This window comes from Oryza glaberrima, chromosome 4 (genome assembly GCF_000147395.1).
Source record: "Oryza glaberrima chromosome 4, OglaRS2, whole genome shotgun sequence".
Classification (NCBI taxonomy): Eukaryota; Viridiplantae; Streptophyta; class Magnoliopsida; order Poales; family Poaceae; genus Oryza; species Oryza glaberrima.
In genome coordinates this window covers 25367478-25507557 of record NC_068329.1, presented here as the reverse complement: position 1 = coordinate 25507557, position 140080 = coordinate 25367478, and the positions used below count along the sequence as shown (strand labels likewise).

At 45.3% G+C, this 140080-nt stretch overlaps 14 protein-coding genes and 2 pseudogenes across 23 annotated transcripts; 4 read left to right on the top strand and 12 right to left on the bottom strand.

Moving 5' to 3' along the window:
- The first annotated feature begins 12284 nt into the window (after positions 1 to 12284).
- LOC127771191 (4-hydroxy-tetrahydrodipicolinate synthase, chloroplastic) lies at positions 12285 to 13868 on the top strand. Its single transcript, XM_052297037.1, has 2 exons — positions 12285 to 12325; positions 12916 to 13868. Exons 1-2 carry the CDS (start codon positions 12300 to 12302, stop codon positions 13841 to 13843), a joined length of 954 nt encoding a protein of 317 aa, XP_052152997.1. The 5' UTR covers positions 12285 to 12299; the 3' UTR covers positions 13844 to 13868.
- On the bottom strand, positions 13831 to 16144 carry LOC127771190 (guard cell S-type anion channel SLAC1). Its single transcript, XM_052297036.1, has 3 exons — positions 15439 to 16144; positions 14539 to 15344; positions 13831 to 14463 (listed from the first exon to the last, which is right to left on the bottom strand). Exons 1-3 carry the CDS (start codon positions 15982 to 15984, stop codon positions 14079 to 14081), a joined length of 1737 nt encoding a protein of 578 aa, XP_052152996.1. The 5' UTR covers positions 15985 to 16144; the 3' UTR covers positions 13831 to 14078.
- A 374-nt stretch (positions 16145 to 16518) lies between these two features.
- On the bottom strand, positions 16519 to 20915 carry LOC127771189 (uncharacterized). Its single transcript, XM_052297035.1, has 7 exons — positions 20541 to 20915; positions 19060 to 19523; positions 18719 to 18833; positions 17918 to 18565; positions 17701 to 17793; positions 17280 to 17417; positions 16519 to 17178 (listed from the first exon to the last, which is right to left on the bottom strand). The coding sequence occupies exons 1-7, from the start codon at positions 20811 to 20813 to the stop codon at positions 16909 to 16911; spliced, it is 2001 nt and encodes a 666-aa protein (XP_052152995.1). The 5' UTR covers positions 20814 to 20915; the 3' UTR covers positions 16519 to 16908.
- A 938-nt stretch (positions 20916 to 21853) lies between these two features.
- Positions 21854 to 23956, bottom strand: LOC127771542 (growth-regulating factor 12). Its single transcript, XM_052297466.1, has 3 exons — positions 23591 to 23956; positions 23206 to 23493; positions 21854 to 23059 (listed from the first exon to the last, which is right to left on the bottom strand). The coding sequence occupies exons 1-3, from the start codon at positions 23679 to 23681 to the stop codon at positions 22722 to 22724; spliced, it is 717 nt and encodes a 238-aa protein (XP_052153426.1). The 5' UTR covers positions 23682 to 23956; the 3' UTR covers positions 21854 to 22721.
- An 8961-nt stretch (positions 23957 to 32917) lies between these two features.
- LOC127772254 (fasciclin-like arabinogalactan protein 8) lies at positions 32918 to 34699 on the top strand. The gene has a single exon (XM_052298266.1). It carries the CDS (start codon positions 32933 to 32935, stop codon positions 34418 to 34420), a length of 1488 nt encoding a protein of 495 aa, XP_052154226.1. The 5' UTR covers positions 32918 to 32932; the 3' UTR covers positions 34421 to 34699.
- An 11736-nt stretch (positions 34700 to 46435) lies between these two features.
- Positions 46436 to 48837, bottom strand: LOC127769639 (xyloglucan galactosyltransferase XLT2-like). Its single transcript, XM_052295242.1, has one exon. It carries the CDS (start codon positions 48674 to 48676, stop codon positions 46898 to 46900), a length of 1779 nt encoding a protein of 592 aa, XP_052151202.1. The 5' UTR covers positions 48677 to 48837; the 3' UTR covers positions 46436 to 46897.
- Positions 48838 to 55079: 6242 nt separating this feature from the next.
- LOC127769698 (cytochrome P450 704C1-like) lies at positions 55080 to 57312 on the bottom strand. Its single transcript, XM_052295315.1, has 4 exons — positions 56401 to 57312; positions 55945 to 56280; positions 55605 to 55808; positions 55080 to 55489 (listed from the first exon to the last, which is right to left on the bottom strand). The coding sequence occupies exons 1-4, from the start codon at positions 57199 to 57201 to the stop codon at positions 55310 to 55312; spliced, it is 1521 nt and encodes a 506-aa protein (XP_052151275.1). The 5' UTR covers positions 57202 to 57312; the 3' UTR covers positions 55080 to 55309.
- Positions 57313 to 58441: 1129 nt separating this feature from the next.
- Positions 58442 to 60080, top strand: LOC127771938 (protein kinase PINOID-like; annotated as a pseudogene).
- Positions 60081 to 66794: 6714 nt separating this feature from the next.
- Positions 66795 to 69852, top strand: LOC127769784 (subtilisin-like protease SBT1.3). The gene has a single exon (XM_052295418.1). The coding sequence runs from the start codon at positions 67317 to 67319 to the stop codon at positions 69645 to 69647; it is 2331 nt and encodes a 776-aa protein (XP_052151378.1). The 5' UTR covers positions 66795 to 67316; the 3' UTR covers positions 69648 to 69852.
- LOC127769788 (copper chaperone for superoxide dismutase, chloroplastic) lies at positions 69776 to 74305 on the bottom strand. Its single transcript, XM_052295424.1, has 6 exons — positions 73910 to 74305; positions 73788 to 73811; positions 72460 to 72532; positions 72236 to 72370; positions 71509 to 71729; positions 69776 to 70152 (listed from the first exon to the last, which is right to left on the bottom strand). The coding sequence occupies exons 1-6, from the start codon at positions 74165 to 74167 to the stop codon at positions 69916 to 69918; spliced, it is 948 nt and encodes a 315-aa protein (XP_052151384.1). The 5' UTR covers positions 74168 to 74305; the 3' UTR covers positions 69776 to 69915.
- Positions 74306 to 75925: 1620 nt separating this feature from the next.
- On the bottom strand, positions 75926 to 78331 carry LOC127769787 (protein HOTHEAD-like). Its single transcript, XM_052295423.1, has 4 exons — positions 77537 to 78331; positions 77029 to 77438; positions 76364 to 76929; positions 75926 to 76187 (listed from the first exon to the last, which is right to left on the bottom strand). The coding sequence occupies exons 1-4, from the start codon at positions 78267 to 78269 to the stop codon at positions 76121 to 76123; spliced, it is 1776 nt and encodes a 591-aa protein (XP_052151383.1). The 5' UTR covers positions 78270 to 78331; the 3' UTR covers positions 75926 to 76120.
- Positions 78332 to 79632: 1301 nt separating this feature from the next.
- Positions 79633 to 86027, bottom strand: LOC127769785 (SPX domain-containing membrane protein OsI_17046). 4 transcript variants are annotated; one of them, XM_052295421.1, is made up of 13 exons: positions 85848 to 86027; positions 85588 to 85729; positions 85248 to 85319; positions 83646 to 83725; positions 83239 to 83359; positions 82767 to 83078; positions 82565 to 82669; positions 82009 to 82463; positions 81493 to 81794; positions 81144 to 81322; positions 80465 to 80655; positions 80183 to 80316; positions 79633 to 80036 (listed from the first exon to the last, which is right to left on the bottom strand). In XM_052295421.1, exons 4-13 carry the CDS (start codon positions 83696 to 83698, stop codon positions 79798 to 79800), a joined length of 2091 nt encoding a protein of 696 aa, XP_052151381.1. In that variant the 5' UTR covers positions 83699 to 83725; positions 85248 to 85319; positions 85588 to 85729; positions 85848 to 86027; the 3' UTR covers positions 79633 to 79797. The 4 variants fall into 4 exon arrangements, with proteins under 4 accessions (XP_052151381.1, XP_052151379.1, XP_052151382.1 ...); XM_052295419.1 differs by lacking the exon at positions 85248 to 85319; XM_052295422.1 differs by lacking the exon at positions 85248 to 85319 and having other exon boundaries at positions 83646 to 83719.
- A 9685-nt stretch (positions 86028 to 95712) lies between these two features.
- LOC127769789 (zinc finger CCCH domain-containing protein 17-like) lies at positions 95713 to 99346 on the bottom strand (annotated as a pseudogene).
- Positions 99347 to 101339: 1993 nt separating this feature from the next.
- Positions 101340 to 114923, bottom strand: LOC127769783 (DNA-directed RNA polymerase IV subunit 1-like). Of its 6 annotated transcripts, none has more exons than XM_052295412.1 (20): positions 114743 to 114923; positions 114160 to 114246; positions 113906 to 113990; positions 113706 to 113826; positions 113496 to 113620; positions 112917 to 112961; positions 112583 to 112846; positions 111460 to 111615; positions 110928 to 111065; positions 107532 to 109409; positions 107264 to 107433; positions 107108 to 107174; positions 106899 to 107017; positions 104660 to 104802; positions 103844 to 104070; positions 103535 to 103708; positions 103303 to 103440; positions 102575 to 102834; positions 102355 to 102466; positions 101340 to 101872 (listed from the first exon to the last, which is right to left on the bottom strand). In XM_052295412.1, the coding sequence occupies exons 3-20, from the start codon at positions 113987 to 113989 to the stop codon at positions 101690 to 101692; spliced, it is 4404 nt and encodes a 1467-aa protein (XP_052151372.1). In that variant the 5' UTR covers position 113990; positions 114160 to 114246; positions 114743 to 114923; the 3' UTR covers positions 101340 to 101689. The 6 variants fall into 6 exon arrangements, with proteins under 6 accessions (XP_052151372.1, XP_052151374.1, XP_052151375.1 ...); XM_052295414.1 differs by having other exon boundaries at positions 112583 to 112843; XM_052295415.1 differs by having other exon boundaries at positions 112917 to 112958.
- Positions 114924 to 117678: 2755 nt separating this feature from the next.
- Positions 117679 to 120890, bottom strand: LOC127771431 (uncharacterized). Of its 2 annotated transcripts, none has more exons than XM_052297344.1 (3): positions 120281 to 120890; positions 119921 to 120143; positions 117679 to 118878 (listed from the first exon to the last, which is right to left on the bottom strand). In XM_052297344.1, the coding sequence occupies exons 1-3, from the start codon at positions 120743 to 120745 to the stop codon at positions 118385 to 118387; spliced, it is 1182 nt and encodes a 393-aa protein (XP_052153304.1). In that variant the 5' UTR covers positions 120746 to 120890; the 3' UTR covers positions 117679 to 118384. The 2 variants fall into 2 exon arrangements, with proteins under 2 accessions (XP_052153304.1, XP_052153305.1); XM_052297345.1 differs by having other exon boundaries at positions 119921 to 120137.
- A 5354-nt stretch (positions 120891 to 126244) lies between these two features.
- On the bottom strand, positions 126245 to 127356 carry LOC127771293 (dehydration-responsive element-binding protein 1E). Its single transcript, XM_052297173.1, has one exon. The coding sequence runs from the start codon at positions 127308 to 127310 to the stop codon at positions 126651 to 126653; it is 660 nt and encodes a 219-aa protein (XP_052153133.1). The 5' UTR covers positions 127311 to 127356; the 3' UTR covers positions 126245 to 126650.
- Positions 127357 to 140080: the final 12724 nt, after the last annotated feature.

Below are 140080 nucleotides of genomic sequence, written 5' to 3'. Positions count from 1 at the left end.
AGTGAATCTGGAGGCATGCTTGATTGCTAAATCCTCTATGGGTTGGCTATGGCACCGTAGGCTAGCCCATGTTGGAATGAGGAATTTGGCATCTCTTCTAAAAGGGGAACACATCCTTGGTCTATCTAATGTTTCTTTTGAGAACGATCGTGTGTGTAGTGCTTGTCAAGCCGGGAAGCAAGTTGGAAGTCCACATCCTATCAAGAACATCATGACTACAAACGACCACTCGAGCTTCTTCATATGGACTTATTTGGGCCCATGGCCTACATAAGCATTGGAGGTAACAAGTATGGTTTTGTCATTGTTGATGATTTTTCACGCTTCACTTGGGTGTACTTTCTCCATGACAAAAGCGAAGCTCAAGATGTCTTCAAGCGTTTCGCAAAGCAAGCCCAAAACCTCTATGATCTCACTATCAAGAAGGTGCGAAGCGACAATGGTGGAGAATTCAAGAACACTCAAGTGGAGGAATTTCTTGATGAAGAAGGAATCAAGCACGAGTTCTCCGCCCCCTATGATCCTCCCCAAAATGGCATTGTTGAAAGGAAGAATCGAACCCTCATTGAAGCCGCAAGGGCAATGCTTGATGAGTACAAGATTTCGGATGTCTTTTGGGCGAAGGCCGTGAGTACCGCATGTCATGACATCAACCGCTTTTACCTCCACAAGATCCTAAAGAAAACTTCATATGAGCTCTTGAGTGGTAAGAAACCTAATGTTTCATATTTTCATGTCTTTGGGAGCAAATGCTTTATTTTGAGTAAGAGGCCTCGCTCATCTAAGTTCTCACCTAAGGTGGATGAGGGATTCTTACTTGGCTATGAATCAAATGCACATGCCTATCGTGTCTTTAACAAAACCTCTGGTATTGTTGAAGTCACTAGGGATGTGACATTTGATGAATCTAATGGCTCCCAAGGAGAGCAAGTTGTTGTACATGTTGTAGGTGATGTGGATCCAAGTCAAGCTATAGGTACCAAGGCTATTGGAGACATACGACAAGTCGAGACGTAGGATGACCAAGAAGATAGGGATCAACCTCCGTCATCGACATCCAATAGCCCTACAAGTGCTGTGTCTGCTGAGCCGGAAGTTCCGGGTCCTATTGAGAGCCGGAAGTTCCGGGTCCTATTGACCGGAATATCCGGACATCTCCAGGCCCGGAAGTTCCGGGTTATCCAGTCCGGAACCTCCGGACCAGTGACAGTGAAGACGTGCCAACGGCGCAAGTGGATGGGATCGATGCTGCGGGCACTTTAGAGCATACTGATCAGGCTCAGGTCTCCTCAGTGCACCATCCAAGGATACATCACACAGTCCAAAGAGATCATCCCGTCGACAACATTCTTGGTGACATAAGACAAGGGGTAACTACTCGCTCTCGTGTCACAAGTTTTTGACAATACTACTCGTTTGTCTCTTCTTTGGAACCAACCAGGGTGGAAGATGCGCTTGGTGATCTGGATTGGGAGATGGCTATGCAAGAGGAGTTGAATAACTTCACTCGCAACCAAGTATGGACTTTGGTGGAGAGACCCAAAAAAAACGTCATGGGCACCAAGTGGATTTTTCGCAACAAGAAAGAAGAACATGGGGTGGTTGTAAGAAACAAAGCCCGGTTAGTTGCGCAAGGGTTCACCCAAGTCGAGGGTCTCGATTTTGGTGAAACATTCGCACCTGTCGCTCGCCTTGAGTCAATAAGAATTCTTTTATCCTATGCTGCTCACCATAATTTCAGGTTGTTCCAAATGGATGTCAAGAGTGCCTTTCTCAACGGACCTATCTCGGAGTTGGTCTATGTGGAGCAACCACCAAGGTTCGAGGATCCAAAGTTGCCAAACCATGTGTACAAGCTCCACAAGGCGCTCTACGGGCTCAAACAAGCCCCTAGAGCTTGGTATGAATGTCTCCAAGATTTTCTTTCAAAAAATGGTTTTGAAACTGGAAAGGCGGATACTACTCTCTTCACTAAAAAATTTAAGAGTGATTTATTCATATGCCAAATTTATGTCGATGACATAATATTTGGTTCTACTAATGCCTCTTTTTGTGAAGAATTTAGTAGTATCATGACTTAAAGGTTCGAGATATCTATGATGGGCGAGTTGACCTTCTTCCTCGGGCTACAAGTGAAGCAAGCACAAGAGGGCATCTTCATCTCTCAAACTAAGTACGTGAAAGACATACTCAAGAAGTTTGGGATGGAGGATGCCAAACCTATCAAGACGCCCATACCTACTAATGGCCACCTAGACCTCGACGATAATGGTAAAAGTGTGGACCAAAAGGTATATCGCTCCATGATAGGATCTTTGCTTTACTTATGTGCATCTCGTCCCGACATCATGCTTAGTGTTTGTATGTGTGCCCGTTTTCAAGCGGAGCCTAAAGAGTGCCATTTGATTGCCGTCAAGAGAATTCTAAGATATTTAGTTCATACTCTTAATCTTGGCTTGTGGTATCCTAAGGGTTGTGACTTTGAGCTTTTTGGCTATTCCGATTCGGATTATGCCGGGTGTAACGTTGATAGAAAAAGCACAATCGGGACTTGTCAATTCCTTGGACAATCCCTTGTTTCTTGGTCCTCTAAGAAGCAAAATTCCATTGCCTTATCCACCGCCGAAGCCGAATATGTTGCCGCCGGTTCTTGTTGTGCCCAACTCCTTTGGATGAAACAAACCCTAAAAGATTTTGGCTACAACTTCTCCAAGATTCCACTCCCATGTGACAATGAGAGTGCCATCAAAATACCTAACAATCTCGTTCAACACTCAAGAACCAAGCACATAGACATTCGCCATCACTTCTTGAGAGATCATGAGACTAAAGGAGACATATGTCTTACCCATGTGAGAATCGAAAGCCAATTAGCCGACATTTTCACCAAGCCTTTAGATGAGAAAAGATTTTGCGAGCTTAGGAGTGAGCTCAATATCTTAGATTCTCGCAACATTAGGTGATGGGTGGTTGGCTAATTCATAGCCAAACATGTATCACTAAAATGTAAATTAAAAAAAAGAGAGCTTTTGTGTCTTGAGATCACTTCTTGGGTAGAAGATGGTCTTGATACCAGGAATAAAGCTCAAACATTCCCCTTATATCCAAAAACTCTTTTGTGAAAATTTTGCGAAAATTTCTTGTGTGTGTTTTTCTTGCGAAAATTTGGTTTTTATTCCCCTCTTGTGATGTGTATTGACCATTGTTATGTTTTGTTGATTGTTGGCTGGTCATATGCATCATAAGTCTCTATTTGTCCATAGGTTTCCATTTCTAATCGTTGAATTCTCATCTATTCCTTTGAACTTGGGCCTAACTGCCCTCTGTTCTGTTAGGCCAGAAGTTCCGGTCACCCCAGTCCGGAACTTCCGGGGGTCAGGGGTATAAATACCCAGGGGGAGCTCGAGACTGTCACCTCTCTCCTCACTTCTTCTCCTCCCCGATTCCCAAACCCTAGCCGCCGCTACAGTGCTCCTCTCGGCGATTTTCACTTCCAACCATGGAAATTTGATTCCTCTCCGTGGAATCAACCACATTGGTGGCTAGGAGGTTCTTCCCGCGATTGATTTGCGATTTCCTCACTCAAGGTAGCCTTTTTGATCTTCTCTTTTGGTTCATCATGTTTTTGCCCCGATCTCTAAATATGTGAACCTAGGGAGAAAACCTTTTGGATAGAATTGTTCCTGCTACCTTGTAGATTGCCGATCTATAGGATTTTATCACATGCACTAGCCTGTCTGAATCCATTGTTCTTCAGTTTTGCAGGCCAGAAGTTCTGGTGTTCATGAGTCCGGAACTTCCGGGGTTCATGAGTCCTGAACTTCCGGTCTCAGTCCAGCCAGCCTGCAACCTTTGATTCCACCTATTTTTCCTTAACCATTGCACTCCAAACTTATTGATTCTTGTTGCAGTGGTCAGTATGCCTCAAGAGAAGCACCAGAAGCTTTCACAGGATGTTCCCGTTGACATGAGACCCCCGGTTCGTGGTCCTAGGAGGAGATTGGGCAAAGAAAAGGTTGGAGATTTTTACAGTGGGAGTCAGATTCCGATTCAAACCAGGAGGGCTGCTAGCATTGTCATTCGTGATGCTCCCCCTTCTTCCTCTCCAGTTGCCTCTGATTCAGATGATGATGAAAATGAGAATGAGCCTGGGACTGAGAGCAATCCTTTGAGGCTTTTCAAGAAGAGGGCTGTTGATCCTGACCCTAGGCGTCAGAGGGTGAACTATCTGAAGAATCTGCTAAAGTGTGCAAAGGATAGGATGGTCAGTCCTGACACATTGCCTGCTGACTCTCAGGATGACAGATTCAGGACCTTGGTGCAGGTTGATTGGTATAATTCAGTGATCATGGGAAGATCTCATCCAGTGGTAGAGATGAAGTGGCTTGACTGGCAGTACATGTCCTCAAAGAACAACTTGGTATTCAATGAGGTGCGCAAGGTGTGTGTGCACAAGCATGTGGCAGATCTGTTGGCCTTGCAGTATTCCTGGAATGAGGAAGTAATTGGTCAATTCTACTCCATCGCTTTCTTCGGCACTACCAGGAAGGGACTTCATTTTGTGAAGTGGACCATTCAGGGGCAGCAGTACAAGACCTCTATGGCACAGTTTGCTGCAGCTTTGGAGCTAGATGATGATGACCTAAGTCGTCCACATATCTTTGAGGAGGATGCTTTGTCAGTGACCAGCACCACTTTCATGTATGAGAAGGATGCTCCCAAGGATTGTTTGGGGACTACACATGGGTTGCGTCCATACTATAGAGTGTTATATTCTATATTCAGGTGGTCCTTGCTCCCCAAAGTGGGAGATGCTACAGCTCTTCCAGGTAGGCATGCGCTCCTCCTTAGTCGCATGCGCTACAACAAGCCTAATTTCAGCATCATGAAGCTTATCTGGAATGAGATCTATGAGACAATGTGTGAGCCGAAGAGGGGTTGCATCTATGCTCCTTACATCATGAAGATGATTGAGGCAAAGACTGGGATTTGTTACTTCAAGGACAACCAGCACAAGTCTTTCCGACCTCATGTTCCCTCTTCTTCAGCCACTCCCCTTGCCAGGGCGACACGTGCTTCTACCTCAGCTGCTCCTTCTTCCTCTGCTGCACCACAGCGCTCTAAGTCTTCTTCTCCCATAAAGAAGGCTCTCCGGGCTATCTTTTGCATGTGTGCTAAGACAGCTAAGAAGGTGAAGAAGATAGAGAGGCGTCAGAAGGAATATTGGATTGCAGCAGGCAAGGATGTCTTTGATATTTCTGATAATGAGGAGTTTGCTGATCCTTTTGCTGCTTATGAGGCTGCTCGAGACATTGCTAGTGGTGAGGGTCCCTCTGGCACTGCTCATTTCTTCAATGAGCAGTCCTCCCACTCTGAGGAGAGCAGCGATGATGATGGTGGTGGTGGTGATGATATCCCTGACGCAGCGTCCGATGCACCTACTGAGGATGTGCCTACCGATCCAGATGAGGCAGTGGACATCGCCGGGCAAGACATTGACTCACCTCACTCCGGCGATACCGAGATCATTCCTTCTGATGGAGATGGTGACGAGGCTTGATCCTCTTCTTCTCTTGTGATTTTGTCCCTTTTTGGTGCCTTGATGCCAAAGGGGGAGAAAATTGCAATCGAAGGGGGTCAAATTTCTGCTTTTACTACTTGCTGCCTGCTCTGTCTATTTGTCCGGAAGTTCCGAATCCTTTTATCCGGAAGTTCTGGACCTGGCAGCTCCCAATCTATCTATTCCTATGGACATGTAATAGTTCCTATTTGTTTGGATGGACCTTTGTAATGACTGTTAGATGCTCTTAGCTGCTCTTTATATATTGCATTTCCTTCATGCTTTGAGTGTCTTATTTGTTGTTTGTGATGTGATGTTGACTTTATTCTTTATGAGTGCTTGCCATGTCATATCATTTGCATATCATATTTACTCTTCTGCTTATTTGCATCCCACGAATGAGTAGGGATGAAGGAAACTCTCCACGGTTGATCCCTTATTCATATGCATATGAGTTTCTCTCAATTCTTCCATATGCATACACTAAGGGGGAATTTCATTCACCTCTAATCATTCAAAACAAAATTTATATCAATCTTTTGTAAGCTTTAACCATGTTGTCATCAATCACCAAAAAGGGGGAGATTGAAAGTGCATTAATTCACCTAGTGGGTTTTGGTGATTAATAACAAATGTGGTTAAGGGACTAATGAGTTTATTGAGCTACTCTCAGGTGCATTAGTCCAAGGTGTGGAAGATGGATACTTGGAGACCCCCCAAAAAGGTATAAAATCAAAGCGAACCGGAACTCGAGGAGTGCATAGGATAGTTTATTTATTGCAATCGAGTTTTAGGAAAAACCGTACTATTAAGAGGGGTTCCAGGTGGTTCTCTGAGATATGTCAAGTGCTCTTAGTGTGAACCAAGTGACAAGTTTCCCTAGGAGTTATTTTTGCAAATACTTCATCTGTCCAGCATAGCGAGTCCAGAACTTCATGTCTTCCAGGTTTAGAAGTTCCGATCTGGTGAAAGATTTTCCTAAAGTGTTGTCCGGAAGTTCCTGTCTAGTTTCCAGTTCAAAATTGTGAGTAACGGCTAGATAACATCACCTAGCCGTTATACGTAACCAGCTCGTTTCCAGCTCATTTCTTGGCCATTCCACTTTCACTTTTCGTCCCTAGAGCTATTGCTAGCCTCTCCCAAGTGTTTCTTGTCTTCTCTACTCAATCTTGAGCCTAATTCTTGTGAGAAAGAGAGATTGAGAGTGAGAGAAGAAGATTTGGAGATGTGTGAAGACTAGGATCTTGGGTGAGCACTTGGATATCTCGTGGGCTGTCATCTCGGTGCTTATTACTCTTGGAGATGATCTCTTAGACGGTTAGGTGTCGCCCGCGAGAATCCGTTGCATATTGTGGATGTCCCGGGTAAGTTTGTGAAGGATCTCCTCTCCTCCGAAAGGGAACGAGGTAAGTTAATGAAGTTCTTGTGCTGAGATTCTAGAGGTTTTCCAAGTAGAGCAACCTACACTTGTGGTGAATTTATAGAAGTAGGTTGAGTTGGATCTTGGTGGTCACTCAATTCTAGAAATTTGCCTAGGGGTGTTTGGGGTTGAAGACTGTGGATTTCCTCTAGGGTTTTTGCACAACTGAGGCAAGGGGTTAATTGAGACCTAGCTCTTTGGAGCTCCTCAACGGAGAGTAGGATCGCAAGATCCGAACTTCGGGAAAAAAATCGCTCTTGTCTCTTTCTGTGATGTTTCTGTGGATGATTCTGTGATCTATCTTCTGCTTAGAATACCTGTGCATCATCTTGTGAAGATTGGCTTAGTCTCCTGTTTCGAAATTTGAATTTCGTCTTTGTTCTGTTACCCGGAAGTTCCTGTCCTAAGAACACAGGAAGTTCCGGGCCTGGCAGACCGGAAGTTATGGTGTTCCTTACCAGGAAGTTCCGGGTCTGCTTGAATTTTACCGCTGCAATTTATTTTTGAGTTTTCAGGGACAGCCTATTCACCCCCCCCCCCCCTCTAGGCTTCATCAGCACGTTCAATAGGTTGAATATCAATTGAACTGGGCTAATTCTAAGGCCTCAAGAATTGTACTATTTGATAGTTACTGCAAAGTGCTGAGAGAAAGTGGACTTCTATATGATTATGTGCTTCGCAATATTAGATCTACTACTTTAATTGCAAACAAACTCTAAAGCATATTTAGACTAGCAAATAGTAAGTACCTGGAATGAAACATATATGGCTATCTTACTGTAAACAACTTACAAATATGCCTAGTCTTGATAGCCATATATGAAACTATCAAGAAGTTTACAATGGCAACCTGTTTTATTTGTTATAACCTAGTTGCATTTCTTGGTAGATATGCCAAGAAGGTTCTATTAGTCTTGAAATGTTGCACTTTTTATCTAGGTATACTGCACTTTCTTGTATTAAATATTGTATGGTTTCTAACTCCTGAATCTATCCAACAAAATAGCATGCCATCTCAGTTCTTTAGGATTTCAATACTTCTGAATATTAATGCAACTTTTCTTTCCATTATTCTGAGCAGTGACTTCGGGTTTTTTCTCATTCACCCCCTCCCCCCTACGTCCAATTTAGTTTCATATGCAACACTCTGACACAAGCAAATATTCATACAGGATTAGCATAGGAAAGTTTTCAGTGACGGCCATCTCCCTGGATGATTATCTTCCAATGCGAAGTAGTGAAGTGAAAAACCGGTAATCTTCTTCTTTTGTTCTTTGATTTATTTATGTGATCATAGAATTCGGTAGAAATTAAGATGCCCTGTAAGATGCTTCTTCCAATTCCCACTTGCCAGTTAGAACTTCACATGTCCAAATCCCCTTCCAATAGATCTTTCACTATTAAGTCTTGAAATCATTTATTGCTCCTTCTGAATTTACACGGTATAACATGGCAGCACTTTGCTTCTGAATTTACAAAGATTATATGGATAGCATCCGTCTAAAGTAGGGCAAGCTATCTTAAAATGTGGTAAGACCATTGGGAAAATGCACTAGCATAGAGTACTAGTATTCTCAATTAGCTTTGATTTAACTTCACCTATTCTTTATACAGATCAAACTCATAAGGAGCATTAATGGATCACAGAATAACTCAATGTCAATCGCAAATTTCAAATAAACCTATACCTTCCCCTTCTTCCCGTAAGAACTTTAAGCGGAGACATGATGGCATCTACTTGACCTTTTCTTGACCAAAATCTTTTATGTGGAAAAAAATGAGAAAAAAAACAGAAACCTCATCATGGAAAAATTGGCTAGACCTTACAATTTTAGGTTACGGTGGCTCAACATATAAAGGTTACCAAGCACATGTAATAATCGATGCAATAATTGGAGTTCCCTTCCACTTCCGAGAAAAATCTAGCGTCAGAACTATTCAAGAAAAATCTAGCGCCAGAGCTCTAGCACACGCGCAATTGCGTTCTTCGTTGGGCTTTCCATCTTTGTTGGGCTCTTCGTGAGCCTGATTATATGGACCGAAAAATCTAGCGCCATAGCTATAGCACACGCGCAATTGCGTTCTTCGTTAGGCTTTCCATCTTTGTTGGGCTCTTCGTGAGCCTGATTATATGGACCGAAAAATCTAGCGCCATAGCTATAGCACACGTGCAATTGCGTTTTTCGTTAGGCTTTCCATCTTTGTTGAGATCTTTGTAAGCCTGATTATATGGACCGATCCGCAGGATTGTCCAAACTGGGTCGGCGTCACTGTGGCCCACAAATCCACAAATGATCGACCCATACACCTCTAGCAGCACCGCACCGCCGCCCCCAACCCCTTCCAGGTTGCTCAAAGCCCCTATGGTCTTACCGCTCTCCTCTGCCTCTGCGCCCGAGAGGTGGCCGCCGAAGTATTTAGCCAGGTTCTGGCAGTCGTTCTTGCCTTACGAGTTGTACGATGATTCTTGGCGACCGCTATGATTTGATTTGTGATCTCCTTGTCTACCTAAGTTTGTTTATTGTTTTTGCAGTCTTTTTGTTAAAACAAGTGTTCATCATATTTAATATTTAGCTTCTCTCTTAAAACTAGTAGTAACATGTATTGATGCATAAGTCTATATGACTAATTGATTATTTGCTTTGCAATATTAAATCTACTACTTTAATTTCGGGGACAAACTCTAAAGCCTATTTAGTCTAGCAAATAGTTGTAAGCCCGGAATGAAACTTATTTGACTATCTTAGTGTAAAGAACTTTAAATGAATGGAAGTATACTCTAGAGTAGAAGTTTGCAATCGCAACCTATTTTATTTGTTACTTGAAAATCGATGTGCCGTTGGCACGCTTACTAGTCAATCTATATATATACTTATCATTCAAAAATACTGCATTATAAAATTGATGTGCTCACTAATTTAATATATATACACACATACTTTTTTCTTATTAGAAATTTTAGGATTTTCATAAAATATTTTAGAAAGAAAATTGTAAATCATTATTTTAGTTTTTTTCATGCTAATTTCAGATTTACTATATTATAGGATTAGTACCGAGTAGACGCATTATATTTAAAAAAGGAAAATGAATATAAATTTGTTGTTTTAGATTTGTTTTTTCTTAATAATTTTGGGTTTATATATACTCTCTCCGCCCCAAAATAAACTAATTCCTACCTTCTTACCTAACACCAATCCACAAATCGAGAAATTTTATTACTTCAATACCGCTCACCTACTTATCAACCAATATAACTTTCACATTAAATAAGGATGTTATAGTCTTTTGCTTTTATCCTTAAAGTTTTATTAGGATGCTAGGGTTTGAATCTTTTAGGGAGTCATAGAGTAGTACCGAATAGACATAGTATATTTATAGAAGGCAAAGGAGTAGAAGTTCGTCTAATTGGAAAGAAAAGATAGTTTTGGAAGCCTCTATAATCCATGTGATATTTTTCTCTAGATTTTTCCTCGCGTATGATTGTTAGGTGTTTTTTTCTTTAGTATAAATTTATGATTTTTCTTCAAAGTAAAAGGCGCCACGTGGACCAATCGAAAGCTAGCAAAAGAGCCCGCTTTAGATTATTAGATTGGACTTAAATTCTATAATCCAATGTAATGTACATACGTATGTGTATATAACTTTTTAATCGAGTACTTATAAGATTTGTGTATGTATTTATTTATTTATGGTATCTGTATATAAAAGAAACGAGAGGAACCTATGCAAGGAAGACGAGATGAGGCACAGGGTTTGAGTCGGGGTTGTCATGTGACTCGCATCCGCGAACACACTACCACTCGTCTTGTTTTCTTCTCCATTAAGCTTCACCGTTTAATAGATCGTAACCATACAGCTACCCATAATTTGATCGAACGACCGTGAATTTTCGGATGACGTGGCGGTAAGCTCTCTAACACGCTGGCCTTGAAGAGGACCATGACATGTGTGGCCCAAATCTACATTACACATACGATTTTTTTTTCAACTTAGTGGCATTTTATGATGGTGCATTTCAAATTTGGCTTGAGAAATTTCAAATTTTTATCGCAAATTTAAGCCAAATAGAGATAATAGTGCTAGAAAATAAGCGAGCTCGTTGGCGCGCTATTTTCATAGCCCGTGTGTAATCTTAATGTTGAAATTTTACTAAACCATACGAGAGTCAATGTGTCTCTAATGTTATAAAATTTGATTATTAAAAATATAGTTCGTCAAAATTAGCACCTTAAAGTCAAAAATGTATTTTATGAAGGCAATGAGTATTTTAATGGTATATTATATTTACATGTGTTTTATGATAGTTTAAAATATCAATTTCTCAATACCTACTTTTTTTTAAGAAAATAATTTTAATTCATTTGTTTGTGTTCTCGAATAATTATGACGAACTTGGTTTTATTTATCATCCATTAGCTAGACATGTGTTCATAGTTTTCTTCTTTTTTTCACAACATAAATAAATCAGGTCTCTTCTTGGGACATATAATGCATGCACTTAACTATTACAATCACAGCATACAGTTATTTTCATGCCTTTCTAAAAAAAAAAATTCTTGCCCCCCCAACATTGAAAAATATTACTATTATCATACATAATTTTTTTTATTCGATGTTCTTTAACAATTGTACATATAAGTCAAATTTTCAATGAGCAGCTCACATAAGCTAGCTTAATAGCTATGATAGTATATATGTTAATACATGGAAACAAGTAATCAAGTTACGACATGGGGTTTCAGTTACACAGACATGTAATGGTTCTAATGATCAGGTGGATTAATTCCCTTGAAGCTGCAGCCACAGGAAGTCTCTCGATGTTTCAGTTTTTTCACTCACCGTCATTTTTTTTACCTCATATATAGCTCCAGTTAATCTTCATATCCAACCCTGCCACGTGGTCCAATCCAAATCCGGCAAAACGGCTGGCTTGAGATTAGTTGATTGATAACATACTTGCATTTCTTGGTAGGTATTCCAAGAAGGTTCTATTAGTCTTGGTTTGTTGCACTTTGTTTTTCTTTTCTTGGTATGTTGCTCTTTCTTTTATTAAAGATAATATGCTTTCTAATTCCTGAATCTATCCAACAAGATACATTGCCAGCCATCTCAATTCTTTACAGTTTCAATACTTCTGAAGATTTATGCAACTTTTCTTTCCATCGTTTTAAGGAGTGACCTCGGGTTTTTGCTCATTCATCCTCCCTCCATTCAATTTAGTTTCATATGCAACACTCTGACACAGACAAATATTCATACAGGATTAGCAGAGGAAGGTTTTCAGTGACGGCCATCTCCCTGGATGTTTATCTTCCAATGCGAAGTAGTGAAGTGAAAAATCGGTAATCTTCTTATTTCGGAAGGAAATACCTAGTTCATTGTTTTATTTGTGTGATCATAGAATTCGGTAGAAATTAAGATGCCCTGTAAGATGCTTTTTCCAATTCCCACTTGTCAGTTAGAACTTCACATGTCCAAATCCCCTTCCAGTAGATCTTTTACTATCAGGTCTTGAAATCTTTTATTGCTCCTTCTGAATTTACACAGTAACATCGCAGCACTAAGTTGCTTCATACCATGTACCAAATTGCTCTTGCTTATAGCCATATTTGTGTGTGTACCCCCTGGTCGCCTGTAACGGTGTAAGCTGGATATATAAGACATGCTTGATGTGTATTATCAATTTCAGGTCTTACAGGAATAACCATTTACCCAATAAAGAAACACAAGATTTTCTTGTTATTGTCAACTTTGAGAAATGAAATAATCATGTACAATCTTGTTGTTGGTAAATAGTAACTCCAATTTGTGCCTGGTAAATATATAACTTAACAATCATCTGGATCTGATTGCTTAAACTCAAGTATTTGATTTTTATGACTTTGATACCTATCAGCTGGTCAGCTCTGATCTTCCTGTTTCTGAGCCACAGGACATCAACAGGTGATATCACTAGCCTCAGAGTAATAACAGCGGTTAAAACCCCTTATCTGCCGGATGGAAGATTTGATCTTGAAGCATATGATTCGCTGATAAACATGCAGATAGAAGGTGGTGCTGAAGGTGTAATAGTGGGAGGAACAACAGGAGAGGGCCACCTTATGAGCTGGGATGAACACATCATGCTTATTGGGCATACAGTTAACTGCTTTGGCACTAAAATTAAAGTGGTCGGCAACACAGGAAGTAACTCAACAAGGGAGGCTATTCACGCAACTGAGCAGGGATTCGCTGTAGGTATGCACGCGGCTCTCCACATCAATCCTTGCTACGGGAAGACCTCCGTCGAAGGGTTGATCTCCCATTTTGAGGCTGTTCTCCCAATGGGTCCAACCATCATTTACAATGTGCCATCCAGGACTGGCCAGGATATTCCTCCTGCTGTTATTGAGGCGGTTTCAAGTTTTTCAAACATGGCAGGTGTCAAAGAATGTGTTGGACATGAGAGGGTTAAGTGCTATACTGACAAAGGTATAACCATATGGAGTGGTAATGATGATGAATGCCATGATTCTAGGTGGAAATATGGTGCCACTGGACTCATTTCTGTAGTCAGCAACCTTATTCCCGGTCTCATGCGTAAGCTCATGTACGAAGGGGAGAATACAGCGCTCAATGATAAGCTACTTCCTCTGATGAAATGGTTGTTTTGCCAGCCTAATCCGATTGCGCTCAACACCGCCCTGGCTCAGCTTGGAGTGGCAAGGCCCGTTTTCAGATTACCTTATGTACCTCTCCCCCTTGAAAAGAGGGTTGAGTTCGTCCGAATTGTCGAATCCATTGGACGGGAAAATTTTGTGGGTCAGAAAGAAGCAAGGGTTCTTGATGATGATGATTTTGTGTTGATCAGTAGGTATTAATATAATAAATAGTGTGTGCTTAGACGAACATATTGTCGCGGTATGATAATCTGCCGTATGGCTTTTAGACATTTCATTACATGATGCGTGATTGGTTTTATATGTGATGGTAATCGATCTAACTTATATGTCGTGTACATCATCTTCCTTGTTCGTGAATGTTATTCCCTGTGGCTATATCCTGACCATTTATACATGCATCATCAATTCCTGGTTCTGATTTCTGAGTTGCGCTTCATTCTGTTTTCTCCTCTTCTTCCTTGTCCGCCGAGTTGCTCTTGGTGATGGACGACACGAGCGAGAGCGGCGCCTGCTTCGCCCATCGCTTGATGTCGTACACCCTCTTGCCGGCCTTCCTCCCTTTGCCGTGCGGCTTGAACGCGCCGTTTTGCCTGTCCTTGGTGATGGCGATGGCCAGGTCGTTGGGGAACAGCGACCTCCAGACGAACGCGTGCAGGAGCGTCGACACGAGCAGCAGCGACACCATCGTCGTCGACATGAGGGAGAGGCTCAGCGCGAGCGCCCTGCTGGTGAAGCACGGCTCCGCCTCCGCGTACTTGACGGTGGCCAGCGACGCCGTCGTCATCGGGAACGTGTACGACCACCACGCGATCGAGAACCTGCAATGGGAGCGGTCAGTCGCCGCGGCGCGAGTGTTGGCGTGGTTAGCAGAGCAGGTGTGTGGTTGTGCTCACCGGAAGCCGCGGAAGAAGTTGATGCGAACGACGAGGGACATGTACAGGAAGAGCGCCATGAAGAAGAAGGTGCGCGCCACGGCGTCGAAGCTGCCGTAGATCGCCGCCCACGCGAGGCTCGCCGCCGACGGCGTGGCGATGAACATGGAGTACACCGGGTGGAGCTCCTTGGGCAGCGCCTCGTTGGTCGGCAGCCGCTGGTACAGCGTGACGAACACCACGATGTAGTGCGCGACGCCGATGGCCCAGAGGAACTTGCCGGCCTCCGCCCAACCGACCCTCGCCGCCAGGATGGCCCCGACGAAGTTGCCCACCACCGAGAGGTGGGACGACGGGTTGGCCACCTTGCACAGCCTCCGCTTGCCGCCGGAGAGCCACTGCCCGTAGATCTTGAGCTCGAGCGCGAACAGCGGCGCGACGAACGCGCACCAGACGGCCGGGTGCAACCTCTCCGGCGCCACGGCGCGCGGCAGGCCGATGGTGAGGAACATGGCGGCGATCGACGGCGCGAAGAAGAAGTTGACGCGCACCGGGTGGAAGTACTCGCGGCGGATGGCCTCGAAGTAGAAGACGCACTTGAGCGCGTAGGTGACGGACACGGCGACGAGCACGGCGAGCGCGAGCAGCCACAGCGCGACGTTGATCATCGGCGTGACGTGCAGGAACCTCATCGCCGGGCTCGCCGCCAGCGCGCCCCACAGGATGGCCTGGCTGCCGAGCCCCAAGCAGACACCGAAGCAGCCGACCGGAAACCGCAGCAAGAACGGCCACACCTCGTCCTTCGGCAGCAGGATGTCCTCGTAGTCCTACAAGAACAGCACAGCTAGCTCAACATGATTCTTGCATGGAATAATCAGCTTGACGTGTTCACCATGTATGCGAGGAAGAATTTCTACTTACGCGGACTTCGTCGAGCTCTGGGCCGCGGAGCGCGGCGAAGTACCGGCCGGCGGGGACGCTCTTGTTGAGAGGGTCCTCGCCGCCCTGCCTGCCGACGGAGGGGCCCTCGACGTGCGGCGGCAGCTCGAGGTCGGGCTCCCTGATCCTCGACGGCAGCAGCGAGTTCTGCTTGCTCAGCGTCGACTTCGTCCGGAACATGCTGAAGTCTCCCCTGCGTGCCGCGCCGTCGCCGGCGGCGGCCTGGCCGACGGCGCCGGTGTGGTTGAGCACCCCGAGGCTCTTGCCGCTGCGCGGGAGCGCACGCTGCTGCCCCCGGCCGCCGTTCTTGCCCACCTTGTCCATGCCCAGCACCGTCACGCCGCTGCCGAGGGAGACCTGCCGGCTGAACGCCCGCTGCATCGGCGGCGGCCTCCGCTCGCCGCGGATGTTGATCGGCCCGCTCATCGCCGACTGCCTCGCGTCCTCGGGCTGCGCCTGCGCCGCGCGGATGTCCACCGTGTGGTGGCCGCCCGTCGACGACGCCGACGAGGACGGCTTGGCTGCCATCCTGCCGCTTGATAGTTGATGCTACGTACGTGAGCTCCCAAGAACTAAGATGGTAGAGGCCAAAATAAGCTCCGATCGGTGGCAAGCGGGTTATTTTAGCCCGCTTATCTCACTTCTAGTTTATTTTTTCTTTTAAATTTTGTATCAGCATGTGAAAAATAAACTAGCAAATGGGATTTTATGCGGGTAGTTTCCACTACCCACTTGGTGGGAGCTTTCACGTGTGGCGTCGCGGCGTGCGTGCATGGAGAGGCATTAGGCGGCGGAAGCCATTGCTGTCCAGGTGGTTGGTCGATGTGAAGGAGATGGATTGCTAGCCATGCCTTTTGCTCCAGAGGAAGAAATCAATGGCGCGAGGTCACGAGATGAGGAATCCATTGGGTGTGCGGTGTGCCCCGTCGTCGTGTAGGTCATGAAATCCGCACAAAAGCTGTGGTTTTCCTAAGCATATGATCTGTGAAAGGAAGAGGCCGTCAACAGCCGAAGGCTGCCTGCTTGCTGTTCGAGGTTGGCATTTTGGCAAAAAAAAAAGATGATCACGGGGGGACTATGAAACTCTGACTCGGCATGAAAAAGGACAGCTTAAGATTAAACATGAGGTCTAGATTAGCTCCAACTAGTACCAGAAAGAGGCAAAGAGCGATTCTCACTTTGGCTCAATGAATGTGTTTCTTTTAGTTTTAAACTGTTGCAAACCCACGGAACTAAAAAGATTGCCAGTACCCAGGAAGTGCTGGATACATGTATCATCCAGGAACCACAAACAATATCCCTCGGAATTTGGAAATTTGTAACAAGATTCGGATTAGCTAAAGATTAAGCAAGACTGGTAGATAGACCTGTTATTGAATCTCATGCATAAGAAAAACAGGTGAAAGGTATAATTAAATCTCATGTCTCTCGTCATACAATTTCCTGATTTCCTCAATCATCTTCCAGCATTTCTGAATGAAGATGCATACATGTGGTGCTGCAGTACTTGTAATTGTACCTGTGGAATGGTACTTTGCCGACCAAGGAAGAAAAACAGCACGAACAAGAAGTATCGTCTGCCGCGGCTGCTCTCTGTGGGGGATGTTCTGCTGCTGCTGTCCCTGATGTGCTACTTGATTGTGCCGCCAGAGCCGCAAATCTTCTTTCGGCTGCGGCTGCTCTTTTCTCTCTTTCCTCGGCGAGTTTCCTTTGTCGTTCCTCCTAATTAACAGTATAAAAAGGTATAAATGTCATAATATATTCGTCTACTTGAAAACCACTCCAAGTGTAATATTGTTGCCATAATGCTACATATAACACACCTCTTTCGAAAGTGCCGTAGGCTGGGGCAGCTGATGCTTTTGTTTCAGGCCTGGCATAGAAGCAGTTGCATTGGCCATTTGACCAGCTGAAGTGCCTCTTACATTAGTTTGGGTCCTTTGGGACTGTGATGCTTGTGCCTACAATGTATAAGGATCATGTGCCATGAATAAGAAACTGTATAGATGTCTCAAAGATGGTTTAATCCAACTAGTTATAAGTAATATTTGCCAATCAATGAAAGTGGTATTTAAGTGGACTAAACACCATCAAGTATAGCACATTCAATGCAACAAGTGCATGTACCTTTCAACGGTTATCACCAAAAAAAACAGGATATTGCATCCATGTGCAACCGAAGATCTATTCCACATATGTGATCAGATTGACAAGTCTTACAGCGAAAATGAGATCAGCACTAACCTTTTCTTTTTCTTTCTCCTTTTCCTTTTCTCTTGCTTTCTTCAATTTCTTCAGTTCCTTTGCTCTTGCCTTCTTCTTGGCATCTTTCTCTGCCTACAACACAATGCATGCCAACTAACACAGTCAGGGCATTCACTCAAACAGATCACAAGTAGCAGCTCCTAAAGGGCAATGAAAGCGAAAACATAAACCATTATTCAGGGGACATAAAACTCACCTGCTTTGCAGCTTGTGATTCTTCCATTTCCTTTGTTAGTGCACTAGGCACATCAGCCGCATGCCAATCCCATTTGTCTAGGTTGAGTGCCATAAATCTTCTGAATGTATTTCTAACTTCTTTGTCCGAAGCCAGCAAGTAAGGTGTTTTTCCTCTTGCATCTTTAATACAAGGATCCAAACCCTGCTCAAGCAACTCCAGTGTTTGCTGAGCATTGCCAGACTTTGCTGCTTCGTGAAGAGGCGTTGTTTCATTATTAGATGGATGTATGGATGCCCCTTCGTGCTTATTTGGCAAGTCCAAACTTAAGGACGAGACAGAAATAGATTCCTCGGAATCCATAATTTTTTTCTGCTTTGCCTCTTTACTTTGTTCAAAACTTGTCACATCCACTACATGGGGTTCATCCGTACTCAAGCATTCCATCTCATAACAGAGCTGTGTTAGGTTAGTATATAACCGTTTTGCTTCCTTCAAGGTGGGCCGATGAACAGTCAATGGGATTGGACGAATATCACAAGCCTGCAATACCGACTGAGTCTTATCCCCATCAAAGAGCATTTGACGGTTCTTTGACGGAGCATACATAAAGACACAGACACAAAGGTCAAAGTATGACTTCCAAGAAGCTATTAATTCTTGAATTTCCTGCAACAACATTAACCAATGGGAAACATGAACCAGTTTAGATATTATTTGTAGTCTGCTTGTTAATATATGCTATATTTGAGTTCAGAAATAAATGTATTAGTTTCCAATGAACAGGAACGTAAAGGACATTTGCTTCGGAACGTATGGTACCTTTTTCAATGCTGCTTCATTATAACGGCGAAGAGATGAGCCTGCTGAATGTGCAACCTTCCCAGTAGCATCTTTCCCAGACTGCCTCTTTCCAGCCTTTGCCCTTACAACATACCTAAAATATAAATGGACAACAATTGTCGATACTTATTACCAATATAAACCTTGTATTCATTAAAAAAGTCAAGACATTGTATGATGATGTGAGATACTGAGATTGTATGGTTCTTTACAATGTACAGAGAATACAGAAAAATCACCATAGTGTTATCTACGAAAACATTACAGCTAATAACAATGTATAATTATAAATAAAAGTTGAAACAGACAACCTTGTTTACCTATGAAATGTTTTATGGGCTATGACTGAGTTTCCATCAAAAACACATCCAGCAAAATGTCCACCACTTGTTAGTAGAATGATCCTCAAACGTGATGCATCACGAGGCTCAGATGTCAAATTCTTCACTCTATTTAGCATTTCATCCTCTTGTACAAATGGTGTAGATCCATGACTTTCTGTCTGACCAGACTTGCTATTGAAAACTGGCTCTTCATGTTCTTTCAACAGTATGCATCTCCAGATAGAAACTGTGTCACCAGAATGACAGCGAAAATAAAGTTTCTTCCTGAATTCTCCCTTGTCTTTGGCTGAGAGACCATGATCTGATGCAGGCCCATTTTCAAGTTCATCCTCTGATCCAGATACACTAGATACCTCCAAATCATCGAACAGAGAATCGGGATCTGCTTTGTCTAAGTCATCTTCCTTGATAATAGTTTTACCAGCAATGCTCAGCTTGACCTAAAAGAATGCCAAAAAAAGAGATGCAAGAGGATCAGTAAGATGTGACATAATGATCCATGTGCATGCCTGGTGAATGAATAGTGCCGAGAGGCCGAGGCCCATGAGCCCAATCCCTGGTGAATGAATAGTGCCTCGTGATACTGTAGTACAGCTGGGGATAAGATGTCGGTTAGAGTAAAGAGAAGATTAGATGAGTCCTTACTTAGAGGTAAAGTTATTCCATCTATATAAGGATGGAGTGTGCCTATTATCGTTAAGCAATGAAAATCAATTAGTCTAATCTCTTGCCCTAATGTTCTTCTCTCCAACCTAAGTCTACATCCCTTCTCCAAGAGCCGACGTCATCCGGCTATCTTTCCCAGCGGTGGCTATCCCGTCATGGCCTCAGGTCATGACAAAGACGAACAGGAGTAGATTATCCCCTATGAAATAGCTATGTGCTTATGTTCTAGCAGAAAACATCACCATGTGCCTAAATTTTCCATGTCAAGTTTGTGGATACCAGTAGACCAGATCATGTTATCCGATTACTAGAGAAAGAATGTAAACTATTAGAGATTTTTTGCCATCTCGGATTTAAAATTCTTAATTATCTTCCTACCAAGCTTAGAATTCAAGCCTTGAATTCATTACCTCTTTTTTGTAGGTATAATAAAATAAACATCTTGCTGGAGTTAGTAAAGCTTCCTTAGATTAAGGAGCCTCCCTAGCAATGTTAAATTCATCCTTAGGACCTGTTTTACTGATAGTATCAACGTTTTGGGATCCAGTGCCATGGCAATTTATATCAAGTTTCCTGCTATCAGGCTCGTGTCGTACGGTGGTTCATCTCCAATAACAAATGAAATCTTGTATGGAACAGAAGCTAAATCCATTGTGCAAAAAATATAATTGAGAAATTAATCTACTGAAGTCTGAAGATATCCACCCAGTCACCCAGATCAGAACTAACAAAAGAAAACAGTTTATTATCCTAATGCAAAGTAGAGGAGGAGGGTGGGCGGATAGATATACGTTGAGGCGATGGAGATCAGACTTGAAGTGCTCGCGCTGTTCCTGCAGCGACTCGAATTCAGAGGCGCAGGTGTTGCATGTCCACCTCAACCCCGGAGCCTCCGACGGCTGCGATAGAGGCGGGGCCGCCGCCGGCCGGATGGACTCGGACGGTTCCGCCGCAGAGGGGGCCGAGGAAGGGTGGGATCCGAGGAGGGAAGAAGAATCGAAGAAGTCCGCGGGGAGGTCGAAGAGCGAGCGAGGAGGCCTGCTCTCCGGCGAGGCCGCCGCCATCTGGTAGGAGGAGGAGGAGGCGGCGGCGGCGGAGGGGGTTTCCGGCGTTTCGTGGCGAGGTGTGCGGTATGTGAGGAGCCGGGTTCGCTTCGGTCTTCCAGAGGCAACTGCGCGCGCCGTTGGATCAGAAATCTGACGTCGGAGAGACAACACCTGTGTATAAACCAATTTTTGGCCCATTGTATTTGTACAGTACTCTCCAGTTAGACACTCCTACTCCCACAGTCCTACTCCAATCACCAGGGTTCACCAAATGTTAACCAGCCAAAAACTGGGTTTAGAGGTTCTCCAAAACTGTTTAAAAATCAGTGACCCCGATAAAATCGGCAAACTTTTGTTAAAAAAATTTAATTCAGTTTGGTCTTTTTGAACGATTGAAAAAGAGTGCTTTCTGTTCTCGAACCAAACCTGGAGGTCTGGTTTTCGTTAAAACCAGTATGTTTTCATTGGTTTTGTAAACCCTTGATACTACTCCAAAGACATAGTAGTTCTTTTCCAAAGAAATCAATTGCAAATTATTCTTTCATCGTGATTAAGATACTGTGTGGTATCCCTTCATTTCTCGGATGTGTTGTACTTTCTCTGGCCACAAATAAATATCTTTTTGACAACGACATGGTCAACAATGCGGCTACAGGTATTACTAGCTAGAATTCAGACCAGGTGCAGTTAGACTTATAACTGCAAGTTAACAACTACAGGTAAATATGGCCATCCGTTTTTCTGATCAATGGTTTAGATTTATTACTACAGCAATCACATAAACAGTACTCTGTGCTACAGTATTTTTGCTACAGCGCCATGAATTTCATGACACTGTAGCAAAAATACTGTAGCACAGAGTACATGAACAGTGCTACGAACGATCTATACCGTCCAGTTTACATCTAAAAATGCGCACTGCTACTGCTTATGTTGCAGCCGCTATTTGTAACTGCAGCTGATCCAAATCCAGCTAGCTAATAATCAGTGAGCTGGTGCATGAATTTGTATGAAGCAAATCAATAATCTGATCAAATGCCTATAATCTAGCAGGTGGAATGAACATGAACCATCAAGATTGATCTATCGCTCAATTCCTTTATTACGTGGAATCGAATCATACATGTAGCAAATGATTTTACTGGACCGTCATGAACCGGATCCGATTCCAGGCCGCAGCAGCAACGAGCCACTCCGCTCCTCTGCAACCTGCGGCCCATACGGAGTCAGCGCGGCCGCAACAACTGCTGCTGGAGACGGCACCGGCGAGGCGGCGACCGATCTCTTGAGCAGGGCCAACCACTCCTCGCTGCACGCCTGGAATCCAGATCCGGTGCAGTCATAGAAGAGATTGCAAGTTTAGCAGTTGGAACCATTTTTCATCATTAGATCAAGGCAATCAACGGCTGAAACAAATGCTACAGTTATTTTAAACAGTAATTGCTATAGTACCTGCTACAGGAAGGAACTTTTCACTGTTATTTGTGAACAGTATCAAGGAAAGATCTAGGACGTTAATTTATAATTCAATGGTGTCTTTAGGACTGCATAAGTTGCAGTAGCCACTGCATGTGATCCCAATCCGCACGCCTGCACCACACTGGACCGAACCCCTCTGCCCCGGCATATGAGACCGGACAGTGCGTACCGTACTTCCGACCACGCTCCACAGGTTCGACAGGCACACGCAGGAACCAGCACTAGGTAGCCGGGGGCCACGCCCACCACCGCACCGGGGCGCGCCTCCCACCACCCAACCAAACAAAAACACCTCGGCTGCCACACGCACAGGCACACACAGAGGCAGCGGTAGCAAACTGTCAAACTAGCAATGCGTGACGATGCATTGGGAACAAACCGAGGCGTGATTACGAGAAAAAGGTTACAGACAGTGCACCGGCATAATCCTCGGAGATAACAATGAGATCAAGTAGCGCGCGTGGTGCCGGTGGTGGTGTGGGCGAGGAGCACTTTGCTGGCGGAGGAGAAGCCGAGGTGCGACAGCGATGGCGCGCTGGTGGCGAGGGTGGCGACGGTGTGGAGTGCCGGCCGGACCGGGAGATATGTGGGAGCGACTGCTGCAGAGGCTTCCATAGGCTTTCTTGAACGGCCGCGGCCACGGTGGACGTGCCGCTCGCAATACTTGTGCCCCGGCACCACGTCGCGCGAGCACCGCCACTTCTTGCCGTCCGTGCGCCGGCACCGCCCCGGCTCCGGCTCCATGCTGCTCCTGTAGTCGAAGCACAGGCTCCCCAGGCCCGTCACTGCACACGGAATGACCAACGACATTGGCAGCGAAACAAATCAACACAACAAGCAAGAGCATATGCAAACGACGACACGACGAACAAGTGAAGAACAAGCTGAACGAATACAATGGCGCCTTGCTACTAGTAGCATGCGTACGTACGGGAGGGAAAGCTTTGCGGGCCGAACGAGGAGGCGGCGGCGATGCTCTTCCATATGGGCAGCACGAGGTGAACCGGCACAGGCGCGCCGGCGGCGAAGTAGCGGTAGATGAGCACCTGGTGCTCCAGCTCCTGCCGCTGCATGAACGTCAGCGCCGACGGCGGCCGCGCCTCCCGCACGGTGGCCGCAGACGCTTCCGCGTCGCTCCCACTGCTGTCGCTGCCGCTGCCGCCCAGGCCGAGACGCAGCCCAAGAACCAGCGGCGACGGCGCTGCCATCGTCACCACGCCTGCGTGCATGCCCAAACGACGCCACCAAAAGCTAATGAGTTGGTCGAAACAGCAATGCACGAATCATATATGAAGAGCGCGCGGCACGTCTCTTACCGTCGGTTGGATCGGTGCCGGAGAGACGAGGAAGCTTGGACGGCGGCGGCGGCGGCGGCGGCGAGTAGACTTGCCTTCCCTCGGCCAACATATCTGTGGAGTTCAGTCTTCACTCTTCAGTGTAAGCTGCAGGTTTGAATACACTGATGCTAGTGATGAAAATGCAGCGTGCAGGTCGTTGGGATAAGGAAGGGATGGGATATGTTGAGTGTCGACGTTGTCGCTGCTTATCGGTGTCAGTGGGACACCGGACACATACTCCTGCGGCTGCTTGAATACTGTTCATTTAACGATTCCGAAGGGATGCAGTAACTGAAGGCCTGCTGCCTGCATGCCTACAGGGCTGAGGTGAGGACCAAATGAAATATTGTGCACATTGACCACGGTAGCCGGAGCTGACGCAAGTAAAATCTTTCTGCTTGAATGGGCTGTTTTATTCGGTTGCACATTTTGAGTCCTAGGGTTCGGATGAAATATCCGGATGCTGTTTGATTGGGCTGTGCACAGAAACGGCCAACCCGGCCTGAGTCGACATGCCATGTGTTCCTTCATGTAGGAGCACTCCCTCCATCTTGCGTCGGGACTCGGTACGACGTGAACTCGCCGATGAGTCGTAAACTCGTAATGCAAACGCAGCTAGCAAAGAGCATGAGCATCCCAGGCGATGAGACGGCGTACGGCGTCCCACTCCATCCGGCAAAACCAACGCGAGGCGCGAACGCACCCCCGCGAGCGCATCCCCCGCTAGTACGTACGAGTACGACCACAGCGTACTCCAGATCGTGCATGTAGGCGTGCATGTAGGCGTCGTACGTAACGTATGTGGCGCGTGTACGCATGTGTCACGAGAACTCCAGATCTGTACGAGCGCCTGCCTGTGAGATGAGATGTAACATGTATGGGACCGTGCTCGGTCAACAAAAACACGTCCCACGCCACCCCGGCCCGGCCCTGTACGCTTCCTGCCAGGCTGCCATGGCAGATTCCCCACGGTACTTGTCTCTACTGTACATCGCAGCACCGGATGGCGCAATGGTACGAGTACGACGACTTGCGACGTGCTGGCCGTCATCACCGGCGCCGGCTGGGGCAAGTGCGGAGGCGGCGAATGCAACCAGGAAGTAGTAGGAACGAGTGGAGGCTACCGCCTGCAGTTCCCACATGCCCACCTGGTCTCCTCTCAACGATCTTTTTTTGCGGGGAACATGTTAACCATATTCATTGTTCGAACTCCTGTAAAAATAAAAATAAAAACTAGAGGCGCACAAACTAAATAAGGCTCTGAAATTAGAGGTGACACTCCGAACCCTCCAACGCACGGACCAGTGCCATGCAGTACATGTTGAGAGTTTGGCCCATGACTAGATGACACACTTGGAACAAGTCTAATTTTCCTTCCTCCTGTTGCCTATGGTTGAATCGTCTCCCTCAATTGTAAAACCGGGTATAATGTATCCTCCATATTTGAAAACCGGTGCAAATCGATTTCTTCAGTGGTTTTGAAAGAGTCCTACGTGAGCCCACATATCGGCGAAAAGATAAATAACAACCATGTATGTCAGTCATCCTAATCTCTTTTCCTTTTTCCTCGCCTCTCTCTCCTCTCTCCCTCTTCCATGAGACGACAACGCATGGGCACTGTCCTTGACTGGAACTACCTCCGCGGCTCCGCCACTACACCTTCTCTTCGGCAGCGGGATACGGCCTCTCCTGCGCCGTCGTCACCGCTCGCCTCCTCGCTGCTATGGCGAAGGTCTCGTGGCTGCATTCCGCCACCAACACTGCACCATGGTTGTGCCACAATTGCGGATTTAAGGGGTGTCCGCAACACGGCCCCGCAGCTTCTCAACGGTCTCCTTGTTGCCTTCTCCGAGTAGGTAGATGACTTGACATGGTACTCATGTGTCATAAACATTGAAATTGTAGAAATGTTCGGTCGATGGAGATTTGTGTTGTGGTTTAGGGGCCCTTACGATAGGTGGTGATGGATGTGAAGTGGGAAGCAGAGCCGCGGAGGGAGCTCCTGAAGGATTGCCTCAAGGTGGAAGCCAAGGACTCGGAGGATTTGCTTGTCATTGCCAAAGATCTCTTATCTGGGTCCGCTAGGACTTCTTCACGCCACAACGAACTTTGAGCCACGGAGCCGCGCGAGTGTGAGGCAGGGGAGGGACCGACGGGCGGGAGGACGCGGTTGTGAGCAATTCAACATAATTCTTGAACAAAAATAAAGATTGCAAATCATGACAATGTAAACATAAACCATAGAAATATTATTCTCGACCATATGGATACGCAGAATAAACATGCTATAGGTGTAAACCATAGAAACAAGCATGTCTAATTTACTTGCGCATATAAACAGAATCAACATAAAAGGAAGATAAGAGGAGAATAACATAGGTTGATGCAATAGTGGTTGCAATGGTAGCAGAAGGAGAATCATTGTTGTTCCCTCCGTTGCCTTTGCTGTTCTCGCCACCCACCATGATGAAGAGGATGTAGTCAATGTTGTCGTACTCAAGCACAAACGAGCAGTTGCACGATGCGCTCCCAAAAGCCTGGTTCGCCTCCTCCTCTCGATGCAATATCAAGGAGGCATATTCTCTCAGCGAGTGTGCACGTACTCGTCGGGATGGGATCACCATAGCAGCAATAGAAATGGAAGTGGATGAAAAAGGAGTGCATTCTCTCATGCGGGAGATCGAATCAATTCTCCTTTTATAGGAGAAAAGGAAGACGAGGGGGAAAGGATTCATTGAAGATACGGAATTGCTAAAGCTCTGTCGACAGAAAATCCAACCTCGAATCTTGCAAATTTTGGATCACTGGATGTGCTTCACGATTCGTGCTCTTTTTCTCCAACTCCGGCGACCACCTCTTCTTCTCTGGCGCCGGCGAACCCAAACTCCGGTAGAGGGCCGACGAATTAGGGTCCCGGGGTGGGGTGGGGTGGGGGTGGGAGGGGGAGGGGGAAAGAGGGGGGAGTACGCCGGCTTTAGAGGGATAGCCGTGAGAGGCGGCAGTCCGGCGGTGGGCCGCGGATCGGGCGGGCGGCGAGGCGGCAGCGGCGCCGCCGAAGCCGCGGGGCTGGAGGATGGCGGCGGGCCAGTGTAGGCGGCGGGGGCAAAGCAGAAAGAGTGGTAGGAGGAGGTGGCCGGTGGTGGCGCCCCGCCGCCGGCGACGGGGAAGACGACGGACAACTCGCCGCCGCCAGCTTGAGGCAAAGGAGAGGAGAGGGAGGGGGCCGGCCGGGGGGGGGGGGGGCCTCGCCGACGCCGTTGACACCCTTTGGCCAGCCAGCGAGGCCGGGCGGAGGCGCGCTGGGGTGGCGGCGGCGGTGGCGGAGGCGGGTGGAAGCGCTAAGGAGCGGCGGCGGCGTGAGGAATCGGGAGAGGAGAGAGGAATCGGGAGAGGAGAGAGGATTTTTAGGGTTTGGTTGCCTACACGAATCTTAAAGCAATCGGGTGGTCCAAAATTTGCAAGATTTGTGAGGGGGTTTTCTGTCAAATAATTTATAGACAGTCCCTTGAAGATAACCGATTCTCATCAACCAGCCATCCATCATCCTTTACGGGTGTGTTTGGTTTGGGGACCAAGTGGGATGGGTTAGACCCATCCCAGTTTTTTAGGATGGGATGATTCCAGTTGTGTGTTTGGTTCGTGGTATGGGATGGCTATAGTTTTTTGTTTGGTAGAAGGGATTGAGGTGGGATGGGATGGACAGTGTTTCACGGACCGTTAGGTCTGTTTGCTCCCAGCGGCTAGGTTGGAGCGAGTGGTGAGAATGGGGACGGAGGAGCTCGTCGGTGCGAGCGGAGGAGAGGCGGAGGCGGGCGCGGACGAGCGGCGGCGGTCACGGAGACGAGGCGATGCGCGGACGAGTGGCAGTGGCCGGTCGCGGACGAGGCGATGCGAGGCGTAGACGAGCGGCGACCGGTCCTGGAGGTGACGAGGCGTGGACGAGCAACAACGGCCAGTCGCGGAGGCGGACACGGACGAGGCGGCGGCGGTCGCGGAGACGATGCGATGCGCGGACGAGTGGCGGCAGCCGTTCGTGGACGAGGCGATGCGAGGCATAGACGAGCGCCAGCCAGTCCCGGAGGCGACGAGGCGCGGATGAGCAACAACGGTCGATCGCAGACGAGACGATGGCCGGTCGCGGAGGCGGATGCGGACGAGGTGGCAGCGGTCGCGGATGTGGCGGCGGCAGTCACGGAGGTGGAGGGAGCAGGCGGAGGAAGACCGAGCGGCGCCGGGGGTGGGAGCAGGCGAAGGAGGGACGGGCGGGCGGCCATGGCGGCGCCGCGGCGGAGCCGAGCGAGAGGCTGCGGGAGCTGACGACGAGCGGCGGTGGTCGGTCGCGGACGAGGCGACGGCCGGTCGTGGAGGCGGAGGTCGGACGCGGACGAGACGATGGCGGTCGCGGAGGTGGAGGGAGCAGGCGGAGGAGGACGGAGCAGCGCTGAGGAAGGGAGCAGGCGGAGGAGGGACGGGCGGCCGTGGCGGCACCGCAGCGGAGCCGAGCAGGAGGCTGCGGGAGCTGACGCCGTTCTCTCCGTCGAAGTGGGATGGATTGGTCTGGCCGATTTTAGCGGACTGTTTCGTCCCGGATCTGAGAGGAATATTCCTCTCCAGGGACCATCCCATCCCACTCACCTCTCAACCAAACACCCCTAAAAGTGGGTTCATCCCATCCCATCCCATCATATCCTTGCAACCAAACACTACCTACTATACCACCATGAAACAACCATCAATTTGATGTAATCAACATTAGCTACCATTTGATTAATTATTGATTAATCATTGGATTAATTCTCAAAAAACTCTTCATCTTTACCATTGAGTTACGATAACTCATAAGAAGATGGATACACATAACTCCGCGCATAATGAGCCTTGGATTTATTTGATTTAATCGATATAAATAGATCAACCATCCAATTAATCTAATGATTAGATGTCGCGACATCCCTCTCTGATGTCAGGCTTGTCTCCACGGCGTCACCACCAAGAAACATCATAAGAATGGCAGTGGCACTATGGGTGGCGTGTGGGGAAGGAGCTTGCCAGCCGGCTCCAGTGCGCACATGGGAGAACCTGGCTGGCTTCATCACGCGTATAGATGGCCAAAAGGCCCGAGGCCCGACGGCCCGGCCCAAACACGGCACGGCCCGTCAAGGGTCAAGCCCGTGCCGGTCCGGCCCGACCACCGGGGCATGCCTGGGTCTCTCCGCCGGCACGTTGGGCGGACACGGCACGGCCGGGCCGGCACGGCACGATGGACCGCATGCCAGGCCCGACACATAAACAATAGGGAGTAAAAATAGACATATTATATGCCACGCTCGAAAGAATAGGGATGTAAAATAGACTTATTTTACCTATATATATATATATATATATATATATGTCAGCCCAAAGAGGAGGGATGAAAAATAGATTTATTTTCACTATATATATGTCACAGCCCAAAGTGGAGGGACGGAAAATAGACTTATTTTCGCTACATTATGTCACAGCCCAAAGAGGAGGGACGAAAACTAGACTTATTTAAAAAAAAGGCTCGATGGGCCACCCGCGCCTTCGGGCCGGCCCGACGGCTGGTGGGCCGTGCCTAGGCGGGAGGCGCAGCCCATGGGCCGGCACGAAGTGCCGATCGGGCCGTGCCTGGGCCGTGCTGTGTCGGGCAGGCCTTTTGGCCATCTATAATCACGTGTGAGAGAAGCTCGTCGGCCGGCGGCGCATACGGGGAAAACTTGGCCGGCTTCAACGCGCACGGAAGGAGAAGCTCGTCGGCTGGCCGCCCCCACGATGCTAGATGATGCCGTCGCCTAGCGTGCGTGAGAGAGAAAGAACTGGAAAGCGAGAGTGGGGAGAGAGGTGAGGAAAAAGAAAATGTGATTAGGATGACTGACATGTGGGGTTGTTTATGTTTTTTCTCGCTGACATGTCGATCCTATCACATAGTACGAAACTGCTTATGAAACCATGAAGGAGTCCATTTGTACCTGTTTGTAAAGATGAGGGAGATGATTCAACCCGTGGCAATAGAGGAGGGAGGTAAAATAGACTTATTCCGACACACTTGGATGGTAGGAGCCCATTTCCTGGACAGCGCACGATGCGTGATACAGAAATGGACCAACTAAACAAGTCGCACGTAGACGAGATGTTTTTTTCCGTTTTACCACCGACAGCCGAGTAGCCGATGGCCCCGCAAAGTCCCGTCCCGTATCCCGCTCGGTCGCTCCCACCGACAATCGGATGGTCCTACCAGACACTCGTCGATCGTCACTATTCACTGGTCAGCGGTATCCGTGCCTGCAGTCCTGCAGAAATTTGTTTTCGGCTTCCTTTGACTCCTTGCACTGTATGGATGATTATGGATATATGGTGATGTAAACTGGAAACTGGACCTTGGTAACTCTCCAGACCACGGATATTGGATATCTCAAAGATCTCCAGTACACCATCTCTCTTCTTTTCTATCCAATCTCACAGACTCAAGCCCGGCCTGACATGGATATTGGACCGTATTTAATCGGGCCCAGCTAGGGCCTCATGGTTTGCCCTATAGCTTATAAGCCAAAGCCAAAATTTAAACTTTAAAACTTGATTTTAAATTTAATTCTTTTGTAATATAGTTTTTTTTTCAACTTTGGCTTTTCAATCACTGAGAACATATATACAAAGGTTTTACTCACATATCATTTTTCTAATCGCTAATAAGCCGTTATGACTTATAATAAGACTAGACCAACCGATTGGGAACCTAGACATGTTGTTCTTAATAACTACTCTCCCCGTTTCATAATGTAAGACTTTCTAACATTATTCATATTCATATTAATGTTAATGAATCTAGACATATATACATATCTAAATTTATTGACATCTATATGAATACGGGCAATGTTAGAAATATTTACATTATGAAATGGAGGAAGTATATCACGAATAGACATCTCATGAAATATATTGCCTATATAGTGGAATCACATAATTATTGTTTTAATTATTTGCAAAACAAATATATTGATTGTACGAATTGAATCTTATCCTTTGGAACGCAAGAATTAAATGTCACAATATATGCAATCCCACAAGAACTAAAAACACCGGAATTTTTTCGAATATGGGTAGTTTGGATATTCGGTACATTATCTATGATTTATATATATATATATATATATATATATATATATATATATATTATAATAGAATTGAGAAGATAGAAAAAGAAGAGAGATGGTGTACTGGAGATCTCAAAAGAGAAAAAGGTCATGAGATTTTTTTTTGAAGATAATGGAACATAATCTCGGCCTTTACTCAAAGAGTTACAACTAATTATTACACCAATGCAACAGAAACTCACACCTGAATAAATAAAAGCACACACAAACTAATAAAAACTCTCACATCATAACAAGATCACCAAAATTATTGAATTGTACTTGTGAATCTCCATCCAAAGTTAGCGAACAGTTGCATAACCATTGACTTAAGATTACGACATGCAGCTTTCACTGACTTGATTTCTTCATCGCACTTTAGTAGTTGAGCTCAGGACTGGAGCCAGTATGTTTCTCTGAAAAGAACCAGCATATAGGACATAGATGGTGATTTATCAACCATATCATTTCTACACAACCATATATCCCAACATATAGCGGATGCTCCAACAAGAATAAATTTGGTAGATTTTTTATCAACCCTCACAAGCCAATTCTCAAAAATATGAGATATACTATAATGAGTATATAAACAAGTAGTAAACTGTAGAACTCTCCAAAGAAATTTTGTACAGTAACACTCCACGAATAAATGTTGAATAGTCTTATTTCGAAGGCCATGAGATTTGAGCTCATGTTTTAGATCCTCCAAAAAAAAAAGTGAAGGAAAAAATGGTTCCTATGGAAAATTTTCTGTTCATAGTTTTAAATTCTACAAATTATCTATTAAGATACCTTACTGTGAATGAACCTGCACTATTCATGATGCCATAAGTTAGCTCTACTCTTTAAGTTATCCTTTGGGAATTCAATTTCTATTGGATTTGGCACTATTATTCATCCATTTGAAATGATGGATTGGAACATAGTAAAAGGAGATCTCTAGTATAATAATAGAGGAAAATTTTCCTTTGCCATTGATTCCATTGCGATAGGAACATCTACTATCTTTTTTCCCCTTTTCTTTGCTAAGATTAATGAAACTGTACATTAACCAAAGTTGAGGATATTTTGACCAACGAATTTTTTATCGTCGTTTTGTAATAATCTCGTGATAACTAAATTCCTACGGTCCAAACTACGCACCTTCTATTTCATGTGTTTTTCAATCATCTATTTATTTACATGTACATTCTTATGTTGGTTACTATGTTTTTTTTTCTATTTGTGTGATTTTTCATTCCCCTTTTGAAAGGAGCCATAAACATTTGTAGCTCAAACTGTGTTCTACGCATAACATAATCATAAATTGTAAGATTCCCTTGGATGGGTTTAGGTCATTCTCTAAGTAACCTTAACCATTAATCTTATTTAATCAAAGGATTTCGGATCTATTTGTACTATTGTAGATCTATTTGTAATACCGCTCTATAAGTTAATGGTAGTAGAAATGTGGATGAACATTATTGTTAAAAAAATGGTGCGGTGGTATAATCATCGTTTAGAAGTGACTAAACCCATTTTCTTCTTTTTTTTTTGGGCTTTATCTACAGAATATAAGCAATGCCACCGCGATGACCTAGATCGATTCAGACGGAAAATAAAACATAAATGATAAAGTTACCCCAATAAATTACTAATTAACCCTTAATAATAAATGGTTCGGATTATTTTTCTTATTAGTATAATAATATTAGTAGAGAGAACCAGGTATTTTCGACTAACATCATAAAACAATACTACAACGAAAACAAACCTGTTTAAACTTTCACCATCCTTATTATTGGTATGACTAGTTCAATCCTCTAATTATAGTGCAAAATAAAACGCTGTGCCTCAATTTAATAATTATAGCTTACCAACAAAAACGGGGAGTTAATGTCGTACCAACATAACCTAAATATATGTGGCCATTCTCATAGATACTCTTAGACCATACTACTGGATTTTTAGCATATCGAGTATTCGATTAAAACTCTCAATCATGTGTGGTTAACACAAACGTGCTAGGCATGAAAACACCAGCACTCCATAGTCCACAGCACTGAGCACGCGAGCCAACAAGAGCACCCCACCGCCGCACAGAAAATCATCACAACCATCGAGGCTGCAGCACATGTCCAGGCTTTAGTGCTGCACACTCCAGTACTCCATCCAGCACCTAACCATGGTCACGGCACAAACTCAACTTCTCTTTTTCTTTGAAGACTCAACCCAACACCTGAACCCCTCCAAGACCAAAGTCCAACAGGCCAAAAACCCACGCCCAGAAAAAGCTAAAACCCCAACACGGCGCACACTACTCTCCTTCCTCTCCCCAACGTGTCACACCACACCACACAACACCACCACCGCCGCCATGGCCGCCACCGACCGCCGCCTGCTCTTCCTCCTGGCCGCCTCCCTCGCCGTCGCGGCGGTCAGCTCCCACAACATCACGGACATCCTCGACGGCTACCCGGAGTACTCGCTGTACAACAGCTACCTCTCCCAGACCAAGGTGTGCGACGAGATCAACAGCCGGAGCACAGTCACCTGCCTCGTGCTCACCAACGGCGCCATGTCCTCCCTCGTCTCCAACCTCTCCCTCGCCGACATCAAGAACGCGCTCCGCCTCCTCACCCTCCTCGACTACTACGACACCAAGAAGCTGCACTCCCTCAGCGACGGCTCCGAGCTCACCACCACGCTGTACCAGACCACCGGCGACGCCTCCGGTAACATGGGCCACGTCAACATCACCAACCTGCGCGGCGGCAAGGTTGGGTTCGCCTCCGCCGCGCCCGGCTCCAAGTTCCAGGCCACCTACACCAAGTCCGTCAAGCAGGAGCCGTACAACCTCTCCGTTCTTGAGGTCTCCGACCCCATCACCTTCCCCGGCCTCTTCGACTCCCCGTCGGCCGCGTCGACCAACCTCACCGCGCTTCTTGAGAAGGCCGGGTGCAAGCAGTTCGCGCGGCTCATCGTGTCGTCCGGGGTGATGAAGATGTACCAGGCGGCCATGGACAAGGCGCTGACGCTGTTCGCGCCCAACGACGACGCGTTCCAGGCCAAGGGCCTGCCGGATCTGAGCAAGCTGACCAGCGCCGAGCTGGTGACGCTTCTGCAGTACCACGCCTTGCCGCAGTACGCGCCCAAGGCGTCGCTCAAGACCATCAAGGGCCACATCCAGACCCTGGCCTCCACCGGAGCGGGTAAGTACGACCTCTCCGTCGTCACTAAGGGCGACGACGTGTCCATGGACACCGGCATGGACAAGTCCCGCGTCGCGTCCACCGTGCTGGACGACACCCCGACGGTTATCCACACGGTGGACAGCGTGCTGCTGCCGCCAGAGCTCTTCGGTGGCGCACCTTCCCCCGCGCCGGCGCCCGGACCGGCAAGCGATGTGCCAGCCGCTTCTCCCGCGCCAGAAGGCTCCTCGCCGGCGCCCTCCCCCAAGGCGGCGGGCAAGAAGAAAAAGAAGGGCAAGTCGCCTTCCCATTCCCCACCCGCGCCTCCGGCCGACACGCCTGACATGTCGCCCGCCGACGCGCCCGCGGGAGAAGAGGCTGCAGACAAAGCCGAGAAGAAGAACGGCGCCACCGCGGCGGCCACGAGCGTTGCGGCCACTGTGGCCTCCGCCGCCGCTCTTCTCGCCGCGTCGTTCTTGTGAGCGTCAGGTGTTCGACGTTGAGCTCTCGTTGTTCCCCCCTGGGCATGCATGGTGTGATGCAGTCCGGTGTTCGCTTCTGAGCTCGTGGGCTCCATGGATAATCTCATCCTGAAGTTGTGTTCTTCTCTTCCTGGTTGGTAGTACTCGGTAGTTAGATAGGATTTGAATGATTGGATCCTCAGGTGGAGAACGGTGATTGTGATGCCTATTTTGTTAGAGCTCGGAACCATGTTTTGTTTTTCTCTTGGATTTGTTCTTGTGATTGTTATGCCTTGTTCTTGCTCTGCTTGGTTGCATACTTGCATTGGGGCTCTCTGTTTGTTCTTGGTTGCCCACTAGTTATCTGCATTCTGCAACTCGTTATTAGAAAAAAAAACTATCTGCAATTCCATTTCACAGCGACACGGTAGGTAGTAGTAGTGCGTTGCACATTCTAGATTCAACACCAGTCTCCCCTCTAATCCCCTAACTACAGCTGGCACTGTTGCACCATGTTGTGTTCTTCATTTCTTTGTTAAGTGAAGAAGTACAGTGCTAGGCCCACCGAATTAAGGATGCACTTGTAGTAGATTGTGACCACTTAAGCCCACACACGTCTAGTCATTGTTTGTTCGGGGACTAAAGCCAAAATTTCAGCTCTTTCTTGCTTGCACCGGCCTGAAGTTTGGACGGGCCAAGTTCGAGTTCACAACTTACAAATCAGAACATTTTCGATGCAAATTCACCTCAAAGCTAGTACACAACATTTTGAACGCACGGTACAGCGTACGCGACAGTAACTTCCCTGGTTGCGCATCATGTGATCCTGCACCGAGCCTGACATTGCGGACCCACCCCCTTGCCTTTTTCCCGTGTTACGTCATTATTGCTCGTATCGCGGGCTAGGCGACGCAAATGGGTGAGATGAGATGATCAGAGAGCGTGGTCCCGAGAGTCGACTACTAGGGGGGGAAGAGGAGGAAAGTTTGCAGCGGATGACGATGCCATGGTGGTCTTGGCCATATTCGGACGCGGGGGATGCCCTGCCTGCGCGGTGCGCGGCGCGGCGTTTGCACGCTTCTTGGCTGGATTGCAATGGCTGCATCCCGCTTTTCAGAAGTTCGCGTCCCCCTTTCTCTCAACTCCAGGATAATAAAGCGGCTACGCCTAGTCATCATCTTCCTCGCTGTGACGTACTACTACTACTACGCGGGTGCCAAACCGCCAAACGGCACGCAACATCTCACACAAAAACAGGCGCGCCCTTCTCGCTGGGCTCGTTGCGTTTTCGTCCATATATTTCGTCGTCCGGTGATCCCTTTGCCAAACCTGAAGGAGCCAAAACAAACGGTCAATGAGCGAGATGGTCCTACTCCTACAACTGCACGGTCAGTTTTGGGGGGTTGTTTTGTGATTTCACAAGGTGGAGTGTGGACGGTGCTTGAACCGAAGAGTACTGCACTACTGCTGTTTGTGTCGGTTGTGGTGGGGTTCACTAGACCTTTGGTTCAGATGGCCGTGTGTGATTGTTTTATCTCCACTGAGATGAACAGCTTGACGTCCCAGAACACTGAAACTATACTAGTAGTCAATTTAACTGCATTTCTTACTATGTAGTGTCAATGTGTCATCATCAGGTCACAAGTATTTGAGACTTAAAAACTGCAGATTCAATAGTGCTCGTGGGTTCTTATACGTGTTCCACGTGGAAAGAATAGACTAAATTCCATTCTCCAGTTCTTCAGTAGAAAGCTTCTCCATCTAAGAAAGACTAATCACACTTGCACCTGGGTCTGTTTCTATTTGTCGGCTGCGTTAACTCAGGACTAGTACCTAGTGGAATGGGAACAAAGCGCTGTCTGCCATGTGAGAGTGGAGTCCTGCACAAGCGATTTTGCAAGATGGGCCTGAAATGCTCGGTAACAAGCTTAAGGAACAATATCAGTAAACGCAGTTGCCTTTGCATAATACCAGTACGATAGTACTCCATGCTACTGACCAGTTAGCACTGAATCACTGATGCATAGTTGCATACCGTACATGCTGATTACTACACCATTTCTCTCTTTGGACGGCATTTCATCGTGTTCTTTTGCTCGATCTGCTAGACTGCAGCTGTGAGTGAGTAGGTCTGTGACTGCGAGACTACCACTTGATCTGCTCGTGATGGATCCTCTGAATTCTGATGAATCGTGCGATGATGGGGACGTAGAAAGGAGCCGATGAGCATGCATCAGACGGCTATGGATTGAGGACGACCTGTCTCGAGCTGGAACCGCTTTCGATGGTGCGTGAGGAGGGAGAGATCATTGCAGGCTCGGAAAGCTGGAGTGCTGGGTACTAGCTCCGCTCGGGAATGAACGGCCTTTCTGCAGACGAACCATTCCTTCCTTGGAGCTGCCTCGTACAGAGATTCGCAGCAGCAAAGCCAAGCGAAACGCTGCAACCGCACTACTGTCCGGGGTAAAATCGTTGGTGCTTGATGTGATTTCAGTGCTTTTCTTCGCTGCATTTCGCGTCCGAATCGAACATCCGAATCGCCGGCTCTGCTCCGCCTCGACTTGTCGCCAAGTTTGGTTGATTTCGGACTTCGGTGTGTTCAAAATCGCACGCGGCTATAAGTTTGGGTCAAAGGGAGTTGTAGGCTTTAGGCCCAGGAAGAGGAGCTTAATCTCGTAGGCTTGAAGCCCAGTACAAACAGGGTACTGAAACGGGCCGAAATCGTACTGAAACACTACAAAGTCCAAAATATATGAATACCGAAAATTCTCTACAAGGATCTTTAAAACAACAGGAGTCTAAGGTGGCATTTGAGTTCTTTTTTTTTTAAATAAGCGCTCAAACTGGTGTCATTATATCTAACCTTGTTTTAAAACAACGATGACTATAATCAGGTCACTGGATCATTATTTGCTGTCCTCCTACAACAACAGGGGCTTGAAGAGGATATAGAGAACACGCATCTCTTGTTGAAGTAATCACACCAATGAACAAAGACGTAGTAATATATAAGATGTAGCTATATTTTTTAGAATTTTTTTATACAATCATACAAAACTAGCTGGGTGGCCCGCGCATTTGCGCAGCTAGCACCTAAACAAAATCATATATATTTTTAAGTATGATTTTACTTGAGATTTATTAAATAGCTATCACCATATTTCTAATTATATAATTTCTAAAAGTCACACCAGCTGCTACCTCTTACTTCTGTCATATCCTTTTTTATTTGCTTGCTCGGTCTACCACTGAACATAGAAAAGAAATACTCATATTCACAAACCCTGGCTATTTCTAATTCAAATTTCAGACCCTGCACACCTATTTGAAGAGGGGATGAATAATGGGCCCACATGTCAGAATTTAGGGAGTTGGTGGTGTTCCACCGCCAGTGGGCTATCTTGAATAGATTGCTCGTCGGTGCCCGTGGTTTTTTCTCTCCTGCTTTGAGAGGATTTTTCACGTTAAATCTTGTGTCTTCTGTGATTTATCTATTGTTTTTTATCGTTTCTTTGTCATTCGTTTCCTAACACCAATAAAGTTACCCTAGTGCCATAAGCTCAATTCTAATACTCTGTAATCTTTAACTCACAGACTCACTACAGTCATAGCTTGCATCATGCAAGACTGGGCTGGTTGGCTGTCCTTCATGATGAACCCAATAATTCATAAGTTGATGCAAATTAGCATGCAAAATAGTAAATGCACAGTGCTAAACTCGTTTCACTTTCACAAAATACTATTTAATCTGCTGGTGATCTGTTTCCTTGTACATTTTCCTTCAAACCAATAAAAATTGGATCTTATAGTTTTTTGAGTTTATTATCTTATTGGGTTTCGTTTTTATAATTTCTAGAAGTCCCATTAAACGCTACCATTATACTCCTCTACGGCCCAACTACTGTCTTTTCTCTTTATTGTCATTGGAATTTTACAAATCGAACATAATTATCGTTCGGGTTCATTTTTTACTTTCTATAAGTCTCGCCAAACCGTTAGCGGCTTTGCCATTGTACTCCTTTATGGCTCATCCGCTGCCTCCATTCTTTATTGTGATTGAGATTTTAAAATCAAACATGATTATCATTGTTTTTTTTACTTTTTAGAAGTTCCGAACCTTTAAAAATTAGACCTTGTAGTTTTTAGAATTTATTGTCTTGTTGGGTTTCTTTTTTATAATATTTAGAAGTCCTATCAAACGATGCCACTATACTCCTTTACGGCCTATTCTTTATTGTCATTGGGATTCAAAAAATCGAATATAACTATCGTTGGAATTTATTTTTTATTTTCTAGAAGTCCTATACACCCGCACACTGCTTCTCCTTTTTATTATCATTGAGATTTTAAAAATCAAATATGATTATCAATGGGTTTTTTTTACTTTCTAAAAGTCCCGGCAACCGCCTTGCCCGTTTGCTTTACGGCCTGCCTGTCGTCCTCCTTTTAATCATCATTAGGATTATATTTGGTGTTTTACTAATAGTTTTTATATGTCGTATCAACCACCACCACTCTACTCTTTTATAGGTTTGTTACTTAATTTATCTTGTCATGTGTTTAGATAGTCTTTTTTTTCAATAGTCTTTTTTTTATCATCAATTTCTGTTGTTTATAAATTGTATTCCTAATTGATTTTTTTTATTTTTCTAATTTCAGAATTTATTTTTTTTCAAATTTTAATTAATACCGTATAGTGTTCTTTTAATATTTTTATTTTTTATTTTTTGAATTTTAGTTGTTTCAAAATTGTATTCCTACTTGAACTCTCTTTTGGTTTTTCTAATTTTGGATATCATTTTATTTTTTCTGAATTTTAATTAATCTCGTATTGGGTTCTTATATGAATTCTTCTTTCAATATTGCTTTTTTTAATTCCGAATTTCAGTTGAAGTCTTCTTTTCTTTTTGCTAATTATGGATTTTATTTTTATTTTTATTCCGAATATTAACTAATCTCGTATTGGGTTCTTATATGGACTCTTATCTCAATATTCTTTATTTTTAATCCGAATTTCAGTTATTTCTAAAATATATTCCTACTTGGACTCTCCTTTTATTTTCTAATTTCGGATTTTATTTTATTTTTATTTTGAATTTTGATTAATCGCGTGTTGGGTTCTTATATGGACTCTTCTCTCAATATTCCTTATTTTTAATTCCGAATTTCGGTTATTTTTAAAATATATTCCTACTTGGACTCTCCTTTTATTTTCTAATTTTGGATTTTATTTTATTTTTATTTTGAATTTTGATTAATCTCGTATTAGGGTCTTATATGGACTCCTCTTTCGATATTGCTTATTTTTAATTCCGAATTTCAGCTATTTTTAGATTGCATTTCTACTTGGACTCTTCTTTTTTTTTCTCCGATTAATGTGGGAATTTCTAGCCTCGACAGCGAATCTCATTCGTGCAAATAGTAACATGATCAATCAAATCATGCACCGCCTTGCATGGTCAAGTCTACACAAAATAGAGTCATTGTGCACTCTTCTCTAAATAACAATTTAAAATATGTTTATTTTTTAATATTATTTTTATATCTATGTTATCAAGAATAATAGCTATACTTAACAAAAATAGTCTGATAATTGCATATAGAGACGTTCATGGTTTTTCAATACTGGAGAATAGATAGGGAAACAAAAGCCATGAAGGAGATGGAAAAAAATCAATGGATCCTATCCAATCCAAGCGTCCATCAATTTTATCTCGCGTTGAGTTGGACGGTTTTTAGGAGCGGTTCTTATTACAAACGACATTTTTTCTCATGTTGAGTCGGATAGTTTTCGCTAACCCTTTTTTAGAAATGGTGTTTTTTTTCTCGCGTTGAGTCGGACGATTTTCTCAAACTGTTTTTAGAAACAATGGTTTTTTCTCGCATTGAATCCTATTGTTTTCAATCCTGGTTTTTTCTATAAACAATGTTTTTTCTGATATTTTTTCAGAGCGGCTTGTTTTTTTATGAACAGTGTTTTTTTCATGCATAGTTATCTCAAACCATTTTTCAGAAATGGCACATTTCTTTCTGACAGTTTTTTCCTAGCATGTTTTCTTTTTGCTTTTTTTCTCGCTCGTTTTTTTGCTTGTTTTTTCTAACATTTTTTCCCTCGCGTGTTTTTTCTAGGTGTTTTTTTTGCTTTTTCCAATACAGGAAAATAGATGGCGAAACAAAAGCTCTGTAGGAGATGAACAAAATCGATGGATCCAATCCAACCCAAGCATAGATCAATTTAGCATTTTTTTTCTCACAGTTTTTCAGAGTAACCTTTTTTTTTTATAAATGGTGCTTTACCTTTTTTCTTGAGCGGTTTTTTCAAACCATTTTTTTTAGAAATGGCATGTTTTTTCTAATAGTTTTTTCCTCGCATGGTTTTTTTTATTTTTTACGGACGATGGAAATATTTTTTCTCGCGCGCTTTTCTAATTTTTTATAGACGATGGAAACCTTTTTTAAGCGTTTCTTTTGCTTTTTTCTGACATTTTGTCTCACATGTTTTTTTTGTTTTTTTTCTCACGCGTTTTTTTTCTTTTTTTTTGTACGATGAAAACTTTTCTTTTTAAATAGTTTGATTAGATTAGATTTGAGATAGAGAAAAGATATATGTGGACTCCTAAAACGAATAGAAATTTGACTTTTTTTTGTCGCGTTTTTACTTTTTTTTTTCTCGTGCGTTTTTTATTTTTATGAACAGTGAATCAGACGGCCATATTTAGGTGTTTTTTCACAAATTTTTTTATTTGTCCGCCACTTTTTTATCAGCCTTATACAGGAACCGTACCCTTTTTAGGGGAAACTGATCTACGGTTTTATTTTTTGTTTTTTCGCCACTTTTGAATCGGACATTTTTTTAGTTGTTTTTTTCGCTATTTTTTCTCAGACTTTTTGTTTTTTTTCCTTTTTAAGTGATCGGATTTTTTTTTTGCCAGGGGAATCGGACTTTTATTTTTATTTTTTTTCGTTTTTTATTTTAACGGTATTTTTTCTCGGACTTTTTTGGTTTTCCTTTTTAAGTGATAGGATCTTTTTTTTCCAAGGGGAATCGGACCTTCTTTTTTTTTTGCTTTTTTTATTTAAACGGATGAAGGAAATGTTTCTATTTTTTAAGTAGTAGGGAAGAGATAGAGATTTCGGATTTTATTTTTTTATTTTGAATATTAATTAATCTCACTTTTTTGGTTTTCCTTTTTAAGTGATCGGATCTTTTTTTTTCAAGGGGAATCGGACTTTCTTTTTTTTCGCTTTTTTCATTTAAACGGATGAAGGAAATATTTCTATTTTTTAAGTAGTAGAGAAGGGATAGAGATTTCGGATTTTATTTTTTTATTTCGAATATTAATTAATCTCACATTGGGTTATTATATGGACTCTTCTTTCAATATTGCTTAATTTTAATTCCGAATTTCAGCTATTTTTAAATTGTATTTCTACTTGGACTCTCTTTTTCTTTTTCTCCGATTAATGTGGGAATTTCTAGCCCCCACAGTGAACGTGATGCCTCCTTTCAAAGCTGTTTTAATAATATAATAGATACGGGCCCCCATGTCAGTGCATGCGGTAACTCCCTGGACCGGTTGTGAATTCTAATGCAGTGATGAGGAATGAAAACAGATCGAATACGGTCGAAAACTAGCTCTATCATATTCATTTTTTATATTTTTTTCGGAATCGAAATCGGAATCGGAAACCCGGATATTAAAACGAAATCGAATATTATTGAATACAAATACGGAGCGAATACGAAGCAAAACGAATACGGTGACGAATATTAATCAGAATATAAAAACCCCTCACTACTACACAAACGATTTTTGTGTACGAGACCCTATAATTTTTGCAAAAGGACCACAACTTGCCGTGTTGGCATTTTCGCATACGACTCCTTAAGACGCCAAAATGAGCTCATTTTTGCATGCGGACCACTTAAGAGCCCGCATGGAAAAATCAAATTTTCCATACGGGTGTCTTGAAGAGCCGTATGCGAAAATAAAATTTTAAAAATTGAAACTAGTTTATCTCACTCGTATGTACTCCAAATTGGATGATTATTTTCCTAAATGTTTCTAAAATCATGCTCTATCATGTTATTGTGTTTTTACTGCTATTATTTTGTCCATTTTTTCTCGTGACTTTGTTTTATCAATTCAAAATTTGAATTTCAAAACTTCAAATGATATTTTGAAGTAGTAAATAATTTAAGCTGAAAAAGTCATGAACATAAAAGTTGTAGAACTCATCAAGACATACAACTTTTATTTTGGTTATTTCTTCATCCGACAAAGCGATAGTAATAATGTTCACAAAATTTACATATCTCTCTTATAGTTTATAAAACCAAATGAGATATATGTAAATTTTATGAACAATGTTACTATCACTTTGTTGGATGAAGAAATGACCAAAATAAAAGTTATAGGTCTTGATGAGTTATACAATTTTGTTGTTGATGACTTTTTCAGTTGAAATCATTTAGTATTTGAAAATATTGTTTGAAGTTGTCATATTTTCAAATTCAAATTCAAACTGTTCAAACAAAGTCATCTAGAAAAATAACCGAAATAAAAGTTGTAGATCTTGATAAGTTATACAACTTTGTTTTTGACAACTTTTCCATTTGAAATCATTTACTACTCGAAGATATTTTAAAATTCAAAATTTATATAGTTCAATGAAACTCGGATGGAAAAATGACCAAAATAAAATTGGTACTACCTCCGTCCCAAAATAAGTGCAGTTGTAGGGATCCGTGTTCAACGTTTGACCGTTCATCTTATTTGAAAAATTTATAAAAAAACTAAAATAAAAATAGTCATCTATAAAGTACTATTCATGTTTTATCATCTAATAACAACAAAAATACTAATCACAAAAAATTTTCAAATAAGACGAACGATCAAATGTTGGACATGAATAGTGCAAATCTGCACTTATTTTGGGACGGAGGGAGTAGATCTTAATGAGTTCTACAACTTTGTTTTTGACAATTTTTTCATATGAGTTCATTTAGTATCATAAAATTCAATTCAAAATTCATCTTTGCCAAGAAGTCTGATTTGCCTCCTCCTTGGTTGGGTTGGCTTATGGGCTATGACAGCCTTATGTGTAAGATGGATATCCGATGGAAAAATACCGGATAATATCCGACAGATATCACCTATATCATATTTGTTTTCATATCCAAAAAAAAAATCGAATTCGAAAATTTCCGGATATATCTAACCGAAACTATCCGAATCCGAAAAAGGTCCGGTCAGACGGAAATTATCCAAATCACTTTCAACCCTAGCAGTGATGGTTCGCCGTGGAGATTGAAGGCTACTCCATCTGTTCAGAAATATAAGATGTATTCTGATTGTCCAATTTTGGGCTTTGACTAACTATTAATTAGATAACGCTTATTCATATGCTTATCCAAATCACTTATTAGTAAATAAAAAATTAGTTGTGAGTAAAACTTATATATGCGTGTCCTTAATAACCCAAAAGCAAATGTTATAAAATAAACTACGATGAAAAAACCAAATTCAAAATTTAGTTTTAAAATTCAAATTTTGGCTTATAAGTATAAGTGTAAGTGTAACAATGAGGCCCTTTACTTATGATCAAGATTTTGTAACCGTAAGAGAAATTTACGATCATTTAGACAGTCAAAACACATCATATGTTTTCGGAAAATTTACAAAAACCACACCAAAAGTTACTTGAAATTTGACATTCCACCCGACAAATCATTATGTTGCAAATGCCAACCCCAACTCGGTTTTGTTGTAAAACAACCCAGTGCACACATATTTAACTGAATCAATATATTTGCATAAATCGTGAGGCGTCAATATGGTCGTTCCAAAGCTAGGAGTATAGTCTTGACTTTTTTTAAAAAAGAATCTACAAATAAAATTGCTGATGAAAGCTCAAACGTTGTTGCACTGAGTTTCTCTATGTGTAGTAAGAAATTCAGTGAAATATGAAGAATGAATTTCATACAAGCACTTGGACAAGATTGAGTCGGCTACCTTAGCCTATAGAGCCTACATTAGTGATAACATACTCATTCGGTTAAGCACATGCATATTAGGGTGGTTTTTACAACAAAACCATATATAGGATGATCATTCGCAACAAAATAACTTATGTAGTGGAATGTCAATCTTATGTGATGGTTTTTGTAATTTTCCTATATTTTTTAACGGAGGGGATAACAATAGAATTTGGTAAGATGGTAAACCAGACCCCTCATAAAAAACTGTCCCACAAAAAATTCCACAAGGCCCATCCATCCAACTCACACACGTATAAATTTGACGTCAAACCAAACCGACCATAGAAGCATATAAGGCCTCTCACAGTGCGTCAACCTGGACCGTGCCTTAGTCGCGCCACGTCGGATTTTTGCTGCCGTGTCGCTCAGACCCGCGTCTCAGCTAGGGCGCTCGTGCCTAAACTAGGGGGCACGAAACCTCGCCTGGAAAAGGGGACGCACGGAGGAATCGACGTGAGGCGCGTGCGCTGTGGGAATCGTTCCCTCGCCGCCCGGTGCTCTTGCTCGAGATTCCCCTGGCGAAATCCCCTATTCACCCTCGAAAAATCAGCAAGAAGTCGTGCCTAAATCCCCTCCTCCCGCTACCGATTTCGTTGCCAATCACACAAGAACACGAGAGGAATCACACAAGAACACGAGAGAAATCACACAAGAACACAAGATGAATCACCCAAGAACACAAAGAGGAGAGGAATCACACAAGAACACAAAGAGGAATCACACAAGAACACAAAGAGGAATCACACAAGAGTCCACTGTCCCGCACCCGCTTCGTCCTCGCCGCCGTCTGTTCCCGCCGCCCTCGCCGCCCCCGCCGTCGGGAAAGGCGGATCCATCCGCCGCTGCGTCGATTGATGACGGAGCTGACTGCGGCGGCGCCGGCGGGGTCAGGATCAGCGGCGCGGTCGACAGGGAGGAGGCCGTGCCGCGGCGGCGTGGGAGGCGAGGAGGAGGCCGCGCCGCCTCTTCTACCACACCGCCTCCGCCGTGCCTCTTCTTGGAGAGGGGAACCGTTGCGCCGGTGCCTTCCCGGGGACTCCTCCTCCTCCTCCTCCTCGCCGCCGCCTCGAATCGCTCGCCGCTCCTCCTCGCGCCGATGAGCGCCGCGTCCGCCAGATCCGCCGCCGGCCCAGCCCACCCGCTCCTCCTCGCGGTGGCGGCGGCTGCTCGAGGTCTCCCTCGGTGAGGTCGCCGCGGTGGAGGCGTCCCCCGGTCGAGCCTCCGCCACCGCGCCAGCCGCCGCCGCCGGGGACGCCTCCTCGGCGCGGCTTCCCGTCGGCGTCGTGGCGAGGGAGGAGAAGGAGGCGCGGCGAGGGATAGAGAGAGAGGGGAAGGAGGCGAGGCGGCGGCGCCGCCACCATGACGACGAGGCGGCAACTGGTGGCGCCGTCGCCTCCTGGCGTGAGAGGAGAAGAGGCGTGGAGAGGAGAAGAGGAGTAGTACTCGAGGAGAGGATCAGTCTCGCGCGAGAGAGGAAGGGCTGGAAGGGGTAGGTGGAGGAAATAAATTTTCGTTCGCTCCATTGGTCCGGAAGCTAGGGTCACGCCCACTGTGGGCTTGGTACCATTTACCAGTGCCTCTATGCGATTAAGCCACACATATATGGGTGCTTGCACTGTGGGGTGAGTGTCTTAGGACCAATTTTTTGGACTGGGGTACAGGTCCCATAGCTTGCACTGTGAGAGTCCTAAGTTGGATAGCTCCGAGGTGAAGATTTAGTTAAGAGCCCCTTCTTAAAGACTCTTAAAAGTGCTTGTTAGGGATAAACTTATTTCCAGTGAATGGTCTTAGGAACCCCACTAGTTCGAAACGAGGTTATAAAATCCATCATAACTTTGGAGAAATCTCATATGATAAGAGTTTCAATCTTGACTTGTGTTTTCCTATGGCGATCCATGAGATGGTACTTCCAGAACCGCGCTGGTTCTAACTTTGTTAAACAAACACATGGTAAACTCGCCAAGATTCCAATGGCTGTCGAGAAGTATATAGAGACTATGGTCAAATACTTTATTTCCCACTTGGCCATTGCATTTGTCTGCCGCTCATCAATTTACAGTTTTGTTTGCTTTTGGCGCCAGGCTGCCCGCAACAAGATGTTGTGCTTCATGGTAACATGTTTAGATCTGAATCATCTGATCGAGGAGCCAAACCACTCTTTAGTGTACAGATCAACGGTCAACTATAAAAAGAATCTACTGTTGTGTGCAGGCGTGCAGCTCATCAAGCAGTTTTACAAACTCCAATGTGCACCATGTTACTACGAGTACTAGTGTTCGGAAATGCACAAATTCATCCATTAATCACCTGTGTCGTAAACTCGTAATTCACACCTACTCTCACGACAATACAAAATGTACCAAGTGGTAGTGATTCCTTTTCTTTTCTTTTGAAAAAGGAACAAAAAATATGTGTAAAAAAGAATGATCAATTTGATCTGTTCCGGCCACAAGATTTTACACTTTCCTCCAACTCCGGCGCTGCTCAGCCGCTCGCCGCAGCATGCCGTCGATCATGACGTCCACGGCGTCCTTCATGCCGTCGCCGAGCCCCTCCTTGTCTGCAGCGGAGTACACCAGCTTGGGTATCATCTCCACCACGCGATTCCTCATCTCCCGCACCTTCGCTTCCGGGATGGCCGCAAGAACGCCACGAACGGTGACATTGCCGGCGCGCAGCTCGTCGCGGTCGATGAACACGGACCATTCTTCCTCCTGACTGTTGCCCACCGGCACGTACCACCCGTACTGCCGGTACGCGCTCCGCCGCCAGAAGAGCACCGGCACGGCGCCGCCCACCATGCAGTCGAACAGCGACCGCCGGGTGAAGCTGTCCCCGCGCGGCTGCAGGCAGAAGCGCGCGCCCAGGAACAGCTCCATGACGAGCTCGTTTTGCTTGATGCACCTGCCCTCGCCGCAGTCCAGCGCGCCGCACGCGTCCCCGGCCGCCTGGCACTCCTCGAGCAGCAGGCCGCGGAAATCCCCCTTGATTGCCGATCGCGGGGCGCCGGCGAAGGCGAAGAGCTTGGGGCGAGAGCGGGACGAGGCGTACCGCTGCCACGCGCGCACGTCGGCGGCGGTGCGCGGGTGGAAGCTGGTCGGGTAAGGGATGCCGACGTCCATGGCGTCCCAGGGATCGCGCTCGATGACCAGGCGGGTGGTGTTGGCCAGCCCGGGCATGAGGAGGAAGCTTCCGCCCCACCCGCCGTCCGGCGAGCGGCGGAAGTCCCAGGTGATGCGGCCGAGCGCGATGAAGTGGTCCCAGCCATTAGACCGCTTGTAGTACGGCTGCGCGTGGAGCCACAACAGCAGCGCGAGGCAGTCCCTGTCGCGGTCGGCGTCGGTGGCGTTGGTCGCCCACAGGTGGCGCCCGACGGCCAGCCCCGCGTAGAACGGCACGAAGAACGCCGTGGCGCGGGCCGGATCGGTGGTGCGGCACCGGTGCGAGAGCAGGCGGCGGTGGACGATGTGCTCGAGCGCGAACTGGTCGGAGGAGTACCACGACCCAACCAGCTCGGCCGGCGGGAACTCCGACTGGTTGCCCCCCTTCGCCGGGAACCCGAGCCCGTCGTTGGCGAGGTACGGGCACAGCGAGTACATCGGCGCGAGCACCTCGCACAGGGCGAGCAGATCCTCGTTGAAGACCGGCGGGAGGTCGTAGACGTACACTAGCCCGCCCACGCAGCCGGAGTCCTCGCCGTCACGGCGCGCCGACACCGGCACGCGGTCAACGGCGGCATCGGGGGAGCTCGGGGAGGGCGCGCCGCGGAAGGCGAGGAAGACGAGCAGCTGGAGGGCGAAGAAGGCAACGAGGAGGAGCACGACGAGGCGCGGGCGGCGGGCGGCGGGGTTCGCCGGATCGGGACGATACATCGCGGCCATGGAAAGGAAGGAAAGACACTTCAAGCTTAGAGTGTGTGGGGGATCGTGCGATGGCCTTGGGGAGATTTGAGGCAACCTGGCAGCAGCCGTCGGGACTCGGGACCACGGGGAGAGAACGTGGGGAGCAGCAAGGGGGGATCGAGGTGAGGGCAACAGCGAGTTGGAGGCGCGGATGGGGACGCCGGAGATCGTGGTAGGGGAGGGAGGAGGAGATTTTTGCCGTAAAATAAGTGCGGATATGGGAACGAAGTGCTCGTCTCTTTCGGTCGAGGGGGTGGTTGTTGTTGTTCTGTTCGGCGTCGGCGGTGCGAATGTGTGCTGATTTGCTTGCCGCACAGGAGGGGATGAGATCATGAGATTACTTCAGGCAGACTCCAGCAGCAGCCGCCGCCGACGGTAAAACTGTGGCTCGCGGCTCGCCAGTGTTGAGATAAGAACTATAGAAGAGTTTTGGGAAATAGCTAGCATAGCAACGCTCGAGATGGGGTTTTTAACTATTTGCCACTCTTCCGGTGTGCCACTATCCCTATGCCACCCTGCCAGATTTTTTTACACAAACAACACAAGATAGAGATTTTCTCCCTAATTAGTGTGACATGGAGACTTGAAATGACCTTTTTACCCCTGAGTCAAAGTAATACTATTCTCGTTCCAGGCTGTATCGCTCTCCATCCGTTCGCTACTTCGCTCACGCCACCGCTCCTCACGCCTGCTCGCGTCGCCGGCGACGCGGGGCCCATCCCGCCCGCTAGCGCCGCCGCCGCTCCCGCACGTTAGTGCTGTCGCCCCTCTCGCCTGCTAGCGTCGCCGCCCCTCCCGCCTGCTAGTGAAAAATGTTGCTTCACTTGTTCACTTCTTTCAATTGCTGGTGCCATTTTCTTGATTGTTGATATATACTACTCCCTCCATCCTAAAATATTTGATGCCGTTGACTTTTTAAAAAATATTTGACCGTTCGTTTTATTCAAAAAATTTAAGTAATTATTAATTCTTTTCCTATCATTTGATTTATTGTGAAATATATACTTTTATGTATACATATAGTTTTACATATTTCACAAAAGTTTTTAATAATACGAACAGTCAAACATGTTTAAAAAAGTTAATGACGTCAAACATTTAGGAAAGGAGGGAGTAATTAATATTTTGCAGGAAGAGGAAGACAAAAGCAAAGGTGGAAAGAAAAAAGACCAAGGATGCATGTGATGCCGCCCAAGCAACTCCCAATGAACTTTATTACGAGGGATTACTTGTATGTGATGTCTTATTATGGTCTTGTGAACATGTCAGGTTGGTAATATATATTGTAATATGGATGGTTCGGTTCTATATATAAGTGGCTATGTTTAATCTATTATTATATTGTGGTGAACTTGTTCAATGATATTTGTTAACATATGTTTGTATATAATCTCTCATATCATAAGAGACCAGGGGCAAAAAGGTCATTTCAAGTCTCCATTGCTGCCATGGCACACTAATTAGGAAGAAAATCTCTTTCTTGTAGTAGTGTTTGTGTAAAAAAATCTGGAAGATTGGCATATGGATAATGGCACTCCGGAAGAGGGGCAAATAGTTAAAAACCAAGGATCCTATGTTGTGTTTGCTGTTCTATTTTTTAAAAAAAAAATAGTTTGAATTACCCAAAAAATGACAAAGACGTAACGGGGCGGCGAGCTCACCACCAGGAATGCAAAAGAAAAAAAAAAAGCATACTTGACTCCCTCAACTATGGATCTAGTATGATTCATAACCTCCAACCATAAAATCGGGTATATCGACTCCTCCAACTATCAAAGCTGATGCAAATTATATCCCTGGTTGGTTTTGGAAGCGGTTTTGGCTGATGTGTCGCCTACGTGGCGTTGACCCGGTATTCATTCTACGTGTCGTTGACGTACAGCTTCTGTGGCATTAGAGTGAAAACAAAAAACAAAAATACGTAGAACTGACATGTCATTCACACATGAAAAAAAAATAGTGGGACCCACTGACATGTGGGCCCCACATGTCATCCTCTTCCTTCTTCCTCCTTTACCCTTCCTCTCCCCTCTTCTCTCTCCTTCCTCTTCCTCCCTCCTCTTGCGTCTTGGCAGTGCTCGTCGCTGCCTCCGATGTCAGGATGGTGCTCCAATGTCGGTCCCACTTCGTCGGCATCGAGTCATCTCCGCCATCGGCGGAGTCGAACTGCTTATGCACGGCGAAGTTGCCCCGCGACGGCTTGAGGACGAGCGAGAAAGAGACGAAGCCAGCGGTGTTAACCTCGACGGCCATGGTGATGGCTGAGGTGGTGACGAGTGAGAAGCTTTGCGGCGCCTGCTCCAGGAGGAGGCGGTGGACACCGACAGCTGGGGGCGGTCGGCTCCTGAGTCATGCGTCGGAGAAGAAGCTCGGCTGGAGGCCAGCAGCCTCGGGGCAGCGGGGCCCTCATCGACGGGGTCCCAGAGGCGACGGTAGCGGGAAGTTGAACCCATGGGCAGTGGAGATCCAGGATGGGCGGCGGCGTCAGGACAAAGTGGTTTTCAGCGGCGGCGCTGATAGGCGGTGAGGCGTGCAACTCCATAGCTCGGCGGTCAGGCAAGAACCGGTGCAGTGCAGCAGGTGGGCGGCGGTGTGCTTGGGCTGAGAAAGGAGAGCAAGGGGAGCGAGGAGGCCGAAGAAAGAGGACGAGGAAAGGGAAGAGGAAGGAGGAAGAAAGAAGAGGATGACATGTGGGGCCCACATGTCGGTGGGTCCCTCTATTTTTTCTATGTGAATGACATGTCGGTCCCATGTATTTTTTTTGTTTTTTTTACTCTAATGCCACATAAGCGGCACATCAACGATGCGTGGGACGGAGATCGGGTCAACACCGTTACGTAAGCGCCACATTAGCCAAAACCGCTTCCAAAACCACCCAGAGATATAGTTTGCATCGGTTTTGATAATTGGAGGAGTCGATATACCCGTTTTTGTGGTTAGAGGTGATGAATCATACTCGAGCCATAGATGAAGGAGTGGAAGTATACTTTTTCCAATGCAAAATGACCACTGGAAAATAATTTGGGCTGCAATGTCCCAATTTTAATCTGGCCTAATCCAAATGGACAAACAGGACAACTACGGCCCATCAGGACGAGGAATGCTACGAAGTAGCAGGTTAGTACCATGTAGTTGTCTTTATGAAGAAACTATGAAGGTAGCCCGCGCAACTGCGCATCTTATTTAAGCCATCATAATTTTTTGTTATTAGGATTTTGAATATTATGATTTTCCCTTGGTGAAAGACTTTGAAGATTCCTTTATAACACATGATTTAAAAAATTATAGGAAAATATAAAAGGTATAGAAATAGGTTAGAAATACATGTGTAAAATAGAGAATAAACGAATTTTGGATGGAGTACAGAAATAAGAGGAATTTCAAAATTTGTTAAACCCATATAGATCAAATCATCACCTATCAGAGCATAAATAAAATGCAATTAACCAAACAACCTTTGCATTTAGCAGCTTGATTGTCTTGATCCCATGCGAAGGAAAAAAACATACGCATGTATCTTATTTCTATTTTCTCTTAACATATTTAGGCAGTAAAACATTAAAATCGTAATTATATTCTATATGACAACTGAGTCCAGCATCATACCATTATATTTATTTCTAAATGTGTGCATTATAACTTGTCACATGTTGTGAGTATTTCTTTATTTTATGATTTTCTCTAATTCATTATAGTGTCATGTAATGGTTAGGAGCGTTTCTAGGATGCCTAATGATAGTTTAGGAGTGTTCGTAAGATGTTTGATGGACTTAAACTTTCCTATGTTTATTTGCTTGGTAACGGTAGGATAGGAAATTTTCCTTCAAAATCACTATGACCTATTCGTGCAAACCAAATTAATGATAGTATAGTCATGCAATCAATAGGAATCCTAATCGCACACTGTTGTTTGTTTTTCATATAATTCAAAGGAGCTTTGAATTTTAATTGTAAATCCCAAATATAGCTTTCAGATGAATTCAGATTTTTTTTTAATGGTGTATTGTTTTCAGATTTCACAAAGAAAACTAAACAAAAGAGAGGGACGTGGGGCCTGCGTGAGTACGTACATACCGTACCTATGTGCATCTAGATGTTGAGACTTTTAAAGATAAATTTAAATGGTACTTTTCTAAGATAGATCTAATGGGCGGAAACAATGGGTCCACCAGAATAAATAAAAACAACGGCTAGATTTTTTTTTCTTTGAATTTTTGGGATTTATTATAACGCCACGTGACGGTTTAGGAGCGTTTGTAGGAGTCCCACATCACAGCTTGAGAGCGTTTGCAGGAAGTTTATTGTAGGAAGTTTGTAGGGAAATGCGATTGCGGACATCTATTTATTTCTAAATGTTAAAATCTTTTATGGTTGGTATCAATACTTGCCTATCATTTGTTGATGTTTGCCCACTTAGTATTGTCCTTTATTGGTACTTGATAATGCACGTGATCATTAAATGTCATCTAATTATTGGCGCGCTATGTACGGATGCCTCATAAGTAATATAACTTGACGATTGGTGGATAGTAGTTTTTATATGAAACTTATATACATAGGGATTAGTAGGGATATACGGTTGATATATTTGACTATTCCTGATTGACATGATATTTTATATACTATATATTTAGTAATAAATTTAAGATTGAGTTCTAAAGTATTAATCAGATTGGCTACTCCCTCATTGATGGTGAGCATGTTTCCTAAACTATTATGCAAAGTATTCTAAAATATCAAATAAATCCATATTCGAGTTTATAATATTTAATACTTAATTAGTCGGCAACATATCCTATGCACACAGTCCCTCACGTGTACACACGTGCACACCAACTAAAAAATGTCACCAAAAAATCTAGAAAAAATCGTACACATACTTTAAATTGTATTACACCTAGGGTTAAAATCTTAACGTCAAATTCATTATATTTTAGCCGTAACAAAAAAACAAAAAATCTGACAGTTTTAAGGTTGCAATTTTGTCAGAATTTTATCTTTTCTGTTATTCTCTATGTAGAATGAATTTGAAGATGCGACTTTGCACGTAGATGTAATACTATTGAAAGTATATTTATGAATTTTCCTAGAATTTTTTGTGATAATTTTTAGTTGGTGTACACGGTGTGTACACGTGAGGGCCTGTGTGCATAGGATACGCTCCCTAATTAGTCTTACACTGATGATATGCTTTGGTTCGCGTGTCCGAGGTACATCCAACGAGCTAGACCGAATGAAGCCTAAGAGATAAAAGGACATCCACATGGTGTCAAAAAAATATGATCATTAATTTTCTAAAAATATATGACTAAAGAAACATATAATATATAAAAATACATTCATGATAAATTTGTAATGTCATTTAGAAATATCTATTATATATATAGTAGGGAGTGAGTAAATTTTTAGAATGCTACTCACAATTTAAGTTGTTTTTATTTTTAAAATATAAGTCCAATTTAACTTTGTTTTTAAGTGATATACAATTATATAATCTTCATTTTTAATTTATTAATATTTTTATGGATGTTTCCATGATATGCGCTATTTAGAATAAAACTTAAAATAACATATACTCTTACATCTTAAAACATATATTTTTTATGGAGTAGTTAACATGGACTTTTTAGTTTTTCATCTAATGTAAGTATAAGGAGGGAAAAAAAAGAAAAAGACATAGGGGATATGTATGTACGGACGTACTTAAGTACGTACTACAGGTACACTGGGACACAGTACGTCCGTACAGGCACACGGGAACACGGGGTGATGTGGGATTATTTAAGAGATAAACTGATTTAGTTTTTTTTACAAAATATAAAAATCTAATGGTAATAATGTTTCCACCAAATTAAATGAAAATAGAGTATGTTTAATGGACTATGCTTACCTACTGGTTGCCGTAAGAGAAAAAAAAGACCATTTGTATGTACTTATACGGTAGAAAAAATAAAGCCAAAAAATCATATGTACGTACTAATGTTGCAAAGAAAAGGATTTCCTAGAAATTAAAGATAAAATATATTACTTTACAAATTTATGCAAATATATGTAGTTAAATTAGACCTATACTATAAATATAAAATATCCAATCAAAGATATGTATTGTTAAATAGATCATTAAAATATCTATATGATTTTCCTTATAAATGTGTTTTATTTTTCTACTTATTAAATATAGTTAGTTTGGGTCTTGAATTATAAATTTTGTGGTAAATAATCTAATAACGTACGTGGATAAAATATTAGTTATCACAAAATATATTTTCATTATTGAGGAGGGGAGCTTACATAGATGCACCGTACGTATATGGACAGTCATGTGGGCCTTTTCTTTTGGTCAGCAAATCCAACGGTAGAAAATTGTGGGTCCACCAAATTTAAAGTAAAATCGATGATTAGATATCAATGCACCACGTGGCGATCTATGAGTGTTCATAGAAGAGCCACGTGTTGGCTTGAGAGCGTTTTTAGTAAGTTTAATAGTATATAATAGATATACTGCATATAAAACTACTCGTAAAATATACTCCCTTCATCCCATTGATAAGGCGCGCATGTATTTTAAAATTTAACACTTTAAATATTTGATCAATAATTATTTTATTATAAAATAAATTTTATTTGATATAAATAATATCATTTGATTGATATTTCATTATTTTCCTTTGGTTATGTTTTGTAGGTACAAACACTATAGTATATGATAAATTTAAAGTCAAATTAATTTTGATGATGGTGTCATGTTTGATCGGGTCTTATTACGTGGAACGGAGGGAGTACACATAGCCCTCTAGTAAAAAGTTTTTAAGAGTATAATACACACGTTATTTTTCTTACATACCTACACCTTAGGAGCACTGTTGTCTTCGACAACCATATCTAACCGTCATTATCCCCGCCAAAAATGGATGAAATAGACCAGCGCCGCCCTTGAGTTTTGAACTTTTGATATGGTGTGAAGCTTCACCGGGCCAATGCGCGGAGATAGAACGGGCCATCCATTTTCAAAGTCAGCATCGGCCTATAACCCACGGTGGCGTCGTCATCCCACATCTCGAATCTGAAGAAGTAGAGAAGGACAGCCGAAACGATCTTCATCTGCCTGTACGCGAACTCCTTCCCCAAGCAGATTCGTGGCCCCGCCTGTCCATCCAACAAGAGCCCGAACCCATCACACATGAATGAATGAATGATGTTGTATACTGTTACTTGCCAGTGGCAGTACTGCTGTACGGAGTACTGAGGAGGCTGAATTCACCTGGAACGCCGTGAACTTGAAGGGGCTCTCGGCGACGAACATACCACTGTCATCGAGCCACCGCTCCGGCTTGAACTCCTCGGCGTCGTCGCCCCACAGGAACTTCATCCTGCCCATGGGGTACGGTTGGTAGTTCACCATGTCTCCTTTCTTCACCGCGTGCCCGTCCGGCAACGTGTCATCCGAGAAGCAGTATTTGACATCCTACAGCGCAAACACAGCCACGTAACAAATGCGCTGCAGTTTCTACCTTCAGAAAAAAAAAATCAAGACCAACAACAGTAGCAGTCCTCCTGCCCTCTTATTCGAAAAAAAAAAAAAGACCAACAACAGTACTCACGAGGGGAACGCCAGGGTACAACCGGAGCGTCTCCGTCAACGCTGCGTGTAGGTACTGCATCTTGTTGATGGCGTCTTCTGTCAGAAATGAAGAGAAATCCTGGACGCCGACGTCGCGGTCGCCGGTGGTGGCGTCGCGCACTTCCCTCGCGATCTTGTCCTGTACGCGCTGGTTCTTGCAGACGGCGTAGAGGAACCACGACAGCGTCCCCGCCGTCGTGTCGCGGCCGGCGATGACGAAGTTGAGTATGATGTCCCTGATGTACTTGTTGTCGAAGCAGCCGGGATCCTTCTCCCTCTCGAGCAGAAACCTCGACAGTATGTCCTCTTTCTTGGCCTGCCAGTGGTGAACGCCGACTCACAAAGTCACAAGGTCATAATCAGATATATGTACTGTCCAGAGCCCAGGCTCTTGAAAATTAAGCGAAGCTGCAAGTAAGATGTCGATTGAGCTTACGAATTCGTGTTGCTCTCTGCTCATCTGTTCGATCTTCCTGTAGATGATGGAGTACACGAAGTCGTTGATGGTGCGGATCGACTGCTTCATGGTTGCCTCCGACGAGATGTTGAGAAACCTCTTGACCTTCCAGAGCAGGTCGAAGAATCGGAACAGCACCTGCTCGCTCGCGTCGTCGAACGCCCTGGCAAACACCAAGCCCTCCTTGCTGGATCCGGAGAGCACGCCAAGGTTGACCCCGAAACCAACCCTGAAGAAAGAGTCCAGCGTCGCCCGCATCAGCAGATCCTGCATGTCCACCCTCTCCCGCCCCTTCGCCGCCGGACCACGCTCCAGGATGCCGGCGAGCTCCGCGGCGGTGTCGCGGAACACGGCGCTGCTGTAGTCCCGCAGCACACGGGTGGAGAACTCGAGGCTGGCGACCTTGCGCTGCTGCCGCCACATGCCGCCGTCCACGTTGAAGATCCCGTCGCCGAGGAGATCCTCCAGCACGTCGTGGGTCATCGGGCCCTTGCCGTAGTTGGCGAAGTTGGTCTTGAGGATGTGCTCGACGTTGGCCGGCTCGACGGTGTAGACGTAGTTGCAGGTCGGGGTGAGCATGCGGAAGGTGCGGTACTTGCGGGAGAGCTCCGTGTGGTACTCCAGCAAGCGGCCGAAGTTGAGCAGCTGGTGGAACATGGTGCCGGCCACGGGCGGATACCTGCGTTTCTTCCCCAGCACGGCGCGGCGCGCGAGGTAGAGCGCCACGAGTAGCAGCAGCGACAAGGCGACCATCGCCGGATGGCTCAGCGGCGACTCCATGGCCGTGGGCAGCTTAGCAGAATAGGTGTCTCCCTCCCCGCAATGCAAGTACTAGTAGACTATAGCAGACGGATGATGTTGATCCACTTCCAGTTACTGCTTGTGGTCCGGTATTTTGGCCCACTTTTCTTCTTTCCTGATTTCCTGTTGATTTTAAAGGAGTAGAAAATCAGATCTTTAATTATTTTATTAGACCAAAGTGATCTGTAATTATTTTTGTCTTGGCAAAGGAAAATCGGATCCGGCTCCTCTTATTGGTTGATCCCTAGGCCACCAAACCAAAGAGGGCACACAGCACACATGGGCTTGGCCCATCCCATACCTACGTGTGCCTAATGGTGAGGACCGACTCTCGGTTTTCATATGCACGTTATCATCCTATGCGCGATGATCGGGCGAGCTTCGCTAGACTCACCCCCGATCCCCTAGCACACACAAATATAAGGGGACTTAACCCCCGTACAAAGGTGACGATCTAAGTACGAGATTAGATCCCCATACCATAAGTTCTACTGATCCAAAAGGTGCGCTAAGGGGAGTTGAAGAGCGAATTCTTATTGCCATCTTCATCACCGGTACCTCATAACCACCACAATCGCTACACCGATAACGTCAAACAACTAAGCTAAGGGCGAAACTAACTTCTCCAAACACCGGTCAGTAAACCATCAAGTTCCGCATAAAATTAGGTGATCATGCATAGCCTAAGATCATGTATTCATGTTTAGGAATTATCTCCAATACCTCTGACCTGATCATCTTAAGAAGCAAAACCTTTGTTTTTTAAGAACTCACAAACTTTATTTCATTTCAAAAACATAATACATGATTAGGTATACAATTCAATACACTGAAATGATCTCAGTTCCCTAGCATAGCAGCTGAGATATGTTTGGCGCACAGTGAAAGGATAACTGGTCTAACCAACGTACACAAAATCACAATAAATTATTATAGTCCTCCAAAAATATTTTTTTTCAGAAACCTCCAAAATAATTCTGAGAACAAACTTTTATTTATTTTTAGCGATAATGGATTTTATGCTGTTGAGAACTGGAGAGCCAGGGATAGAAAATAGGTTTCTCCTTTTAAAAATGAAAAAGAAAATGAGGGAAAAGAGGAACAAAGGAAAACAAAGCAAACCCCGCAGACTTTTGCTTTAAAGCCCATTGGCATTCGGCCACTGATTGGAGCAAACCAATGAAGGCCCAATAAACCTAGAATAAACTAGATTGGGCTTTCAGGACGTCAGTATTTGGGCCCACATTGAGCTTCTAGTGAGCATCTTGGAGCACCTCAGCATTGGGCCTCTCAGAGCGCCTCAGTTTTCTCTAGAGGAAAATGTGTCGTCCCTCATCCGTAAAACCAGATACAACTCATTATCCAACTTACAAAACAAGTGCAAACTATATCCTTTGGTGGTTTTGACTCCAGTTTTATCTGATGTGGCAGTTGAGTCAGTGTGGGACCCACGTGGGCCCCACATGTCAGGATGCCACGTCAGCATGGATCTACCCCTACCCAACCAGCTCCTCCTTCCCCCGCACAGCGAGCTCGTCGCGGATAGCTTTCGCCGGAGAGGTAGAACGACGACGACAACCTACAGGTAGTTGTCGCTGCTACGTTCATGGTTGCTATGGTGCGCTTGCCGGTGTCCCTCTCCAAGCCGGAGATGGTGGAGCTCTCGCTGGCGAGGAGAGGTACTCCGACGCCGACACGACAGCGCCGAACTCGAGCCTTAGCTCGGCGGCGAGCAGCACGAGGAGCCTCGCGTGGTGCTCGAGCCTGTTGCAGCTATCCTTCGACTGCTCGCCGTCGGCCGCTGTGGCGGCGACATCGTGCTAGCCGCCACTAGCGTCGGTGTTGTTCCGGGGCGGCGACATCGTGCTAGCCGCATAGGTCCGGGGATGTCGCGTGGGCGGCAATCCGCGCGGCGTCGATGACCTCCGCGGCGCCACTCAGGCCGCGGGACTTCAAGCTTGTGCGACGCATCGGCAGCGGCGACATCATCGGGATGGTGTACCTGTGCCACCTCCGGAGCTCACCGGCGTCGGCGGCGGAGAGGGAGAGCCCGTGCCTGTACACGATGAAGGTGGTGGACCGGCGGCGGTGGCGAGGAAGCAGAAGCTAGAGCGCGCGGCGGCGGAGAAGTGAATCCTGCGGCAGCTCGACCACCCCTTCCTCCCCACCCTCTTCCTCGACTTCAACGCCACGCCTCCCGCCGCTACGAGCTCCTTTACGGCCGCACCCCATTCGCCAACGCCACCAATGAGGCCACCCTCCGCAACATCGTCCGCCGCCCTCTCGCCTTCCCCTCCGGCTCCGGCTCGTGCGGCCCGCCGACGCCGACGCGCGCGACCTCATCGCCCGCCTCTTCGCCAAGGACCCTGCCGCCCGCCTCAACTCTCGCCACGGCGCCGCCGACGTGAAGTTCCACCTCGCCTTCCTCTGTTCATCGTGCCCGCCCGTCGTCCTGGCGCCAGCGCCGCGCCACGGCACCTGTCGCAGTCGTGCAAGGCGGCGCCGACAACGCCGCCGCCGCCACCGCCGACGAAGCCGGCCTGCCCAGAATCTAGAGAGAGAGAGAGGAGAAGAGGAAGGGAGAGGCTGGCTTGCTAACATGGCATCCTGACAGGTGGGCCCACGTGGGTCCCACTCTGACTCAACCGTCACGTTGGATAAAACCAGGGCTAAAATCACTGAGGGATCTAGTTTGCACTGGTTTTATAAGTTGGGGGATACGTTATATCCGGTTTTATGGTTTGGGAATGATTTTGTAACTCGATGACAAGTTGAGGGACCTTCGGTGTACTTTTTCCTTCTCCAGATGACGTCGCGTACCCGCGCAAACCTGCATGGCTCGGCTGCACATGCTTGGACTTTTGTTTGGATCATTGGCTGGACTCGCCATCCGACCGTGGAATTTCGGGGGCATATGCGCTCGTGGCGGGTGGTCGTTTGAGGCGTGGAGCAGATCGCATTGAAGGGCAGCGTGCTGTGGGTGCGGTCTCCGGTGGCGCCGTGGCGCCTTCAATTCTGGGTCGAGCAATCGCATAGGCACGACACCGGTTGCAGCCTTTCATGGCCCCCTTCATACTGGATTACCGAGTTGGCAAGCCGGGCCGATGAGTACTGTAACTTGTAGTATCGGAGTATTGGCGTGAGTGTGAACGCGCGATGCTCTTGTTGTGTCGTTGGCAACATGGTGATGGGTATGGCTAGGGCTAGCTAACGAGCCAGTTTGACTCGTGTCTCAACGAGCCAATCCAGCTGTCTAGACACTAGTAGTTTATTTTAGTAAAGAATATATTATCGGTTCTTAAAGTTGAGATATGGTATCACTTTGGTTCATGATCTTGTAAACCTGGCATTTAGGTCCATAATTTTGTTTTAATGTAACATCCAAGTCTAAAAATTGTTCGACTGGGTTTGACCACCAACGTGGTAGTGCAGCATGGCCGAATATATATGCATTTACCCCCTCCGTAGCCCCATTGACCCGCTTTCTCCGGGTTGACAACAACGGCAACCATACTCTACTAGGATGGCGCCACACAATATACGTTTGGATGTACATCTTCTTCACGATGACATTTGTCTGCCCCCGGCTCATCTCAAAGTCTAACCGGAACGTCTCTAGTGCGATCTCATTCATTCACTCTTCTCGCATGTACAACAACATGCTGCTTGCCGGCACACAGGGAGGTCATCATACCCAACTAGATGCACAACAAGTCTGCGATAGCAACACTCTCCTCCACTTCGTTTAGGATAGCTGTGCGTCTACACCGAGAGCTACTAGGAGGTGTAGCTAGCTAGATGCACCATCCAGCCTAACAACATGGCCATGATATGAAAGATGGTGTTGGCACCGATGCTGGGTGCGAGGTAGAGACGCACCCTCTCAAGATGAAGATATTATGGATCCCGACGGTGCCGGCAAATCTACCTTGTTCGAGATCATTGCTGGCTGCCTCCATCCCTTGCCACCTCCTGACCTGCTCCTCAACGTCACCCCATCACCAATGCTGACCTACACTGTGTCTTCGGCTACCCAGCACAACATCCTCTTCTTGCAGCTCAACATGCACAAGATGTTGCCTTCAACGGACGCCTCTACCTCGGTAGATGCATCTCGCCCAAGGGCATAGACACCCGTATTGACGTGTTCATCGATGATCTTACCCTTACTCGTGTCACCATCAGTCAACCACAAGTGACTAGGGAGAGATGGGGGTCATAAGGGTCACAGAGAGGGTAAACCGGTAAATACAAGGATGTGACCATGCCGGACTGCCACATCAATGGTCAAACACAGTAAAATGAGATTTGGACCTGGTCGGTACATTAAAACAAGATTATAAACCTAAAGATTGAATTTACAAGATGAATAAAGTGATATCACGTCCCATCTTTAAGGATCGACGTTGTATTTTACAATTTCTGTTATAAAACCGGCCCCGAAATCACATCGGAAACCAAACCGCGGAAGAAACGCCATAGGAGATCAAAACATGATGACGACACCGAGGCACGATATTTGATAACGGAGTTCAGCCGAGGCCTATATCTCCGGGGCACTGATTACGGGCGCTCCTCCCCGATCCAGCATATACAGCGTATCAGAGTTACAACAACTCACGGCCGGTCGCCGCCGGCAGCCGCTCCCTCTCGCTATGCTAAGTCGCCATGCGGTTACAATAGGCGTGCCCCTCTATTTATGAGAGATCCTAGGATAGAGTCCGACTCATACTCTAGTCCTACACCTATTACAACTCCAAGTCGTAAATTGTAACCGACTACGTACACATATTCGATACAAACTCTAACAAACTCTACCTTGGCGAATATGCCACGCCAACCTGAATTTGTTCCTTGCACAAACCTCCGTGTACCCGGACTTGAGTTGATCCTTTTTCGCTGCTCACGCCGAGCTGCCCCGACAAGCCTCCACCAGGCTCACCGTAACAAGAGACTCCCGCTATCCCTGCAATTTCTTCTTCTTGACTCCACCTGCAACAGTGCTCCACCTACCTTGGCGAATATGCCACGCCAACCTGAATTTGTTCCTTGCACAAACCTCCGTGTACCCGGACTTGAGTTGATCCTTTTTCGCTGCTCACGCCGAGCTGCCCCGACAAGCCTCCACCAGGCTCACCGTAACAAGAGACTCCCGCTATCCCTGCAATTTCTTCTTCTTGACTCCACCTGCAACAGTGCTCCACCTTCTCTCATATCACCATAGTCGTCTTGCCAAGCGAATTGAATTCTTCCTAGCTGTCACATCATAGACTCCCCGAAGACCATGTTCAACTTCATCTACCGTATTAAATTTGACTTGATCTAATCCATGGCAAGATAACCGATGTCATAACCAAATAGATAAATCAAACTCACCAGACATGGAGAAAACCCTTTCTTCCTTGTCGTCTTATGAACCGAGCTAATAAATCTAATCATCCACGCTTTCCGCATCCGTAGACTGAATATCCGATAATTTGAGAAAATTCACTATTGCCTTGAATCACCCGAAGAAATTACCATCATAGCGCTCGCTCTTCCTCTTTAGTGATGCAGATTCCATATATCCCCATCATGCAAATCCCGCAGATCTTGGATATATCATGTACTGCCAAACAGCCCATTGATGCCCTCAACGATTTTCACCCGTTGTTGCCCGGAATTATCACCTGCCCATAGCTGCTTTTTCCGAGTCACCTTGACTTATACACCATTGTTATTCTCTTGCTACATGCATCAACCTTTGCATATACCATGGTCCTAAAAAACGTGAACATGCACTCTATGGACAAGCAATTCCTTGCATACATGCACTGGACACGTCCATGCATAGACACACATCCTGCCATACAAAATCGCACGATCCTGAGTTTTTCCTTGACCAAGTCCCGATGCACTCAATACCGTTGCATGTAGAGCCAGCACATATGGTCCCACAGTCACCTGACCCACCAACAGCCCGAGACAGCACGGTCAAAGGGAATCAGATCGATCCCTTTTCTCTTCTCCCTCCTTTCTGCTCGCCTCTCCCCGGCCCGAGTGACGCCGCCGCCCAGACTGTTGCGCCGCTCTTCCCCGCCGACCAGCCGAGCTCAGGAGCCGCGCCGCTTCACCAACTCCTCCGCGCCCCTGAGGAAGTTGGCCTCCTCAACGCTGCCGGTGAGAGCGCCGCCGCTGCTGCCGCCGTGGGTTTCCCACCGGTGAGGATGCCGACGCCCACGGGAGCCGCCTCCCCGACACAGGAGCGTTGCCGCCGCCCCTTCGCCGGTACCTGCCGCCTCCTCGCCGGAGCCGGCCCGCGTCGAACTCGCTGGCACCTGCACGACGACTACACCAAGCCGTGCTTCTACCGCTTGCAGTTCATCGCCCAAACCCCCACCGCCCAAGAAATCGGGTCCGATCTCTTCATTGCTTTGGTTGGTTTGATTCGATTGCAATCTCTGCAATCCCGTGGAATCCCTGCTGCTTCTATTTTGGGTAAAACTTGACTCCGATTCCAAAACGAATACAGTCCTCGTCCAATCCCCTTCCGTTCCCGACATGGTCTCCTTCTTGATCTCATCTGTGCCATGTGTATTGAAATCGAATCGTGCCCGACTCCTATACCACGACCTCTACCAAGTCAAGTCCTGCATGAACCTAGATCGGACCTGCTACTACCAGCGCCGCTTCTGTCTCCGTCGCCGGCACGCCTCAACTCGAAATCGTGCACACCACCGCGACCCTGACCTCCAAGCTTCACGTACCCCAGTGACATCTTGGTTCCAGAGCAAACACACACAGCACGACCACCGACATCGTCAACGACTTCCGCCGCCAATATGTACTGATTCTATGCTGGCGCTTTTCTGTTCTGCCATCCATCGCATGTACACTGCTAAGTAGCAATCCTCCACGCAGTATCTTGTCGGTAACACCTCCAAAACAGCATGTAGGATCCACCCGCTCCGACTTCCGATTGAACGCCATCAATCCAGTCGCGAGCCGAAGCCGACAAGTCGCATGTCGTCTTCCCAGCCGCCGAACGACCCGAGTGCTACGTTTAGCCGTCTCCCTGTCGAACGCAGCTCATCGAAAGGCCTAGGCCACCCCGCCCAGAGTGTTCGATTCCACCGATCGAGAACGTCGATCGCCTCCAGCTTCAATCAACCCCGAGCGTCTGGTTAGCCGCTCCCTGTTGAAAGTAGCTCACCGGAAAGTTCGAGCCATCCGCCCGAAATGTCCAACCCACCGATTGAATCACCAATCGCTTCCGCCATCAACCCGAGCACCACGTCTAGTCATCTCCCTGTTGATTGCAGCCATCGAACGGTTCAGACCACTGCCTGAAGTGTCCGATTCCACCGATCAAATTTCGTTGATCGCCGCCGTGCTCTACCTTGCGTCCATGTCCGTCCTGGACACTTTGTGTAGTCGTCGCGGCGTGGAGCACCTCCCTCGTACCTCTACCATGGATCTCCCACAGGCTCTGATACCAGTTGTTATAAAACCGGCCCCGAAATCACATCGGAAACCAAACCGCGGAAGAAACGCCATAGGAGATCAAAACATGATGACGACACCGAGGCACGATATTTGATAACGGAGTTCAGCCGAGACCTACATCTCCGGGGCACTGATTACGGGCGCTCCTCCCTGATCCAGCATATACAGCGTATCAGAGTTACAACGACTCACGGCCGGTCGCCGCTGGCAGCCGCTCCCTCTCGCTATGCTAAGTCGTCATGCGGTTACAACAGGCGCGCCCCTTTATTTATGAGAGATTCTAAGATAGAGTCCGACTCACACTCTAGTCCTATATCTATTACAACTCTAAGTCGTAAATTGTAATCGACTACGTACACATATTCAACACAAACTTTAACAATTTTTTTTTCCAGTCCTATGTATAGAAACAAGGAGTCTATTGATTGTAGGATCTCAGATCTGAAGCGTAGCAAGTAAAAGTGTGTTGCCGTACTCCCGTATCGTTGTAGCATGTCCTTTTATAACGGTCACTAGCTGTAGCAGTAACTTCTGCTCTCTCTAGTCTGCATCGTCTGCAGCCTGCATCAGACTGCTCTAGACGATGACAAGGCCACCGTCGAACGGTCCAAGGATTGAATACCGTCAATTCCTTCACTCGACGTCCCCGTTGATTACCACATTTCTAGGTGTTCATGAAACCCTGATCAATCGCTCGTACGGTGGACCGTAGACGTGGTACTACTAGAACACGCTAAAGAGAACACCCTCACGTGCCCCTGAGCTGGAGCACGGAGAAGAGGCCATCAGCAGTTCAGCACCATACGTGGCCGCCCCCAAAACCGACGGTAGATGAGCCTATCTGCTGCTTTGCCGCGAGCGGCGACCCACGGTTTACTTGCTGTCCTCTTCTCCCCCCGGTCTCCTCGCACTGACGCTCACGCCACGGTAAACCCGCAAGTACACGAGTTCCGAGCCGATCACTACCACGTCGTCGGGAGGCTACCTGCCTCGTCTTCGGATGCTTTTCTTATCCGGACGTCTGGGTGATGTCGTGCGCGGGACGGCGACGCGTTGTGCTGCGCCCGTGATTTGCTCGCCTGGATGGCAACAAAAGGGGCCTGACAATTGTTGGCTATGGACATGGGAATTCTAGGTGATACTACGGCTTTGCTCCAAGCCTCCAACAGATACAATCCAGGCGTTCGGCTACGTGCGTTTACCCTTGTCTGGACACCAAGAGAACTAGATGCTGCTGCTTTTCATACATAGTGCATGTTTCAGGCTTAGCCGGGTAACTATAATTAATTTGGTTCGAGAGGTAGTACTAAGTGTTTTGTAATGCGACCGAAAAATCTGAAGTCGAGCAGCTGAGATCTGTCGGCCTGGCACAGACATGTGCATCGTGGAAAGATCGATGGCCCATCTTAGGACGTCATTATTAGATGTCTCATTTGTGCGCGTTGCAATTTCAGAGGATTGGCTGCGCTGCATCAGACTGCTCCATCTCACGCATTAATCATGGAGAGCTGAGCTCTGAGAGTGTCGATCGGTAGAAAGGTGATCTTACCAAGGGGGGAGGCTCGGCCGTCAGGCCGTGTCACAGAACAAGAGAGCACGCTAAAAAACGTGAAGGCACAGAGGATTAACTTGATGTCAGATAAACCCATCAATCATAGACATGGACACGCTAGTCGTGTTCATGTGGCAGACTGGCAGTCCAACACAGTTCAAGTGCTATCCAATCAGAAGTCTATCCGATTCTCCTTTCAATTAGTACAACTTAATTTGACGGCGCCTCCTGATAAAACGAGGCCATGCATGCTCTGTCTTTCTTCAGGCTCATGGAGAAAGACATTTTGCTGGAAGCTCATGGAGAAAGACATTTTGCTGGAAGCAAGCAGCATCTTCAGGCTTTCACCAGTCCCGAATTACCGTAATCGTGGTACGATCCGTTCATGCATTCACATTCCATCTAAAAACGTACCAGCTGCATTAACATCTTTTGTGGGAGTAGATGGCAACATGGCATCGCTGTCGAGAGCAGTTTTCTTTCAGTACCACTGTAGAGCCACTGTCATTGATAGTAGGCACAATAAAGGTCAAGCACATGAAATGCTTCCATGAACCGGAGCTACCGTCCACAGTAAATGAATCAATGCGTTAACCCTCTATGTGCGGATGTGCGCCGTTTGGCAGCTGGTAGGAAGTAGCAGCAGCATCACCATGGCTTTAATGTTTTTCAACCTTGCAGATGGAGTCGAATTTGTAGTGGAGTAGAGCACACAAGGGTCAAGTGTCCCTCCTGAAATATCTCCAGGAAATGGAGGAATGTGACAAGCAAACCTAACCATAGGTCTCGAAGCAAAACCCACCGCGTCGCCAAAATGAATTCTCACTTCAATGCGGGACAGAAGCAACCACCTCATTTTATTACACTTCTCGCTTTCCAGTTTCCACTCCACGAGCAGAGACCACAGTCCACACTCCACGCAGCTCACTGGAAGCATGTTAAGCTGGAGAGTGGAGTGTACATAAGCAGCAGAGCTTGATCTGCCCCCAAATCCAAGCTTTGCTCCCAAAAGCTCCTTTGCATCTATCTATCAAATTATTCTCCCTTTCTCTTCTCCATGGATTTTTGCAAGGCGAGATGGAAGGTTCCGGCGCTGTGCCTGGTGACTGTTCTTCTCCAAGCAAGCCTCTCTGCTTGCGCGCCAACTCCCAAGACTTACATCGTGCAGATGGCGGCGTCTGAGATGCCGAGCTCGTTCGATTTTTACCATGAGTGGTACGCTTCCACGGTGAAGTCGGTGAGCTCTTCGCAGCTGGAAGATGAAGAGGATGATGCTTCCACGAGGATTATCTACAACTACGAGACGGCATTCCATGGCTTCGCGGCTCAGCTCGACGAGGAGGAAGCCGAGCTGATGGCCGAGGCGGACGGCGTGCTGGCCGTGATCCCGGAGACGGTGTTGCAGCTGCACACCACCAGGAGCCCGGACTTCCTCGGCATTGGCCCGGAGGTCAGCAACAGGATATGGTCCGACAGCCTCGCCGACCACGATGTCGTCGTCGGCGTGCTCGACACCGGCATATGGCCGGAGAGCCCCAGCTTCAGCGACAAGGGCCTCGGCCCCGTGCCGGCCAAGTGGAAAGGCCTCTGCCAGACCGGCCGCGGCTTCACCACGGCGAACTGCAACCGCAAGATCGTCGGGGCGCGCATCTTCTACAACGGCTACGAGGCCTCGTCGGGGCCCATCAACGAGACGACCGAGCTCAAGTCCCCGCGCGACCAGGACGGGCACGGCACGCACACCGCCGCCACCGCCGCGGGCTCGCCCGTGCAGGACGCCAACCTGTTCGGCTACGCCGGCGGCGTCGCCCGTGGCATGGCGCCCCGCGCCCGCGTCGCGGCCTACAAGGTGTGCTGGGCGGGAGGGTGCTTCAGCTCCGACATCCTGGCGGCCGTCGATCGCGCCGTGTCGGACGGCGTCGACGTGCTCTCCATCTCCCTCGGGGGTGGCGCCTCCCGGTACTACCTCGACAGCTTGTCCATAGCGTCGTTCGGGGCCATGCAGATGGGCGTGTTCGTCGCCTGCTCGGCCGGCAACGCCGGGCCTGACCCGATAAGCCTCACCAACCTGTCGCCGTGGATAACCACGGTGGGCGCGAGCACCATGGACCGTGACTTCCCGGCCACGGTGACGCTCGGCAACGGCGCGAACATCACCGGCGTCTCGCTTTACAAAGGCCTGCGAAATCTGTCGCCGCAGGAGCAGTATCCGGTGGTCTACTTGGGCGGCAATTCCAGCATGCCGGACCCCCGTTCTCTGTGCCTCGAGGGGACGCTGCAGCCGCACGACGTCTCCGGGAAGATAGTGATCTGTGACCGCGGCATCAGTCCTCGGGTGCAGAAGGGTCAGGTTGTCAAGGAAGCCGGCGGCATCGGCATGATACTTGCCAACACCGCGGCAAACGGCGAGGAGCTGGTCGCCGACAGCCACCTGCTGCCGGCCGTGGCAGTCGGCGAGGCGGAAGGCATTGCCGCCAAGAGCTACAGCAAGAGCGCCCCAAAACCGACCGCGACGCTCAGCTTCGGCGGAACCAAACTCGGCATCCGGCCGTCGCCGGTGGTCGCCGCGTTCTCGTCCCGGGGACCAAACATCCTGACTCTGGAGATCCTCAAGCCGGACGTCGTCGCGCCCGGCGTGAACATCTTGGCCGCATGGAGCGGCGACGCCAGCCCGTCGAGCTTGTCCAGCGACAGCCGTCGCGTCGGGTTCAACATCCTGTCGGGGACGTCCATGTCGTGCCCGCACGTCGCCGGCGTGGCCGCGCTGATCAAGGCGAGCCACCCGGACTGGAGCCCAGCACAGATCAAGTCCGCGCTGATGACCACCGCGTACGTGCACGACAACACGTACCGGCCGATGAAGGACGCGGCGACCGGCAAGGCGTCGACGCCGTTCGAGCACGGAGCGGGGCACATACACCCGGTGCGAGCTCTCACCCCTGGCCTGGTCTACGACATTGGCCAGGCCGACTACCTGGAGTTCCTCTGCACGCAGCACATGACGCCGATGCAGCTCAGGACCTTCACCAAGAACTCCAACATGACATGCAGGCACACCTTCAGTTCCGCCAGCGACCTCAACTATCCGGCCATCTCAGTCGTCTTCGCCGACCAGCCATCCAAGGCGCTGACGGTGCGCCGCACTGTCACGAACGTTGGTCCTCCATCTTCGACGTACCATGTCAAGGTCACCAAGTTCAAGGGCGCCGATGTCGTCGTCGAACCGAACACCCTGCACTTCGTAAGCACAAACCAGAAGCTTAGCTATAAGGTTACAGTGACAACCAAGGCCGCCCAGAAGGCACCGGAGTTCGGAGCCCTGTCCTGGAGCGACGGCGTCCACATTGTCAGGAGCCCTGTCGTCCTAACATGGCTGCCACCACAGTGAGCCCCTTTGGTGTTGTTGCATTAGACAAATCATGAAGCAGAAACATCTGTGTCCTGGCTTCAGATATAGCAAGTCTGATATAGGTCGCGTATCAGCAGCACAGCACAGTTCACTTACTGAAGAAAAGCTGCACTCCAAAACAAGCTTTATTCCTCACTGTATCCATGCTTATTCCAATTGTTCAGTAGTTGGTTGATTGTTTCTACATTACTTCGTGTACAACACATTGGAGCAAACAGTAGAATGGAAACCTCACTAGTAACACAAATTAGCTTGACTCCCAAATGGTGACACCATCACAGGTGCACAGCTTCTTGTAGTTCTCGCCAACCCCAGCGCTTCTTGCAATCACGGCAGCTGCAATGCCAGGATCTGATCTGTCCTCAGTGGCATACAACGCAATAGAGCGGCCAATCAAGTCAACAACTTTCAGTTTCTCTTTTGAAGCTGAAAATTGGGCTTCACCCTTCTCTCCAGCTTCTAGTGTTCCCAGGTCACCAAGAGGCTGTTTCAGAAAAATCAGGCACATACCGAAATTACTAAAAAATAGCACTACCCTTGAAAACTTTTAAAAGAAGATATGATATTTTCCAGCTTCCATTGGAGGCAAAGCAAGTGCTTAATTAGGGAAAAACAGCATTTGAAGTATGTTCTTCCAGTTATCACTTTGTTACTAAAGGATGGAGCACTTCAATAAATATAGCACGATACTTCAATAATACTTCAACTAAAAAAAACAAATGCTGTGACTTTAATTTGCCGCCAATCGTCATATAGGCCATGTTTAGATTCCAACTTTTTTCTTCAAACTTCCAACTTTTCCGTCACATCAAACTTTTCTACACACACAAATTTCCAACTTTTCCATCACATCGTTCTAATTTTTTCAAACTTCCAATTTTAGCGTGGAACTAAACACAACCACAGTTTTTCAAGTCTAGGAGTAATATCTAATGAAGTGAATGCAAGCAGTGGAATGGCCCGCCCTACCTGACCCACCAGTGAGGTGAACAAGGGTTTTGTTCGATTCCATTCTGCTACGTTCTGACAAGGCATGTGCTGCAGCTTATGCAACAGAAGGCAGAGGACCGCTGTGCTACTGATATTTGCACTAGCCACCTTAGTTTGGTGAAGTTGGTCATTGTATTAATGTGTTTAAGACAAAGTGAATAGCAGTAGACAGTAGGTAGATCACCGGATACTGTAAATGGAAGAGAAATATGTAGTAGTAAATCTAGCCTCTAGATATATTACTGTAGTCTATACAAGCTGTGACCACATATCAACTGATTAGGATACAACACGTGCAAATGTGGCTGCAGAAAAGGAAAAAAATTCTATAGACATGACTATCCGCTTGGAGAAGACATGTCTTCCAAGTTCCAATGATACTCCTACATGCAATGGGCATATTAATTTGGATAATCTGGCATTTCTGCCTCTGATAGAATGCTTGTCACTTTGTCTAGTAGATAACCAGGACTATGGGACCATAGATATGCAAGGGAATTATGCTAATCCCTTCAAAATTTCCGTAATGAAATTAAAGTGTTAAACTAACATCCCTACACATGCAAGGGGTTTGGGTTTAAACCTCACCTATCTGAACAAGTTCTAAAGGAAACAAAAAATATGTCACATTATATGAAGTTACGATCGGTGACAACCAAGAATCGCATGGATGCTCATAGTCAGCTGTGATAGGACACACGACGTTGAAGTCCGGGGTGACTAGCTGCTTAGAAAATGCATGCCTTTCGTATTGCAGCAACATCAGGATAACCAATGATTGATCCTAAAGGGCTAGTTACTACTTACTCTTTTGGAAGGTAAAAGACAGATGTGGATCCTTAAACCTTACCTTATTGGATCTATAATCCGATGGGTTATAGACTTTGCCAGTACTTTCTGCACCTCTTGTCAAATCCCCAAATTCATTTATTGACCATCCGTGTTTACCAGGTGATAGACCACTATAAGTGGCTTCAACTATAGCCAATTCCATATTAACTTGAGCCAGACGAACAACACCAAATATAACAGGCCCTTTGAACTCAGCTACAGCAGCAGATACTAAAAAATCTGCAGAAGTTAGTGCATGGAATTAATTCTCATAATAGAATAGGTGTGCGTCACATAAACAAAAAACTGACCAGCAATCATGCCTCAGGAAAATACAATAAACATGCCAGCAATCAGAAAGTTTGTTTTGTGCAGTATCTTTCTATAGTGGAAATACTGATTATTATTTTTTTTTCAATAACTAGAAATGAGTTCAGGAGGACCTGGTACAGATTAAATGCATTTTAAAGATGTATATAAGTCAGCATCACAGTTGAAGTAAATCAAGCATCTTATTTAGATTTCAGTTGCATTATATAAGTACAAAAGAGATGACAGATATATAATGCCTACATTTGCTGACTAGAACCAGTATGACAATTCATTAATTTACACACGACTGATCTCTGAATTTCCTATAACTGAACATCAGAATCAAGTACCACATGATTAAAAAGCAATGATACCAGCTGATATTAAGGCTAATATAAAATATTGTCATATAAAATATAGAAATTAACACACACCATTTGGGTTCCCTTGCCCAATTAGACGAGCATCTCGGCCTGTTTGGTGCAGAGTATCCAGCATTGTGTTCACTGGGAGAGATCCAAGAACCCTAACAACTTGATTATTAAGGTCCACCTCAATGTTTTTAATTCCTGTAGTAATAGGCAGTCTTCATAAACCAGAGGCAAACGATAAACAAAACTGTATTTCAAAAGAATACTAAAATTACATGGTGACAAACCTTCAAGAGTTTGGAACTTGTTTTTCACTGCTGTCACACAACCATCACATTTCATATCCACCATGAATTCCGTCTTCAGAACATAGAAGGCACTAGATTATTTAGTATTTGTTTGCTTTCATAAATCAAACAATATCACAAAATATGCAAGTCAAAACAGTGCACCATGTAAAAAAGGGATACAAAATGCATAGTATTTCTGATTTCATATCTTTATTAGCAGGATTGGAAATTAGATGAACAGTAGACAACAGCTCAAAAATACTAAGACAACAGGAAAACACATTATAAAAGGATGACTTGCTGAGATGACCATCCTCCCGTTAGGAGCATACCAATCCACCTGGAATTAACACATATCTTTTCAAAATGAAACAAACCCACTTTGTGGTGCTTTTTCAATCTTACATAATGTAGCTTTTGAATTACCTAATCTTAGTTATGATCGTAATCCACCAACATATTAAAACCTAGCTTGTGAAAGACTTATATACCCTTAAATCATATGTGCTAGGACATTAATATTAGAAAATAGCATAGGACATTATCTTAAGCTATGTAGAACCAACCATGGGCTTTCTGAATCATTGGCAGCAATTGTATAACTGGATCAAATTTTCTTTTAGACCTTCTTTACAAGGTATGTAAAATAAGAAAATAGATATCCATTGTACTTTTTTTCGCGAACGCGCAAAAGGATATCCATTATACTATCCTCATAGTTGCCTCCAGCTCTTCATACTGACAATCTTAAACAACAGTCTGAAGAACAGAAGGTCAGCATGATAGTAGACGAATAGTTCAATTGAACTCTCATCTTAATCCATTCATATATGCAGTTTATTCCAGCTTTTTGCAGTCTCTTAATGCAAAAGGAAACCATCGCTTGCAGTTCTGCAGTCAGAATGCAAGGACATATGAAAATCCCTCTTGCAACTCATATACTAACATACTAGCAATCTAGCACTATGTCACTCTGATCGATAACTTTAATTCTCAGTTGGCAGTAGCTTAGCACTTGACAGCAACTGAAGAGGCAATATACGCCTCAATGGCTTGATATCAGAAATACAAACTGTTCAACCAATCAATCTCACAGCAACCATATATCACCATAAGTACTCTGACCAATTCATTCCCCAGCTATTTCGAACCTATACTGAGATTCATTTAGCGAAATTCCCCACTTACCGCGGACTACTTCAATCCAGCATGAAATCCCTAAGTAGCTAAACTAAGGTTCTCATCCTCCCACCCTAGCAGCATCGCAGCAAACCACCTAGTCACCAACACAAAATGCTACTATAATCTAAGTCAGCGCCGCTTACCATGAGCTCCGGAAGCGCGGCGCCCTGCAAAAAGCGCACCAAACCACCAGACGTCAGACTAGAAAGCTCAGCCCTAAACAAGCACACACGGGCACCAACCGTGGAGCGCGTCGCGTCCGTACCTTATCGGCGGCGGCAGAGAGATCGGCCGTGGCGGTGGCGGAGGCGGCGGCGGCCATCGGAGGCACGGCGTTCGGCTTGCGGGCGGAGCCGGAGGCCGGGGCAGCGGCGTACGCGGAGGAGAGGGAGGGGAGCGAGGCGGGCGAGGGGAGCCGGAGTCTGGAGGAAGAGGAGGAGTTGGTGGAGAGTGCGACGGCTGCGACGGCGGCTGCTGCGGGCACAGCGGAGGCGGCGGTCAAGGCCCGGAGGAAGCCCACCATTAGTGCCCCCCGCGTTGTTTTATGCCTCGTCGATTCTCCTACCCCGCCTCCGTGTGCAGGGAATTTCCACTTGGATTGTGCGAGAGCACGAGCTTTTCGTTCTGAACTTGAACTCGACGACTGGCTGGCTTTGTTGTTCCAATCTTCGCTTCAGTGCCGCAAGTTTAGAGTTCGGTGTTTCTCTCGATCAAGCGGCCTCGAGAAGCATCGGTGGAGATGGGCCTTGGAATCTAGTAACGGCCTGGCTCATCGTTTGGGCCTTAGGGGCTGAGAAGGCCTGATGGCACGATGCTTTTTTTGCTGTATTTTTGCAAAACTTTTATTCTTTAAAATATTTTTAAAAAATAATTACCATTTTAAAGTTTTACAAAAAATATACTCCTCCTGCCCTACTATAGGATGAGACATATAAATCACTTGTAGGCAGGCAGTTTATGTGACGTGGCACCTCATATAAAAGGCGTGCAATATCAATTTTGTAGACAGACTCTTCCACAACACAAAGTTTGATAATGCATGGGACACGTCATAACAATTTTGTAGGTGGCCCCTTCTCAACGATAAATCACCATACCTAGGGCGATTTATCCTCAGGAAGCCTGCAAAATTACCACAGCGCAACCCACAGGGTGCCATTCACATAGATTGTCCTACTGTAGGGTGATCTATCTGTCCCACCCTATGGTCGGACGGGAGGAGTATATTTCTATAAAACTTTGAAATGAGAATATGTTTTTTAAATCTTTTAAAAAGTAAATAAATAAAATCTAATTTTGCATGGTATCGTGAAAACAAACTAGTTCTGCAACTTCTCGTTGTTTCTTCAGTATCTAATCCAACTGAAACTTGAAATAGTCTGAGCCTGCAAAAAATGATTTTTTTTTCCAAAGGCATAACTCATGGTAGATACTAGTTCACTGCTTAACATTCAAGTTACTGCTACATTGCAAAATTTCAGATCAGTTAAAATGTCATAGGCTCAAGTATATCTGAACTCTGAATATTTTCCACACTGATCGAACTGGTGATGCCCTGGTTCATGAATATAAAACACTCGACAAACCAGAACATTTCAGCAAAGGATCAACACAGATGAACAGCTGAAATCCGACCAGATCACTAGAAAGAACCTAGCATCGAAATACATAAGCACAGAGGTTGTCACTTGACACTTCCCTCAACAAATCAGCAAGAGACTGAATGAACAAGTAGCTCATAGCCGAAAATGATCCTCACTTCACACTCCTTAGCCTTAAGCTGAGTCCAGTTTTAGGGCAACTCTCCTTTGGCAGAGGGCTGAAAATGAGTGAGCTACAAAAGACTTCACATGCTCCCTGCCAAGAGAGAGGAGCCCTGAAACTGGACTGCTTATTTGAGATGTTTCACCTTTTGATCCCTTCTTCCTTCCCTTCTTGACCTTGTTGGTTGTTGCTCTTTCCTCTCTGCTGCAGCACCAGATTTATAGGGAACAAAGCAGGTAGAGCGCATATGCTCGCTAGATTTTCAAAGGGTTTTAAACCATGGATATCCTATTGGCATCCAACATCTCACTTTCTCTTTTTTCCCTCTATGGTTCATGTCTCTCTAAAGCTCTCGCCGCACTATAGGATTCTCTTTCCTATTCCAGACCCTTCTTTAGTTCTTTGGCTGTTGGCACTTTGCACAGCAGTTAAATCTTGTGATCTTTCTTCTCTTCAACCTTGGAAGAGATGGCAAACTTGAATATTTGACTAAGCAGTAACGTGTAGACACGCGTGCTTCAACTGAACAAAGGTTTCTTATTGAGTGAACATAATTTCATTTGAATTTGAGTAGTACATAAGTTAAGAGCACACACTTCCAATAATATGTGCATGTTATCCCAGCGAAATTCTAGTTCATGACTAGCATCAGAATCAGGAAATTCAATGACTCAACCATTACATAGTGCATTACAAATACTTAAGCCTTCAATTACAGATTTCTCCTTCCTAATCCTTCATTTCCCAACCTCTCGTTTTGGATTTTGACTCCCATGTACCTGTCAATTAACAGACATGATCAATCGTTTTAATAGGACCGATAGGATTCGACCTAAAGATCTCTGCAATCTTGGAGAAAGAATAAATACGGTTAGGACGACTAATTAAATATACTGACGATACATTGATACTGTGCGTGTAAAGATGCCAAAGAAGCAAAAGGGAGGAAGCATACCTGCCGAGCATCATGACAGTGGCCTGCGGATTGGTTCCCGGCGAGGCGTTGAACGTGGAGCCGTCGATGACGCGCAGCGCGTCGACGCCGATCACGCGGTACTCGGCGTCGACGACCCTGTTCACCTGGCAGCCGCCGTGGTAGTGCCAGATGGTCATGACGGTGTCCTTGCAGAATTGCTCCAGCGACGTGGAGTCGTTGTCGTGCCGTGGCCGGAGGTTGACGGGGAACCCCGCCGTCATATTGAGCAGCGTCTCGACGGAGAAGTACGGGTACGTGAAGTTGGCGAAGGCCTCGGACCTGATGACGCGCTCGATCACCGACACGCCGGCCACGCAGCGCCGGAGGTCCTCCGGGTGCGCGAAGTAGTTGAACGTCACCGACGGGTTGTCGTCGGGGTTGCGGTTGCGCAGCTCGAGGTGGCCCGTGGACAGCGGGCCGAGGATCTTCTCCAGGATGAAGCCGCCGCGGAACGCCGTGTCGTCGAGCTGGCTCATCGCCTCCGCCGCGCGCGCGATGGCCTCCGGCGTCCGCTGCTTCGGTGGTACCGTGGCCAGCTGCCCCGTCTGCGAGAATACAAGAGTGCTTACTCTTCACATCATCACTTGCAATGGCGTGAGAGTTTCAGTTCAGGGGCATGCATGGCCGCGTGGTATGGACAGTACCTGTGGAGAGAACATGCCGAAGTTGCGGTGCGGTCTGTCGCCGCCGGAGCCGGAGCGCCGGACGCCCCAGTTGGCGCCGCTGGCGCCCTCGATGTAGCTCCCGACCTCAGTGATGCCGACCACCTGGATGAGCGACACCTCGACCGGGGAAGGCGACGGCACGTAGATGGCGTTCATGGGGTTGTCGGACATGCCCTGGCCGACGGCCGGCTGGTTGAGGACGAGCGTGATGCCGAACGAGCGGAGGTGGTCGGCGGGGCCGACGCCGCTGAGCATCAGCAACTGCGGGCTGCCCATGGCGCCCGCCGAGAGGATGATCTCGTTGCCACGGCCGTTGCTGAGGTAAGCCCTGTGCATCTGCCCCTCGGAATCGTGGAACACCACCCCGTGCGCCACTGGCCGTCTTCCAGCTGGAGGAAAGAGACAGAGTTCGGGTAAATTCTTGTCGCGTTTCTTGGTGCCCCGCGTACGTGTTGCCGAGCAGTAAAAAATCGCGTCTTATCCTTACCTCTGACGTTGAACAGGATCTTGGCCACTCTGGCTCGGAGCAGCACGTCGATGCCGTCGGTGCGGGCGTACCGGAGCAGGTCGGCGGCCGTGTGGCGCCGCCCCTCGGCGTCGAAGATCGAGCCGCCGACCTTCGTCCCGCCGAGGTGGTCGAACGTGAAGCCGTTCTGCGGCGCGATCCCGGCCTCCAGCAACCCTCTCTCCAGCGCCGACTGCCAGGGACCCAGCTCCGGCTGGAACGCCACCACGTCCTCCACCCACCGGTACGCCGCCGTGGTCGCCTCGAGGTCCCACCCGAGTCCACGCACGTACTCGTCGCTGGCGCGCGTGTAGAACCCGGCGTTGATGCAGCTGCCGCCGCCCAGCACCCGCGGGCGCGAGTTGATCACGCCGTCCTCGGACACGAACCGCTGCGCGGGCGACGAGGGGGACGTGTCGGACAGCGTGTCCGCGAAGCGTGTCATGTTCCCGATCCGCTCGTCGTCGTACGGCGAGCCGCCGCGCTCAAGCAGGAGCACGCGGAAGCGCTGCGACAGCGTCGCCGCGAGCGGGCACCCGGCCGTGCCGCCGCCCACGATGATGTAGTCGTAGTACGACACCTGCGGCGACTGCACCGCGTCCTTCATGAACGTGTAGCTCTCGTCTCCTGCCGCCTGTACACATGCTAGCATTGCAACAAAGCTTGTGGCCGCTAAGATGGCCAGCGCTCGTGTGGTGTCCATGTCGGACGCCATTGGCGACCAATGTAAGTAAGCTGTGACAGGCGTAACACGGGAAGTATCAGAGTACGGTTTAATTTTCTGTGTGACCAAGTATGAGATAATGTGATCCTTTATATAGCGCGCATAGTCACGCTGCTGCAGAGTACGAGAGAGGGCAGTGGTTGTTGCATGGGTTGGGCTTGACAGCTGCAGCTGATGCTAGTTCACGTTTGAAACGCTCTCTTTCGCAGCATCAGTTAGTAAGTTGATCGTGCTTACTGCACACAAGTGACTACTGACTAGACACGCCTTGCACACTTTGTTTAATCATAGAACACATATATTAATTGCCGAAATTAGGCGAAGCAAAAAGAACACTGGATTTTCAGCCAGAAATGTGGTCAACGTCTGCCGGAGGACGTTTGACCGATAAGCGTCACTCTCTTTCAGCTTCGGCGACACAGCGGTTTCAGCATCGTCTGCACTGAAGACATGCTCGAGCAAATCGCCTCGCAACCAGGTAGGCTCACGCGTGACATCTTACATGCCACAGTACAGCACGCTAGCACAGGGCAGCCACGGTGATCGTCTGATTGACAATGCACGCCACAAGCGTGAGAAAGAACGGGTAGGGAGGAGTTAACCGCCACAACCACCACCGAGATCACCTCCGTTGCGTCGAACGAACGTGGCCGACGCTTTGCTTCAGATCTAGCGTCCCTTTTCTGGTTGCATTGCGACCTAGTCAGGCGCGAGTCTGCAGGTGCAGATTCAGGGGCACGGCCCATATAAAAACGATTGTCCCAATCCTTGAAACAGCTCGGTTCTGCAGAGTTTGGCCATGTTTAGTTCCCCAAAAATATCACATCGAATCTATGGACACATATATGAAGTATTAAATATAAATAAAAAGAAAAACTAATTACACAGTTTGCATGTAAATCGCGAGACAAATCTTTTGAGTCTAATTAAGCTATGATTAGCTATAAGTGCTACGGTAACCCACATGTACTAATGACGGATTAATTAGGCTCAAAAGATTCGTCTCGCGGTTTCCAGGCGAGTAATGAAATTATTTTTTTTATTTGTGTCCGAAAACTCCTTTCGACATCCGATGTGACACCAAAAAATTTTTATTTCGCCAACTACACATGCCCTTTGTTGAACCCGGACACGGTCATGCCCCCGCAGTTGGCACTAGAGTTATTGGGCGGTCACAATCGATGCATCAAATTCAATAGAAAAGAACGGCAATCCTTCACGCAAAATGTTGTCCATGGTGCATGTGTCTTTTCAACCTCATAACTCATAATATTGGTACAGATCAAGAATTTTTTTTTACAGATATAGGAAAAATGAATACATATGTAAAATGCATAAGGACTGTAAACATGCATCGAGAAAACATCTGTAGGATTTACAGAAGAACATTTTATTGAACTGTTTAAGGACTTGTACAAACAAAGAATGCTACCGCATGCAGATACATGTAAAATACAACCCAATGTGAGCATGAATAAAGTTTAACCGGCTCTACAGTGTGCAGAGAGAGGCAACTTCCTTAGTACAGGGTGTTGTATGTGCAGAATGTTGCAACGAGGGAGGCTATGCAGATGACAAGAGGTGGCAGCAGAGTGATGTTGAGCAGGAGGTCCGGGCCTAGATAACCCGCCGCGGTAATCGTCGCGTCTGCAACTACACGGGCCAGCGTCCCGGCCTCTGTCGACAGGAGGCCGCCGTTGTAGGTTCCTCGCGCGAGCCTCGACGACATTACTCGTGAAAGCAACGACAGGTTCACTCCTGCAATGTTCGTCAGAAATGGAAAACGGTGGTTAAAGCAACAGCATGCGTTTGCTTGATTCAGATCTCGCTTTGTGCCGTCAGATGTCATGCTGCTGAAGGGCTGTGTGATGAACGATCATTTTGAGGTGGTTGCGTTTACATACCTTCGAGGACCTCAGCAAACACAAATGTGATGAGAGCGGACAAGACGTACTGCGGAACGGAGTAGTGAGGGGTGTAACGGAAGCTCATGATTATACCAATGAGGACCATGATTTCAGATGCCACCAAAATTTGCCTGCAAAATACCATGTACAAAGCAGCCGTTAACAATACCCTTAATTACATGCTTTCATGAAATCATTTTGAATGGACTTTATTTAGACCTTCAAAATCCTTTTTTTGGGCGAGGGATACAAAGTGCACTTAACGAGCATAAAAATTACCTGTCCTCGAATAAATTTGTAATGTAGCTTCCAACAATGGCGTTGACAGGGAGAACAGTACACCCAAGAATCGCTAAAAAGATAGCCACAGCGCTTGTAGACCAGTTAAAATAGTATGTGGTGATGACACTTGATTCAGAGAGCAAGATTTCCATAGCGTACTTGAGCATAAAGTATATCAATAGCTGGACCTGAGAAATGAGCGTCCATGTAATGTATTGCAAAACAAAACATAGAAAGATGATGCATCCAACGGATAAAAAATAAACTTAACATGAGAGTTGAGAGTAATCTTGACAGTGCGGAGCACTCATGTGTCAGTATTAGGCCTAGTTTGAAAGAGATGAAATGACAGACGATTTATTGCTTATAGGGCTTAATTAAATATATTATAAAGCTAACCAATAGCTTGAAAAAAAGCAATCGAAGTAATGCTAATGAAGAACTTTTTTTTTCTTGAAATTGTATTTTTGGAAGTGTAAATACAACCGCAGCATAGCTACTATTGTTGTGGACAGTAAGATGCTAACACCGAGATACTTCTCTTCATTTTATGTTCTGCAGTTCATTTATAGTTATAAGAACCCAACTTGATTAGTTTGTGAACTTGTTTTTCGTGTATGCTGCAACGTTGATCTGGAATAAAAGAAAAGAAGTTGACGAGGGGAAAGGAGGAAACCTTCACAGATGGTGTCAACAATTTGTATGCTGAACTGATTGAAGTTGCTGGCCCGTGAGAATTTTTAGACTCCTCTTCGTTATCGTCATTATCCTCAGCATTTTGGTCTTGTCCCTCTTCTGAGCCTGTAAGCAATGGTTGCGCTAGACCTTCCTCCAGATTAGCATTGACTTGATGGCCTATTTTTAATCAAAAAATAACTCTATATTAGAAAACAAAAATCCTGATGCTGATAAAAAAAATTCTTTACAGGCAACATTTGCACTTCCAAATCAACAGAATCATGTTGTGTTTAGTTTTCGGAAGGAATATATTTGCTAGTCACTCTTCCTGTGGGTTGAGAACTTACCAGATTCAGCAGGCTGTGCAGTGTCTGAACTCTTAGCAAAGTGTCCCGGCTCTTTGAATGATATCCACAGCCACAGCAAGTAAACAAGCCAAGCAATGCACATGACCCACCCAGGCAACGTGCTCTGATCAAAAGTGAGTGAGTATATCTTAAATCTTGTCTGGAGTAAACCAGCAAGAGCAGGGCCACATGCCATGCCAAGAGCACTAGCACTGACGAATCCTGCAGAGGCCTGTAGCCTGATTTTGAGAGGCACACAATCGCTGATATATCGACGGTTCACAGCTCTTGCAGAGCCTAACCTGCATATGAGTATTGTATTATGATCAGTAAATTTCAATCCAGAAATACTGATGAATAATCGAGAAGAAGACAAACAGGGTTGGTGGTAAATATTAAGAGCCAGCAATATTTACCATACTAAATTGTAGTCCTACCTCAACATGATTACAATTCATTAGCAAGAGGTACTGAGTAATAGGGTTTAAAACAAATAGAAAAATAAATTCTACGTACCCGCATAGTAGCCGGCCAATCAGGAGAACTGTCAGAGAATTCAGGTCATATGCTAATGCATATAGCAGATTCCCAGCGAATAACATGATGCTACTGAATACAAGAGGTCTAAAGTATGACCTATTTGACCATGCACTGAAATAAACTGAGGAGAACACTTGAGCAACTGCCATTGATCCGATGATTACGCCACAAACTGTCGCTGCAGCTCCAAGGCTTACAGCGTAGTCATCAGCAGTTGGCACAATGATATATGTGTTCACCATGTAAAGAAAGGTGTTCACTAGGTTGAGTATCAAAGACATGAAATGGTAACTTTGATCATCGACAAGATCCTCCGACCCACTTTGCACGTCCTCTTGGATGATAAGTGCATGTTGACCTAAGAATTGCAGAAAACTCGTCGCATGTGTAAGTTTTTGTACCGCATGATTTACTTGGTCTATGATAGGGTCCTGAATATCAGAAAATAGTCACATTACACTCTTACATCATGCAAAAGATATGTAGAAAACTAGTTCCAAATTCAGATAATGTAACAGTCAAGACATAAAACCTTTAAGGTAACTGATGGATGATCATAGATGGACAAAACACTTCCTTCATGATCTTGCAGATATGCAAGGTTGCGCGATAAAGCTCCTACAACAGCTACAATCCCCTGCATTGGTAGAAGTGGACAAAAGGAATGCTGGTTAGCTGTGAGAGACAGAAGAAAATCAAGTGTCCCTAATCATGTAAAATACCAGAAAAATTACCACTTGCTTAAAGACTTGTTGAAGCTGAGAATAAGGATGGTTTGCACGAGTGGTGACATAATAGTCTGTAAACCTATAGCCAAAGCGCTTATCGAATTTCTTTAGAATCTTCCTTATACCAGTAGCATTCATATCAACAAAACGGAGAAGCTTTATAAGATCTCGCCCAACTTCTCTATAAGCCTCTCGTAGTTGAGAAACTTGGGATATATCATGCTGTTCTAGAAGAGCAGCACGCTGTTCTCCCAATTCCTCAATCCTATTAGCAAGGTGGCCTTGTTGTTGTAGCAGAAAAAGTACAATCCTTTCAATCTGAAGTGAAACAGCAAGTATGAATTTTAGCTAATCAAAACAATGATACCATTTTAAGAAACACGAGTTCTTTATTAAACCAACAATAGATGAAATAAACAAGTTGATCCAATAATATATCTTTATAATTAATTAAAAAAAGAAATGTTTGCATATATACCTGTTCATCAAGAATTCTTGAGAACTCTTTAAGTACTTGCTCTCGATCTTTTCCACCAAGTTGGGTCTGCTGAACGTATTGCTTCAACATTTTCTTCATCAATTTGTAGTTAATATAGTATCTAGTAATATCAAGATGAGGAAATCATAAGATTTCTGCAGGAAATTTGTTAATATGGAGGAATTGGCTTGTGAAAATTGCTTATGGAGTCCACATCATAACCTTCAAATTTCATCATAGTTCATTAAAAAAATCATTATAGATTGACGTAATAGTTTGATGGGTACTCAACTTCTGTTTCATTTTTAGGTATCATAATAGGAAGGCATATAATTTTTTTTACATAGTAGTGTGTAATCAATGAAGAAAATTATTTTGTTCATAAAAAATAAGTACCAAAAGCATACCCTTTCCATTCTTCTACTTGATCAGCCATCAACTTCTTTCCAAAATTAACCATCTTGTCGTTCAATACCTGTATCTAAAACTGAACATATATAAATGATTAGATGTAGAAAGATCAACAAAAGCACACATTTGCACCAAGCTATTATTTCACCAAAAAAAACATGTCTACAGCTATCTTTATGTTTACTTTTTGAGTAATTAACTTATTCATTTGCTACTACCAAATGGATAACTATTCTAAAGGAAAGGTAGCGAAGCAAGTTAACTTTAGTCAATTTTCAGCACGCGGACACTGTTTAGCATTTGTGATCAAACAAAACAGCAATCCAATGTTTCGTATCCAACCCATCCTTGCCTTTGTTTTTTTTTCCGTCGTTCATCACGTACGGCAGATGGACAGAGTTGATTGATCCTCAACGAGTAACCTCTAACAGTTAATATTAATGAGAACAGAAGATGAAATGAAGACAGTACATGTGCCGTAAGGATTTTACTGATAAAGTACACTGTAGAGAAATGATTAAGGCAGCCACTGGAAGTTTTTGAATATCCTCTCAAGAAGAAAAACAGAGAAGGGTATCACTATTTAGTCTGAACGCGTGATATTTAAAAAGTGTCTAACTATAGAAGTCGAGCAAACATAAAACGTGCTGAATATTCGTCGTAAGAGAGCATAGCAAAAAGCAAGTTATTATTAACAAAAGACAGCTGGACAGAACTTTACAGTCACAAGTAGAGACAGATCAATCGGAGATTAAAAAAAATCACAGTAGTTAAAATATGCAGATCAACATCAGTACTGAATGATTGTTCATAAAGTGTTAGCGATTGGCTCTAAGTTGATAAGCCAGGTACATAACACAAAACTGACAGTGACGTGGCAGCATATGGTCCCCTTTTGTTAGAGGAGCTCCTTGTTACTTAGGACACGTAATCAATCATATGGCTAGAGTACTTCAACAACTTCTCTTTCACTTTGCCAGAAAAAGAACTAATTGTCTTGAAAGTTCTTTCCCTTGCTCATTATCTTACAGATTCCTAAAAACTACTTCCTCCAATAAAAAATATTTTACGTTTAAAACAAGATTTGATCAGACCATTAAAATTTTGACCACAAATTTTATATTAGAGTAAGTCTATAAAATCCAATAAGTTCATGCTATTATAACTTTTCTAGGCCACTCTATGCATATAATTTTTCTTGTTATTAAACTATAAGCATTTCGGAAGTAAGTAATAGACCAAATATTATCCTAAACATCACATATTTATGACCTGAGGGAGTATATATCTTGCAAGTTGTATGGCTGTTTAATTTGAGGTGAAAAGGTAAAAAATATTCTCTTCCTTCTACAAGTTTGTTTGGACGAGAAAAATACAACTAGTCAGCTAGCGTGATTTTTTTTATTTACCCTTCTTAAAAAAATAAAGTCAGCTAGCGTGATGGGAAATGGTCAATGTTGAAATAAAGAAGGATCCACAGATATCCACCAAATCCTAACCAACAAATTAACTTCGCCCCTTCTTATTTCCAGAAAATAAACAAGTCATTATCGTGCTTGATTACTAACAAAAAATAAGCACTTGGTGAAAATAAGCACCTTTAGGACAACATGCAGCTATAAACTGGAAGTTGGAACCCCTCAGACCTCGCCTTCGTTTGGCATTAGTTTCTTTGAAGATTTGCGCACGGTAACATTACCCACAATTCCCATGTTGTATCATGTATGGGACGGCCAAACCGCCGAAGGGAGAACAATGTAACAGGAGCCACACAGAGAAGCAGAACCGCAAAACATTTTAGATCACACCGCACGAACCGAAGAATGAAGATAATTGCAAATCCAAATTTCAGCGAACACTTCCCGGTAATAATCTATATAACAAACCGCGACTTTTACTCCTCGAACTAAGGCACGCAGAAAGAAACAAGGAACATACCGTAAACAAATGGTACCAGGTGATCCGAAGTTCGATCCACTTTTTCTCCCTGACACCACGGTGAATTCTGATTCCCGAGTCCTCCGGGCTAATTAGATGAACATCAGCAAACTCTACGTCGCAAGGGAAACACTCGCTAGTGCTACAGCACGACGACGCAGATTCATCAGGCACAGATTCAAAAGTAGGGAAAGACTGGAATCATCTGCGCTTTGGCGGCGGCATGTGCGTGCTGCGTACAGAGGTGACGGATTACTCACAAATATGTACAACGCGGACAGGCGCTCGCGCGAACGCAGTTGCCGGCGGCGTACGGCTGTGCTGGTTTGCTGGCGGAGAGGCGGATGGGGAGGGTGATGTATTTATATCGCGCGGCCGCGGGTAGGGGAGGAGGAGGAAGAAGAAGACGGGCAGATGGGAAGGGAAGCTGAGGGAGGGGTTTGGAGGGAGGGAGCTACCGGTGTGATCTAAAATGTTTCGCGGAGACGGCAAAACAAATTGGCCTGCAGGTACAATAGCAGACTATAAACCAGCTGTAAATATATTTTAAAGAGATAAATCATGAGAGAGAAGAGCAGTGGACTACAAATTTTAAGGAGATTTGTACCCAGCTGTAGCACGGATTTCAAGACACAGTGTGTCTATGACAGGTGGGACTAGGTATTAATAGTGCAGTATGTAACTATTGTATGAATGAGCTATTAGATTGGCTATAGATGAATTAGAGCTAATAGTTGGCTATACTATTGAACTTGCTCTTATGGCTGCGAGGTGTCGTGCTCGCGTGTCGTGTCCGCGGACGTGGAGGATTCCAACTGTGGACGCCCTGCCTTTTTCAGAGCGTCCGCGTCCGTATTTTCACCTTTGTTTCCATGACCTCTCAAAATCGCAACCGGTTTTCACCTTTTTTTTTCCCCGACTTCTCCACCACGCACTGCACAGTGAACGCTCCAAGCACCGCAGGTCCGCACAATCCATGTGGTCTACTGGATCTGACAAGTGACAGTATAGTGTGCTGCTAGCTAGCGTGAGCCCGGGGCATCTCGTATTGCCATATTGGAATTTTACAGGGAGCTACTGCACGAAGGCCAAAACTTGAACATGGAGGGACAATCATGCTTCGGCTCTCTTAGTAATCAGGTCCGGTCCGAGTAATCAGGCTAACGAGGAATTCGGCTTAGATCCAGATTCCAACACAGGTTCTAATTCCTATACTGGAAAGAACAACATAATGAGGATGAATGAAAGTATGAAACAATTCATGTTTGTTCCAATTTGTTGTACTACCAAAGAGACAGCTTCTTGACGTAATAATGGTGTTTTGGCTGGGCGCGGATCTGGTGACGGTAATCATCAAAGTCTAAATTCGACAATTGCTCCGGCACATTTTTCTACCCCACGTGCTTGATGGGCCTGCTAATTATTGTTGTTATCTGTCATTCTGTCCCGCTAATAAGGCATTTGTTGCCTATCTATTTTTATGAAAAAGAAGTTCAAAAAATTTAGCTAGGAGGTATGAGAGCCCCCTCAGCATGAGTTCTGTAAGATTTTCTCCCTTCTCCCAGGAGGATTTCCTGAATTCTGGAATTTTTTTATATATATGTCCATCCACTTGGCTGTCACTATTAATCTATTATGGTATTATCAGAGAATGGACTAAAGGGCGGAGCCAATCCTTATGGAGTCGATATCTATTAGTTTGTATTTAAGTGAGATCATTTATCTATTTTTTTTGTATTTGTACATAAAAATCAAGGTCGGATGTTTTTTAAAAAGCTGTGGAGTCGGCCGACTCCAAAGATTCTGCATGGATCCATCACTGATGGGCTGGCACCGATGTTTTATGTCATGTCAAAAAAAATCTACACATGCCAAAATTAGAGGCGTGTGTTAAGTTGAAACCCCCTAAGAATTCACGACTTAGGGGATGCTTAATTTAAGTGACTTTACCAAAGTCTTGTTTTAATTAAACAATACAGAAATGATCCAACAGTATTCTCGTCACAGTAAAATTCACGTAATAATCATAAATTTTCTGTGATATGGATGTGACTGCTTCAATTGTGAAATTCCAGGCGTTCCAAGGATGAAGGATCTCTCCCTTTCCCATGCATCACAGTCAGTTTTGAATTTTGATAGGTACTACCAGAGGCGTTACTACGTTTGCTATACCCCAGATAACGGGACCACGGGTAGAATTTTAATAGTTAGTTGTTTTAGCATATATTAACATATTACTTCCCCCGTTTCACAGTGTAAGTCATTCTAGCATTTTCCACATATCTAGATTTATTAACATCAATATAAATGTGAGAAATTCTAAAATGACTTATATTGTGAAACGGAGGGAGTACTAGCTTAGAACTGAAGTGTTGTAGTACATGTTGTGATATGTGTAGGACCTCTGGTAATTTTCGTTCTAGATTCGTCTTTGATGTATACCATAGAGAAGAAAAAAAAGGGTTAAATAAGCTCACTAAAACCCAAAATCTCATTTAGCAATTCGGAGTAGCCCAAAGTAATCTCATTTTCAGTAAAATGCAAACTATTCAGTAGAATCTTTCTATGACAGCTACGCGAATGGTTCCAATCGTGGAATGCCAGGCGTTGCAAGGATGAAGGATCTCTCCCTCTCGTGCATCACTCTCAATTTTGATAGGTGCCGAGAGAAGCAACAAACAGTTTTTGGTTGAATAAGCCCTCATTCAGCTTAATGTTAACGGGAATTGAAACTCTCAAATTAAACGTATCCCAATCAACTTGAAGAGCAAAATGAGAATAAAGAAGATTGTAACTGATCCTAATGATAATGCTGATTAGAACCTATCGGATGGCCTATTCAGCCAAAGAAAAAGCCAAAATTTGAATTTTCAAACTTAATTTTGACATTGATTTTAAGATATTTTTAACGTAGTTTCTTTTTCAGCATTGGCTTTGAGTCACTGAGAACACATATATAAAAGTTTTATCTACAAATTTATTTTTATTCTCTAACAAACCGTTTTCGCTTATTACCGGAAAAACCAAACGAGGGGGCCCTAAAGAATACGCGTCTACGCTGCACTCCTGCTGTCCTGCAAAGCCGCCAAGCGCGAGGGCGTACGTGGCCGGACGACTTTCATGGGCCGTGCAGGGGACGAACGGCCCAATTTAGCTTTTGCAACTCATGAAGAAATAAGTTCACTTTAAATCCTTCATCTTGACGTTGAGTTTAAATCTTATCGGTCAACCCCATTATCCGATATAACGTGTCCCTCAACTTACAATACCTAGGTACCTGAGGTCCTAGGATAATTTTGTATCTGGTTTTGACTGATGTTAACTACGGTGAATCCAGCTGAGTCAGCGTGGGATCCACATGAACTCCATTGTCTCTACATGTGAGGGGCTCTTTCTTTTTCTTCTAGCCTCCCCTCTCTCCTACTAGAGATAGAGGGGGAAAATATGTAGCGCACCATATATGTAAGTGAAAACATAAAAACTACAATTGGATTAAAAAAATAAACGCCTGAAATTTGTCCACGTTATTCAGAGTAAAAATTTTACTCAGAGATTCGACCATGGGTAAAAGTTTTACCGTGATTAAAATATTTTATTTTTACTTTTGGTAAAATTGATAAATCTCAGGCGTATGTTTTTAATTCAACAGTACTTTTCAGGTTTTCACTGCATATTTTGCCGAGATATAGCAGCTTGCACATTTGGGCCGCACAAAAGGCCAATTTTGCAAATAAGTTGAGTTATGGTCCAAACGATAGCTTAGATTGGATCGCTAAAGATCAATTTTCCGCCGGTCCTCGTGGCCCTTATCGAGATGGAGGCTGTGTTTAAATCCACGTCAAAATTAGAAATTTGAAGAAATTGAAACCATATAACGGGAAAGTTAAAAATTTGTGTGTGTAGAAAAGTTCGATGTGACAAAAAAGTTAGAAGTTTGAAGAAAAAAGTTAAAATCTAAACCGGCATACACCCGGATTTGGGCGAGATTCCAGTTCCGCGCCGGCAAACCATGTCAGTATGTCACAGGTACTCGGTTTCTAGCCATATGTGATACGACTTTTTTTTTTTGCGAGGAAAAACGGGGAGCTTTATTAATTAAAGATTAGGAGGGATACAGTCTTTGGCTAAACTCTCCTTAACACACTCAGGCGCACACATACGCCCCACCGAAGATTGCTTCGGGCGCCTAGCCAACTGGCTAAGGCAATGAGCAACTTCGTTAGCTCCCCTATTAATCCTATTAAGCTTAAAAGCAGGAAGAAGTGATACGACTTTTTTTTCTCCCAGGAAACTCGTGCACTTCTAGGTAACTAACTATGTTAGTTTGGATAATGACTCTAATTAAGGTAAGTTTTTCTTTTTCTAACTGGTTCAAAAAAAAATCTACCGTTAAATTGAAACTCAAAAAGAAAAATTAAAACTTTCTATTGAAAAATTAAAAGCCATATAAAAAATTGAAACTTTCAAGTAAAAATTTGAAGAGTTTCAACTCGAAATTCGAAATTTCAAGTTAAAATTTAAAAACTTTCAAAGTAATTTAATTTCTTAAGTCAAATTTTAGTAACTTTCAACTCTTCATGTCAAATTTTAAAACTTTCAACTGAAAATTTTCAAAATTCTCAAATCAAGATTTTAAAACTTTTAACTCAAATTTAAAACATGTGCGGCAAAGATTAAAATAGTGAAAAAAATACGTTGAGGGGGGCGCCGTCTTGCACGCGCGAGATAGCAACCCCCGAATTTAGGCCTCAAAGAAGAGCCCATGTCACCCGGAATTTACAGTCCAAATTGATAGCCCGTATTGGATCACTACAAATCGTAATGATCTAATTTCGGCTGGTCCACTTCTGCCGCGCACAGGCAATGGAAAAAGTACACAGAAACAGCAGAACCAAATATTCGGCGTCACATAACTAATCTAAACCGTTCAGAATAGATCCTTCAGTGGTTTTGACCCCGTTTTTGACCTACGTGACGGCTGAGTCAGCGTGGAACCCACATGTCAGGGTGATCCACATCATCACCCTCCCTCTTTCTCCTCTTCTTTCTTTCTGGGCGAGGCAAAGCAGCGGGTGCAGAGACCGGTAGGCGAGGCGGGAGAGAGGAGGGTGGCGGGCCACGACGGTGGCCTGCGGCGGCTGCAGCAGGGAAACACGGCGACGCGGGCGGTGGTGGTAGCACCGGGGGAGGAGGACACGGCGGCAGCGACGACAGACATCGGAGAAGGGGCGACGCAGCGGCGGCGGGTGAGATGTCAAGACCGCTCTTGGCGAGATGACGCGAGTAACGGGAGGGGCTCTGCAAGGTTCACCGACGTTGGGGGATGACGATAGCTTGGGGTAGTCGCGACGCCACACCTGGTCGGAAGCCGCCTCGGCATGCGCGAGCAGGAGGAGCGTCGGCACAAGGCGGCGCGTCAAGAGCAGCCCACCGCCACTGCCGCTCCGCCCGCGTCCGGAACCGCTACTCACCCGCCATTGCCTCTCCACAGCCGCGCTCGCCCGCCGACACCACCGCACCGCCTGCTCGACAGTGCCGCTGTCGTCCAAGTCGAGCCCCCGTGAGCCGCCCGCCCCTCCAGCTCCGAGCGACAGCGACGGTGACACTTGGTCCTGGCGAGCCACCGTTGTCGCACTTGTCCCTGCCTCCTGCCGCTTCGGCTCCCGGCGCCGACACCGACACGTTCCTCCCGCCTCACCACCACCGCCAAGTTGACGCCGATGCGGGCCTCCCCGCCATCGTGGCACCGGTCCTCGAGCGCTCTCATGGTGTCGCTGTCCTCGCTGCGTTCCTCCCGCCTCAGCGCCACCGCTAAGCTGACGTCGACACCGGATTTGTACTTGGGAGGTGCTCGCCGGCCTCCCCGCGTCTCCGCCGGCCACGCCCGCCGCACCGCGCCCAGCCTCTTCGTCCCGCACACATTTTTGTCCTCTCCGTCGTGCTTCCCCACTACAGCCTCCTCTCTCACCTCGCGCCCGGCCAGCTTGCAGATAAGTGAGATAGATAGATATATATATATATAGAGAGAGATGAGGACGGATATAAGAGGGGAAAGAGGGAGAGGAGGCTGACGTGGATAACCCTGACATATGGGTCTCACGCTGACTTAGCCGCCACATAGGCTAAAACTGGGGTCACAATCACCGAAGGATCTATTGTTACCGGTTTTGATTAGTTAAGTGCGCCGGATACCCGATTTTGTGGTTTTGTGGATGTTTTGTAACTCGGGGCCATTTTGGTTTGCTACCAAAACTAGCCATACCAATATTTTGGTCACCAATTTTGCTATATATTTGTTGACAAATTTTTTCCCAAAAATTTGACAGATGTAATTATACTACAGTCGTAGTGTAATTACACTGTAACTATAGTGTAACTTGTATGTAACTTTCAAAAATCTCTCCGTAACATATTATTTCGGTAAAATGGAGGTCGTGGGAACAAATTCTTTCACATATGTATGTGCTATGATTTGTTTTCTTCCTCACCAAAACAAATCTTGTAATAGATCTAACGATTCAAGATTATCTGAAACTTACATATAAGTTACACTGTAGTTACATGCAAGTTACAGTGTAATTGGTCAATAGAACAGTAAACATCAAGCATTTGGATTGTGACCTAATCAATGGTAGTACCAAGCTTTAATTGGTAGCGAGGCTGAGGCTCAAATTGGTAGCGCCACCAGCCGGGAGCGCCTAGATGCACGGCCATGCAAGTTTCAGTCCAAACTAGTTCCCTCTACCAGAGCAACTACAACACAAAATATTTGGTAACCCTTTGTTGGTACCAATCCAAACAATTCTAACCCACAAAATTTGGCACTTTGGGTTGGGTTGGTTTGAGGCCTAAATTGGTCTTACCAATATTTGACAATTTCAATAGTGCTTAGTGTCTATTTGGTTTGAAGCTAAATTTTGGCATGTCTAAGAAAATAGGTCATTTCAATAGTTAACTTAGGCTATTTTGGCTTTAATCCAAACACAACTTTATCTTGCCAAATTTAGTCATGTCAAAATTTACCAAAATTTAACATTGACAAAAATTGGTAAGACCAATTTAGGTCACAAACCAAACCAGCTCTTTATTGGCATCAATCCAAACACTCAAATTTACTATGTCACTATACCAAAACTTTGGTAATGTTAAAACTTGCCTAGGTTTTGGTAAGGTATCAAACCAAATGAGCCCTCTATGCTAAATTGAGGGACCTTCGATGTACTTTTTCCCACAGGCAATTTGTCCCGCCCAGAAAGCCCATAATTGCGGAAAAGTCCAAATTGACATCCCAGATTTGATTGCTACCATCGGCTCTCCTGGCCTACCCAAGGTAAAGGCCCAATTTTTGTCGGCTCCCGGCCCACTCGGGGTCACAGGCCAACGCCCAACGCGCTCTTATCAGTCTATTTCCTCCGGCCACATGGTAGACTAGCACGAAGACGCTCATCAATTGCGTCGCATGGAAACACTCCGTGGTTGAAGTATGTGGCAACAACTGCCAATCGCAAAAATTGCTCACGCCAACTGACGACTCCACGAAAGATGGGCGTAATCTCTGACCACCTATTCGCCACGTTCACTTCGTAGGACGACTAATACCCGTCGATAATCCTGCTTTATCGTCGCTACTTAACTGCAGAGTTGGTACATAAGCTGCAGTTCCGGCGCTTTGATTCTGCCTTTTTCTTTGTGATGACCTGACCGAGAGATTTTTGGTCACGCGAAAAACATTTCAGCGCCACCCGTAATTGAAGCACTGGATAGTCTGGACTCTGGATGCACTTAAATTCTGCATGCTCTTTCCTTATCAGTTCACCTTTCTCAGTTTCTCTTGATGATCATTCTCCAAACTATTTGTACAAACTAGTTAATCATCTCTCCTATATATTGATTCTTCTTTGTTGCAACTTAAGCACGCAACGAATAAGATACCACCATATATACCACATCAACAAAGTCAAAACAGCAAAATGAAAGGCGAAGCAAGAGCCGGCTTATTCAACTATACTTTTCTTGTGTTCTACTCCCTCCGTTTCGAAATGTTCGACACCGTTGACTTTTTAGCACATGTTTGACCGTTCGTCTTATTCAAAAACTTTTGTGAAATATGTAAAATTATATGCCTACATAAAAATATATTTAACAATGAATTAAATGATAAGAAAATAATTAATAATTACTTAAATTTTTTAAATAAGACGAACGGTTAAACATGTGCTAAAAAGTCAACGGCGTCAAACATTTCGAAACGGAGGGAGTATTATATACAGGTGGACAACTTACACTTTCTTGTCCTCTCAAGAATTCAAGAAAGAAAGACAGAAAAAAAAGGAGAAGAAATGAAAAGACGGAAAACTGAGTTCTTGCTCACCCCGTGCACTTCCATGCACGAAGCTAAATGCTGTTCTTGGTAGGGCGGAGCGCTATGACGAGGCCCGGGAAGACGTCGTCGGGGTCGTGTATGTGCGGGTTCCTCTCCACGATGAATGGGTCCCCGCACTTGTCGCTGATGGTGTGCAGCGTCTCGCCTTCCCCGACGACGTACACCTCCTCGCACGGCCGCGCCGCCGCGCCCCCCAGCCGCGGGCCGCGGACCTCCACGGCCTCCGCGCGGAGCGCGCACAGCAGCACGAGCGCGACGAGCGCCACCGCGAAGCACCACGACGCCGCGTCCGCGGCCGACGCGGCCGCCGCGCACAGCTCCGCTCGCCGGAGGCTCGTCCTCGTCGTCGCCGTCGCTGCCGCGGAGGCCATGCACGGATGCGCGCGCGTGACGTGCACTCTCTGGGTTAACTTGCGTTCGCAGCGGAAGTTGCTTGGTTTAAGGGAGGGATTTTATAGAAAGAAAAAAAAGAGTGGAACTGCACGGGCGTGGAGGGGTTCGGCTTGGCGGACTTTTGTGGCGGTTTTGGTTAAACGTGGGAGCCCACACGGAAGGATCGTGGATTTAATGGCGGTTAGGTTCTTAAGTACGGCATGCCAATGGTGACGGAGACCAATTTTTAGTCCTGACCGACTGACCAATTTTCTAGTACGGAACATGTAACTTTCTGCTAATAACCAAACACTTTCCGGTCAATATATGCCACTGTTAACATCGAAAGACATTTCATCAAGGGTGAGTGTCTCGAGAGTTATGGTCTACTAGTAAATGAAGAAGCAGAACATTATTAGATGTCACAAAGCAAAGCACTGATCAAGAATGGTAGTTAAGTACTAGCGATCTGTGCAGTGGAAAAGAATTGCAGGACTCAGATTCTAGGTATTGCTATGATCAGGAGCACTATGAAAGACAATAATTAGCAGATTTATTTTCTTTGCTTCACTCCAAAGTATGACTGAATACCACAACATTTGTACGCCGTGGTACTTAGATTTGTAGCAGGAGCAGGGGACCGAACCCACCACCGTACCATCTGGTAGGTTCTTAGTACTTCTTAACCCTCTCCCGTGTGGCAGTTGCATGTACACGGTACCAAGTGTCCGTCTTAGTGTAATCTTGTTTCTGTTTTCCATGGCGAATTGGCGATAATCTGGTCTCAGCCCATCAAACCAACAAAGCATAACAAGAAAACACCCGTCGACCAAACCGTCTCCGACGTGTCCACGTTTGGGCCACAGCAACTGTTCACCTAAGCGATGCCGCCTAATTCTAAAGCTTTCTCTGTGATAGTTTCCAATTGTTTTCATCCCCGGCACCGGAAGCGTCCATGTATGTGTCACTTCAGCAGTTGGTGACCCGATCGCTAAGAAGGTATGGCAGAGTATGTGATATGCAGGACAGTGACTAGGGTGGAAACGGGCATGGCTGCCTTGCTCTTTCTTTCCCGGCGTTTGTTTTCACGTGGCCGCCGGTCAGCGGAGGATTCCCTGAGAGGGATGTGTGCGGTGAAGTGATTCCCAACAAATCTCTTGCTACTTACACCGTTACACGTACGTTCCAGATAGGCACCCACATCAAGTGGCAGGCGGCTAGCTAGGAGTAGATGAGTGTATCCCAGTTCATTTCTATTTATCTCCATACCTAAGTTTGAACAAACTGCAACCTTCTTGTTCAGATGATCAGATGTACAGGTTCCAGTCTGCTGACCTAATTTCTCAAAAAGAAAAAAATTAAAGCCATAGTGCTCCGTATTGTTTCTCATCATTTCTGCGTTGAAACATGTGAGGATGACAGTTCATTGTTTGCTCATTATATGAGTCGATAGATAGTAGTGCACAACGAAAAAGTATGATCGGTTGCAACAGACCTTGAATTGGCCGCACGGTCATGGCTTGATAATCATACATTTGTTGTTGGTTCAAATGCTTGTTTTTCCTCTAAAAAAAAGCTTGTTTTTCCTCCAGCTAAACCAGGCTTACATTCTTACCGAACAAACCTTCCAAGGGGACCCTGTGATTTTAAAATGGAGGAAGAGGTCAGAAAGGCCGTTTTCCTGAACTTGAGCTAATGTATGTTTTGTTCCGACAGTTTCCAGTCCACGAGATAATGATGTATCACCAACCTGACTAAAGAATACGACCGTAATTTGTTCCATCTATCTTATTTCCAGTGATGAGGAATTGTACAGAATTGCCGTGGAAATCTAATTCTGCAAACACATGAAGAGACAACCAACACCTAACAGCACTGAATAAATGGATCGAAAATCATCTCAGACGAGCATGCATTATGGCTATGGTACGCGATGATCTGAAAACCTTTCAGGATGGAAATCCATTTCCAGCCCAACAAAAACAGTATGGGCATTGGGATTACCAAGATCTCTATGTATAAATACGAGGTACAGTACCTTACCTGTTTCTTCCAAGTTCCAACATCAGCAAACAATTCTTCCAAGCCTGTGCTTGTATATTCTTCAACTACTGAATAAGGAATGCGAGAGATTGCCAGAGCAAATTGGCTGCCAAAGGTCTCTCTGTTCAGGAAAACGGCTTTTCTGACCTGTTCCTCCATTCTAAATACACAAGCCCATCAGTTTGAGACTCCAGAAGTTCGTTCAGCTGTCCATTTCCACAACTTTAGTTCGCCAATTTCATCGCTAGTAAATATTAATCCACCAGGACCATTTTTCACTGCTCCAACTTCCGCTTCAAAGGATATTTTACCTCTCTCAGCAAACCTATAAAATAGATTAAAAAAGTATTAGGATAAGCATGGTGCCATACTTTATTAAATACGAGTAATTCTTAAAACTACATTATCTTGCTTACGATGGGAGCTCATAGAGGTGGACTATGTTGTAATTCGTTGACCATAGCAGAATAGGGTTTAATTGTGCATCTTGCATACCAGCAAGAGCAAGTGCACCCTACACATGAAATGAGAACCATTGTTCCATCAGCAAGAAAAAAAAAACAGGAACAGGTGAACAAAATGGTAAATGTATGGTATGATGAGAGCTACAACTATGTTAAAAATGCTTATGGTCCAGTTATAGTTATCAAGAAAACAAACATTTTTCTCTGTAGACTAAGAACATTAATGGGGTAACTGCTAACTTGCTATACACCCATGAAAAGTAGAAATCAGCAAGGTTTAATTTTATTATTGCACCAAAAAAAAAATCAAAGCAACCATCACTGTTCAGTTACATTTCTAATTTTCTAGATCCCGCCTCTCTAGATTGAATCTAGTATTGTATTAAAAACACAACCTTGTAATTCTCATCCCCTCCTTCAGAAACCATAATAAACATATAGAGATAAAACACTATGTTTTTCTTCTTAAGTAACAGAATTTTCATAGAAGGTACTTGCCATGTTATTGCAATGCATTTGAAAAGATGACATCAAATGAGTCTAGCTCCACTACAAAACACAAATTATTCATGCGCCGCACAAAAATACAAAATATTCAGGGATTCAGAATCATCTCTGCCCAATAATAATAATAATAAGGACACCATAATCAGGGGAAACATACTAGCAAAATCAGAGAAATAGGTGAAAGCATCTTAAAATGTGGTTAGCTATATAGTCCCCCTGTCACCACAAATAAAGCTGCTTGAGCAATTGGCATTCAAGAATTTATTGGTGTGCATCAATGAGAGTGTGGTGCCATACATGATCTTCGTTATGTGTATATGTTACTGCCAGGCTTCCAGTTTCCAACTTTCCATAGCAGCCCAGACCTAACAAAGACATGATTTGAAGTTCACGTGCATTATGAAGACATGATTTGACAGCATAGTGATTACTGAATGTGATGATGATTAAATGAAAGACTAACCTTGATTGTTTGATCCAGAGAACAAGATAATAGAAATTGATCCCAGCAGAGCAAGGGCATTATAGCTCCTGTATGACCAGAAAGGGTGAGTCCATTGCAATTTTGCCAAGTCCCAGGCCTGTCATGTTTTCATTGCCAACAAAACAGTGAGAGCAAATACCCAACAGAAATTTAGAATTGGACATTGCATTTTTATACTAACCATCATCTAAATGTTAATAGAAGTACCACGCATATTATCTAAAAATGAATACAAATAAATAGGGCATAGGGTTACAAGGATTTTTTTTTCTCTAATAGTGTGATCCATTGAACCAGAGTAAAGCATCATTGTTCCTATAGCTAATGAAACAACAGGACCCTGATGCGGTGATGCCCCACAAGAGAAGAAGCATGCTCAAAAGAGTCTTTTTCTGCACAATATCTCCACGCTAAAATATCTCCATCCTGCACATACAGCACAGCATTGGACTTTTATGGTGTATAAAGAATAATAGCCTCATATGGTGCATCGACATGAAGATAATTTACTTGTATAGTTGCATTGCAGCGAAGAGCATCCCATTGCCAACCGCCAGTGCATGTACTCGCCAGTTGGCTCACTTAGGCTCATCTCAGCTCCTGTATCCCAGATCTGTAAAACCTGAACCAATCAAACACTCATACACAGTGAATCACTATAAGTGTGAAGTATAATTTTCACCTTCACAGCATCAGGAATTCCAACAAATAGCAATGGCTCCTGCACACTAGCACAGAGCGTATGCACAAGACGAGATTAAAATCAGTTCCACAACTGCGACGGGCACGCATACTTGCACAGGATTCAATTTCAATCGTGCCAGAGCTGCTACCTGATCCGTTTGATAATCCGAGACGCGCACCGTTCCGTCCTTGCTGCTAGAGAACAGCAAATGCGTTCCTGATGGCAATACAATCGCAGTCACAGCCTACAAGCACTTTAACAAACCGAATTTGAAAAAAAAAAATCCGCGGATCGGGGTTGGAGGGCAAGCCGGCAAGGAGGTGGATGTACCTTCTGGTGTCCGCTGAGCGGGGTGAGCAGCGAGAACCCGTCGTTGATGGAGCCGGCGTGGAGGTAGCAGCGGCATTCGTCGCCGTACCTGCAATCACCGGAGAGGAAGAACTTGCAGGGCTTCTCGCGGGTACTGGACACCACGCAGTTGCCGCCGCCGCCGCCGCCGCCGCAAGCGGCCGCGCTGGGTCTATGGCTTGGTCGCAGTCGCTCGGGAGGCGCCTCGGGGAGTTCGCTGTGGAGGTAGCGGCAGGGGAACCGGCTGCATGCATTGCCCGGCACGCCAGTGGATGCAGACCTCGCCGGCGGACGAAGAGGCAGGCGAGGTCGGGCCGAGGCGGTCGCGCACGCGCCTGCGGCCGTGGCGGCCGCCCTCGTCGTCCTCTAAGCCCATGCGTGGAGGCTAGCAGGATCGGTTGGTTTCGGTCGATGCGGCGCCGGCGATAGGAGACGGCGGCGTGGGGCTCGTGGGAATCGTGGGGTTATTTGGATTTTCTTTTTCTAATAGAACATCTGTAAATAAAATTAGTTGGAACAATTTAATTTACACGCTTTATCTGTGAATTTCTTAAAAAACTATTTTAATTCATTTTCAACTCTGTTGTAGTGTTGTAGTTGATTTATTTGTTTGTATATTTGAATAATGATCACAAAACCATTTAGCTATTCAGCAATTTTGAAAAAACAAGTCCTTAATTTGAAACTCTATGGAGCTCTCCACATACATTTTCTTTTCCCCATCAATTGGCTAGTTGTGCCACCATATGCCTACCGTTGTTCGCTAGGCTCACCAAACTCCGCCAACCCCCCTTCCCATTGAATCCATTGTCACCTTCTAGCCACTTCAAAATCTAGTTTTCTTCGTTGGTAGTGACAACTCACACGTAGGGTTCGAAAATTTCAGAACGAATTTTCTAAAATTTAGGTTATATCATAACACCCTCCCCCATACATATTCCACATACACATTATTTCAGTCGGAATTTTTATTTTTTAATAAAATATTTGTTCAAATTCAATCAAATTTTGTTTAAAGAATCAAATAATTTTGGAACAAAATAACTGAAATTTCGGCCATATTGGTACCCTCTGATATAAATGTCGAAAATGAAAGATTAAACCCCTGGTGACATAATAATCACCAGATTATTATGTCATACCCATAAAAACTGAGTTGGAGCCCAAATCCTTACTCAAATCTCAGTCTTTAGTGTATTACCCATCTGTAGCTAGGCTAGAAGATGTACTGTAATATATAGTGCAAATCATATATGTTGTGAAAAAATGAAACTATCGTATGATAAAAAAAATGGATGTTTTAAATTTATCCACATCGCGATAAGTAAAATTTTACTGCCAAATATGCGCCCATTTTTGAACAATTCTCTTACGTCTATTTTTGAATCATCCTATAGTTTCTAAGGGCAACAACAATGTATATGGCAAAAGTAGTCTATATAGATGGGACCTACTTATATGAACTTTAACTATTGAAACATCCACAATGTATATGGATAGCAAATAGTATTAGGATGAGAGAAGAGGTAGAGACAAATAATATATTTTATTCTCTATGGGCAGTCCATATGCTTATGGGTAGCTTTTGTTATTTTTTTTTCTATGGACTAGTTCCACATTGTTGCTAGGTAGCTGAAACAAATATTGTATTGCTTATGGACCACTTTTAGACTACATTGTGGATGCCCTAAGTTTGCACTGCATATATGGTTTACATTGCATTTTTTTAAGATATGCGCCCACTAATCAATCTAACGAGACACCTCCAATTGATTTTTGACCTAGGTATGTCTTTATCCACTAGCATCACTATTGCTATCTTTTACCTACGTCCCGCTAGCAACATTGGCCCACTGCCTCCAATATGCAGTACCCCACACCCACCCCTAGAACACACACCCCAAAATCTAGGAAAATATATAGTATAAACCACATATGTAGTGAAAATTCGGAAACTACCGTTGGATAAAAAATAGACATCCGAGATTCTCCACGTCATCACGAATAAAAATTTTACTCGTAGATTCAATCGAGTAAAATTTTTACTCGTGGTGAGATGGACGATAGTTTTCAAGTTCTCACTACATATATATATATATATATATATATATATATATATATATATATATAGCTTCCACCATATATTTTTCCCCCGAAACCTAACAAGAGGCTCATCAGAATTGGTCAGAGACGAAGAAAAGGCATGAATCTTGAAGCACATCGTAAGTCTAAAACAATACGCATGTTTTTGCAAAAAATAAAAATAAAAATATCGGGTGATATATAGCATTACTGTTTTGTTTATGTACGCCAGTGTGCTACCATCGTCATCCCAGGTGATTGTCACGCCAAGTTATTGTTATCTTAGCATGACAATTGTCTAACCATGCCATCCTAATAATGAGTGAGAATGATGTGGTCAAGAGACACATTCACGAATAAATCACATTCTAGATTAAATTCAACGACCAAAATTTTGTGATTCTCATTTAGAATATGGATCATTTCCGCATACAATTGATGCAAGGATAACGACGACACCTATTGCACTTTGTGCCACTACCTCTTGTCCAAACAAACTTAAGGGTTACTATAGATGTATGTGCTACAGAAGTGAAGGCATGAAACCTACACTAAGGCTCAGGTCGGCCATCTGTAGCTCGAGTGAGTTGAGTTGAGTTGACACACATCCCTGTAGAGTGTAAGACACTGCCATCCCCGTTAACCGAAGCAGCCAAGAAGCAACATTCGCCAATCTATCGTTATCCATGAAAATTGCTTCTGATACTTGTTCGTAAAGCATTGACGGGCTCACCCTACAACTGATGTGGCCGAACTGCTCTATTAGATCGTCTGTTCTCTATATAACTTCCAAGTTCAGGTGAGATAGAATTTGCAGCACCAAGGACACACTTGTTGTAAGAGAAGTCTGCAGTAGTATCATCATTCCTTAGTACAATGAAGCACCTTGAGCTCGGGTGACCAGGATTCACTCCGATCTGTATGTGGCACACAACATATGTTTTGATCAGAACATGCTAGAATGAAGAATAATCATAACGATGGATGCTTTTGATATCACGTATAAAAAAAGCAATGGTTATAAAGCAGGAATTCATCAGTGCTAACAGCAAGCTCGACATAAATTGTGCAGTCAGCGTGGGGGGGAGGTATTATCTTTCTTCAACATCAAGAAGTTAAAAGTGCTTGGAAATATTACAATAATAGTACCCTAATTCCGAATTATATGAGCACAACCCCCAAACCTACCACGTTAATTGGACAGTTCACTACCGGCACTTGCATGTTAAAACCGAGAATATAACATACATAAGCATGAAGAAAAATATTCTTATTCTTTGAGCCATTAGAGAAAATATTAATGCGGTTTGTGATCAATGAAAATTTCAATTGATATTTGTAGGATTATAGAAAAGACGAGGGCTATGCCATAAAGGAAAATTGCATTCTATGTACCTACCTTGATTTCTCTTATTCCCACACCAATCTTGTCATACCCTCTGGGATGAAATTTCAAGGCCTCTATTAAGCATGATTTATCTTGTTCTGTGACAACTTCATTTAATGTGTACCTTCATGAAAGTAGAAGATGACATTAAATACAAAGGATTATAAAGCTTTTTTTTAAAAAAAAGAAAATAACTATCAGTCACGATTCCATGGATAGTGGTATAACATACTCCCGTAGCATGTTTTGCAAGGAAGTGCGCATGTCAATGATGTTCTCCCATATACCAACTTTAGCATTAAGAAACTTCTGATTAAAAGATATGGCACCACCATTGATGGTAGCATTGCCTTCAGAATTGAGTGCTGATCTCCGCTTGGAAGTTTTTTCAGTCCTTTTTCTGTAGGTATCCATTACATTCTTTTCAAGAGCCTGAACTTCAGGGTTATGTAGAAAGTCATATATGTGCTCATTTTGTTTTGTCTCATGTGACTGCAAAAAAGAATAAATGTTAGCAGCCAATTTGAAATATCTGAACATCCATCTATCACAGAAGCAGACACTGCGATTCAATTTCTGTACAAAATTAATGTAACGGAATATCATCAATCAACAGCTCAGCATAAAATAATATGAACATCATAGAGATAATATAATATCTTCGCTTCATTTTATATCAATTATTCAGAACCAGAAAACAAATTATTTCAGTGAATACTTACTCAATGCAAATTTCTCTAGCTTGCAGCCCATTAGAGGCTCGTAGGCAAAGCATTAGGAAAGAAATTTAGTATTGTACCTTTATGCTATCCAAAGAGTTAAATTGTGCATGTATAATGCATCATGAGTATTCATAGGGGGTGATTGATCAAGATCTCAATTTTCTTTTCATTTTGGGAGCACGTTAAAGTTACTCTAAAAGAGTAGTGCTTGATTCAGCAGGGAAGTTACAATACACACCTTCCCAGAATATAGAATCTTGAAAGGACCTGACGACCCTGTACAAGGTTCTTTGCCCCAGGCAATTGCATCTAGAGTACCAGAAAGATTGTCCACTGAATCTCGCTTTGCAGCATTTATAAAACTGTGTGCAGGCCTCTGCAGGAAAAGCCATAAAATCAGAAGATGTTCAGAACATTTCAAAAGGGAAATCCCATAGTTAATAATCAGTAAGAAAGCTAAGATTTCTCACAGAAAAGCATGCTTCAGAAAATGGAGAGGAGATTGATAACCAAGTCCTTTGCTGCTTTAAACCTTGACTGCTTAGCCCATGGAACTGCCCACTCACAGATAGGCAGTCTGCCACAACCAGTAAGTGCTGTCGATGGATATTCCTTCCAATAGCATCTGTTGTGTATCTTAAAGACTGAAAAAGCAAGTGAAAATGAAAATGTTATAAACCTACAGGAGAAATTTATCACAAACAATTAAACTTTGAAACCATTTTACACAGGAATGAATGAAACAGTGAAGCCAGAATGAAGGGTAGCAAGTATCATACTTCGACAAAGAATTTCCATGCTGAGTCTATGCCATATGAGCAGAAATTATCATATACTCTCTCTGGTCGGCTCCGCTCCCAATCAATCAACTCCATTATTGGGATGCAAGCATTTTGTAGGGTAGCCCAGAACTTCCCACTCTTGCAATGCTCAGACATACCGACTTTCAGAACAAGTTCATTATCCTCTTGACATTGCACCTTAACATTCTTAAATTCCAAAAATCCTGCAAACAGAGGAAATCAAGCAGCGTACATCAAAATTTATCTGCATACTAGTGCACCAGCAGCAAGTATGATGAACTATAATTTGAAAAGCATAGCCCCCATGGTGAACCCAGAGAAGCCAACTAATATATTTTGTTTTGACTACTCATTCAATATAATGTGTTTTCAGTCTAAAAAGATCACGCAATAGCTTGAGTTCTATCATGTGAGTGGATCAATGGACAATGGGTTCTGCGAGTTAGAACTAGACTTACTTTTGCTAACCAAATCAACCAAATAATCAGTCATAAAAGCCCCTTTATACATTTTATGATACCTTTTTCTCATATTTGTGAAACAATAATATAATGATATGTGAAGTTATTACAACAAGAATGGCCTTTGAAAGAGTATTAAAATAACTCAGAGCTATGCATAAACTTGGTATATCTAGCGTACAACAAGTAGTACATTTGCATGAAACACTTTCTTCTGTAGTTAGATGGCTATTGACCTATTAGTGACAAACTTGGATTTTGATCCTACTGAGGAGTTCCCTAGAACATTGAGAAGATTTTTTGGGGAAAAAATCCATCAAAACATAATAACCTTTCAACAGTGTGGCCAGGATGCTTGGAATCACCCGTTCCTTGATAACGTCCAATTGCGACATGGAGTTAATTTCCACCTGTACTACCATAGTGACGCAACAGGTCTGATTCTTGACACACTCATTGCCTACAGAACATTTGCTGCAGGGTATAGAATGCCAAATGATATGTCATGGCCCATGGGAACTAGAAAGAGAATAGGATAGCTACAGGCATAACAGCATGAAACATGTATATGCACACATAATTCTAGAATCAGCTGCGATGCCTTGTGCTAAAACAAATATAGTTGTTTGAGCTTCACGGACAGGTCACATTTACTTATTGATATATTAGATGAAAGAATTTATGTGTAAATGTTACTCAGGCAGGGCAGCAATAGCTGGAGGTAAACAGATAGTGCAATTTAAATATAGACAACAATGCTATTGAAGGAATTTCAGTAAGTAAAATATTAATAACACTTGTGTATGATTGTTTGTTTGGGTTGTTACTTATGTGGGATTCCCCATCAATGTACAGAAACAGCACTGATGTATCTAGAATTATTATCCTGAACTTATTTTATTTTCTGTAAGTTACCCTAATAAATTAATGAAATAGAAAATACTAGATGGGGGAAAAAAACTCCAGAGTAAAATGCAAGTTAGTCGCTCCTTTCACAAACTGATCAGCTAGTCACACAACTTGATTAGTGTGGTCGCAACTTGCAAATCAAGTTCAAAACAATGCCATGGGGGGTTACTTTCAGCAACACCAACACCAGCCTAACCTGAGGGTGCCATGTAAGCAGCACATAATCCACAGCCTGCTTGAACAAGAAGGCAGTGTTTGATGTATAGTGCAGAGTGGCGGGAGGACAACAGACCATTCAATAGAAGAGAGGAGCACCATGTTCCTTTGACTTCTTTTTGAGTATGCAAAAATAACACCCATACCTTTGGGTCCGTGGATCACATGCTGCTGGCACTCACAGTCTCACACTACGCTAGCATCTATTGTCAGCGTAATTAGCTTATGTGGTGTGTGTTTGACTCGATTTGCACTCAGCAATCAAGTTGGGACTTGTTTGATCAACTTGTAAGATGACCGACAAACTAGAATCCACTTCACAAATTGTGGTATCACCGGTTCGTTTTACCCTAAAGTTTAATATTTTGATTTATTCTTGCTAGGTAGATGTGTAATAACTAGCCGAATTCCTCGCAGAATTGAAATATAGCAGTATTCAATATGTAAACACACACACACACACAGAGTAGCACACTGTACATTTGTACTCCTATGTTTAGAATAGCTTTATATTAGGTCACGGATTTTGCTTTCCACTTCCAGATATGTTTTACTATTTTTCCACTAGGATTTTACTCACACACGCCACCTACCCGTGCCCAGGTTTTTCCCTAGCTTCCCAGATTTATTTTCCATCTTCAAGTGAAGAGTTTCACTACAGATAATTGAAAACATCTGCGAAAAATTACTGTAATTTAATTTGCGAAACAGGATTCAAACCCACAAGCTAACTTCACAACCCACCCTTAGCCATTCACAAAGTAACCGTTTTTGATGAGGTATAGGATAATGTTCTCAAAAGATGCCCTTGCTCCATAAATCAGTAAAAATAACATGAATCAGTGAGTAAAAGTGCTCTTTTGGGGGGGAATGCAAAAAAGCTCAGTTTTTACTCAAGTAAAAACCAAATGATCCAGTGGGTAATTTTTCTTGATCTGTATCGGGGCATGAATGGATGCCTAGGTAGGTTCAGTCAGAGAGTAGAATAATATTCTGCACTCAACACTATAATAGTACATATATACATCCAATTAATCTACGTTGTTATCATCAAGGCTGATTTATACTGTTTCAATAATATAATAATAGATACCCATATAAGCACATATCCTTTTTCCCCTTTTGAATCATGCAGGTTTATGTTTTAACAAAAGAAATGAAGCATGCACTATTATAAATTGACGCTTTTGACCAAGTAATTACTTGTCCAGATTCATAGCCAAAAGTTATTATATTTTGGGACAGAGGTAGTACCATACAATATGCCAAATAAATATAATACACATGCCCAGAATTTTTCTCAGTGTAAGCTCAATTAGTAACTTGAGCATTTAGGAGAAGATCAGGTACTTCTGTACTTTGCTGCTTCTTTTTCAGGTAAGGAAAACAGGAGGCAGTTGATGGACACGATAATCATGCATAGCACAAATAGTTTCTGCAGTTACCTGTTCGAAATAGAAACTGAAGGGATCGCATTGTTCAACTGTTTTCTTAAGGTGTTGTATTGGTCAATAATCTCTCTTACAATAAATTCCAGTCCTAACCTTTTTATCTTCATTGTTTCCTACACATATATACAAATTTGAACAGACATTTAGATACCAACCCAATGTCCCTATGAAATCATGACCATTTTACTTCAAAAGAACAAGACCTGGCTTAAATGAAAATGAGTGATCCAAGGATTTCCTTTTGTTTTCTGCATATCTGAGCCGCCATATCTAAATATGAAAATGAAAGAAGACATGAAATTTTTACTAAAATGAACAATATTAAAAGGTGAAGAAAGCCACAGATTAAATATACTAACAAAATAATGACCGTGTCAACCATATCAGAAAAGTCCACTCGTTCTAGATGATCCTTAACTTCTAGTGATGCATACTCAAAACCATATCTATATTTCCTTAGATGCTTTGACAGGAAAAGCAAACCAGTATGATCCAGAGAATTTGTGCCCTTGTGGCACTTCAAAACTTCCTGCACAGCAAAGTGCCAAAGTTCAAATATTGTCAAAAGGAAAGATGAATAAAAATGACAACGAAAGACCATTAAAGAGCAAACCAGAAGAATATAACCTGCAAGTTCATAAGAGGGGAATCCTCTAAACTGTTAACTGGGTGATCCAAAGCTCCATAGGCAGCTTCTGAAATGGAACAAGCAGCCCAAGAGCCAACAGGGGCCCCAGGTTCACCTTCAAGATCATGATCACTGTACATGCCATCAGCAGTATCATAAGAAAACCGCACTATTTGCTGCCCATAAGAACTTCTAACAGTCCCATCATAAGCAACGTATGTATCTCTCAAGTGATACATTAGTTTCCTTGTCAAAGTCCCAGGAACGTCAGCATTTTCGCTAAAGAAATTTGCCCTGCCAGATATGGCATGCAGTAGACATTCTAACGGATTTAGTCCATCAAGAAAAGAATTTCTAATAACAGCATACATGTCTTGGCCTCCCACACATTCACTGGTGCCGTCAGTGATTTCACAATTGAGAGATTTATGTCTATTCCAGGAAACACATGATAGTTGTGAGGGAATTCTAAAGGGAAATTTACTTGCTGGTAGTTGAAGACCAACACATGCAGTCTGTTGAACAAACTTCAGAACACTACCTTTACTTCCAGAGTTAATCATTGTCATCATTGAATTATCTTTACTCACATACTGCTGCACCATCTTCAACAGATCATTGAAGACACTCTTAAATGATGTCATTGAAGATCTGATGATTGGCAGACTGACTTGAGTAAAACCAGATTGTTCATCAGTGTTTGATCTATCATCACCTCCATCATAATACTTCAGATTTGGTATAGATACTGAATTTAGCAATATTTGCTTGATTTGAAAAGCCTCTTCCGCTTCATCCAATGCCAGATGAACTTCCTCACTCAGTTTTCTCCTTGAGTAATGGTCTGAGAACAGATAGAGATCTGAAAGGGAGACACTTAAACCCCACATGGTTAAGAATTCACATAGTACATCCTGGGTGGAAGAAAGGAACTCAAGAGCCTTACAACCATACTCTTTGAACATGACAGAGAAAAGGCTGGATGTGTTATTCTGTAACCAAAAAGATCCTGATGAGCAGGTAAGCACTTCACTGTCTTTTATGTGTAACTTCTGATCAAAACTGATATTCATACCATAAGGTAGCAGCATTCCAAACAGTTGCTTACCAGTCCAAAGAGGACCTTGAGAGTTTGTAGATTTAAAAACTGATGGCATTGGTGTCAATGAGATGGAAGAGGATAACATCTGAAGCTGTTGAAATTCAGCTTTCTCCAAGAAAACATCTGCATTTGTTAACTGATGTGCAGCAGCTAGAGAGTCATGTGTTAATGACACCAAACTTCGCCCATCTTGTTGATTCAAGAGTTGGCCACTTAAACTAACTAGTTCTTCAAGCTCAACTCTTGATTGCAGACATTGAGGAATATATCCATGCAAACAGTCCCCATCAAAGTCTCCCTTGAAAGGATCACAACATAGTGGATTAATTGACACAGCTGACTGAGTTGACAGAAGTTTTGCAGATAGGGCAATCAGAGAATGTTGATGAACTGAAGGTGGCCTATTTACCAAAACAAGATCACCATCCTGCAATAGTCTATAAGCAATATCACCAATTTCTAACTGGTTTGCCTTCCGAACAAAAATAAGATTCCCATTTCGGCGGACAAGCAGTACTTCCTTGGTAAGAAGGTGCAAGTTGCACTTCAAATTTATGGTTTCGAAATTGTAAGAACTAACTTGCTCAGAAACAACCAAGTTCAAAGCTAAACCCATAGGAATACCGATTTCATTTAAATTAATTTTTGGGTCCCCGACCATTATACTCCTAAATGCATTGTCGGATCTTTTGCTGAGGATGATATCTTTTAGCCATTTGGTTCCATATGTATCTGTAGATGCAGAAGATTCATCATCTGATTTTTTTGAGTATAACTGCAAAATGCATAAGATGTTAGAAAATAAAGTGAAATCGTGTTATGTATTTCTCACAGAGAAACCATGCAACATAAGCTGTAAGCGCAATTGTCACCTTAAATTACCCAGGTCCTGATAAAGTTGTAGACTAAATAAAAAAAGAAATATATTTGGTGAAGTAAGAGAGAAAATACATAGCTAGGTGTAGACAAAAAAAAAAAACTCAGTGATTTTACTTTGACTTGTATACGGATCCTTCTTGTTTCAAAGATCTGTATGCTCCTTTCAAATTAATTGAATTATATACTGGTAAAACTAGGAAAATAGCAAATACTTTTTCTAGGTTATGCTTAATAACTTTGCAGAAGATCAATCAAATGGACAATTAAACAACACTATCAATGATTGCAGAAAATTCCACACTGCTACCTCCCATCATTATTCTCAATCTGGTTAAGTGCCAATGATTTAAACGACATCACATTCGGTATATCATAGATACAGGAATTTTTCACACTTTACCCCCTAATCACCAGGCCCACCTTAATTCATACCTATTTTGCCCCTCACCCTTCTAGCCACAAGAGATCAACATCTTTGCTTATCCCAAATGTGCATCCCTCCCTTGTGCACCCCCATCACAGTTGATGGCTTGATGCTGGCAGGGAAAGCCATAGCAGGCACAACCAACCGGCACCAAACAAGGGGAGGAGCCTGCTCCAATCACCCTGGTCCGCTGCAATCATCTATGCTGGCTCTGACATCCCTCTTTTCCCTCTTGCACGAAGGAAGGCACACCATTCCCTACCTCATGGTGCCGTCCCTATCATGTGGAAAGTTCCACCTTGCACCATATCTGTCTACAGAAGGAAGGGAACCTCATGGCATCCTTGTGGTGCAGAAGGAATAATCGGCAAAGATGTTGATCTCTGGTGGATTGAAGGGTGAAGGACAAAATATGTATGAATTAAGGTGGGCATGATGATCAGGGGGTAAAGTTGAAAAAAATGGACAAAATGGCATTTTATCAAGAGCACTCGGCTATTATATGGCAAATAATTAATTTACATATGTTAAGTGACAAATTATTAAAGTCATCTATATAGAGTGGAAAATAGCTAATTTTATACATGTGAACCAAATATGTAACAATGAGATGGAGATAAATGAAGAAAATAACAGGGTACATTGTAATTTCCACTGCAATGGGTTTGTCAAGATACCACAATTTTGATGCACATATCCATGTCAGCATGTGTATAAACACAACAGACAAGATATAATTAAATAGATCATAAGTTATCCGACCAAACTTGAAGTTTCCATACTATGATTTACCAGAAACAGTAAGATAAATTATGGGTAAATTTCATGGATTTAGAAAAGTTTAGGAAAAAAAAGAATTGATTGCATTCAAGAGTACTACTCCAATGAATTGATGCCAATATGACATAAGTAGAAAAAAAAAACAGGACAAAGTGCACTATGCTACATAGGTATTGCATTAGAATTAGAACAAGATATTAGCTATTTTGCCTTGGATGATTTCAAGCACTCCATAACACGACTTGTGACAACTGAACTTGCAAAAACGCCGAACTGCGGATGCTGATGGTAATCATCAATTCTCCTACTCACATCAACCATCCTCTTATAAGCTTTTGTCCGGTCATCCTACCATAGGATGAAGAAAAGTATAAGTTCATAATTGAGATGCAAACATACTCAAAATATGCACTCAAGCATGTGTATCAGACCACTATAACAAGCTAGTTCAGCAAAACCATGAGAAACAAATAGAGTGTTGCCTCCTCTTGGCACAAAGTATGGTTAGATCAGCCAGTACAATGAAGATTTAACTCTAAGCTCTTGGCACTAATCCTTTTAACAAGATGTTGAGAAGCTACTCTAAGCTCTCTCATTGATTAAATGGCTGTTTGATGACTCACTGGAAGATTTAACTCTATCCAGTATACGGATGGATAGAGTATATTAATAGGACTAGTTTAATGAGAAGATTCTTGCAACGATGGAACAAAAAATATACTAAAAGAGAATTAGCACTAACAAAAGCTAATCGGGGGCCATCTGAATGTCCATATGGCATCTCCGCAACACGATGACAGTTAGGAGTCACTGGCAAACATGACAGGAACAATAGCTCCCGCCTTCGAGTAACCTGATTGATAAGTTCAGGATCAAGCTTTTTTAGCATGTGAAAGACCTGCAAAGATGGCAAAAGTGAGTTATAAGAACATTTTATTAATTATGATAATCAGCGTGCTTTTTCCTACGAAGGAATGTGATGAATCGGTGGAGTAAATCATACCAGTTCATTACCCAACTAGAATTGCATACCTACTTCAGAAAGAAGCTTTAAAAAATACTCCCACCAATCACAAGTAATTTCATTTTAGACATTGATATGGCCCCAGAGTTATAAGTTTGATGACAAATTCTAATGTAGAATGTAGTATGTTTATATAAAGCATACTTTTACTTTTCACTTATAAAAAGCAAACCAGAAGGCATATTGTGATTTCACTTTAAAATGATTGAACTAAATTTTATTCAGTCATGTTACTAGGAAATTATGGGTCCATCTTCACCCCTTTTGCATCAAGCTGGTGGTGCATACCAGAATATCAGCGCAGTCTTATTACTAGGTGAGAATCATAATATATCATATTTTAAGGATATCAAAATAGTATTCCCTCCATTCTATAAAAAAAAACACTTCTAGGGGTGGGTTTTAGCAAAGATAAAGGTTGAGTAGACAAGACTATGATGCCCCTCATTAAATGAGGGATGGTTGGGTGTTTAAAGATGGTTGGGGGGTAAGATGGGGAGAAAATGGAATGAGGGGAGATCGATGGGATCATGGGACAATTACACTCTAGAATTGCTTATATTTTGGTAAAAAAATTCAAATGCTAGAAATGCTTATATTTTGGGAAGGAGGGAGTATGTCTTTTATATGTTTTAAATATTTGAATCAAAGCAAACAATAAGAGCGATATACTTGCATTTGAGCCAAAACAAATAGTAGTAATCAAATTGGCAGATTTCAGCAAATAAAAAAGAATAATTTTCTCAAAAGTAAACAGACACAAAATGCAGTACTATCAAAGACTATCCTGCAAGGCAATACAGGAGCATTTGTTGAATTGGATAGCTGAAAGATACATTACTTGATATGGCGACAATATTTTCTTAGTCACATTGAATATAGGTGGCTGGTTATCATCAGGTATGAAATCCCAGAAATCTTGGGGAAGGGTTTCATGGGGAGCTTTGTTCTTGGACTTATGTGCCACCCCGCCAGCAACTTCTGCAATAATTGACATTTTGTCCATCACGCTAGTGTTACGGTGAAGTTTACTCCTGGATAGTGTTACTCTTGGACTTGTTAGCATCTTAAAGATTATACTAGGGTAAAGTTTTGATCCATCCTTCTGTCCAGGAAAAGACAAGGTTTAATACAAGAGAGAAAAATAGGCACCAAATATCTGAACATGCACTTACTGAGCAATACTTGCAAGTTCCTTGAATTGTTGTCCCATCAGCCTTCTTTAATTAAGAAAAAATAAAGAAAAACCAGTGTGTTAAAGAAAGAAATGTCATGGTTTTCACCAACTTATCATTGATACACAAAGAAAATAAAAAATAAAGGAGGGGGGGGGGGGGGGTTACTGCCTAAACAAGGGCAACAGGGGGTAGCTCTGTGCTCAAGTTAAGCCAGTTGATGTAATACTCAGGATTTTTAACCCAATTGGTACATATGGCTCACCAAGGTTTATATGCAACTGTTGTATTACTGTAGCATTAAACCAGCCCAAAAATGGAACAAGTTGGGTCTTGGTGTGGGGGTTGATACAGTTGACCACAACTAAAACTTAACTAAACTTCTTAAGTGAAATCACTAGTAAGAAGTTGGGACACTGGTGAAACCAACCCATAACTGGCATCATGTAAACCCATACCCTCTCATTGACTGAAGGTGCCTTGTCACCACAGAGTTTGACATTTGATGTTTATGGGTTTTGTGAAAAAAGAATAAATTGGTTATTCAGGATGAAATACATCAATCTGGTGATTACAAACCTTTGTGTCCCCATTTTGCTTCAGAGTGAGACAGCCAGGACATATCTGATTCAGCAACTGGACAACTTCCTCGATAAAATATGAATTGTGCACGGTTGCTGCTAGCTTAATAACACCAAAATGACCTAACAGTTTACCAGTTAGTTTCTTCTGCATTAAGTGGAGAAAACAAGCCACAGTATGTGATACTACTGATTATTATTACTTTACCATCACAGTCACGTATGCTTCGCGATCCACAGGTTGCACACTGTGGTGCACCATTTGGTAATCCCAACTTGGCGTTAGTCACATCACACATTTCAATAATAGTCGCACTACTTAACTTTTCCTGAAATGACCAAAAAATAGCTACGGATGATTATTTCCAGTGACACTAAGTTAAAATTACAGCCAGTATGAAAGATTACCATATCTGAACTGGTCATGAGGCTGAATTTGATGGCATTCAGCTCAGCCACAGGATTATTCACCTCAAGACTTGGCTCCTCCATCCTGAACAACAAACACATGAAAAAAGTTAATATGAATAATAGTACCCTGTTGCAGTCTCACATTCCACCTGTTTTTGCAACAAGTAATCAAGTATGCATGCACTGGAATAACACATGCCATAAGAAAATTGCGGGTCCAATTATAGCAGTCCATAAAAAAATGACCATACCTTCGGCTAGGCAAGATGATGAAAACCAGTATTCAGTGGCATGCAGCAGCTGCTGCTCCAGCCCACGAAATGTCGAAATGTTTCACCCTGCATGGAAAGGAAAACAAGTTCAACTTGAATCCTAAAACAAAGACAAACCATATAGACCACACCGGCGAATCTAGGATGAAAATAGGGGATATATGACGCGCTAGTACTGGCCGTTGAATGACTGAACTGCCCGGCCAGCCAGCCTAGGCAGTGAATAGTGCAGCGCCGCCCGCGATTGCCGGCACAATCGACCAGCACGCAGCCCGCCGGCCGCTCAACGCGCGCGGGTGGGGACGCCGCGAGCGCGCCGCCGCCGCCGCCTGCGATCGCCCTATCGCCCAACCACCCTTCCCCCCTGGTTCGCGTGCCTAAACAGCCCGGCGAAAGCTCTGGCTCCAGCAACATCGTTGCTGGCTGTGCAACATTTGCACTCTGCCTCCCTCTCAAATAAAATCGGCCGGCGTCTCTTCGCCGGCGGGGCTCGCTCCTCGCTTTGCTCTCCTTGCCTACAACCTCGACTTGAACGGCTAGCGCCTACGAACAGGGGGTTTACCTGGGGAGTTCCAATGCCCGGAGGTGGGGGTGGAGATTGGCGGCGCCGTTGGGAAGAGGCTCAGCGTCAGCGGCGGGGTGGGGGCCTTGCACGGCGGCGACGTGACCAGAGGCGTGGCGGCGGGCGGGGCCTCCGGTGGGGGAACGGAGGAAGGAGAGAGGGGAGCGCGTTTATTTCTCGGCCACGGTTGTCAGCCCGTCAGGCGGAACGGAGTCGAGGGCGCGCCTACTGGTATTGCCCTTTTCGCCCCCCACGGAATCTGGGAATCTGTGAAAAGGGCGGCCGCACATCCGACGGCCGAGAATCGTTCGGCCTCATTGTACATATTAACAAACGAAAAATAATTTGGAAATAGAACTTTTATATACGTGTTCTTAACAATCTAAAATCAAAGACTAAAAGTTAAACTTCGATGAAAAAAAATCTCAAAATCAACTTTAAATTTAAGATTGAAAATTTAAATTTTGGCTGATAAGCATAAGCGAAAAGATGAGACTGGTTGGAGACGTAGCCTTGCGAATGCGTCCAGAAAACTGCAGGGAAACGTCGGTGGGTTTGGACACTGGTAACACGTAACGACTCACGGTTACAGGATAACTCCAACTCTACGACTAATAAATTTAAGGGGGCTGCTATATAACGGAATCCCGTTTTCGAACGGGATGATCCTGAGTAGGTATCAGGTGTGATACCTATCAGGTATCAGACGATTCTACACACGTTTCAGGTGATACTTGCCAGTATCATGTGATACTTATCAGGTATCATGCGATTTCTACCAAGTATCGTGTGATACTCGTGAGGTATCATGTGAAACCTGTCAGGTATCAGACGATTTCAACCACATATCGCGTGATACTCATGAGGTATCAGGCGATACCTGCCATGTATCAGACGATTTCTACCACGTATCACGTGATACTCACGAGGTATCATGTGATACCTGTCAGGTATCAGACGATTTCTACCACGTATCGCGTGATACTTGCGAGGTATCGGATGATACCTACCAGGTATCAGGTGATTCCTACTAGATATAGTTGGGCATCCCGTTGGGGGAGAAGCACCCCGACATGCGCAGTCGGCCCCCTGCAGGCGTCCCTTGTAGACGAGGACGGTGACAGCGGCGGCAGGGGACAGGCGCGGCGGCAGTGGTGGGGAACGGGCGCGACGACGGCGGGGGACAGCGACGGTGGCGGTGGGGGATGGGCGCGGCGTCAGCGGCGGCGTCGACGGGGGACGGGCGCAGCGGCGGCGGTGGGGGATGGGTGTGGCGGCGGCAGTAGTGGCGGCGGCGGAGGTGATGGGGGACGGGCACGGCAGTGGCGGGGGACGGTCGTGGCAGCGGCGGGGGACGGCGACGGCGGCGAGTGAGCAGGTCTGGTGCGTGTATGGATAATAATCGTGTTGTGGAGAAGAAGCTATCCCGTTGGGGGATGGTATCCCGTCCCCTAGTATTCCCGTAAAATTAATTGGGAGTAGGTAACAACGCATGACAGCCATATAGCATTTTAGAAGTAAGTATATGTACATATACGGTAGAAAATATCACACAGCTAGACTCATTTCATCAACAGGCTGGTTTATGTTTTTCACGTGTAAAACAACACAATATGTTTCACTGTCTGTTGGCTAGAGAATCAAAACAGTGATACTAAAAAAACACAAAAAAATTTTAATGGAACACAACACATCCGTCATAGTTATGGATACCACATACCTAATAGTAGTTGACTAAGTTTGGCAGGACCCACCACATACCATGCTTTATACGGAATCATACCTCGTATATAGAAAGAGTTTCAGATAAGAAAGAACGAATAGAGTTCTATATGAAACTATAAGTACTATTCGAATTGTATCCATATTGGTCTCTCTAGTACTATTTGGACAAGGGGACATCTATAGGTATAATAACAAGACCTTCTAGGGGGAGAGGAGAACAGATCAACATGTTAGCTCCACTTCGAGCAAGTTTAATAGTATAGCTAAATGTTAGCTCCAAATCATCTATAGCTCATCTAATAGCACATTTATACAATAGTTACCTATAAAAATATACTTACACCATTAATATCTGGTCCCACCTCTCATTCATACATAGTGTCTGGTTACAAATCTATACCACGCTTTCTTCTCTCTCTTTTTTTTTTCTCGATATATAGTTATAGTTGGCTTATAGCCTACTATTGCACATGCTCTTCGGAGCAAGTGAGTTTTAGATGTAGCGGCAATGGTGGTTAGGACTTCCACGTTTTCTCCAAGAGCCGTGGTGTTTCTGCTTTCATGTAGTGTCAATGTTGTTATATAAGTTCAACATGCAAGTTCCTTTTTTTTTACGATAAATATGCAGAGTTTTTAAGCAGCTCTTGAATACCATTGATCATGTGCCATTATTTAGGACAATCTATGAAGTACACAGAGATGGTAAGATGGCATGCATTTTTAGCACGCTTTAATACTGTTGATTTACTATGGTATGTGTTGAATATGGAATAATTTTCTACTACCTACACTCTACTGGTGTAATAGGTAGTAATGCTAATTCTCATGCAAAATAATTGTACAATGAAATTACACCCCTTTTGTTAGTTAGTACATGAAAAGGAACTGCACAGGCCGCCTTGTAACAACTTATCCCTACACATGATCCAAAACTAGTAAATTGAAGAGTAAAGTGAGATAATAGTTATTACATCCGTCCTAAAATATAGCAACTTTTAGCTATGATTCATAGCTTAAAAATGCTTATATTTTGGAACGGAGGAAGTATATTTTATGACGAAACAAGTAGAAAAAAAATTGACCGCAAGTATTGGTCGTGAATGATATTATATCTGTCGTAAAAGTGGAAAAAATAAGAACCACATATTTTCATAAATTTATATTATCAAATCATTTATTTTTTTTTAAATTTGTAAGGTAAATTTTGGCGGCATACAACAGGATGTGAGTTTCAAAAAGAAAAAGAAAAACAGGATGTGTCAAAGCCTTTGCTTTCCAATGGACCAATGTCCAATGAGGTAACACATGTACAGTTCCAACTTCCAAGGATAAGCTTATAAAAGCTAGTACTACTGTATATTGCAGAATCGCCCTATCGGCCAAACTTGATCTATGATCATCTAGCAATTCTAAGATTAATTACCCATGAACTTCTGCCTTGATGTCATCAGCCATACTATATATCGATCAGAGTTGCAGGTCAAAGATTTTCTTTCCATCTCGTGCTGCTTGCATATTTCAGCTTTCAACCTCTTCCAAAGAAGTATTTTTCTCTTTTTTTTAGCGGAAAAAATTCCATTATATTACTGATGACTGATGAGGCCAAATCGCTAGCAACCAGGTCCTCCGAACTAGGAGGTAGACAATCCCAGGATAGACTAGAAAGAGGACTATTACATCCCAAAACACCAATTTCATGGCCCAGTTTGTTACGATCATGTGGGTAGTGAGTGACACACACCGAGAGAAGCAAAATGGAGATCGATGAACATTTTGATTTCGTTGAGGAGACCTCCCATTGGCGTAAGCGTCTAGTTGGATCCTCTTAGAGCTTGGACTAGCATCATAGAATCCGAGTCCTGCTCAACATGGATAATTCCCTCTAACGTATTTTCTCATTGCCAGCAGTACGAGCAATCAACCCAACTCTCCAACCATTTCAGCAACCAAAGACCAGAAGATTTCGCCCTCCAAATCAACGGCCAGCAGCTCCTGTCCGACCTCCTTGAAGCATCTCCACCGCCCGATCCGCTCAATCTCCTCCACCTCCGCCTTTGCATCAAACCTCGACGAGAAATCCTGATCATCCAACCATGCCTTGGCAATCTCCAGCAGCAACTTCGCTCTATCTGGACCGTCCAATCTTTCTCCCTGCCAAGGTGGCAACCCGTCGTAGAAGAAATCTACTAGAAGCTTCTGGAAGCAGCGGGTGGAGCCAGGAGAGTTTGCTTCTAGAAGGTCGACCAGGTCCTGCACAAACGCTTCTTCGGTGTCATCTTCCATGGAGTCGGAATCCGCCACGTGGCAGACAACATCCTCCTTGGCCAAGGTGGCGTCATCCACATCGGATGCGTCAAGCTCAGCTAGCTGCTCGAATTGTCGAATTTTCTGCAGTAGCTGCTGACCTACTCCTGTACAGCAAAGTTTTTAGCCGTCAACTAATGGCAGTCGATGCAAATGGTGAATCAATTATATATGAGATGCTTAAACAGGCCAAGCTTTTGCTTATCTTCCCATTAGTGACATAAACTAGCTAGTACTCAATCATGGAAAAAAAATATTTTCGCTTTTATTTTCGAAAGTATACTTATCTAAGCACGTAACCATGAAAGATTATAATTTAGATTTTTTTATATGAATATTTTAGCTTTTTAATATTACGGTCAAGATTATTCTTCTACTTCTTTAAATATGAATTCAATCTAACTTTTGAATTAAAAATTAATACTTTTGCGTCGAAGCTAAAGCAGAAATTTTAGCACCGAATGGATGGTACACCTCACATCCACTGACCACACAGATTATTGTTTAATTGTTAACGCCATTATTCGGTCCTATCCTTTTCCATTTACGCTTTTGCAAATTGCACTAGAATACGACATGCTCTGTACTTTGTGCTTCTGGTGGTACTACAGTATATATACTGGTACTCCGAAGCCTCTGAGAGTCAACTTGCCCAAGATATTACTTATTTAATGCGCTAATTGTACAATTTTCTCACGCAATCATGTATTTCTCTGCGCATTATACGCACCGTTCGGCTATCAACGTCGCGTTTTCCTACTTCATTTCGTAGGCCACTAATACACTACCACCCCAAAGGTTAGTAGCTCATGCGCAAGGCCCAATGCGTAGATAAGGAAGTTTGATAGCAATGTGTCACCAACATTTTATCACCCTGTGGCTAATACGCCAACGAATCGTGTGCAGCTTTGCGCCTGACGCCTGACAAGGTGCATGGCTTAGATCGCTCGATAAAAAGCAGTAGTATTACTATTGCACAATACAGAGAGACACTCGTACGGGGTGAAGCAAGTATATGCGTATTTTTCTTTTTCTTTTTTTTTAAAAAAAAAGGAAGTAGAGATTGCTTCGCAAATTGCATGGTGTATGGGTCAACGGAAATCACTTCAGATTGAAGACAAATGGAATGCCGCAGTAAAAAAGGCTTACTTCGAATGTTGGATATACTTTGCTGGAACGTTGGCGACGCGATCGAGTCGTCTACGTCGTCGTACTCGCTGTTGCCGTTGCCGTCTTCGACCTCACCGTCGTCGTCTTCTTCATCCTGGCTGAGGAAGTCCATGACAGAAACTGGGCTCCGCCGCTGCCCCTGTTCGAGCTCTTCGTCCAAGTGGCACGTCGCCTCGCAATCCATTTTACTCGCAACCTGTTTCTATCAATCACAAAAATGGAGTTTGCGATCAATCGAGAAGTAGCTAAAAGCCTAAAACCGAGTAAGATCAAGAGCACAAAAAGAAAAGGCGCAATCCTTTATGAAGCAATCGATTGCCAAGAGAGCAGAGAGCGCACCTGAGTTTCATGGCTCTGACGGCCGGCGACGCCACCTGCGTGGCGACCCTCCCAGCTCCTCCTCCTAGGCGACATTGCCGGCGACGAGCCATCATCCCTTCCGCTAACGGCAGCCGCAGAGCAGCTATCCACCCTACTGTTCACCTCATCCCCCTCCCCTCTCCGCTTCCTCCAGAACCCGCGCCCCAGCCTCCTCGAGAAGCTCTTGGACAGCGCGGCCTCTCCTCCCTCCCGCGCTGACGACGACGGCCGGATCAACAGAGCGGCCCTCACCGCGGCCGACACCCTCTCGATCACGGCGCCGTTCCTCCGCCTGCCGCTCCCTCCTCCTCCTCCCCGGAGCTCCGCGGCGAGCTGCCGCCGCGGGTAGCACCCGAAGCCGTCGCGGGAGAGCTCCGCGCTGGACTCCAGCTCCAGCCACTCCTTGAGCATCAGCAGCGGCCTTGCCCTCCCCTCCAGCTCCATGGACGCAGCTGCGGTCTTGCACTCTCTTGTGCGCCGGGGAAGCAGAGGAGGAGACGCGAGCCGCGCGTGCACAACTAGTGTAAGGGATTGGCTTGGGGTGGTACGTGCGTTTTTAGTCTAGAAGCTGCAACTCTGAGTCGAGTCAGAGGCGCAGAGGGTGAGAGGGATGTCTGGACATTGCAGGCCGCGGTTAATTAAGCATGGGAAAGGGCGAGGATTTGGGAGGGTTTGCAGATCAAACAGTGCCCACATCGGATGCTTTGTAGTAATCGTTTTCACGTCCTATTTCAATTTGTCGTGTTTGACTGGGTTTAAAAGCTCACGTATGCAATGGATGACAATGACCGTCCAAATTAAGCAGGCTAGTATACCTGAATGCATCTGACTGTCGGTCATGGTATAATACTGCCATTTCTTATTGTCGGTAGTAGTCTAAGTTTGTTTTGAACATTCTCAAATTTTAGAAACCAAATTTGAGTACTGGAGCATACAAATGCATAACAAGAGAAAACATGTAGTAATAGCTTGCGTGAAACGATGGGAACAAAAAGCAACTGGCCAAGGCCTACTTCTTTTTTTCCCAAATGCAATTTTCGAAGTTTTGTATGGAGAGGTTAAGGGTTTGTTCATTAAAAAAACTTACCGTAATACCAAATTTTAGTGAGGTAATGTAAAAGTTGGGTGGTATATGGTTTAATATATTTCCAATATTAATAGAAATTTCGTGAGTGGAAAGTTTCACTAAATTTTTACTCACAAAATTTTGGTTCGATTGTTTTGGTAATAGTATGTTTAGCTTGTTACGTTGCCAAATGTCGGTGATATCAAATTTAAGAAGGGTTGAAAATAACAACAAAGTGAGTAAGCCCTTAAAAAGATAGGTTGGTTGAACAAGAAATGATTGTAATTGGCTGAGATGAGAAAATAGGTAACGAAATTAAATGGATGATGAGTAGGAAAAGAAGTTATTTTTCTTGACAAATTTTAAATACTAATTTGGATAGTCAGGAGGGGAGGGAGTAGCAAACAAAGGACCTGCTATACTAATATGAGATGTCCAAGAAAACATAAGAAGTTTTACATGGCATAACTAAAAAAAAAACATAAGAAAATAAATGGAAGATTATTGTAATTCGTTGAGATGAGAAAGCATGTGGAGAAATTAAATTATTGTTATTATCATTAATTGAAAAGTGGGAGGATATCCATATATTTTAGGACAAAACTAAATGGTTAAAGTGCTATATTTTAGAACAAATAGTAGAAATTACCATGTTGATAAAAAAATAGATAGTTAAAATATAACTGTATAAAAAACATAAGTAAAAAAGTTGTATATGTTTTTCCCATCATGCTTTTTGAAGTCCATTGTACACTGTCGTGTATTTGGGGACAAAACACAAAATGCAAGTAAAGAACATAAAATAGTATTTACATATCAAATTCAATGATACTTTAGAATCTATTTTATATGAAATGCAATTACATCTATGAAACACATGAGCTAAGAACTGTATGTCAAATTCAATTATTCTTAAATCTAATTTTGTGCAAAATTGCGCGAAAAATCCAATAGTTAGTTTATGTCGTACAACGAATCATCAGTTTGCTCGGAGTAATCATCCCCTTGGAAGCCGGATTTGAATTCGCGGTGGCAAAGCACAACCATCTCCTTATCGGACGCAAAGGCGCCGTGCGCGCGAGTGGAGCTGCGTGCCGGGGGCAGAGCCGATTCATGTGCCGGCCAAATAGTTTTAGCGCGCGTCGCGGCGATCGGGGGGCACCGCCTTGTTCAAAACCGGTGGACTCGCCCTGCGCCGTGGCCGGCCACGCTTGGGCGCGCCGCGCGCGGGGTGGTCGCGTCGCGTCGCGTGCGAGTGAAGCCGCGCGCGGCCGCGCGGGCATGGAGATCCGCGATCTCGCCAAGGAGGGGACCGAAGCGAAACGTACGAAGCGGTGGTGCGTGCGTGCGCGGAGTCCTCCAGCCTGCAGGCCGGGGTTTGCGGGCGTGCGGATGCATCACCGCGCACGCTGTGGGGGTGTAGGGTGTTGGCCACACGCACACGGCGACGAGGCGCCGTTTTGGCTCGGTTCGGTGCGCTGCTGGATCGCGAGAATTACATAATTGGCCAGGCGGCCGTAGTGCTTTATTGGATTCCCGGGGGCAATCAGGGTTTAGGCGTTTAGTATGGGTTGCTTGCTGTGGTTAGCGTGCTTGGGCTTTTGTACAGCTTGTATCATTATTCTACGTACCGAATACGGGACGGCGACAAGGTCCGTTGCAAAGATTTGCTAGCAGGTGGTGTACAATAGCATGTTACATTATCTTGCGAATTTGCGATCGATTGGTTGCCCTTTCGAACGTATTTGTTGATAACAGAATACAGGCGGCGTAGCCTTAGTTTTCAATTGTTTGTTTGTTGGCTTACAACCCACAGTTAAAGTTCAAATATTTAAACTTAAATTTTAAGTTGAATTATGAGATTTTTTTATCGTAATTTATATTCTAGTCATGCATTAACTTATATACTATTAATGATATTTTTTTTCTTCGACTTATGAATATTAGCCCACCAATCTTTTATCTTTGTATTTAATGAATATCGGCACTTAGGTGCGCCCATTTTATTGAATAGAGCATGAGAAAAAAAACTATATGAGAGCAATTTACGGGGAAAAGAAAAAGGAAACTAAGGTATGATCTATGCAAGATGTTTCGTTCTTGCCAGTGCCTATGTTTTGGTCTCCTCTTTTATTTTCTTTTATTTTTGCCATAAGAGATAAAGTCGTAAGTTATGTGTGTTCGAACGTTAATTTCTCTCCTTTCATATCTCCTAGACCTCCCATGTTGATATTAGCTCACATCGATCGTGTCCTTATTTTCAGTCAAGAAAAAAAATGACAGGGGTCTAATTTTGGCAAAATATCCAAGGGGCTGAGAATGGCATGTTCTGTTATTATTCTATTTTTTTCATCGAAAAGGAGGAGCAACTGGCCAAATCTACATGGTTGGATTCGTTCATTAGCAATTCAGTGTTGCTAGTCAGTTAAGTAAATGTTGAATATATAAACATATATTGATTTAATTTAGTCTAAATAAAACATAGCATTGCACATATCTATACCTAATTAAAAATAAGGCTTCCGGTATTATTTTAGTCTATCCGTCTCTTTTTATTGTCGCTGTTTTTCAATTTTTTCCATTCCACTTTTTTTACGTCACGGTTTTTTCGCACGCGGTAAGAATTCAGTTTTTTTATCCACTTGTTTTTTCGTCACCAGGCTGAACCCTAGCGCCACCGCCACGTTTATGCACGCTGGCAAGCGAGACGAAATAGACTATTAGCGACGACGTAGTACATAGAAAGAGGCAAACCCTAAATTGATTTCGTGTGTATTGCGAGAAGGAGGCTGCTCAATTTATATAGAGATATTAGTACATGTGATCAGGATGCCTGCACGATCTTCATGTCGCGTAACCGAACCGGATAAGTCATGCATAACTTATCCGGACTCCACGCCGCTCCACGCACGATCTCCACACTGCGTAACCGAACCAGATAAGTCGCACGGAACTTATCCAGACTCCACGCACAGATTATTTAGTGTGTTTCCAAAAACAAAGCCGAATTTTGCAGCAAAATAAAACTGCAAAAGGAAGCCACATCTGCGCAAGGGTGGGGAACCAATTTTGGCAGAATATTCACGCGCATGTCGCATACGCATCGCTTGGCCTGGCGGAACGAGCGAGCACATGCGTGTTCCTCTTGTTTTCTCCACCACACATATCTCAAGTGGTTAAGAAAGTATTATTTCTTATAGGGGGTCTCCCTCTCTTAAGAGATTTTATGATTTTAAAAAATTAAACTTTAAATAGGTTAAGGTCCATCTATCCAACAGTAAAAATACTCTAGAACGGGTGGTGAATGGACAGATCACGCATGGGCAAATGCATTTAGCCATTAACTGTTGGGTAATTTGAAACCATGCCATTATAATTTTGTAAAGTTTAAGATATACCATCGGTATCTCAATAACATGTAGGACCCACATGAGTCAATGACATGTGGGTCAAGATGCCATATCTCAAATTTTGCAAATTATAATGACATGGTTTCAATTTTCCCTCCATCATTATTTTCTCAAGTTTAAAGTGACATGGAGAGTCGACACGCTGAAGTCCTTTTCTGCTGTGGTTGCTCTGCATCTGGTCTCTGGGATTTGGGGCCTGTTCACTTTGATATTATTTTCAACCTTACCAAATTTTGGTAAAGTTGTCAAAAAAAATAACTACATTTAGTTTGCTGTCAAATTTTGGTAACTATATAAGAAATCATGCTAAAATTTTAGCAAGCTGCCAAAATTTTGTTAACTATGCCAAAATTTTGGTAATGACAAAATTTGGTAAGGTTTTTTTGGCATAAAAGTAAACAGACCCTTGGACTGGGATGCCGTCCAGAAACTTCCCCAACAGTGCAAGAGCTCGTCACTATGATAGCTTGATTTTGATTGTGATCAATCAAATTCAAATAAGGAAGAGTATATTGTAGTACGAGCATAGAGTGGCGGAGGATGGAAAAAAAATAAGGTGTGGCAGCAACAACACAGTACAAACAATGTCATATTACTAATCAAAACTGTATAGATTTGCAATGCGCTGATCTAGGGTATTGTGCACATTAGTTGAATGCTACTCCTACATTGTAATTCCATCATTTAGTTGCTGAAATATAGAGTATCTACATGACAATAAACAGACACGGGCCAGGATGTCTAATAAGAGCATCCACAATAGTAAAGTAAGGTGCTCTTTATAAAACATGTACAACTCAGCAATAGACTAGATTAATAGTAAACCACCTCAATAATATGTCTACAGGGGTATCTATAGCTCTCTAATATATTGCCTCGTTTTTCTCTATAGACTATCTCCAGGTTAGTAGATAGCTTTGCTCTCTCTCTTTATGTAATATCTTCCAAGTAGAAAAATATGCTGACATAGATATCTTATAGAGAGCCTATAGATAACCATTGTGGGTGTCCTAAAAGATACTATTTAATAGTAGGTGCATCGGTAAAAACACAGTGATTAGTATATTCATTAGTGATTAGACGTTAATTGTACATATGCTCACTGACAAAATCTAACCATACCGGAAGCTCCGCCGCTTAGTAGAATTCTGAAATTGTCCAGTAAAAGGTACCAGTCCTGGGTCCAATAACGATAAGTCGATACAATACGACGATGCCTAGTGCTCCCGAAATCATAATTAGATGCAACCTGGTAGCTTTGCTTTTTAAAATTCAACAATTAGCTCAAAACAAATTCCAGGACCATCGGACAAACAACAAAATCCACCATAGGTCCATAGTCGTACTAGTAAAGATTCTGGAGCAGTGACATCACAACCAAATGCTGGGATAGCGATCTTTTCCTCTCCCCTTCCTGCTTCCGCGTTTATCTGGAAATGGGACCATTTGTAGCCTGTACCGTGACAATTCCAGATGGAATTAGCTGATCGACCATATATCCACTTCATTAGCTCCCTCGAGGGTCATAACCACGTACAAGGTCAAATATGCAGCAAACTTAGCTGCTTATTAGACAAGCCTGGGAGGTGAGGCTTGTTACTACAGAAACTAAAGGGATCATCCGCAGCAAGTGCTATTTCTGGCGCCAATAAAATTTTTGGCCCCCATTGCCAGTGTCGCACGAGCATGGAGCCCCCTCTACCAACCTAAAGGACACTCCTCTGCTCCTTCTGATCGCATTCCATTTTCGTCAGAATAGCAGGGAAACGGCACACCATAAGTACGGTTCGTACTTGATTATATACCATAATAAGCTGTACATTGAGTCCTCCTGCTCATCAGGGCTGGTTCGGTTCAGGTGCACGGGCGATCATCAGTAGCTCCATAGATTGACCTCGCAGTCGTAGTCCTCCTCGGCCCACGTCGATTGCCCTGCCAATGGCGGCGGCTCGATGAGCATTCCCTGTGCCATGTCGAGGTACCCCTGCATTTCGAATTCCAGTCCGTCCATCGGGTAGCAAGGGAAGTCGGCAAAGAGCTCCGCGCTCGCCGCGGTTGCCTGCGCAGCGACAGCGGCCGCCGCCTCGGCAGCCGCATTGTGCTGCCCGGGCGCCGGGCGGAACAGCTCGGCGGCCTCGACCGCGGCGCGGCGTATCTCCTCGTGCCCGGCCCCCAGCGGCGGCACGCGGAGCCTGCGCGGCGAGTCGGCGAAGTTGAGGCAGGCGGCGCGGCCGCGCAGCGCCATCGCCGCGACGTCGTGCGCGCGCGCCGCCATCTCGGCGGTCTCGAAGGTGCCGAGCCAGATCCTCTGCTTGCCGTGCGGCTCGCGCACCTCGCAGACCCACCTCCCGGGGTTCCTGCTGCGCACGCCCTTGTACACCGGGTGCCTCGTCTCCTTGAACTTGGTCCTCCCCGCCCGCCGCTTGGGCGGCGCCGACGACACCGTCATGTACGAGTCCTCGTCCCCGTCGCCGCCCACCGGCGACGGCGTCCCCGACGAGGAGTACCCACTGCCGTAGTACGCCCACTCCATCGATGGATCAGTTCACTCGACAAGGATTTGAAATTATCCGACTTGGTCTTGATTTGGGAGGAAAGGAAAACGGACCGGGGCGGCGGCTTTATATAGTTATGCACTTGACGGGTGGGGGATGCTGCGAGCGCGAGAGCGTGCGCGTCCACTGCTGCTACGCGGGGTGGCACAGTAGGTGCCAGCCAGATTGAAGGGCGATGGGCGGGAGCCGGGTCCGCGCGCGGGAGGGGGGGTTTGGGCTCTCGCTCTGCGGTTGGTTGGGTGAGTGGGTTCGGTTGGCTGTCGGACCAGCTGGAGGTTGCTCGGACGCGATGGGGACGCGCGCGACGCGCAGGCATGGGGCGCTCTTTCCCTCTCCTGCGGGGAGCGGACTCTGCACGGTGGGCTTGGGCTCGTGCTTCTCTGATGCGGAGTTTACTGGGGGTTGTTACTCTGGTTTTGGCCGTTTGGGGCTTTGTGGTGACGGGGACGTGCGCTGAAAGAAGCCGGATCGAGAGGGATCGTGATTCATTGCTCGGTTGATGCGGACGCGTGTGAGTTGGAGAGCGCGTGATTCGTTGTCGGAGCCGTGGTTTATGGATGGATGGGGTTGCACTTGTGGGGTTGATGACGATGGTGATGCCTTCCATCGTTCCCTTTAATGCACAGGGAAACATACATACGAGCTTCATGTGCAACACTCCCGTACACACCAATTAGTAAATGTCACAAAAAATCTATAAAAAATTAGACATTTACTCGTAATAGTATTACATATATATGCAAAGTCTCGTATTCAAATTTATTGTATTTTAACCGTAAGAAAATCAGACAGTTTTAAAGGTAAAAATTTGTCAAAAATTTGTCTTTTTTATTACAGCTAAAATATATTGAAGATAAGATTTCACACGTATGTGTAATACTATTAAAAATATGTCTCTAATTTTTTCTAAAATTTTATGTGATATTTGCTAGCTGGTATATACGGAAAACTTATGTGCATAGAATATATTCCCAATGCACATATGCTCATCTGAACATGGTAAGCTTATGTTTATTTTCACGCACAAGTTCATCCTAATACAACACAGGTGTCACGCCCCGATCTAGTCCCGAGCGGAACTAGCCCGTGGCGCTCCAAATTAACCTGTTAACCGATACCAGCCCCAGAAAACAGTGCTGGTATCACAGGAAGACAGAATATCACAGCAACAGAGGTCTCTTTATTACAGAGTAGGAGTACAGTCATGTTGGGCTGCGGACAGATCCCGAGCTCACAACTGCATTACAAAAGGGAAGCGGAAGCCAAGACTTGGACCACACATCACAGGCGCGACTTGGGAACTAGGCCAAAACCCTAAAACTCATCGTAGCCGGCTTGCTCCTGAAAGAACTCCTCGTCAGCGGGATTCGCTTCATCTTCTTCAGCAACTGGGGGGGGATTATTTATATGGAGCAAGGGTGAGTACGAGAGTACTCAGCAAGCCATGGGAAATAAGTGTTTAATGCAGGCTTCAAGGAAGGGCTGTTGTTTTTGCAATTGATTTTATTTGAACTCTTTCCTGAAACAACTAAGTGAGTGCTTCTCAAACGACACGGATGAGAAAGTGCGTCTCGTCCGGTCGGAGTTTGTGCAATGTATCAGTCTTTTGAATTGATCAAGATTGGCACCCGGCCAACAGCTTTCAAACGGCCACCCGGGCCTGGCTTATCCCATCAGCCGCAGATTTCCCAAACATCAAACCCATTTTACAACAGCAAAATTTCACAAGGCAGTAGTCAAACAAAACTACGCTAGGAATCACCTCACATCCGCCCATGACCGTGGGCACGGCTGTTCGAACAGTTTAATAACCTCTGCAGAGGGGTTACACTTTACCCACACGACATTACTAACCCGGATCATCCAGCCCGTGCAGAACGGCCACGACTAGAGACCTTAAGGCTTTCATGACAAGGCATTTCGAAAGCCGACACAGGTTCACCATATGCCAACGAGAGGGGTCCCAGACTAACACCAGATTAGGTCCCAGACCATACTGTGCCAGGAAGCCCAGGGGTCCTCCCCGACACCACCCCGGCGAATCCACATGTCTCTTGGCATCAAGGCTCCCCCGATTAGCTAATTACTCAGCCAGGGGTGTCCCATTCCACCCATGTGGTCGTACTTGTCTTATGTTCGGATGAAATTCCAAGGAAACGGTCCTTAAGTGCAAGAGCGGGAAACCGTACTCCCGGCACGTTCCCCGGTCCGCGATTTTGGAAATTCATTTAGTTCGCAAGCACCGACCCAGGTGTCGGGTTTTCCAAGTCTTTTGTAAAACCCAAGTTTTACCCAAGTTGTTTCTCAGATTTCAAGTTTGAAGGCGACCGTCGATACCCGTGCAGGGTGCACGATTACCGAGGCGCAACTAGGTGGTTACAAGGGAACATGGTATAACAATTACAATGGAAGGGTCAGATGCAACAAGTTAGGTAGGCACACCGGTCTGCCTTGCAGACGGTGTAAACAGGTTAAGTGCAATCCTACCTATGCATAATATTTTTCAAGCAACATAATTAAGTTCAAATATAGGCTCAAGATGTTCAAAGGTGGCTTGCCTTGCTCGAGATCTGGAGCTTGATCCTCGAAATCCTCGCACTGCGGATCTTCGGGCTCCAACACTACACGCGAAACGGGACAACTCAACAAACGGCGAAAATAAAGCCCTATTATTGACCTCTAAGCGTGCCATTAGATAGATCTCGAGATTTGAGGAATTTTGGAAGTTGAACGGAGTCAAACGGACTTACGGTTGGGAAGATATTGAATTTCTAAGATTATTGGATTTTTGGTCTAAAGGAAAAGGATTTATTTAAATCCTTTTTGAAAAAGAAAAGAAAAGGAAAAGAAGGAGGGAGGGAAATTAGACTTCCCTCGGGCGGCTAGGGCGCGGCCCGAGAGAAAGGGGCGGCTCGGCCAAGCTTAATGGGCCGGCCGACCCAAGAAGGCGGCCCATGGCGCGCGCGAGCGGGGAGGGGAGAGAAAGAGCCGGTGGGCCGGGTCCATTCCGCGTGGTCTCGGGTGGGACCCGCTTGTCAGCGACTCGGCTCACCGTGAGCGAGGTGCACGCGGGCGTGCTAGGGTTTGGGGAGGGAGGCGCGGCGCATGCGCGCGGTTTGCGGAGGACGTGGTGCGACGGGCCCACGCAGAGCCTCACGGCTCGCGGTGGACCGCGCGCACGGGGAGAGAAACGGAGGGGGCGGCTGGCCGGGTCAGCCGATCCGGTCGCGGTCGAGGTGGCGCCGACGTGGCGCCTACGTGGCTGCCACGCGGACCGGCGGGAGGTAGACGACGACGCCGGCCGAAACGGACGGCGGACGACAGCGGCGAGCGGCGGAGCGAACCACGGCGATACAGGCGAAAGCGAGCACACCGGGAGGTTGCACAGGACGAGAGGAGACGAGCCAACGGCTCGGATTCCCCGGGGGATGCTCGACGGCGGCGGATTGCGGTGGCGGCAACCGGCGGCGGGAGAAGGGGAAACGGCGACGAGGTCACGAGGGGTCGATTCCCGGCGGTGAGAGCATCTACGCGGCTACGGGAATCCGTTGCTAGCGACGGATTGGGCGGAGCTATGCCGAGCGGGGCCGGCGACGAGCGGCGCTTCCGAGCTCGGGCGGCGACGGCGGCGAGCACGCGACGAGCGACGGCAGCAGTCGGGGCGGCGGCAACTAGCTACGGGGAGGCTACTCGTGCTACTACCCGAGTCTAAGGGGAGGAGATGGAACGAGAAGGGAGAACGGAGGGAGGCACTACCGTGCGGGGAAGGGCACAGTGACGAGAAGCCGACGGCACGGGAGTGATCTCTCCGGCCTCGGGCCGGGGAAGAGGAAGAAGACGAGCGCCCGGGGTCCCCTTCCGCGTCCTAGCGCGCACCGGCTCCTCCGGCACACGCGACGGCGGCGGTCGGCGAGAGAGATGGAGGGACGGCAATGGCGTGGGTGAAATACGGGGAAGATTGGGAGGGGGAAAAAGGAAGGGAGGCGCTTGGGTTTATAGGGCGGCGATGTCGGTTTGGGGGAGGGGAACCGACATTGGACGGTCAAGCCAGCGAGCTGGCGCTCCGGCTAGCGGCCAAATCGGCGACAGGGAGGAGGGGAATGACGCCGGCGGAGGAAGAGAAAGAAAGAAAAAGGAATGGAGAAAGGGAGCTTGTCCCTTGCCACTTTGGGAAAAGGAGGAGGGAGCGGGGGCGACGCGGCAGAGAGGGGGGGAGGGGCTCAGCCTCCGGCCCTTGGAGGCACGCGTGCGAAGAGAGGCGGGACCGAGTCGATGACGACGGCGATGACGGCGGAGGCGGCTTGGAGCGGAGCGGCGACACGGGCGGCAGGCGCGGCAGAGGCTGACGGCGGCGGCGACCAGGCGGTCAGCCACCACGGCGCGCGGCGACGATTTGGCGGCATCGGTGGGAACGGCAGCGGGAAGCGGGAGGGAGGGCTCGGCTCCGCGCGGCTCGCGCGCACGCGCGTGCAGCGCTCGGGCAGAGCGGGGAGAGGGAGAGAGAGAGAGAGAGAGAGAGCCGGGGAGGGAGGGGGAGATGGGCCGAGAGGGATTCGGCCCATCGAACCCTAGGGAGGCGAATTAGACTTTTGCGGAGGGATTTGATTTGGGAAGGATGATTTGGATTCGGGATTGAACTCGACAATGGATCGGGGATTTGAGATCTGAGATGGCACGGGCACTAGACAACAAGCAAAGAAACGGATTTCGCAAATAGGATTTTTAAGAGCTAGTTTTCCCGCTAGGCGCCACGATGGAACGGGCGCTACAGACCAACCCCCCTAACAAGAATCTCGACCCCGAGATTCAGCACCTAAGGGAGCAGCTCCGGGAACTCGGCGCGGAGAAGATCTTCTCGTTCCCAGGTTGCCTCATCTTCAGAATGATTGCTCCATTGGACCTTGTAGAACTTGATGATCTTCCTTCAGGTCTGACGTTCTGCCTCTTCAAGAACCTTGATCGGTCTTTCCTTGTAGGTCAGGTTCTTTTCCAGCTTGATATTACCCAGGGGAACTTGTTCTTCTGGAACTCGAAGACATTTCTTTAACTGGGATACATGGAACACATTGTGCACATCTGCGAGACCTTCAGGTAACTCAAGCTGATAAGCCACTTCGCCACGTCTGGCGGTTATGAGGTAGGGGCCGATGTAGCGGGGTGCTAACTTGCCGGACATCCCAAACCTCCTCATACCACGGAGAGGTGATACCCGCAGGTACACGTGGTCTCCTTTTTCGAACTCAAGATCTCGCCTCCGGTTGTCAGCGTAATTCTTCTGACGGTTCTGAGCTGTCTTTAAACGTTCTCGGATCAGCTTAACTTGTTCTTCTACTGCCTTGAGTACGTCAGGACCGAACACCAGTGCTTCACCAACCTCATTCCAGCACAAGGGAGTGCGGCACTTTCTTCCAAACATTGCCTCATTTGGCGACATCTGAATGCTGGCCTGATAACTGTTGTTGTATGAGAACTCAGCATACGGCAAACAACGATCCCAAGTGCCTTCAAAGTCCAGGGCACACGCGCGTAGCATGTCTTCTAGGATTTGGTTTACTCTTTCTGTCTGACCATCGGTCTGCGGATGGTAGGCTGTACTAAAATTTAGATCGGTTCCGAGAGCTTCATGCAACTGCTTCCAGAACCTTGAGGTGAACTGAGTGCCTCGGTCTGACACAATCTTCTTGGGACAGCCAAATCTACATACGACATGGGTCATGTAGAGTTCTGCTAATTTCTTTCCATCATAGGTGGTTTTCACTGGCACGAAATGAGCTGATTTCGTGAGTCGGTCCACGATTACCCAGATGGAGTCATACCCGCTAGGGGTTCTTGGCAAACCGGTAATGAAATCCATTCCGATCTCTTCCCATTTCCACTCGGGAATCGGTAGGGGTTGCAGCAGACCTGCTGGCCTCTGATGCTCTGCCTTGACTCTTTGGCAAATGTCACACAGGGCTACGTATTCTGCGACATCCCGCTTCATTCCAGCCCACCAGAAGTATGCCTTGATATCCTGGTACATCTTCGTACTTCCTGGATGAATGGAGTAGGCGGACTCATGAGTTTCCTTTAGAATGAGATCTCTTAACCCATTCTTGGCCGGTACACAGATGCGTGGACCGCACCAAACCGTGCCTTGATCGTCTATGGAAAAATCGGTGTCCTTCTTCTCCTGTATTATTTTTAGTAATTCTTTTATCCCTTCATCATCTTTCTGAGCTTCCCGGATTTGCGATTCTAGGGTAGGCTGCACTGTCAAGCTAGCAGGGACACCTGACTGTACCATGGTCAGCCTTAACTTCACCAATTCTCTGCACAGGCGATCTTGGTCTGGCCATATTTGAGCTATATTGCAATAGGTCTTGCGACTTAGCGCATCAGCGACCACATTAGCTTTACCAGGATGGTAATGAATTCCAAGATCGTAATCCTTGATTAGTTCCAACCATCTTCTCTGCCTCATATTTAACTCGGTCTGCGTGAAGATATACTTAAGACTTTTGTGATCGGTGTATACTTCACATCTGTTCCCGATTAAATAGTGCCTCCAGATCTTAAGAGCGTGAACCACGGCTGCCAACTCGAGATCGTGGGTGGGATAGTTGACTTCATGGGGCCTGAGCTGCCTGGATGCATAGGCCACAACCTTTCGTTCTTGCATTAGGACACATCCTAAGCCTTGTCTTGATGCATCACAGAAGATCTCGAAGTCTTTTCGGATATCTGGCAAGGTGAGAACTGGGGCAGTGGTCAACCTTTTCTTCATTTCTTGAAAGCCGTCTTCACAGGCTGCTGACCATTCAAATTTCTTTTCCTTCTTTAACAGCTCGGTCATAGGTCTGGCTAGCTTAGAGAATCCTTCAATGAATCTTCGGTAATATCCAGCTAAGCCAAGGAAGCTGCGGATCTCTGACACGTTCTTGGGCGGGTTCCAAGCAAGTACAGCTTCAACCTTGCTGGGATCTACTTCGACACCGTTGGAGGAGATCACGTGTCCAAGAAATGCTACTCGGTCCAACCAGAATTCGCACTTCGAGAATTTAGCGAATAGTTGATGATCCCTAAGCTTCCCCATTATCAGCCTCAGGTGTTTAGCATGTTCCTCCTCATTCTTGGAGTATATCTGGATGTCATCGATGAATACCACGACAAACTGGTCCAGGTATTCCATGAAGATCTTGTTCATTAAGTTCATGAAGAATGCTGGAGCATTGGTGAGTCCGAAGGACATCACTGTGAATTCATATAGACCATAACGCGTTGAGAAAGCGGTCTTCGGGATATCTTCAGATCTGATTTTCAGTTGGTGGTAACCTGATCTCAAGTCAATTTTTGAGAAAACTCTTGCTCCTTTAAGTTGATCGAACAAATCGTCAATCCGTGGCAACGGGTACTTGTTCTTTATAGCTACTTCATTCAGGGCTCTATAGTCGATTACCATTCTCTCTGAGCCATCCTTTTTCTTAACCAGGAGCACTGGGGCTCCCCAAGGGGATGAGCTAGTTCGCACATAACCTTTACTCTCCAATTCTTCGATTTGTCTTTTGACTTCTGCTAACTCATTAGCTGCCATTCGGTAGGGTCTTTTTGCAATTGGTGCGGTGCCTGGTGCCAGTTCTATGGCGAATTCAATCTCTCGGTCTGGTGGCATACTTGTTAACTCTTCTGGAAATACGTCGGGATATTCACAGACTATGGGCACCGACTCCAAGGAGGTGACTTGTAAACAGGTTAGGATAGACCGACTTGCGGTAGGGGTATTAGAGATAAAGCAGACTTGCTTTCCTCCAGGTCCCTACAAGGTGATGGACCTTTCGGCACAATCTATCTGTCCCTTGTGCTTAGCCAACCAATCCATCCCTAGGATGATGTCCAAGCTTTGTGAGTCTAGGACTATCGGTTTGGCTAGGAAGTCAACTCCCTCAATTCTAAGGTTAACTTCCGGGCATATTTGAGTTGCCCTTATATTCCTTCCAGGGGAATGCACTATCATTGGTACACGTAAATTTTGGGTTTTCCAACCATTTCTTTTCACAAAAGCTTGTGATATGAAAGAATGGGAAGCTCCCGAATCAAACAGGACTATCGCGGGTACGGAGTTGACAGAGAACGTACCCATCACAACGTCTGGAGCATCCTGAGCGGTCTCAGCTTGAATGTGGTTCACCTGGCCTCGACCAAAGTTGTTGGAAGCACGAGAACCTTGTCCACTTGCCTGGGAGCTAGGACGAGACTGAGCTGTCGCTGGAGTATGAGTTCTGGCAGTGCTGCCATTAGCATGCCCTGAGTTGGTGTTGGTAGGATTCTGAGGGCACTGTCTGGCATAGTGACCCATCTGGTTGCACCGAAAACACTGAACTGCTGACGGTCCTTGTGGTGACTTGAAGGAGGTAACACTGTTTGGCGCAGTATTGCCACTTGGGGTACGCTGCTGTGGCTGAGGTGCCGGATGGTTCATTTGAGGACGAGGGGCGTAGCCTGGCTGGCGGTTAGCCTGAGTGACCAATTGGTGATATTGCATGGGTTGACCAAAGCGAGGGCGAGGTGTGCCTCGGGAAGAATTCCCCTGTTGGTTAGACTTGCGTTTCTTATATTCCTCGGTAGCCTCTTTTCTGGCATCCTCAAGTAGAAGTGCCTTGTTGATCATATGTTGAAAGGTGGGGAAGTCGTGGGCAAGCAACTGGAGCCTCATTCCAACTGTGATTCCCTTCAAGAACTTCCTGATCTTCTTCTTGTCTGTGTCCACTTCCTCAGGGGCATACCGAGCCAACTTGTTGAACTGACTTAGGTACTCATTGACACTACTATGGCGTTGCTTAAGCCTGTTAAATTCCTCTTTCTTCATGTCAATAGCGCTTTCAGGCACATGAGCTGCACGGAAAGCCGTAGCAAACTCATCCCAAGTAATGTTAGTAGGTTCGGGGTGTGCATTGCAGTAATTCTCCCACCAATCTGCAGCAGGTCCTCTTAGTTGGTGAGAGGCGTAGAGCGTCTTCTCAACAGGAGTACACTGCACTAAGTTGAGTTTTCTATCAACATCCTTCAGCCAATCGTCAGCCTCAACGGGCTCGACGGTCTGAGAGAACTCTGGCGGCCGGGACCTCAGAAAGTCTGTCAGCTTGGATCTATTGTTGCCCATGTGAGGGTGACCATTTCCATGCGCATTATGCTGAAAGCCGGCTATGGCTGCGGCTAATCCTTGCAAGATTTGTGTCTGAACTGCCATCAAGTGTTGCATGTTGTTTTCCACATGAGGTAGGGAAGGGATGCGTTCTTCTCCAGAATTGTGACTGGCAGTGCGGTGTGAGCGGTGAGATTGTTCTACTTCTGCATTACGGGAAGCTGTGTGATGCGAGCGATTGCTGCGGTGGGGTTGCTCAACTTCTGCATTGCGGGAAGCAGTACGGTGCGAACGGTTGCTGTGGTGAGACTGCTCATTAGCTGACTCATGATTTGCTTCTGGCTCAACTCTACCTTCCTCAAAACCGAGGCGGGCTGGTGCACGAGCAGCACGGCGGGGGCGGCTAACCATCTAAACTCCCAGAAGAGGGCGAGGTAAGAATCAGATAAGAACTTAGGAAGGCAAGGAGCAAAATAAATAACAACTCAGATAGCACGCACTAGGCATAAACTGGATTTTTCAAATCATAAAAACACCTGATACAACGGGTGTGGACAAGTCACAGAGCTACACCGAGCTTGACTGTACGCACACCACCTAGGAGATCCAGACTACCAAACAACACCCACATCAACACACGCACGCACTACCTCGCCACGACTCCAAAAGAGTTGGCGGCGGAACAAAAGGGCCTAACACACGGACGGCTGCTGAAGACTGCCTCCTCTACTCCTCGTCTGCCTGGCTGCCTCCTGTAGTCGGCTCCTCAGTCGAAGAAACGTCGATCGGCTGACGCGAAGGGACCGGTGGAACCTGTCGAGGGCCGGCAGCAGCACGGGCCGCTGGCGGTGGGGGAGCTGGGTAGTCGAAACGGAACATGGTGGAAGAACCAACAACACGCTTTCGCGCAGTGCGGATGAAGCGTGGGCCACGGCGGGAGGAAGCAACGGGAGTGTGTCCGGGGGTGTAGGAGGGGCTAACTGGGTGTGGGTAGGGGGAGTACACTGGTGAGTACGGCGCACGCGAGCTGGGGGAGCGCGGGCCACTAGGAGTGCGAACAGAGCCGCGAGAGCTGTGGGAGGACAGGTGGCTGGCGTGGCAGAGGCGGCCTGAGTCCCAAGAGACTGTGTCAACTGAGGTGACACCCTCCTCGGCCAGACGGGCCTCCAGAGCGGCGTAGCGGCGGGCAAGGGAGCGGTAAGCCTCAAGGAGTAGGTCGTGCTGAGTGGTCTGAGCCTCCGAAAGCTCAACCATGCGAGTCAGCACTGGCTGAGACTCGCTGTACGGACAAGGGTACCTGGCGTCTGCGTGGCCAGAAGGAAGGCGTGGGAGCTGCCGGAAGGCAGAGCCCCCGAGACGGTGGCTGTAGTCGTGGGCCAAGCGACGAAGCGCAGTCCAGGAGAGGTCCTGGTACGCGATCTGGAGAGTGGGCCTGGCCACAGTGAAGTGGTGTGGGCGAAGGCCAGCTCCGTGTATACCTCCACGAGGGTAAAGATACACAGAGAGCTCACAGTGAGGGGGAACACGGTCCACGGAGTACCCCGTGTACTCGGGACACGAGAAGCCAAGGAAGCGGGCGAGGTCACGAAGCTGAGCGACGTGGTGACCCTCACCAAAACCGTGGGAACTGAAGCTGGCGTTCACTGCCATCTACAATTTTGAAAGAGGGAGAAAAGATCAGTAACCATTTTAGCAACAAACTATTGAAAAAGAAGAAACCTTAGCTTTTCGCAAGTAGTTTTGAACTTAGTATCCTTAGGGTCGTCCTATACGTCGGGTTTCGCCCTAGGGCCAAGCCTGTGCTCTGATACCATCTCTTGTCACGCCCCGATCTAGTCCCGAGCGGAACTAGCCCGTGGCGCTCCAAATTAACCTGTTAACCGATACCAGTCCCAGGAAACAGTGCTGGTATCACAGGAAGACAGAATATCACAGCAACAGAGGTCTCTTTATTACAGAGTAGGAGTACAGTCATGTTGGGCTGCGGACAGATCCCGAGCTCACAACTGCATTACAAAAGGGAAGCGGAAGCCAAGACTTGGACCACACATCACAGGCGCGACTTGGGAACTAGGCCAAAACCCTAAAACTCATCGTAGCCGGCTTGCTCCTGAAAGAACTCCTCGTCAGCGGGATTCGCTTCATCTTCTTCAGCAACTGGGGGGGGATTATTTATATGGAGCAAGGGTGAGTACGAGAGTACTCAGCAAGCCATGGGAAATAAGTGTTTAATGCAGGCTTCAAGGAAGGGCTGTTGTTTTTGCAATTGATTTTATTTGAACTCTTTCCTGAAACAACTAAGTGAGTGCTTCTCAAACGACACGGATGAGAAAGTGCGTCTCGTCCGGTCGGAGTTTGTGCAATGTATCAGTCTTTTGAATTGATCAAGATTGGCACCCGGCCAACAGCTTTCAAACGGCCACCCGGGCCTGGCTTATCCCATCAGCCGCAGATTTCCCAAACATCAAACCCATTTTACAACAGCAAAATTTCACAAGGCAGTAGTCAAACAAAACTACGCTAGGAATCACCTCACATCCGCCCATGACCGTGGGCACGGCTGTTCGAACAGTTTAATAACCTCTGCAGAGGGGTTACACTTTACCCACACGACATTACTAACCCGGATCATCCAGCCCGTGCAGAACGGCCACGACTAGAGACCTTAAGGCTTTCATGACAAGGCATTTCGAAAGCCGACACAGGTTCACCATATGCCAACGAGAGGGGTCCCAGACTAACACCAGATTAGGTCCCAGACCATACTGTGCCAGGAAGCCCAGGGGTCCTCCCCGACACCACCCCGGCGAATCCACATGTCTCTTGGCATCAAGGCTCCCCCGATTAGCTAATTACTCAGCCAGGGGTGTCCCATTCCACCCATGTGGTCGTACTTGTCTTATGTTCGGATGAAATTCCAAGGAAACGGTCCTTAAGTGCAAGAGCGGGAAACCGTACTCCCGGCACGTTCCCCGGTCCGCGATTTTGGAAATTCATTTAGTTCGCAAGCACCGACCCAGGTGTCGGGTTTTCCAAGTCTTTTGTAAAACCCAAGTTTTACCCAAGTTGTTTCTCAGATTTCAAGTTTGAAGGCGACCGTCGATACCCGTGCAGGGTGCACGATTACCGAGGCGCAACTAGGTGGTTACAAGGGAACATGGTATAACAATTACAATGGAAGGGTCAGATGCAACAAGTTAGGTAGGCACACCGGTCTGCCTTGCAGACGGTGTAAACAGGTTAAGTGCAATCCTACCTATGCATAATATTTTTCAAGCAACATAATTAAGTTCAAATATAGGCTCAAGATGTTCAAAGGTGGCTTGCCTTGCTCGAGATCTGGAGCTTGATCCTCGAAATCCTCGCACTGCGGATCTTCGGGCTCCAACACTACACGCGAAACGGGACAACTCAACAAACGGCGAAAATAAAGCCCTATTATTGACCTCTAAGCGTGCCATTAGATAGATCTCGAGATTTGAGGAATTTTGGAAGTTGAACGGAGTCAAACGGACTTACGGTTGGGAAGATATTGAATTTCTAAGATTATTGGATTTTTGGTCTAAAGGAAAAGGATTTATTTAAATCCTTTTTGAAAAAGAAAAGAAAAGGAAAAGAAGGAGGGAG

Coding starts and splice junctions, on each gene's coding strand:
- LOC127771431 (XM_052297344.1), bottom strand. CDS start 120,745: ATGGAGCTGGAGGGGAGGGCAAGGCCGCTGCTGATGCTCAAGGAGTGG. Junction 120,144..120,280: donor GTCAGAGCCATGAAACTCAG/GTGCGCTCTCTG, acceptor TGTGATTGATAG/AAACAGGTTGCGAGTAAAAT. Junction 118,879..119,920: donor AAGTATATCCAACATTCGAA/GTAAGCCTTTTT, acceptor TTTGCTGTACAG/GAGTAGGTCAGCAGCTACTG.
- LOC127769785 (XM_052295420.1), bottom strand. CDS start 83,698: ATGGTTAATTTTGGAAAGAAGTTGATGGCTGATCAAGTAGAAGAATGG. Junction 82,464..82,564: donor ATCCATCAGTTACCTTAAAG/GTTTTATGTCTT, acceptor TCTGATATTCAG/GACCCTATCATAGACCAAGT. Junction 80,037..80,182: donor GTTTGCTGAGGTCCTCGAAG/GTATGTAAACGC, acceptor CGAACATTGCAG/GAGTGAACCTGTCGTTGCTT.
- LOC127769787 (XM_052295423.1), bottom strand. CDS start 78,269: ATGGCGTCCGACATGGACACCACACGAGCGCTGGCCATCTTAGCGGCC. Junction 77,439..77,536: donor GATCCTGTTCAACGTCAGAG/GTAAGGATAAGA, acceptor TCTTTCCTCCAG/CTGGAAGACGGCCAGTGGCG. Junction 76,930..77,028: donor TCGGCATGTTCTCTCCACAG/GTACTGTCCATA, acceptor GTATTCTCGCAG/ACGGGGCAGCTGGCCACGGT.
- LOC127769788 (XM_052295424.1), bottom strand. CDS start 74,167: ATGGTGGGCTTCCTCCGGGCCTTGACCGCCGCCTCCGCTGTGCCCGCA. Junction 73,812..73,909: donor TCTCTGCCGCCGCCGATAAG/GTACGGACGCGA, acceptor CGCTTTTTGCAG/GGCGCCGCGCTTCCGGAGCT. Junction 71,730..72,235: donor TGGGCAAGGGAACCCAAATG/GTGTGTGTTAAT, acceptor TAACTTCTGCAG/ATTTTTTAGTATCTGCTGCT.
- LOC127772254 (XM_052298266.1), top strand. CDS start 32,933: ATGGTCACGGCACAAACTCAACTTCTCTTTTTCTTTGAAGACTCAACC.
- LOC127771189 (XM_052297035.1), bottom strand. CDS start 20,813: ATGGCGGCGGCCTCGCCGGAGAGCAGGCCTCCTCGCTCGCTCTTCGAC. Junction 19,524..20,540: donor CTGATCTCCATCGCCTCAAC/GTATATCTATCC, acceptor GCATTCTTTTAG/GTCAAGCTGAGCATTGCTGG. Junction 17,179..17,279: donor CTACGGCACTTTCGAAAGAG/GTGTGTTATATG, acceptor ACTGTTAATTAG/GAGGAACGACAAAGGAAACT.
- LOC127771191 (XM_052297037.1), top strand. CDS start 12,300: ATGCGAAGTAGTGAAGTGAAAAATCG. Junction 12,326..12,915: donor AGTAGTGAAGTGAAAAATCG/GTAATCTTCTTA, acceptor TCTGAGCCACAG/GACATCAACAGGTGATATCA.
- LOC127769639 (XM_052295242.1), bottom strand. CDS start 48,676: ATGATCTCATCCCCTCCTGTGCGGCAAGCAAATCAGCACACATTCGCA.
- LOC127771190 (XM_052297036.1), bottom strand. CDS start 15,984: ATGGCAGCCAAGCCGTCCTCGTCGGCGTCGTCGACGGGCGGCCACCAC. Junction 15,345..15,438: donor CAGAGCTCGACGAAGTCCGC/GTAAGTAGAAAT, acceptor CTGTTCTTGTAG/GACTACGAGGACATCCTGCT. Junction 14,464..14,538: donor AACTTCTTCCGCGGCTTCCG/GTGAGCACAACC, acceptor CTCCCATTGCAG/GTTCTCGATCGCGTGGTGGT.
- LOC127769698 (XM_052295315.1), bottom strand. CDS start 57,201: ATGGAGTCGCCGCTGAGCCATCCGGCGATGGTCGCCTTGTCGCTGCTG. Junction 55,809..55,944: donor TGTACCCTGGCGTTCCCCTC/GTGAGTACTGTT, acceptor TTTGCGCTGTAG/GATGTCAAATACTGCTTCTC. Junction 55,490..55,604: donor TCAAGTTCACGGCGTTCCAG/GTGAATTCAGCC, acceptor TTGGATGGACAG/GCGGGGCCACGAATCTGCTT.
- LOC127771542 (XM_052297466.1), bottom strand. CDS start 23,681: ATGTTGGCCGAGGGAAGGCAAGTCTACTCGCCGCCGCCGCCGCCGCCG. Junction 23,494..23,590: donor CGGCACCGATCCAACCGACG/GTAAGAGACGTG, acceptor GCATGCACGCAG/GCGTGGTGACGATGGCAGCG. Junction 23,060..23,205: donor CCCGCAAAGCTTTCCCTCCC/GTACGTACGCAT, acceptor TTCCGTGTGCAG/TGACGGGCCTGGGGAGCCTG.
- LOC127769783 (XM_052295411.1), bottom strand. CDS start 114,007: ATGTGTTTGTTGTTCAGGATGGAGGAGCCAAGTCTTGAGGTGAATAAT. Junction 103,441..103,534: donor TTTCTGAAGCATGCTTTTCT/GTGAGAAATCTT, acceptor CTTTTCCTGCAG/AGGCCTGCACACAGTTTTAT. Junction 101,873..102,354: donor TGGGAATAAGAGAAATCAAG/GTAGGTACATAG, acceptor TGCCACATACAG/ATCGGAGTGAATCCTGGTCA.
- LOC127769784 (XM_052295418.1), top strand. CDS start 67,317: ATGGATTTTTGCAAGGCGAGATGGAAGGTTCCGGCGCTGTGCCTGGTG.
- LOC127771293 (XM_052297173.1), bottom strand. CDS start 127,310: ATGGAGTGGGCGTACTACGGCAGTGGGTACTCCTCGTCGGGGACGCCG.